The 143785-nt window shown below is 38.7% G+C and overlaps 2 protein-coding genes across 2 annotated transcripts; one reads left to right on the top strand and one right to left on the bottom strand.

Moving 5' to 3' along the window:
• The first annotated feature begins 28640 nt into the window (after positions 1-28640).
• Positions 28641-29300, top strand: LOC109422228 (uncharacterized). Its single transcript, XM_062848218.1, has one exon. It carries the CDS (start codon positions 28641-28643, stop codon positions 29298-29300), a length of 660 nt encoding a protein of 219 aa, XP_062704202.1.
• Positions 29301-33395: 4095 nt separating this feature from the next.
• LOC109398173 (GEL complex subunit OPTI) lies at positions 33396-93062 on the bottom strand. The gene is made up of 3 exons (XM_062851864.1): positions 92860-93062; positions 33706-33809; positions 33396-33645 (listed from the first exon to the last, which is right to left on the bottom strand). Exons 1-3 carry the CDS (start codon positions 92959-92961, stop codon positions 33450-33452), a joined length of 402 nt encoding a protein of 133 aa, XP_062707848.1. The 5' UTR covers positions 92962-93062; the 3' UTR covers positions 33396-33449.
• Between the last annotated feature and the right edge of the window lie 50723 nt (positions 93063-143785).

Raw genomic sequence — 143785 nt, 5'->3', positions numbered from 1 at the left:
CATCTGCGCCACTGCCGAGCAGTACAACGCAGTGAAGGAACACCTCATCAAGTCTGGTCTCGAGTTTTACTCGCACGACCGGCCGAACCAACGTCCCTATCGTGTCGTAATCCGTGGCCTCCCGACGATCGACCCCAAAGCGCTCCTGACGTGCTTAAAAGAGCAACACAACTTGATCGCCCAGTCAGCCAACATCATTAGGAGGAAGGGTGTGTGCGCGGAACTGGACGAAAAATTCCACCTGGTGAGCTTCAAGAAGGGGCACACCAACCTGAAGAAGCTGCGAGAGGTGACAACCATCGCTTCAATCGCTGTGCGGTGGGAGGCCTACCGCAACAAGAGAGCAGACGCGACGCAGTGTCTGAACTGTTTGTATCATGGCCACGGCACACGCAACTGTCACCTGAAGTGCAGATGCAACCATTGTGGAGAAGCACATGCAACAGAGACTTGTTCCAAGAGGGATGCTCCAGCGAAGAAATGTGCCAACTGCGATGGCGCTCACCCTGCAACTGATCGCAGCTGCCCCAAGCGAGCCGAGTACATTCGGATTCGGCAACAATCGACGATAGCGAACCAGCGAGGTCGACGGGCAGGAAACAAAGGTCCACCTGCACTGACATCAACGGAATTCCCATCGCTTCCAACTACTTCGGCATCCGCCGGACCATCAAGTTCTTCGAGCTATCAGAATGCTCCTAACGCATGGACCAACAAGCGCCCATTGGACCCTCGCATCCGTGAAGGGAATCAAACCGAAGGTACCAGTTCTGACGGAACCGAACATCTGCCCTTGTTCAGCGCATCGGAATGCTGGGCAATTTTTACCGAGTTCTGCGGACGGCTGCAGCAATGCCAAACCCGGAAACAACAGTTCAACGTCATTGGTGACATGGCCTGCAAATACGGAGTCAAATAAGGCCGCTCCAAAACGATACCAGCGAGTACAACAGGAACTCCAAGCCACCGCTCAGCCGAGCGAAGATGATCTAGGATTTTTAAATTTAGGTTAAGTAGTAAACAATTAAAACAAAACAGTTAACATTTTAACAAAAACATACATATTTCCAGTAGAAAAATGTAACAAACACAAATCACTGATTGAAACAGTAAAGCAAAGGTTGAAAAAGCGTAGTTTTAAATCACTTAAGTTAAGTAAACATGTAAAAGAGACAAAAAGAGTAAAATAAAGATTGGATTTAACAACAACAACAACCACCCCTCATCATTCACACTTTGCACCTTGCCCAGAGAGGTCATCGATACGGAGCAAACACGAGCGTCGCATGCATCATCGTGGTGCCAGCAGCAGCATCCAGTTCGACATTCTCCGGCAGACCAACGATCAGCCGGTTCCATCAAAGATTTTCAGCGAGCACACACCAAGCCATTCCGACTGCTTGGGACGGTGGAAAATAGGCACTATCGCCATTGTGACAGAAGCAGCAGCTGGCTGGCGATGATCGGCTCCTACCAGTAATGGTGGTGATCGGATCGGTTCAGTGAGAAGTTTTGGACGGTTGCCAATGGAGGAAAACACACTTTCAAAAGCGCGTCACTGCTTGCATCAAACACATCAAGATGATACTTTCCCGAGTGATAATAAGTGAAATCTGGTAAAACGGCCTTTCTCAAGGCCACAAAATTTCATTCGCAAGAGTTGTTTAGAATGCAATTTGAGAAAATTGAGACTGCCACAAGACAGCTGAAATGAGCGCAAATGATTTTTTTTTCTATCAGCTATTTTCCCACAATTTGTTTCTACAAATTTAATACGGAAAAGTCTGTCTAATTCATGTTTCTATGAATTATTGATTGATTTCGCCGACAGACAAAAATATTCGCTGTGAAATGACAATACAGTGAGGATTCGCTCGGTGGGTCACGACTGCGTCCCGATTAGCGAATCGTGTTCGTTCGTTGGGGCAACTGACAACTGATCAAAATGCTGTAAACACACGCAAGTGACGAAAAATATGTCACGAAACACTCGCATACGTTCTGTAGGAGCTGCGATGCGACATCGATTTTGACATTGACAGTGCTTTTTAGTTGGGTTTTGCCCCAACCAGTGAACATTCAACTATCGAGACAACCCATCTAACGAGCCGCCAACGAACGAATCGGGACTGTACTTTCGCCACGACAATTCGCGATCTTAATTTTTGATGGTTACTTCATTCTATTTGCAGACATAATTTACGAAAGCTATTGAATTTGTGCCATGCGTAATCATAGAAAACGGCCTTTGTCAAGGCCACCACATTTTCATGAGAGAGTTGTTATAGAAAAATTTATCAAGTGATTTTGTTTCAGGCCTAATTCACACGAAATTTAGAACGCATCATCGCATGATTCATGTAAACCGAGATGTAAAGGTTAATCATCACAGCCACATAACCCACAAGGCAACGGTTTAATACATTTATTTTTTCAATCATTTAATGTTCTTAAGTAATTACTCATAATATCTGTCCACTGAAGCAAGTTGAAGTTGCTGCATCCTGCTCCCACCCATTTGTTGACAAATGGATAAGAGAAGGATGCATCAACCTCCAGCCGATTTCAACCTACCTCACTGAACAGGACTGGAAACCGTAGCTCCGCCTTTTTGGAATGATTCTCTGTTTAATCACACTGCCCGCCCATTTTCCTTTCGCTGGCATACCTAACAGAATTGGTTATGGGTTTTGTGGTTATAAAAGTCATAGCATTGTGTCACTAGTTGTCCATTTTGACTCTACTGTCGACGGAGGTGGTTCTTCCGAGGAAGTGTTCTCTGCCAGTGAAGTGTCAGTTGAAAAGGTGTGAAGTGAGCTGTTTGGCGTGCGTTATTAGTGAAAGATGTCTCGACACATGCAGTCCAAGTACCTTGCGGAGTCCCGCAAGCGAAGGCGTGAAGAGGCGCTGTTCGATGGCAGTAATTTCAACGTTTGGAAGTTCCGGATGCAGGTGTTTCTAGAGGAGCACGACCTGCTGGAATGTGTGGAAGTGGAAATTGACGATGTCGACGAACTGAAGGAACTAGCTAGTGATAGTGCGGATGTGAAAGCGGAGAAAATGAAGTTGCGAGAACAGAGGAAGAAGAAGAATCGGAAGTGCAAATCACTAATCATTTCCCGGATCCATGACTCGCAACTAGAATATGTGCAAGAGAAGAAAAGCCCGAAGGAAGTGTGGGACGCCCTTCGGCGAGTGTTCGAGAGGAAGAGCATTGCCAGTCGAATGCATCTCAAACGCGAAATGTTGAGTTTGCGTTTCGGTAGTGGCACTCTACAGGAGCACTTCTTGCGCTTCGATCGGCTGGTCAGAGACTATCGGAACACTGGGGCTGCGATGGAGGAAATCGATATCGTGTGCCATCTGTTGCTGACGTTGGGTCCGTCGTACTCAACAGTGGTAACGGCTCTGGAGACTATGCCAGAGGATAATCTCAGTCTCGAATTCAGTAAATGCCGGTTGTTGGACGAGGAGGTTAAGCGTCGCGGAATAGGTGTGGAATCGTTCTCCCAGGGTGATGGCGCCGCATTTTCCGGATCGAAGCAACAGTTCAAGAAGAAGAAGATCAAGTGCTATCGGTGCAAGAAAGAGGGCCACAAAAGAAGAGTCGTCGTCACGGAAGCCGCAACAGAATTCGAAATCGAATTTCTCGGAAGCAAGTGATTACAGTGTTTGTTTTGTTGGTGTCACTGGTGGTGTTTTTTTTTTTTTTTCCTTCTAAACCATAGGGGGATAAATCTGCTCATCAGACACCCTAACAGGAAGGTTAGGGTAGTGTGGGGATGAGGCCGTCTTCTACAATGCCGGTAGAAGCCAGGACTACTCTCTCCTCGACCCACTAAAACACATTCCTATGGTCACCAAACCCTACGTCTCTCCGGAACCACCAAGAAGGTATTGCTTCAGAGAGGGGCTAGTGCATATCGCACCCTCAAGGTTAGCTGCCGTAGCCTAGCAGCAATGAACATCGATGACTCGCACTGGAGAGTCCATCACGATAGCATGCTGGCGCTTAGCCAGTTTCCCGAGTGGTCCTCGCCACTCCCTTTGTCCTCGGAAGGCGGGCAGGGTCAACCCCGCCCGCGCCCTACTGCTGAGCGGACATCAAGAACTGATGCCCACGTGCAACCCGATCTGACCTGCCCGCAAAGGAAGGGTATCACTACCCTTCAGGCCCTATCAGATGCACCCGTAGGTTGCAGACAGCAGGATCTCACCTACCCCGACCCTTGCCGGGGACCCCTTTCCAACCGCGGGCTCAGATCCAACCCAGTAGACCGACGCCACGACAGCACCGCTACCGGGACTTCCTCTCCGCGGCCACTTAATCGCTGTAAGGGTCGATCTCGACCGCAGGGCACCGGTATGACCTACGAAGCCGACTTCGAACCCCTGGACCACCTCTTGTACTGCATCTGGACTAGCCATTCTCCGAGTCCACGCGCCACCTCCTCTGTAGCTCCCAGACGATGTGGGTAATAGCCGTTGAAACGGCGTTCCAGCCAAACTCATCCCTACACATCCTCTGGACCAAGTTGTCCGGAGTTGTGTCCTCCCCGCATGCCCGAATAAAAAATACAGTAGAAAAACCGAACGTTGTATTGTAACAGTACTATTTAAAACCATATTTTTACAATAGACACCACTGTAAAAATAAAAATACAAAAACAATAAAATGTTATGTAGAACCCAATACAGTATATTGTAAATAAGATTTTTACAATATACTATACGGGTGGTTAAGTATCGTAACAATATAAAAAAATATTTTTTTCCATATATATTTTTTTGCAAAACCATACAATATATTGTAAATGAATTGTTATAAATACTGATACGTGGGTTTTAATAAACCGTACATTGTATGGTACACATATGGTTTCAAACAATAAAATGTACCGTAAATATATTGTTTTCAATTGTAGTTTCACTACTGGTTATAAATTTAATTAAATGGTTTTGGAATGGTTCTCTTTTGTTATGTTGTATTAGTTTACATTACATAAACCATATAATGTTATATTATCTTGTCATTTTCCGCCTGTTAATGGCATCTTAGGCTTACTAGCATTATGAGAATGCGCTTTGGGAATTCTCCAGAGCGTTTTGGATAACCCTTCATATTGGATCGCCTACGTCTAAGTCTGAGTCGAGGTCTGAGTAGTCTCTGATCGCATTAACAGTTGAAGCTTAGGCTCCCATGCCCCACCAGCCAGATAACTGGGTTTCGCAAACTAAGCATTATTTGTGGCAACACTTTGAGCGGCATGATGGAACTATGCCGAGCGCGCTAAGTATTATTAGACCACTAATGTAGTTGCATGAAGTGGGTGACGAGGTACATAAGTATCATTACAGCGTGCTTAACCGTTTTTGCAATATTGAGGCTCCAGTTTGACCAAAGATTGAAATACACGGGGAAATACATAACAACTCATGAGAAAACTGTCAAGTTCGATTCAAGTATAAGTTAGGTTAAAAAGCGAACCCACAGACGAACCTATATGTATTAGAATTTCTTTCAGTATTCAGTCCAGTCCATATGTTAAAGATGGCTCTACGTCAAAGATAAAGTTCGTCAATAGTATTCCTCTCATCGCACTCTACATACCTAGCCCGCCATATCTCTTGGATCTGCAGTTCTTAAGACATCTGGTTTACTACTTATTAAAACATTTTATTGACTTTAAGTTGATGTTTCAACTTATTTTTTTTTCTTTCCTTTCCTTTGCATCAAAAAAGTCACAAACATCAACAAAACAAAGCACGGAAAAAATCTAAAATTGAATAAATAATTAAAAATGCACGGAAAAATAATGTTTCGGAAAAGTGAATGGTTCAAACGTAAGAAAAACAGTATAATATATTGCTACATAAAAATCGAATGTAAATGTATAGTAGCTACAATGTGCGAAGCTTTTAGTGAACCATTTCATTACAATATAGATAATTGTAGCTGGTACACTGTATGGTGCAGGAATGGTTTCCACCAAACACCCTATGGTTAGTTTTTATCCGGGTGTGGCAAGCATGCGGTCACGCATTGTGCGAAAACGCGGGCACACGAACAAAACGTGTTCCGCCGTTTCCTCTAAACCATTGCACACTGGGCATTCGGGAGAATCCGCATGCCCGAAACGGTGTAGATACTGACGGAAGCAACCATGGCCTGTAAGGACCTGTGTCAGGTGGAATGTGACTTCCCCATGGCGCCTATTAATCCAACTATCTACCCTCGGTATCAACCTATAGGTCCACCTTCCTTTGGTGGAACTGTCCCACGCGCGCTGCCATTTGACCATAGAGGCCATCCTGACAGTCCTGCGTATGCCTCTTGTGCCGCGCATTTCGAAGCACTCCATGTCCTCACTGATAAGAATGCTGATAGGCACCATACCAGTAATGACGCAGAGAGCGTCGTGTGACACGGTACGGTACGCGCTCGCAACCCTCAGGCACATAAGCCTGTAAGTACTTTCCAGCTTCCGTCGGTAGCATTTAGTACTTAGCGCGGTGCCCCACGCCGGGCCGCCATACCTAAGTATGGATGTAGCAACACTAGCCAGAAGCTTGCGCTTACTGGCGTACACCGCAGAGCTATTGGACATCATCCGGGACAGTGCCGCAATAGCTGTGGAGGCTCTTTTACAGGCATAATCGACGTGGCTACCGAAGGTAATCTTATCGTCGATCATCACGCCCAAGTGTTTGACGGAGCGCTTTGACAGGATAGTACAGTCTCCTACACTGATCTCCGTCTGCTGCTCCGACTTCAGGTTGTTAACAACCGTCACCTCTGTCTTGTGGTGAGCCAGCTCCAGTTTCCTGGACCAGTTTCCTCCACAACTTTGATCGAGTAGTTGGTAGTCAACTTTACCTCCTCGATCGTTTCACCGTAGACTTCGAGCGTAATGTCGTCGGCAAATCCGACAATCACCACTCCCACTGGATACTCTAACCTCAACACCTCGTCGTACATGACATTCCATAACACCGGACCCAGGATGGAACCTTGCGGGACTCCTGAGGTTATGTGAAAGCACTTCCGACCCACCTCCGTGTCGGAGACTAGTACACGATTCTGAAAGTAACTTCCGAGAATCTTGTACAGGTACTCCGGTATCCCCAGACGCAAGAGCGCATCGGCAATAGCAGACCAGCTGGCGCTATTAAACGCATTCCTTACATCCAGAGTCACTACCGCGCAAAAGCGAATTCCCCTCCTCTTAGGCTCGAGTGCTTTCTCGGCGGTTTTTGTAACCGACAAGATAGCGTCTACGGTGGACCTCCCCTTCCGGAAGCCATACTGGTTGCTCGAAAGACCATTTACGCCCTCAGTGAACCTCAACATTCTATTGAGGATGATCTTTTCGAGCACCTTCCCCGCCGTGTCAATCAAGCATATTGGTCTATATGCCGACGGGTCTCCGGGTGGTTTCCCCGCCTTTGGCAATAGTACCAGGCTCTGCCTCTTCCAAGCTTCTGGGAAAACTCCCTCGTCCAGGCATTTCTGCATAGCAGACCTGAACATCTCGGGAGCCTCTGCAATAGCTACTTTTAAGGCCAGGTTCGGAACTCCGTCCGGACCTGGGGCCTTACCTACGCTAAGGGACTTAGCTATCCCCGCAAGTTCCACATCGGTGACCCTCTCCTCATCACCAGCCCCAGTCCCCGGCTGTCCTACGAAAGGAGGCCAAGGACTAGGATCATGACGCGGAAAAAGTCCTCCAATGATCCCCTCCAACATCTCTGGAGATTGCTCTCGTCTTGGCCATAACGATCCTGTAGGCGTCACCCCACGGGTTCGTATTGGCACTCTGACAGAGACCCTCAAAGCAGGCCTTTTTGCTTGCTCTTATCTCGGTCTTAAGCGCGGCTTTTGCAGCGGCGAACACCACCCGCCGTTCGTTTCGCTCTTCCTCTGATCGTGCTCGCTGCATCCGCCGCCTAGCCCGTAGGCAGGCGCGGCGCAGGTCCGCAATCGCGTCGGTCCACCAGTAAGCCGGTGGCCTCCCATTTCTAGGGTGGACTCTCCTAGGCATGGTCGCATCACACGCACGTGAGAGCACCGCTACCAGCTCGTCGCCGTCTAAACCGATTAAGTTTCGCTCACGGCGGAGCGCCTCCCTAAATACCCCTTCGTCGAAGTATGATGTCTTCCACCTGCGAGGGCTTGGCCTTGGCCTAGCCGCCTCTTCTTCTATCCGCTGTCTGCTGTTATTGTAGTCGATACTGTAGCGAACCGCCAGGTGGTCGCTGTGAGTGTAGCCATCATCTACTCTCCAGTTCGAACTACTTGTTAGGCCAGGACTACAAAAGGTCACGTCAATAATTGACTCCGCTCCGTTTCGACTAAAGGTACTCTTGGTACCGACATTAGCCAAGTCGACATCTAAGATGGCCAGTGTTTCTAGCAGGATCTGACCCCGCTGGTTCGTGAAACGGCTTCCCCATTCCACGGCCCAGGCATTAAAGTCGCCCGCTATTACCACCGGCCTTCGCCCTGTTAGCACGGTCGTTAAGCGGTCCAGCATTTGCGTGAACTGCTCGATCGGCCACCGCGGAGGCGCATAACAGCTACAGAAGAAGACCCCGTTTACTTTGGCGACCACGAAGCCCTCATAGGTAGTAGACACCAACTCCTGAACGGGGTATTTACCCGTCGTCCATATCGCCGCCATTTTTCTGGTCCCATCCGCGACCCAGTTGCCGTTGCCGGCGGGTACTCGGTATGGGTCCGATATGATGGCGATATCCGTCTCCCACTCAGAAACTGCCTGACAAAGCAGTTGCTGAGCCGCATCACAGTGGTTCAGGTTCAGCTGCGTTACCTGCACTGTGATTTGTTGTTCACTGCGGCTTTCTTGAAGGCCGGGCACCTTGGACCGCCCATCGGATGTCTGTTGTTCGAGGATTTCCCGGTACAGATCATGCAGATGGGCGGACTCGTGCAGCTTTGGGCCTTATGACCTTCAGCGCCGCATCGCCTGCACAGTTTGCGCCTGTCGGGGCCTTTGCAGTCCCACGACTTGTGTCCTGGTTCCAGACACCTGAAGCAAACCTCTGGTGGCTCGTGGAATGTCAGGTGACATACACACCAACCCACCTTTATGCTCCCTACTTTAACGGACTTTTTGACGTCCGCCACAGGTAGCTGAACCAAGGCTATCTGTGTCCCTGCTGGCCCTTTCCGTAGCTTAACGGCTGCGGCGGCCACCTGCACATCGCACTGTTGCCGCAGTGCCGTGACGAGCTCTTCCACTTCGGTGATCTCATCGATGTCTTTGACCTTCAGAGTCGCCTCATGTGTCAGAGCCCTCACCTGCACACCCTCACCAAGGACCTCTTCTGCCAGCCTCTTATAGGCGGCGCCCTTGTGCTCCTTCTGGCGCTTCAGCTCCAGGATCATCTCGCCCGTACGAGTACGTCTAATACTGCGTACGTCGACTCCAAGACCCTCAAGCTTGGCGTCGCTTCGCATCATCTTCAAGACGTCCGAGTACTTGGACTGTTCCGTCTTGATGACGATAGCGTCGCCTTTCTCGCGCTTGGCACCTGCCCTCCTACGCCTTGGCTTGGCGTCCTGCGCTACTACACTGAAAAAAGGGACATGGTAATTCTGACTGTATCGAGGGTGAAATTAAAACACTTTTACTACTTGATTTTGGTAGACCATACTTTTTGCTTGAAACTACCATGTGCGGGGTTCAATTTACTATGTTGTTTTATGTTTACATTTTATAGTGTTTTTGAATCAAATTATGTAGTTAACTTTACTATGCGCATGGTACACTGCATAGTATGCTTGACCATCGTAAAATGGTTTCAATTACTATGTGCGTAGTTCAACCGTAGTGGCATCTTTCTTGTTTACGTTGGAAAAAAAATGCAGAGAAGCAAATGAATTTAAATTTATTGATTTTATTTAATAAAAAAAAAACATGATTAGCGAAATAAACACTTAATCCATATTCTTCATAGTCGGCTACGAGGTCGGCTAGGCAGAATTTTACTGGCCGCAATTGTGAACGTAAGTAACTCGCGATTCTCAGATGATCTGTGGATGGATTCGGCGGCAGAATAGTTTCCGGATGCGGATGAAAGTTCTGCGGGGAATCGGGGACCGCAGGATGAATGGAAGAAGGAGAAACCGTTTAATCGGGACCATTTGAGCTGGCGGGAAAGGCATTTCGTCCATAGTCTATCGCGGGAGCGGTTTTCTTGCGTAGGGGTTTTTTGAGGTGACTTCATCGGAACGGTAGTTCTTCGCTGGTTGGAATATCTGAGGGAGCCGCAACTTGGAAGATCAGTGCTGCTTCTGGGGAGCCGGATTTCCCAAATGGCGGGAAAGGCATTTCGTCCATAGTCTATCGCGGGAGCGGTTTTCTTGCGTAGGGGTTTTTTGAGGTGACTTCATCGGAACGGTAGTTCTTCGCTGGTTGGAATATCTGAGGGAGCCGCAACTTGGAAGATCAGTGCTGCTTCTGGGGAGCCGGATTTCCCAAATGGTTATCGTCGTTGTTTGTGCTGGCACCTAGGCTGGCACTGTAACCCGCGAAGTACTGTAGTTGCGGTAAAAGAAACCTGAAAGGATAGTTCAGGCGGCTCAGAATAGGACTGATCCAACAAATTTTTCCCAGCTGTTCCAACTTACCTCTTGCTGTTACCGAAGCAATGATCCACGGGCCGATACAGTTCACCTTCTCCAACGCTCGATCGCGAGACAAGTAACTAGCACATTCAATTATACGTTCCGGACTTGGTTCCGGAGGGCTTCGGCCTAGACTTCGGTTAAAAATTAGTTTGGTCTTGAATTCGACGAACGTTTCCAGAAATGAAATTTACCAACATGACGAACAGAGACGTAAATGACACTCAGAGATCTAAAAAGTTAAAATAACGACTCCATATTTGCAACAACCATGATGCGTTGTAAGAATGAAAATATTGAAAGTTATGACAAACTTTTTTTGAGTCAATATTACTATGTCTGCTCGACGAAAGGTAAAAATCGAATAGTACTGCTGAATATGCTTATTATTAATCTCACCATGTTAAAATTACCATGGGGCATGGTAATTTTTATTGATTTGTGGTAGGTGTAAAGAAGTTTTTGGTTGTGTTTACGATATTTGGGAATGGTAAAATTAAGCATAATGTCGTGGTTCGCATTACTATACTTTTTTTCTCAGTGTACCTGCGGATTCGCCTTCTTCTTCCTCTTCCGCTCTACCTTCGTCCAAGGGGGGTCCACCCCTTGGATCGCCCTACTCTGTGGCTGTTGAGGGCCCACTAGCGGTCGCAACCCCTTGTTCCCATCGTTCCGGGACGGGCCAGCCTTTTCAGGCCCACCCTTCCCAGCTTTCCGGAACCCTAAAACTCCCCCGTGGCCACGCCAGTGCATGATGATGATATTGTTCTACCATCTATTGCAGCAAGGCAGCTGCCTATAGCACTGGAATAATCTGAAAAGCGATTTGATCAAGATTGTGCTGTTGTTAGTGGTCAGCCATTCTCCTGTATGAAGGACCAAAAAGGGTTGTGCGGACTCGCAAGCAGAGACACTTGCGCGAAACCCGCTTCAGGGGAAAAGAATCTCCTTCCAGAAGGGAGTTCTCACGAACAACTGCAAAATCAAGTCCTCGATTTGAAACGAGCAGAGTTGGTTAGAATCTGCTGTTTCAAAAAGTAGCGTTCAATATCGTTGGCGCCTGTGAATAGGCAATAGGTTGTGTATCAAAAAGTGCTCGAATCTATCGTGCATGTAGTTGTAATTAATCGGTACGGAGATAAGAGTGGATTAAAGGCGATAACAGGAAACCCTAGTTAATGGGAATGTGATTGTAGTGAATAATATTAATCAAGGTAGGCATTGACATTAAGATGACATTAGAAGAATAAAGACTATTCTGTAAAACGACCTCAAAGTAAACGGTTGTATTTATTGAGCACCCCCATATCACCACAAATCAGAAGTGGGATAACGCTACGCATTCAGAAGACTTCCGATGAACTTCGTCATCCTTTCGGAGATTTGAAGCTGCTGACCGAATTCTTCATTAAGAAGTTGCAAGCAAATCTGTAGGAATCGTTGCTGAAGGCACCATGAATGCTACAATTTCGTCTCTGCAAACTGGTCAAGTATGTTCAAACGATGGAAACGGAGAATTGTTGAGAGGAAATTCGCTTCTGGAAAATAACGTGAGCAGTCATCAGGATATTGTTGGTTGTGGATGTCAAGGATTGTTCAATATTACCGGCTCCGCATTGGAAATACAAAGAAACTTTTTTCGCCTTGAAGAGATTGCTGCTCTTTTGCCGTATTTCGAGGGTCGAAACGAGGAAGATGTTGGCCATTTTATTACTATACTGGAAAACACCAAGCGTGCTCTGGCACTCAATTGTCAAACTATGAAGCTTCTAGTCACCAAACAGTTAAAAGGTAACGCAAAAATTTGGCTACACTCACGAGCTGATTTTATGCTGAAGACATATGAAGAAACGTTGGAAGATCTTCGTAAAACGTATGGATCAGTTTTCAATGGATTTGAGTTGCGCAAACGTTTGGAGAAGATCAGATGGTTTGGTCAAGAGCCGTTCGCTGATTATTGCCGATCGAAGATGCTGATTGCACAGAAACTGAAGCTAACTGAAAAGGAGTTGGTTGAATACATCGTAGAAGGAATTACTGATTTGCCATTGAAGAACCAAGCTAGAATTCAAAATTTTAAGACGGTTGCTGATATCATTCAAGCATTTCGGATGGTGAAAATGGACAGTAAAACTACCTTCAAGAGACCTGCCGTATGTTGTTCCTGCAATCAACCTGGACATGTTGCTGTGTATTGTAAGAATGTCTCCGATCAAAAACAGAAGAAAACTGCGTCATCGTTTCCCAAGGATGGATTAGAGAAGCACGAATCAACGAACTGGCCTATTGTTAATGCAGTTATAAATGACGAGGACATAGAGGACAAAGTAGTAGATGAAGGATATGACGGATTAGTAGAATTTAAACTTGCTAATTTTAATAATTGTTTTAAAGCTCTTTTTGATACTGGAAGCCCTATTTCACTTATACGCCGTGGTTTAGTAGAAAAATCAAATATAACTAAAAATAACAAATGCAAACGTTACCAGGGTATAGGTGGAAAAAGGCTCAAGACGTTAGGTGAATGTATTAATATTATTCATATTCAAAGCATTTCTTTCAGAATTAACTTCGTTGTAGTACCGGATAAGGTGCTTGGTCTTCACGATGCCATCATCGGACGGGATGTTATTATGCACTCAAAAATCAAAACCATAATTCATCAAAACATTCGGTTATGCTCATTAGATGTTGAAAACTCGAAGCCTGAAATTGATTCTAGAGAAAAGGTAAATATTTTTAATATCAACTCTGATGTTTCTGAAATTAGTGATGAAAACATCGGGAAGATAACAAAAGATCAGTTGGCACAATTTTTAAATATTTTCAAAAAAAGTTATTTGGATTTTAGTAAACCTTCAACGCCTGAAACAAAATATGAAATGGAAATTATTTTAAAAAATGGAGATCCATTTCATTTTAAACCTCGTAGATTATCATTTGACCAAAAACAAAAGGTCGAAATTAAAATTAAAGAACTTTTAGACGCTGGGATAATAAAAGAAAGCAATTCGCCATTTGCAAGTCCTATCGTGTTAATACCAAAGAAAAATAATGATTTAAGAATGTGTGTAGATTTTAGGAAGCTTAATAAGGATACAGTGCGTGACAACTTTCCTTTACCTATTATTGAGGACATATTTGATAGCTTAAGAAATAAAAAGTATTTTACAATTTTAGACCTTAAATCTGGATTTCATCAAATAAAATTGTCAAAAGAGTCAACCAAATTTACTTCGTTTGTAACTTCAAATGGACAATACGAATATTTAAGAGTACCATTTGGTTTATGCAATGCCCCGGCTGTTTTCCAGAGATTTATAAACAAAATTTTCAAAAAATTAATTGATAGCGGAAAAATAGTAGTATATTTAGATGATATTTTGATAGCAAGTGAAACTTTTGAAGAGCATTTGGAAATTTTACAACAAGTTTTAGAAATTCTAAGCAAAAATTTACTGGAGTTAAATTTAGAAAAATGTAAGTTTATTTTTGAAGAAATTGAATATTTAGGGTACACACTGAACAAAAATGGTAGGAAAGTAAACAGTTCACATATTGAAAGCATTTCTAAATTTCCGATACCTAAAAATGTGAAAGAAGTTCAAAGGTTCTTAGGGCTTACAAGTTATTTCCGAAAATTTGTCAAAAGCTTTGCTACAATTGCACGTCCTCTATACAACCTTTTGAAAAAAGATTCTAAATTTAGCTTTGAAAATGAACATTTGGAAGCATTTGAAACGCTCAAGCAAAAGTTGATTTCAGCTCCTATTTTGGCACTTTATAATCCTTCTGCAGAAACACAACTGCATTGCGACGCGAGTTCCCATGGTTTTGGTGCGATACTGCTACAGAAGCAATATGATGGAAACTTTCATCCGATCAGTTATTTTAGTAAAATTACTGACAATTACGAATCGAAATTGCATAGCTTTGAACTCGAGACTTTGGCTGTTGTACATGCTATCAAACGCTTTCATGTTTATTTGTCGGGTATAAAATTTAAAATATTTACTGATTGTAGTGCATTGGTTCAAACATTGTCTAAAAAAGAATTGAATCCAAAGATAAGTCGTTGGGCATTATTATTAGAAAATTATAACTTTGACCTTGAATACAGAGATGAGATGTTGATGCCCTCAGTCGACAGAATACGATATATAAAAGTGTAAATAAGCCTTCATCAGAAGAAGAAACAATAAATGTTCTAAATGAATGTGAAGTTGAAAATAACATAATCATAGCCCAAGAACAAGACAGTAAAATTATGAATATAAAACATTTGTTAGAAAGATCAACTTTTCCAAATTTTTTGTTATTGAATGGTGTTTTGTTTAGAAAAGAAGGTGAGAAAAATTTATTAGTTGTTCCCAAATTGATGATAGATAATGTGATAAGATTACATCATGATAATTGCGGTCACATTGGAATCGAAAAAACAATTCAGGAAATAAGAAAATATTTTTGGTTCAGTAGTATGAAAAAAATTGTTAAGAAATATATTCAAAATTGTCTAACTTGCATCTTTTATAGCCCATCTGAGAAAAAGGAAGGTTTTTTGAAAATAATCGATAAAGGAAATCAACCTTTTGATACTATTCATATTGATCACTATGGTCCTATCCAATTACCTTCATCAAATCGACAGAAATACGTTTTGGTTATAGTTGATGCTTTCTCTAAATTTACAAAATTATTTCCAACAAAAACTACAAATGTAGACGAAGTTATCAACCATCTTAAAAACTATATGAATTTTTACAGCAGACCTTTAAGAATTGTAACCGATAGAGGGTCGTGTTTTACAAGCAGTAAATTTGAAAGTTTTGTAAAATCTCATTGTATCAATCATGTTAAAGTGGCAGTGCGAACACCTGAATCAAATGGTCAAGTAGAACGAATGAATAAGACGTTGACTCCAATGCTGGCAAAGTTATGTGATGAATCGAAGGAAAACTGGAATAAAATCCTTTATAAAATCGAATATGTTTTCAATAATACTTATCACAGATCTGTGAATAACTTTCCAAGTGTTTTATTGTTTGGAATACAACAAAATCCTATAGAAAATGAAAATTGTAATATTGAACGTTTTATAAAAAATAAACAAATGGATAAACAAAATGAAAATATACAAGACATTCGAAACAGAGCACAAATTAAAAATAGAGAAGTTCAAGAATATAATAAAAGGATGATGGATAAAAAGAGGATCAAATGCGCCGATTATAAAGAAGGAGATTTTGTCGTTTTGAAGGTAAATAATTCACATAAATTAGATGCTAAGTTTAAAGGGCCATATCAGATTAAAAAAATTTTGCCAAATGATCGTTTTGTTATATCTGATATAGATGGATTTCAAGTTTCGAGTGTTCCGTTCAATTCAGTTTGCTCTCCCAATAATATGAGAAAGTGGATGTGTAATGATATGCCAAATGATGAAAGTATCGATGAGGACATCGGTTTTGTCAGGATGCCCGAAAGTTGTAGTGAATAATATTAATCAAGGTAGGCATTGACATTAAGATGACATTAGAAGAATAAAGACTATTCTGTAAAACGACCTCAAAGTAAACGGTTGTATTTATTGAGCACCCCCATATCACCACAGTGATATCAAGAAAATTAGTATTTGAAATTTATTATCAAGATAGAACCGGAAACCTAAGCAAAGAAGGAAAATAAGCGAATAAGGAATCACGAAGCTTCTTGGTCGGTCAGGAGAAATGATTCGATCTTTCCCTTTTGGGACCGCCAAACCAAGAAGTCATAAGAGAAAAATTTAAAAGTGCAGTGAGAAAGTTTTATGAGCAAAAGGTTTAATAATATAAAGTGAGCTAAACAAGCTAAGGAAACATAAGGAAGAGTTAAGTTTTAATGAAGAGAAATTTGTTCCATTTTTTTTTCAGAATTTTTCTATCGTTTTGCTTAGCAAAAATATTAATGCAAAAAGTGAGTCGGGAAAATTATTGTTCAATGTGAGTAAAGTTAATTTGAAATAATTGTTTGTTTTAAAAAAATAACAGTGAAGAATAATTAGCCTTTATCAAATTTCTACAGAGCAAATAGCTAGGAAGTGAGTCGAACAAAAAAAGAAATTAATCGGAATAAGCGAAGAAAGAAAAATCAGGTAATATTCTAAAATAATTCCATCAATTGTGTGTTTTGGGTCTAAATGTTTGTGTTCTGCAGTGGCCACTTTCCGGTGGCGTTAACCATTGGGCATTCTGCCTGAGGCTGTGACGACCGGAGCGAAAACTCGAAGAGAGTGAGTGTGTGTGAGTGTGAGGATTGGATCGGTGCCTACCACTGTGGCCCAATCGATCAGCGGTCAGAACCGGCGAGGTATCCCTGGTGGTGCCTATCATTTTGTGGTTTCGCACCGCAATAGGTACACCCAGAGCGCGTTGGCCATCGAAAGGAGGTTTGGCCCCACGTGATCACCCACGCTACATGTGATCGCCCCTGCCCGTGGGATAGTCCATCAAGGGGAAAGAACACCAACGCCAGGTCGCACGCCCGACTCACACCAACAAGTTCGGAGGTTTTCTGTATGCGTGATTCGACCGCCCCGCCACACCGCATTCACCACAGCTCATGATCAACGAAAACACGATCCCCCTTATCGCACGTCGTCACCCACTCGCCCCGTGACTGTGCACGAGAAGCACCAGTGAAATCGACGGCGTAGAGGGTACCGAGCTTCCACGAACTCAGCTCGGCCGGCCCGCCGAAAACCAAATCCGCTCAGCAGGTAATCCCAAGGATCGAACCACCCCACAGGAGAGGAGGTGGTGCCTCGGTTAGTCCAAGCCATCGTCAGACTGTAAGTACATGACCAAAATCATACCAATACACACACGGACAACGGTAAACAAGTAGGGGAACACGGATTGTACTTAGTAGGGGAAGAAAGAGCGGTTAGGGGTAGGAACGACTCACACTATTAAACACACGAAGGGAGTGACGTCACGTTTAGGGAAGTGAGTGACCATCGGTCGGTTCGGTACCGTAGGCAAGCGTATAGCTCCGGGAGAAACCACCGATAGTTACTCAGTGATGAGCTAGCTCTTGTAGGAGACAGAGCAGGGTTTTGTAAATCAAAAAAATGCGAAAAAAGGAATGAATTTTTTTATCGATTCAAACTAAACTCTTTTCTTTTTTTTAATTTGCACGATAAACGTAACTTTTAAATAAAATTTTCTCTTGGCATTTTAAATTCAAGATTTTGCAATTCATTGGATGAATGACAATAGATCTGATTGAATTGGGAAATTGGAGGAATTTCAGGAATATTGGGAATAGGATTGGGAATAAGGATTGGTGTTCGGGTAAGTTGTTGTGGAGGTGGATTCTGCAGTAGGGCACAGAAATTGCTAGCTGGGCACTTGGAAACTGGAGCTCTTGGTAGACGACTTCGTCGTCTGGCGCTAAAACCAAGAATTTAAGGACCCCTAGCAGGATCCTCCTTACAGTGGCGCCCAACTTCAATTAAAAACGTCCCACTAGAATTTGAAATTTTTATGATCGTTTTTTTTTCATAACACTCTATTTTGAATTTTTATTGATTATTGCTAAGTTAAGTTGGATTCGAGCACTTTAGGTATACTTTGGTAAAATCGGTTAGGTGAAGGTTGAATTTGAATTTTCGGTAGTTATAGCATAAGAAAACGTTTTTTACACACATTTATTTATTTATTTTTTTTTCACTTTACCTTTTTTCATTTTCGCGTTTTTTTTTCTTTTTTTCTTTACAATACTGGGGACTTTGAGTTCGTACCAATTTCCTGAAACAGACAGAAATACAGTTAGTACAATGGCTACATCAGACGGGTCAGTTTTGCAAATTAATGCCTATGATTTGAGTGAAAACGAAGTAGACTATGAGTTGTGGATAAGGAATCAGCTTTATCAAGAATCAGATAAGAATAAAAGGGATCGTTTGAGGAAAGTTTTTCTAGAGGAAGGTAACGACACTATCGTTTTGACTGAGGACATGTTCTTTGTTTACGAGTTACCCTTAGTGACAAGGAAGTTAGAAGAAATTGAACATGGTCTAACCAAAACAATTCAAGTTAAATGGATTTCGCAACTACGCCATTGGCGGGAGAGAATTTACAGAACCACGGTTGTCGATTTGGCTCAAGGCGAGCAAAAAGTTGAGATATTATCTAAAATCAGACATTTGATCAAGAGTTACAAAGCTACAGCTATTAGGTTGATGAATCTTAGCGATTCCGAAGATGAAACCAACAAAGGCCTAGAACAGAGTTCACTCAAACAAGAAAAGCAAAAGGATCAGCCCCGGGTACCTAGATTTTCAGAGAATGCGATGCAACAAAGAAATCAATCCTTTGACCATGACACACTATCTAAGGCAGTAAATTCTACAATCGGAGACTATTTTAAGCAGTTTCCGAATATTGCTGGAATGAAAATTAGCATCGATCGCGACGACAAGACGAAGAAGAAAGTAAGTCAGGAAAGGGAACAAGTTAGGAATCTAGGAGCAATTCCAAAAAGGTTGGATATAGCAGGCTCGGTAGAAAAGCGTAACGCGAAAGAGCAGGAGAAAAGTAAGAAAAATGAACGTAAACTGGGCAAAACCAAAAGAATAAATAAGAAATCGTCTTCGGAGGACGAGAGTTCATCCCTGGACTCGTTAAGCAGCCTACTTTCGTCAGAGTCTAGCTCGGAATCGTAGTCAAGAAACTTTTCAGTGAGATCAGAGGATTTAGGTCGAGATCGAGATTATCGAGGTCAAAATTATCGGTTGGACAAATGGGGTATCCAGTTCAGTGGAGACATCCATGGCATGGACGTTCTAGATTTCGTTTTTCAGGTTAATGAACTAATGCAGGCAGAACGTATTCCAAACGACAGGTTTCTGGATCATGCTTACATCCTTTTTTCAGGAGAAGCACGTAGATGGTATTTTACCTACAAAAAGAAATACAGGACGTGGGATAAATTTTCAAAGCAGTTAAAAATTCGATTTGGTGATCCAAATAAGGATAGGAAAATTCTCCAAGATATCAAGGACAGAAAACAACGGAAGCTCAGAGCGTAAAAGGTTGAAAGTCCTTAGGAATAATATGAGACGCTGGTACAAGACAAAACTTACTTTCTTCAAAATTAAGAACATCGCCCACTTGAACATGCTTTGCCAACAACTGGATAAGGACAGTGGTAGAATTTATTCGAAATCCACACATCCTCTTCGGAAACATATCAGAAATGTAGAGGCATCTTCTGATTCCTCTTCCTCTTCGTCAGAACCTGAGGTATATGCTTATAATAAAAAGGAGAACCGACCTTATAAACGTCGCGACCCTCAAGCAAATATAACAGAATCACAAGAACGAGACAATTTAGTGCAACTCAATTCTCTATGCTGGAATTGCCGAAAGTACGGTCACCGGTGGAGAGATTGTAAACAGCCAAAGGTCATTTTCTGCCATGCATGTGGTATGCCAGGAGTTACTTTTTTGACCTGTCCAAAAAGTCATATGCTTCCTCAACAGGCTACAAAAAACGAAAGCTCGGAGGAGAAATAAGGGGTGTCTCTTTTCCGATTAGTTCGTTAGACACCAAGCAAGGAAATGGAGAAAATGACTTGGAAATAACTGGGAAATTTATGAATTGAACATAAAGCCGAGTAAATGTCCACATATTCTAGTAAAAATTGTTGACTCAGACATCGAAGCACTATAGTTATCCGAATTTATATCGTCTTGGAGTTCTCCAAACCATTGATTCTTGGAGTTAATTTTTGGAAAGCGTTTAACATTGTTCCAGCAATGGAGCTGAGCAATAAAGAAATTATATCTTTAGGTCAAATCGATTTTCAAAGACAGGCGCCGGTTAATTCAATTAGTTTAGTGGAAAATTATTTTGCTAAAGATGAATCGGAAATAACTCTAAAATTTTCTGAATTTGTCGGAACAGTTGATAAACTTAAAAATCTTAGCGATGAAGAAGATTTATCATTAGAAGTGCCAACACTAGACTTTCAACCAATGTCGATCGAAGAAATAGAGACAGAACACGTACTTAATTCGAATGAAAGATCTCAACTATTAGAGGCGATAGATTGTTTCAAGTTTTCCGAAGACGATAAAATCGGTAGAACCGCGATTCTTGAGCATAAAATTCAGATTATCCCTGGCGCTGAACTGAAGGCTTCTCCTATGTACCGTTGTTCTCCGTACGTACAAAAGTACGTGGACGAAGAATTAGAACGAATGAAGCAAATGGACATAATTGAACCATGCGATTCCGACTACGCGAGTCCTTTACTGCCGGTCAAAAAAGCGAACGGAAAATTCCGCGTCTGTTTAGATTCTCGACGAGTTAATGACGTTACTCAAAATAACGCGTACCCCATTCCCAATTTACACGAAGTTTTACATAGAATAAAAAAGGCCAAATACTTTAGTGTAATTGACCTGAAAGAAGCGTACTGGCAAATCCCACTAGCGCCAGAATCCCGAAAATACACCGCGTTCAGGACAAAATCAGGGTTATATAGATTTAAAGTGATGCCTTTCGGTTTGAAAGGGGCACCTTTCACTATGTCCAAGCTAATGGACATAGTCCTCGGAAATGACCTACAACCCTACGTATGGGTGTATCTTGACGACATAATCCTCGCGACCGAAACGTTAGCTCAGCACGTAGCACTAATAAAAGAAGTTGCTAAACGATTAAATCGGGCAAACTTAACGATTAGTCTCAATAAATCCAAATTTTGTAGGAAAAGTGTCAGGTATTTAGGGTACATAATATCGGAACAAGGTATCTCGATCGATATGGAAAAAATTAAACCCATTTTAGACTATGAAACCCCAAAAACAGTAAAAGACATCAGACGTCTACTTGGTCTGGCTAACTTCTACCAAAAGTTTATCAAACATTATAGTGACATTACGTCACCGATCTCAGATCTGTTAAAAAAAGACAGAAAAAAGTTTTCGTGGAGTCTGGAAGCAGATGAAGCACTTAACAGGCTAAAACAAGCGCTAATTAGTCCTCCAATTTTAGCTAATCCTAACTTTGACCTGGAGTTTACAATAGAGTCAGACGCTTCGGATTTAGCTGTGGGAGCAGTGCTGACTCAAGTGCAGGAAGGCGAAAAGCGAATTATCGCATATTTCAGCAAAAAATTAAATTCTACGAGGCGGAAGTATGCCGCAGTAGAAAAAGAATGTTTAGCCGTACTATGGGCGGTTGAAGCATTCCGGAATTATATTGAGGGAACGCACTTCCGAGTTATTACTGACGCTCGCAGTTTGGTCTGGCTTTCAAAAGTTAGCGCTGAGAAGGGTTCAGCAAAGCTTTGTAGATGGGCCCTGAAGCTACAACAATTTGATTTCAGCATAGAATATAGGAAAGGGCGCGACAATATAACTGCTGACTGTCTTTCGAGATCACTCAGCACCATTAGAGTAAAATGGGAGGACTCAGACTACAAGGGAATGCTAGGGAAAATTGAGGCGGATCCAATGAAATACAAAGAGTTTAAAGTTGTAGACAGTAAGATTTACAAATACGTAAACGATGAGTCAAAACTATCAGATAGTAGGTTTGATTGGAAAAGAATTCCAGAGAAATCGGAAAGAGCTGAACTTATTAAGGAAATCAATGAGAGTGCTCATTTAGGTACTGAGAAAACCCTCGGCAAAATAAGGGAGAAATATTATTGGCCGTTAATGTACTCTGACGTTAAAAGGTTTTGTGAGGGCTGTATAGTCTGCAAGACTTCAAAATCCGACAATGTTAACCATGTACCTCCTATGGGCAAACAAAAAATCGCAAATCAGCCCTGGCAAGTTATTGCCATAGATTACGTGGGACCCTTTCCAAGGGCAAAACGATCAGGCAATACGTGTTTATTGGTTCTAACCGACATATATATCTTTTCAAAATTTGTAGGGTGCCTGTACCAGTTATCGCACTACCTAAGAAAAACTATTTCTACAAAAATAAGAAGAAGACCGACGAATGTAAACAATAAGTCAAATGATTGATTTGTTTCAATACTTTACAGGAAAAATATAGAAACGGAGCCAAAACTACTTTTAGTATTTATTACGGCGTGTGCCAATGATAGGAACCCTGTACCAGTTATGGACACATTTGTTAATTTGGGTTCCACTTCGCACTATTTACATGCATTCCTTACGGGAGTTGCCATAACTGGTACACTATGGCGAAATAGGGTGCAAGGAGGCCGAAAAGTTAAGGAAAACGATTTATTTCTACCATAATTTGAGCAAATTGTGAAGTTTGAATGATTGCAATCATCATTTGTGATCGTGATCTGTTGTTCACGATTTTTTTCTTGTTGATTTGTATCTTTAAAGGTTGAAAATCAACTATGGCGAATTTGAGGTACTATAGCCATAACTGGTACACTGAGCCTAATTGTACAACCACTCAAAGAAGCAAAGGCGAAGCAATTAACGTTTTTTATAGAAAACATGATTTTTTTATTGTTTGGCGTACCCGAAGTCGTCGTATCGGACAATGGGGCGCAATTTACATCTAAAGAATTTAAGAATCTTTTACAAAAATACGGTGTGAGTCATTGGCTTACTCCGGTCTATTTCCCGCAAGTCAATAACGCGGAGAGGACAAATCGCGTAATTACCTCTGCAATTAGGGCTCTCATAAGAAAGGAGCAAGACGAATGGGATACAAATATTTATAAAATCACACATGCAATTAACAATGCAGTCCATTCTTCGAGTAATTTCTCTCCATACTTCATAAATTTCGGGAGAAATCAAATTAGCTCAGGGGAAGAATATCAATCTTTACGAGACTTAGGGCAGGATGTAGGCCAGGAAGAACAAGAGCACAGTGAAAAAATGCAAAAAAATCTTCGAAGAAGTTCGTAAAAATCTTAAAATAGCATATGAAAAATACTCTAAATACTATAATCTCCGCGCTGGTAAAATGTTGCACTTTGCAATAGGGCAAAAAGTCTTAAAGAAAAACTATTTCTTATCAGATAAGGGAAAAGGATTTAACGCAAAACTGGCACCGAAATATTCTGAAGCCATTGTCAAGAGAAAAGTAGGAGATTATTGTTACATTCTGGAAGATTTGAACGGTAAAAACCTAGGAATGTATCATGTATCGCAACTAAAAAAGATTTAAAGAAAAAGAACCTAAAGCTATGCAAATAAACTAAGAAAACTAAAAAAAGAACTTATAAAACACGTAAAATCGTTAATAAAATCATAAAGATGAAGCTATGTACGCAAACAAATAAACTGAAAATCAGAACAAAGAAACACGAATAGTCGGTAAAATTTAACAACTCAAATAATAAATCAATCGAATTTGAGTCATGGACGGTAAAATGGAAATAACAAGAAAGAAAAACAAGAACTGAGACTAAAATCATAGAAACTATCTAGAAATACGGAAGGAAATTGGTAGTTTTAGCTCGAAATAATTAAATAAATTAATTAGAAAAAAAAAACTCTGGCCTTTTTAAAAAAGGAAACTAAAAATTTAAATTCACAGAAAACTTTTTCTTTTATAAAACCTCAAGCTATGTACAAAAACTAAGGGTGAAGTCATGAACGTTGTTCCCCATAAAACACGCAAAGTCGGCAAAATTAACATAAAATGAAAATGTGAAAAATAAATCATAAAACTTACCAAAACCACGAAACAAGACAAAATCAAGCACAACCTGAGCATAATGGTCTTCAGAGTTCAGTTTCGTGCTAAAACAAAACAAATAATTAATTAATGATAATCAAACTGTAAATAATGTAAATATTGTAAATAAACAGCATGAAATAGGTAGAGAAGCTTTTCATCTTTAGTAAAAGAGGGCAAAAGATTCGCGGAAAATAAGATAGCTGGGAACACTGATCTATCATTAGGTGATGGAGGCAGTAGTTTCGGTATTGAACAATAGCATGGATGAGTAGATTGAGTTAGAGGTCAAGAGGTCAAACTATAGTATCTCTGGACGAGGTAGAAAGTAGGAAAAAAATAGAATTAAGGATCATAAAAGGAAAATTCACTGCAGTAGTTTACGTTTAAGGAAATTGGTACTTACGTTTTGATAAATTATGCGCTAGGAGATCCTGTAAGCATGCCACATTAGCGTGGTTCAAAAAATCGTTTTTGCTCCACACCGCTTATTCGATTCCTAACCAGATTATATGCCTTCTCCCAAAATTTGAGCTCATTTGGTTGAAAATTGAGACTGCACAAACTTTTCAAAGTTTGTATGGGAATTACTATGGGAAAACGATGTTTTTCATTCAATCCACCGTAGCATTTCCTCAAGTGCCCTAGTGGGCTAGTCGACCCTTGGTAATCCTAGGCCACTTTATCAGCTACAACTTTGCCGTAGACCGCATCCAATTCGGACGCCTCATTAATTAGTTACAGATTTTTATCCGCAATCGAAATCCTTACTCATGATGGTTAATCAATTCGGTGGGCATCACTGCATTTTGCAGTGAAACGTAGTAGCCATGATTTCAGTGTGCTATCTTTGGCGCCATATGCAGCAATGTTGCCTGCTGGGAAGCTGGAGGATCATTGTTAAAGTTTGCCCAGTTGGATACAAATCGATAACTAATTAATGAGGCGTCTGATTTGAATGCGGTCTTCGGCAAAGTTGTAGCTGATAGAGTAGGCTAGGATTACCAAGGGTCGACTAGCCCACTAGGGCACTTGAGGAAATGCTACGGTGGATTGAATGAAAAACATCGTTGTCCCATAGTAATTCCCATACAAACTTTGAAGGGCTTGTGCAGTCTCAATTTTCAGCCAAATGAACTCAAATTTTGGGAGAAGGCATATAATCTGGTTAGGAATCGAATAAGCGGTGTGGAGCAAAAACGATTTTTTGAACCACGCTAATGCCACATACAATTCCTCAGCAATAGCCTGGCGTACATTCTTGGTTCTGGAATTGCAGATAACGAACCGTCTGCATCGACACTTGCCAATAGACTATACCACAGTAAATTGCAATTAACGTTATAATAGCCCGGTAGTTCACAATTCGTTTATGACCCGAGAGAGAAAAGATAGAGAGAAATTTTCGGATTTATTCGTGTTTGAATCGTGTCCATATAGTTATATGGAGTTATACGTATATGTAGCTACATTTTGTTAATACGAATATGACCAACAGGCTTGGGTACATTTTTCGTTAATTGCATATGTAGTAGTTGGGAGCCTAAAACCCATTATTCTTCCAATAAATGTATTGAAGTGAGGTATCGTAGAATATCAATTGAAAAGAATAGTTTACCAGTTAGTCAACTGGTGCGGGAACGAATTTACGGTCGCGTCGGATCTCCCTCGGAAAGTTTTGAAAGAACATCAAAACGCCGCGTAAAATTTTGCATGATTTAGTGATAGGTGCAAATAGTAGCCTTAAGCTCAAAATATAAGTGTTTAATTTGGAGATGCTTAGTGATTGGTGTATATAGCAGAAATAAATGAAAAGGTTAGTTGAAGAAAAAAAAAATATGTTCCATATTTTTTTTTTTTTGGGGAAGTTGGGAGTGATGAAACGAGCAGAGTTGGTTAGAATCTGCTGTTTCAAAAAGTAGCGTTCAATATCGTTGGCGCCTGTGAATAGGCAATAGGTTGTGTATCAAAAAGTGCTCGAATCTATTGTGCATGTACAACTACATGCATTACATACATACATTAATCGGTACGGAGATAAGAGTGGATGAAAGGCGATAACAGGAAACCCTAGTTAATGGGAATGTGATATCAAGAAAATTAGTATTTGAAATTTATTATCAAGATAGAACCGGAAACCTAAGCAAACAAGGAAAATAAGCGAATAAGGAATCACGAAGCTTCTTGGTCGGTCAGGAGAAATGATTCGATCTTTCCCTTTTGGACCGCCAAACCAAGAAGTCATAAGAGAAGAATTTAAAAGTGCAGTGAGAAAGTTTTATGAGCAAAAAGTTTAATAATATAAAGTGAGCTAAACAAGCTAAGGAAACATAAGGAAGAGTTAAGTTTTAATGAAGAGAAATTTGTTCCATTTTTTTCAGAATTTTTCTATCGTTTTGCTTAGCAAAAATATTAATGCAAAAAGTGAGTCGGGAAAAGTATTGTTCAATGTGAGTAAAGTTAATTTGAAATAATTGTTTGTTTTAAAAAAATAACAGTGAAGAATAATTAGCCTTTATCAAATTTCTACAGAGCAAATAGCTAGGAAGTGAGTCGAACAAAAAAAGAAATTAATCGGAATAAGCGAAGAAAGAAAAATCAGGTAATATTCTAAAATAATTCCATCAATTGTGTGTTTTGGGTCTAAATGTTTGTGTTCTGCAGTGGCCACTTTCCGGTGGCGTTAACCATTGGGCATTCTGCCTGAGGCTGTGACGACCGGAGCGAAAACTCGAAGAAGAGAGTGAGTGTGTGTGAGTGTGAGGATTGGATCGGTGCCTACCACTGTGGCCCAATCGATCAGCGGTCAGAACCGGCGAGGTATCCCTGGTGGTGCCTATCATTTTGTGGTTTCGCACCGCAATAGGTACACCCAGAGCGCGTTGGCCATCGAAAGGAGGTTTGGCCCCACGTGATCACCCACGCTACATGTGATCGCCCCTGCCCGTGGGATAGTCCATCAAGGGGAAAGAACACCAACGCCAGGTCGCCCGCCCGACTCACACCAACAAGTTCGGAGGTTTTCTGTATGCGTGATTCGACCGCCCCGCCACACCGCATTCACCACAACTCATGATCAACGAAAACACGATCCCCCTTATCGCACGTCGTCACCCACTCGCCCCGTGACTGTGCACGAGAAGCACCAGTGAAATCGACGGCGTAGAGGGTACCGAGCTTCCACGAACTCAGCTCGGCCGGCCCGCCGAAAACCAAATCCGCTCAGCAAGGATCGAACCACCCCACAGGAGAGGAGGTGGTGCCTCGGTTAGTCCAAGCCATCGTCAGACTGTAAGTACATGACCAAAATCATACCAATACACACACGGACAACGGTAAACAAGTAGGGGAACACGGATTGTACTTAGTAGGGGAAGAAAGAGCGGTTAGGGGTAGGAACGACTCACACTATTAAACACACGAAGGGAGTGACGTCACGTTTAGGGAAGTGAGTGACCATCGGTCGGTTCGGTACCGTAGGCAAGCGTATAGCTCCGGGAGAAACCACCGATAGTTACTCAGTGATAAGCTAGCTCTTTTAGGAGACAGAGCAGGGTTTTGTAAATCAAAAAATGCGAAAAAAGGAATGAATTATTTTTATCGATTCAAACTAAACTCTTTTCTTTTGCTGGTTACCTAGCAAGACAGAATACTCCCGATAGATGGGGTCGAAGAGCCCGCCCTCAATCCACAAAATGTTAACAACAAGGAGGAGGCAGTTCCAAGCTCCGATCCAAATCGTTTCAATCGGGTGCCCTGTGTAATAATAATGTACTTTTTATAACCCTATTTATAAGCACCTTGCATTCAGCGCCTCCATGCATTTGTCTTAGGGACAGAAGAATACAAAAACAACCACTCAGTTAGCTAGCTAGAGAACCAGCGTCGCAGTATTCATCAGTGTTGTACTGACCATGGAAGAGTAATAAAGTTTCTTTTGTACATGGTGTCAGAAGTGCGGCTTGCAGTCGAAAAATCATTTATCGGCTCGTAAACGATTCGCGCGCTGGCTTGTTTGTTCGGTGCCCTTCTGGCAGACTTGCCGGATTCGGTGTGCGGAAAAAAGTCGGTAGTGGAAATCAGAACGGCGGAACGAGAGAATGGCGTCCGGATTCGACCATCGTTTACCGGAGCCACTCGACTGCTCCAACCTTGCAAAACAATGGCCACGATGGAAACAGTTATTCAGTATCTACCTCCGAGCGAACAATAAAATGAAAGAGCCTGAAGCGAGCAAGGTCGCCACCTTCTTGTGGCTGATTGGTCCACGGGGGTGGAAATTTTCAATTCACTGTTCCCAAACGACGGCAGTATGGAGGGCATGTTTGGACAGGATGAGAATGCTGCGGTGGGCGATGACGGCGAAGAGAGGTTTGAAGATGCCACCGACGGGGATGCTACACACACACTTGCAGATGTAATCGCGGCGTTCGACGACTACTGCCTTCCTCGTAAAAACGTAGCCATGGAAGAAGCCTTCAAATTTAATTCAATCGCCCAGAAGGAAAAGCAGACATTCGCCGAATTCGAGACGGAGTTGAGGACGCAAATCCAATATTGCGAGTTCAGCTGTGCTAAATGTCAGACACCGTACAGTGATCGGATGCTGCGCGACAGAATTATCATCGGAATCCAGGATAAAAAGTTGCAGCTGAAGCTGTTGGACGGCAGAGACGACCCGCTAGCAAAGATTATTGATACGTGTAAAATCTTTGAGGCCGCATCGGAAAATAAGCAGCTCTTGGACAGAAAGGATAATCTTCTCGACGTGAAGCTGGTTTCGAAGAAGGTGGAAGCTGATTCGGAAGTGAAAACCGTGGATGCAGTTACACGTAACCGTTGCTACAGTTGTGGAAGGCAGTTCAATCTCAACCATCGAAGGATGTGTCCGGCCGTGAATGCTGAGTGTTACGCCTGTGGGGAGACGGGCCACTACAGCAAGTGCTGCCGAAAAAAGTCGACGAAACCGTAGAAAGATAACCTACGATCATCGAAGCCGGGCGGAAAGAACGACAAGGCGATGCATTCTGTCAAGTGGAGCGACGCTGGTAAGTTGTTGAGCTTAGATCAGGTAGACAGTGCATGCGAGGGGCAACTAAACGAAAATGTTATCAAATCTTTTAGAGTGAGTACCAATACTGTGTGTGGTCAGACCGAAGTGCAGCCGTGGAGAAAGGATTTTCGTATTGGAAATGAGAGTGTGCGATTCAAATTGGACACGGGATCCGATGTAAATTGCATTCCCATACGAGTGGTAGAGAAACTTCGTCTTCCCATTGATGAATTCAAGGACGCACTGATTCTAGATTATAGTTCAAACAGAATAAAAATACACGGCTCGGTAAAATTAGTCTGCTTTGACTCTGTGCGTAATTGTTCGTATAGTGCTTCGTTTTTCGTTGTCGATAACTCATTTGAACCATTACTGGGTCTACAGTCGTGCATTGAGTTTGGTTTGATAAAGCGATTGAATGTTGTAGAAGGTCCTCTGGCATTTCCCAAAGATGGTAAACAGTTCGTTGCGTCCTATCGTGATATTTTCGAAGGTTTGGGTAAATTTCCGGGAAAATGCTCGATAACTTTGAAAGAGGGTTCTACTCCGTCACTGCATTACCGTAAGCGAGTGCCATTAGCTTTGCATGATCGATTAAAGTTGGAACTAGATAATTTGGTGAAAGAAGACGTGATTTCTCCTGTTGACTATCCAACAGATTGGGTGAGTAACATGCAACTCGTTGAGAAGTCGAATGGTAAGTTACGCATTTGTATTGATCCGAAGCCCCTTAATGAGTGCATAAAACGAGAACATTTCCTAATCCCCACTCAAGAAGATCTATTTAGCAGTTTGTCTGGGAAACGCGTCTTCACTGTTCTTGACTTGAGTAGTGGATTCTGGCAGATGGAGTTAGATCGTGACAGTTCGGATTTGACTACGTTTATGACGCCATTTGGACGGTTCAGGTGGAAGCGTGTGCCATTTGGTTTGAACAATGCACCGGAGATGTTTCAGCGGAAGATGGTGTCGATTTTTGGCGATATTCCAGGTGTCGTGGTGTATTTCGATGATGTCCTTATTGCGGGCTTCAATGAGGAGGATCATGATAGAGCGCTAGCTCTAGTTATTGAACGGGCTCGACAAAATAACGTCAAATTCAATGGCGACAAGCTTCAGTATCGTCAAGATACGGTGTCGTTTATGGGAAGCATTATCGGTGATGGTCAACTGCACCCGTTGAATAAGGATGTTCGAGCGATTACCGAAATGCCGAAACCTACCTGTGTGGCGGATGTCACCCGGTTGTTGGGTCTCTTGAAATATCTAGCAAAATACATTCCTAACCTGTCCAAACGTACGAGTAACTTGCGCGAATTGACCCATCATGGTGCGAAATGGGAATGGACTAACGAGCATGATAGGGAGTTGAAAAACCTGCTGTCATCTATCAGTACCAAGCCGACTCTAGCGATTTATGATCCAAGTAAACCTTGTGTTGTTCAGACAGACAGTTCTAAGGATGGGCTGGGATGTGTCTTATTGCAGGATCACGATCCAGTGGCTTATGCGTCTCGAACTTTGACTAGCTGTGAGCAAAAGTGGGCTCAAATTGAGAAAGAGCTGCTAGCTGTAGTGTTTGCATGTCAACGCTTCCATCATTTTTTGTATGGTCGAGAATTCACAGTTCAATCGGACCATAAACCTCTTGAGACTCTTGTGAAACGAGATATCGATGACGTCACACCCCGTCTGCAGCGGTTGTTCATGATTCTTCTAAAGTACCCTGGGCTTTCTATTGTGTACACACCCGGAAAAGAGGTGGCTGTTGCTGATTGTCTTTCACGTGCCCCATTGCCAGAGGTTGATGAAGTAAATGAGGATCTTCAGGGTGTTGTGCATTCATTGACTAAGAACGCCTGTATGTCGAAGGATAATTATGATCTGTACTTGCAAGTCCTTGCTTCGGACGAGCGTTACATGCGTATAGTGAGGTACGTTGTTGATGGCTGACCTCCATATCACAAACTCGATGATCTTAGTCAACTTTTCCACAAGTTTCGCGAGGAACTTCATTACGAAAACGGGCTGCTGTTCAAAAATCATCGTTTAGTCGTACCAACTGAATTGCAATCCCAGATTTCTAAATGGTTACATGCAGCACATTTGGGAATTGACAAGACTCTCGCTAAGGCAAGAATTCAGTTTTTCTGGCCCGGAATGACTAACGATTTGACAGAGCTGGTTAGTTCCTGTACAATTTGTGAAAAGTTTCGTCGGAACAATTGCAAGGAACCGCTGGTGCAGGGGGAAATTCCAGAATATCCTTTTCAACAGGTTTCCACCGATATCTACGAATATGGTGGCCATGACTGGCTAGTTGTGATTGATGCTTATTCAGGGTTCATTTGTTCCGATAAACTGCAGGATAAAACCATGGCGAGCGTGTGTAAGTTATTCAACAAGTTTTTTTACTGCTACGGATACCCTACTGTTGTACGAAGTGATAACGTCCTATTCAATTGTCTCGAAACAGAAAAGTATGCAAACCAGAATAATATCAAGTTTGTGTTCTCTAGTCCTCGTTATCCCCAAAGTAACGGACTTGCTGAGAAGGCAGTGGCAATAGCCAAAAACATACTAAAGCGTTGCTATGAAGTTGGGGAAGTTGATCAATTTCAGTATCGATTATTAGAATACAACTCCACTCCGGTCGCTAGCATGAAGGTTTCACCAAGTCAGCTGTTTTTTGGACGCCAAATCAAGACACGTTTACCAATGGATGAATCGCTTTTGATTCGAGAAGGAATCGAAGAAAGTGTTGTTCAACGAAGAATTGAACAGAAGCGAAACATCCAAAAAAGGTATTATGATCGTTCCTCTAAGCAACTTCCGTTGTTGAGCATTGGGGATCGCGTTCTTTTCAAGAAAAACTCCAAGGAATGGCACTATGGGCAGGTCATTCGTGATGTCAACGGTAAGTCGTTCATAGTGCGGGATAACTTTGGGAGCCATTATCGTCGTAATCGCAGATTTATGACTAAAACTACGAACAATGAAAGTAATAGCAGTGAGTTGTTGGTCGAAGACGAGTTAATGAATTTCCAACGTCCTAGCGTGCGTGACTCATCGATTCTCCCGAAAGGCTCTGGGGTACCCGTTGCTCCATCTGTAGTTCCTACTCGAAGATCGCGTATGCATGACATGTTAGTTGATCAGTCTGTTGGTAATCCCGTTGTTATGGATGGTGGACTATCTAATCGAGCCGAGAATCAAACTGTTGTTGAAGATCGTCCTCCGCCTAATGATCCTCAGATTCTGGATGACTCATTGCACTCTACTGAAGGAGCCTCAGTTGCGGTCCAATCTCCTTGTGTAACTCGCAGTGGTCGATCTGTTGTTCCTCCGAAACGTTACGGTGATTGGGTGGTGTAAAGCAAACATCATGAAAATCTTGTTCACTCTAGAGACAGTTCGATAAAATATGAGAACTAAAAAAAAGGAAAGCGTGTAATAATAATGTACTTTTTATAACCCTATTTATAAGCACCTTGCATTCAGCGCCTCCATGCATTTGTCTTAGGGACAGAAGAATACAAAAACAACCACTCAGTTAGCTAGCTAGAGAACCAGCGTCGCAGTATTCATCAGTGTTGTACTGACCATGGAAGAGTAATAAAGTTTCTTTTGTACACCCTGATGGTCCCTTCCTTTCCCAATATATGATGAGATATGTATATGTAATGTATGTCAGTGTGTGTTGTGTATGTTTTATTATACATTTGTTTGAAAAACAATCATATTGATGGTTATTAAGCATTTATAAACAAAACATTTACCTGATTACTCCTGAAATAAAATGTGGATTAGCAACAAAACATTAAAAAAACAAAGCACATCAAATCTCGATCCTGGAATGTCTGCTCACTACTGATCGGCCACTTTAGGCATGAAAACAATAACAAGATCGAAATTTGATGTGGTGGTAGATCTTACGCCGCAACGCACCATTCTAAGGTTATCTACCGACGTTACGGGGCTGGACTTGGACAGCTAATTATTGAAAACAAAAACTTATTTATTTATAACTGCTTTAATAAATTATTGTCAACTTTATTACAATAATAATCACTGTACGGGTTTAACAATGATGGAGTCAAAATGAATTCCAGTGTAAAAAATTATCCAAGTTACTAAGTAGCAAGCGAATGAAGTCATAAATCCTTCTTTGATGATTTCCCATATTCCACCGTAGGATTCTTCGTCGATGGATTGAAAACTGGTACTGTAGAAATATACTATACCGCAATTGATTAAAGCGAACCTGAAATATAGATAATTAGAAAATTTATATCTCAATTATTTCTGAAAATATGAAACATACAACGCCAGTGCAATGAATCCTTTCATTGGAACTATACCCATCACTACTCCAATCAGAATTCCAATCACTTGACGGGACCAATAAACGACATCTAGGAAATCATCCTGAAAAAGAAATGAAGTTTATTCATAGATTAGATTATCATCAACTTTATCATCCATCTTCTTCTCAACTAAAATGCATGCAAGACGATTAGCAATATGTATTGTGGGATTTGCACAAAAGTGCACGCGGCCTATCGCTTTCGAAAGGTACAGCCGCGGTTTTCACTCCGTTTACTTCATCCTTATGCGAAACAACATTGCGGCGTTTCCTACGGTGCGGCTGTTCCTTTCGAAAACGATAGACCGCGTGAACTTTTGTGCAAAGCCCCTTTTTGCAACATTTCAACGACCGCGCGGTGTTAACGTCTCATGAAATATTTCCATCAAATAGTGTTTCATGATGAAGTAGGAGGAAATATTGAACCTTTTGGTCGAACCTACTTATTAGCGCCAGTCACACGATGCATATATTGATCAATAGTTGGCCGTTTTATGGAAACATTGAATGTATAATATTGTTCAAAAATAAATGGATATCAATCATTCAACTTTTCCCCTATCTTCCGTTTGATCAACCACGCAGCAATATTTCCCCTCCATAGCGCATTTTACATCAAATTTCTTCACAATATTTCCCCACCTCCAAAAATTTTACATCAATCCTCTCGAAGATTGCTCAAACCATGGGTCAAATTAGTTAAAAATTTCCCCTCCAGATCAACCTATTCAACCTTTCAATGCAGCAGCGCGTGATCAAGAGCATCATCATTGCAGAACATTCTGCCGTGTTGCCATATATAGGGGTAGGCGGGGCAATATGGACACCCTAAGGTTTTTGCCAACTTTACCTGGCAAGATGTAAAAAAAGTTAAGTTTTTTGATACATATATCCTTTTAAAGTCTATTTAGCATCTATTGCATAAGAATGTTTACGAAGAAAAATGATTTATCCACTTCAAAAAATGTTTTGAAAAATGTTAGTTTTTCATGACCGTCTTCAAGCATACGGGGCAGAATGGACACCCCCATGGGGCAATATGGACACTATGAGACTTTTACGAATTTCGTACATTATTTACACCTATAAAATCATTTCATTACAAAACAACTATTATGGATGAATAATGCGCCGAAGTAGTTCATTTTTGTTCAGTTAATTTAAATTCAGGCTGTTTTGGATAAAGCTTCGTTTTTGTCGGCATGTACAGCTGTGCCTAGAACAACTATTTTTCACTTCTGTCGTTTTTTGACCAATTTGTTTCACCCTATGTCTACTATAGTGAGCATTTATCCGAAAATATACTGAAATCGAAGAATTTGGTTGGTTTGTGATTTAGGTTATATTTTTCCCTTGTCGCTTCTTTCAAAAAGGTGAGTGTCCATTTTGCCCCGGCAGCAGAAGATATTTTCAAACTTGATTTTTGATATAATAAAGAAGAAAATATAAACATGTTAAGCATGTAGATACAGCAAAACTACTTGCATTTGTTCTAGAAATATCAGGTTTTAATCGACCTGCAATAAATTAATCACTAAATCTTATTTTATATGGTGTGAAAATTATAATTTTCATGCACAAAAAACAGAGGACTCAACTTTCTCGTGTAAAATCAAGTATAATTTTAATTTTGAATGTTTCTTTCCTGAAACTACGTTTTAGACAAATGGACTATATTCTCCATTCATTAAAAGTTCAAAAAAGTTCGCATATTTCAAAATATTGAGGGTGTCCATTCTGCCCCGGGTGTCCATAATGCCCCGCCTACCCCTATTTTTAAAAAATTTAATTCTTATGTGGCCAGCAGGGTACCCGGGTACCTTTTTCGATTTCAAATCTCGATATTTTTATGATTATTGAGAGTAGCAAGTTGAGACTCTGCTAGATCTTAGAACTCGTGAATATATATCTATTAATGGGGTTGACTGAATTCCCAAGCGAGGAGGGGCAGGGGGGGGGAGGTTTCCGATTTTTTTATTACGTGGCAGGGTACCCGGGTACCCACAAAACTGAAATACAGTAAAACCTCCATGAGTCGATATTGAAGGGACCATCGACTCAAGGAAATATCGAGTAAAGGAACAAAATTCCTTTGGGATGCTTTTTGGGGGGACCATCATAGTAACCCAGAAATTATTTTTCAGTATGGAAAAATTTACCTCCATGAGTCGATATCGAGTCAAGGAACATCGACTCATGGAGGTTCGACTGTATACATATTTCCGTCAATTTTTCACCGATTTTTAAAATTTTTGGCTCATTTAACTCAGAAACTCATTATCTATCTGGAAAATATGTAGTTGCGCCGATCTGATGACTGTAGGTTACGGAAAATTTGGATTTTCGGGAGCATATCCTTATATTATATTGACCCCCACATTGTTGAGTCTAGGACACCGTATTGTGGCCATTGCCAGCCATGGCCCCACGGGAAGCCTGATCCGAAATCGCAGCTACAAAGTCAACGCGTTTAATGATCCCAGGCTGGTCAGACACTATATGCTGAAGCAATTTTAGTATTATTGATACCGATATTTCCACGAACCTACCGAAAATCGCGAGCATTATTTTGCATAAAAACATAAACCCGGAAATCCGGATTTCCCGGCACCCACGGTGATCGGACCGATCTAACCAAATAAAATATCGATAGGTAATGAGTTTGTGAGTTGAATGAGCCAAAAAAATTAAAATCGGTGGAAAATTGACGGAGTTATTATCATTTCAGTTTCGTGGGTAACCGGGTACCCTGCCGGCATTCTACGGGTGTTTTTTGCTGGCCAAACTACGGTAAAATAAACAGCTATTGAAATGTATAATACATACAAAAAAGAAAACTGAATTTAGATGTAATAAATCATCGAACAATAGAAACAATTTATGCAGAAGTATATTTTTCCCAAGATTTTTTATTTAAATGTAATGAATCCAACGATTACAATGCGCAGTGGTTCCGCCGAGGGGCGGATTACTTCCAAAACAACTGAATCGAAAATGCGCTTTGATCAAAATGCGTTACAAAATGCTCCAATGCGTTGAAAAATGCGTTTGAAAATGTAATGCGTTGAAAAATGCGCCAAAATATCCAATGTGTTGAAAAATGCACAGGAATGCATGGCGAATTTTTGGAATTTTAATACACAATTTGTTGAAAAATGCGCCAATACGTAGGAAAATGCATGTAATATATCAATGCGTATAAAAATGCGAGTATTCCACCAATGCGCATAAAAATGAGTGTTTTCTATTAATGCGTAGAAAAATGCGTGTTTTTTTATCAATGCGTAGAAAAATGCAAGTTTTTTTTGTCGATGCATATAAAAATACGAACAATTTCATCAATGCATTGAAAAGTGCATGCTGTTAAATTTTGACAGGTGTTGTTCAATTTTAGAAATGCGTACCTTAAGGTGCCGGCCAGAGTGGACGCGTCACGCGGCGCGGCGCGGTGCAATGCGGCATTTGACAGGTCGCGCGTCGACGCGCGGCAGAACTCCGTTCATTGGAATACAAGGAAAACAATCATAACATGCCAGAGTGCGCGCAGAACGATGCGAAGCGGAAAGCGTTTAGCCGCGCGACGCACGACAAAACAGTGCATGCACTGTTTTTGATGCGGAATTCACGCGGTTCGCGCGGAGAATTTTGTATTTTTGTGTGGATTTCCTCCGTTTTTACCAAACCATGACGTTAATTTTACGAAATTGTTTTTCAAATGTATTCAAATGTGAATATAAAAAATATTTACATAAATAATACCACATGTTTATTATACGGTGGCGTCTCGTAACCTCACTTTTCACCTATTATGCAAAACAAAATCAGTAATTTCTTCAAATTTATGACTAAAGACTTAACGGAAATAATCGAAATCTCTGTCATTCTACACCCATTGCAAGCAGAGCTTTCACATTAGCCCTACCCATGTTTCATGCACAAAAAGAATTGATACCCTCTCGTTTATTTTACTATCTCAAAGTATTCTACTAGGGTGTAAGCTTAAAAAATAGTTTCAAAATAAAAATACACTATTTTGAGTTAACAAACTTGTTCCATTGCCTTGCTGTTTGAAAATAAACCAAGGGGCGCCATTTTTTACGTATACAACCCTGTGGTAACTCTGACTACAAGCTCACTTGTTCATAAAATTTCAAAATTTGTACCTGTAGGACGGGTAGATTTGAGGTTAGGGAATCACCATTGTCCCAAATGTATATCTCTTCTGAATCATCTGAAGTAAATAGCATTTGAGGGTAAATTTAGATAAATGATTTATTTTTAATTTTAGGTTGAGCACAATAATCACATATCTCTTGGAAATTTTTCATCAGATAACATGTACTCATGTGCAAAGGTGACGGAAATTATGAAAACTTTTCAGTTTACTTTACGAACAGACGCTTTGCACCGCGTTCACTCTGGCTATCAAGCCGCGTTGGAAACCGCGTCAAAAACGCGCCGCACCGCGTCGCGCTGCGTGACGCGTCCACTCTGGCCGCAGCCTAATACGCCAATGCGTAACAAAATGCGCCAATGCGTATGTCAATACGCAAGGCTGTATCGAAAATGCGCTAGTGATTCGCTTCTCGGGCTCCGCCATAGGTCATTAATCCAAAAATTTGACCTCAATGAATCTGTGATATCATTGCGGAAAAATCAAGTTTAATGCTTTAATAACTAGAGACATTACTTTTATCAAATGTCTGCCGAAACTTTTCCGCAGAACTCATGAAAGTAGATGTTCTTGAATATATTTTTTTTAAATTTTTCTAATTTCAGTCCTATGCATTTATCACTCTATTAAAAAGTCTCATCCATTCGGCATGTATTTGATTGATTGTGTTCGATTCTTACATAGTTGAAATCGATGTTTATCACAAATTTATATGCCATTCTTTATCAATTTATTTGAATAAGTTTGACTGAATTAGATGCTCTTTCCACAAGGTAAAAAACTGAAAATTTTCAACAAGCCGAAAAAAATGTATCCCCTTTCGACCCCCTCGGACGTTCTTCTATAAAACTTCCCTATAATCTTAAACAATGATTTACTGGTGAATTTAGCTGCAACCGTTTGCGACCAGATTGGTGGTAGTCACTTAAGTGACGTACTTTTATTTTATTCAAAAACTAACAAATACCTCCCACATTGTATTAAACGGAGCACTTTTTTCCAACTTTCACCCTCTCTATCCATCACGTTATGTGCGTTTCATTATTCTTGAGCAGTTTTGACTACCGTGGACCGCCTAAACTAATATTAGTATATCTAAATCAGTTGGTAACCAAAACTGCAAAATAATGAATTTCGGCTCTGTCAGGCTAAAAAATCGATTGAGCCCATTTTTCACAAACAATACAAAAACGTATTTGGAATGCAAATATGCATCAAATTTAGCCTTTCATCATAAAACTCGATAAAATCATATTTATGACCGCCCTCATATGGGGCTGGAACCACTGTGCAATGCATTAGTGGTAATAAACAGTTCACATTTATTTGTGTAATCTTATAAGTCGGTTGGTGTCCCACCGAACTTTGCTAAAAAATTACTGGTGCACTGGCGGTCTCTAACACCAGTTAATTAATAATTCGTGGAGCGGATCTGGTGTGATGGTTAAATCACGTGACTATCACGCCGAGAACCTGGGATCGAATCCCACTCCCGACAAATTTGCAAAGTGTGAGTTCTTCCTTCGTAAGGGAAATAAAGCGTGGGTCCCGAGATGAAGCCTAAGGCTAAAAATCTCGTTAATACTGATAAAAAAATAATTAACCCTCTAATACCCAAATGTTTTATTTTGATCTAAATATCATTTTTCGTCATCTAAAATCGATTTAAACATGTTTTGGAAGATGATTCTTTTTAATTCTCGTTTTTGTGAATTTCAGTTTTTGACTTTTCTTATTTTTATTTTTGAAAATCCCCACACTTTTATATTTTTCCTGGAAGCCAATTTGCGGAACGGATTTTTTGAGCTGAAAACATTTTGAGATTTTATGATTATTGTCGAAATATTATTATTTTAATTTTTTTTTCGCAGAACATTTTATTTTCCGTGTAATTTTAGGAAAAATGATATTAGAGTGTATTCGAATCCCTTAAACTATTAAACAAGGATAGAATGGTTTGGGAAAAATTTAAAATATGTTAATTGTAGCGATTCAATACAAAATAAACAATGACTTCTAAAAGGTGACTGAAACATCAATTATTCAATGATTTTAAAAAAAATGTAAATACGCTTTAAAATACACCAAAAACCATTTTGAGATATACAGAACAGTCCTTAATATCAGCCAAAAATATAAAAATAATAATTTTCCACGAAACAAAAATTACAAAAATGCCTCAAACTATACCCCGTCTAAAGGCGGGATTGGGTATTAGAGGGTTAATATTTTGCACATTATGGTGGCTTACTTGCGTTGCCTATAAATTAGAAATACCCCCTTCTGACAAATAACACTGTTCAGTAGGGGAAGACGGGGTAAGAAGGCCCGCCGGGGTAAGACGGACCACCTACAGTTCACCATGAAAATGCCGTTTTCTATAAACTTTCACTTAGTACTCTGTTCAAGTAAGAAATATTTGTCATTTTGAGCCATTTTGCGCAATGTTTATATTGAGATTTTCAAAACAAATAAACAAAACAAAGATTTTGCTCCATGATGATGTATTTGATCTAATTTTGTCGCATATAACCTTAAGGATTTTGATTCGGAATAACGTTTTCAAACCAAAAAAGTAACCCGTTCATAACTTACCAGGAATGTTACAAAACATAAGAGGAACGGGATTAAGATTGAAAACAAAAATCCTTATAAACTAGCCTCATGAGTAAAATCTGCCCAAGCGGGGTAAAAGCGACCACCTCGAACGGGGTAAGACGGCCACCCCCCAGATCATAGAATAATATGGCTGCACCCAATTTATCGAAAATTGTTTGTTGAAAATATGCCATTTCACATAAATAAACTCATATTTGCGTTGTTTGCGCTGGACGTAACCAGAAACATCATTTTTGTGATGTAAATGGGTGTTTGAGTATCCATATTTACGATACCCCAATAAAAATAATAAATGGTAACCCCCGGGCAATTATGTTAACCCTCTAATACCCAACCCCGCCTTTAGACGGGGTATAGTTTGAGCATTTTTGTAATTTTTGTTTCGTAGAAAATCAAAATTTTTATAATTTTGGCTGAAATTTAGGACTGTTTTGTATATCTCAAAATGGTTTTGGTGTATTTTGAAGCGTATTTACATTTTTTAAAAATCATCAAAAAATTGATGTTTCGGTCACCTTTTAGAAGTCACTGTTTATTTTATATTGAATTGCAACAATTAACATGTTTTAAATTTTTCCCAAATCATTCTATCCTAGATTAATAGTTTAAGGGGATCGAAAACACTCTAAAATTATTTTCCTTAAAATTACACGGAAAATAAAATTATCTATGAAAAAAATTTAAAATAAAAATATTTCAACAATAATCATAAAATCTCAAAATGTTTTCATCTCAAAAAATCCGTACCCTAAATAGGCTTCTAGGAAAAATATAAAAGTGTGGGGATGTTTAAAAATAAAAATTAGAAAAATCAAAAACTGAAATTCACGAAATCGAGAATTTAAAAAAATCATCTTCCAAAACATGTTTAAATCGATTTTAGATGACGAAAAATGATATTTAGATCAAAATCAAAAATTTCTGTATTGGAGGGTTAATCAATTTTCCATGTGAGGGACTTGAAGGAGTCATATCTTATTTCAACGTATGGAATTCAAACATTTCTAATCACTATTATTTTAAAAAATAGTGATGGTCCTTCTTACCCCGCTGGTGGGCCGTCTTACCCCGTCGTCAAAAAATAAAGTGCTTTTTAATCAAATTTTCAAATAGCTCAAAATTATACAAGTTTCAACAGAACAAATCGAAAAATAATTTTCTTGCATGTCCAACACTTCGAAAAATGATATGCTGTGTTGAAACTAGTGTAATTCATTGTCAGTGTTAGGTTATGATTTTTATGGCTTAGGGTGGCCGTCTTACCCCGTCTTCCCCTAGTAATTTTTTGTAATGTCGAAATATAAAGGTACAGAGGCCCATATAGCCGAGGCGGTTAACGCACGGGTATTCAGCATGACCATGCTGAGGGTGACGGGTTCGATTCCCGGTCGGTCCAGGATCTTTTCGTAAAGGAAATTTCCTTGGCTTCCTTGGGCATAGAGTATCTTCGTGCCTGCCACACGATATACGCATGCAAAATGGTCATTGGCAGAGGAAGCTCTCAGTTAATAACTGTGGAAGTGCTCATAGAACACTAAGCTAAGAGGCAGGCGTTGTCCCAATGAGGACGTTACGCCAAGAAGAAAGAGAGAGACCCCACAATTTATGAATCGGAAAAAATGACCACAGTTTATGGATCACTCCATTTGATCAATGGTAATTCAGCAAGACGGCGCTGAAGCTGTTTCGAGTCCCAGCCCATGGGCTGTCCAAAAATATTTCGTAATAAAAAAATATGAAATATGTTTGAATATATAAAAATGGAAAAGCTTAGAAGAAGAAATAATGTTTTCTATTCACATTTACCGTGCGAGCACCATATTATAGACAGCTCCATATTCTGAACAGTCGGCCAATCCAAAAAAGATTTTTCTCTTATGAAGCAATATATTGATTCAAGAGTTGAGGCGTTAATTTTATTGAGCCCCTCTATAATCCAATCGTTACAAAACGTATTATTTTTGACTCAATTGTGAACGTAGTGAATGTGTTTGTACATAAGGACTGTTCAATTTATAAAACGGACAACTTTACAAGGCTATAAAAAGAAGACGCGTAGTTCAAATTTAACCACCCTTGTTTCGTTGTTCCGTACATCATCTGTCATTATAGTGATCATTTTTGAACGGAATAAAAATAGTTTTATTTTATAGAAAATCGGCCAGGTGTTAAATAAGGTGAATTTTTCGATTGCTGAAAATTGAAAATATATATAAAATTACTGTTCACATATGGTATATCGTTTTTAATACCAGAAAAGTATGTGCCATGCTGCAGCAGCATGAGTAATAAACATTCTGGCAAAATTTAAACTCAATGGGAAAATTAAGTGTTGAGATATTATAGTCTCAAGTAAGGTTCGATTTTTTCAATAAAATTCAATTGTAAAGCAAAAAGGGCATGAAAATATTGAATAATCAATTTTTTTATGAATCCAGTCGAAAGTGAGAATAATGTGGTTTTAAATGCAGAAAACTGCTTCTCAATAGCATTGCTGGTTTGGTTATTGTGCGCTAATGCAGACACAGTAATCAAAACGGTTTCGTTCTTTGAAGGTTCTTACAAATAACAATGCAGCCTAATGCAAATTTTGCGTAACAATAATGTTGGAAATGGAAACTTTGCATCCGATTATTATTAAATAAGGTGTACAATAACATGGGACCAACTTTGCTGAAAAAAAAAATATAATAACAAGATTCGCTAGAGTCGAAAATCTGCATCAATGGAGCAACAAGTATGAAATTTTTTAATATGGCCATCTTTATGTACTAAATTTTTGATGAAAAATGCAATTATAAGTAAATTTTTCTTCTGTATCATTCAGAGAGCAATATTCTACTACTCTGGACAAATTTTTAGCCGAATCCGTGATGTTATTGCAGCACAGGACTTAAATGAACATTTTTTCATAATTTCTATGAAAATAAGGTAACTCACTATATCAAGCCGGAGACTGCTTGGTGCATTATTACTGATAAACTATTAAGCTTTACCTTTAGTAGAAGAGTATAAGATTCCAATACATTGAAAACCTCATGAAAATGTGCATATTAAGTATGTTGAAAGTTATGTCGAATTTTGAGAAATGGGTTTTTATTGATGTTTTACGAAAACCGCTTCAGTTACACAATAAAGAACATTTTGCTTAATGTTATATTTTTCCTACATTTGAGAATAGCTATAGAAAGTTATGCAAAAAAAACTGATAATGATTTTATTGAAAAATAAAAAAGATATCGCACAAGCAAGTTGTCCGTTTTATAAATTGAACAGTCCTTAGTAAGTAACACTGTTTGTTCAGAATTAGGACCACGGCTTCTTATGGTGTCCACAATTAGGAACACGTCCTCCACTAACGAAAATATGTCTAGATCATGGACTGCAAGCTATTATGAGATTTAATTTATTTTATACATTTAACTAGACAACAAACCAACTTGATGGTATTGGGGAGAAGGTTCCCTTGAAACAAGAACTTCCATTTATTTGAACTTCTATTGTGAGATTCGCTTAACCGTTCAGAATATGGGTACCGCACGGTATAAAAAAAACAAAACAAAATTTGACAGAAATGCATTGTATACATTATCTTCCGCATTATTGGCATTGGGATCGGTAGGACTGAAAATCAACCGCGCACCCATCGACGACGCATTGATTCCATTGATTCAATAAAAGGCTTTGCTTTGCTAGCTGTGCACGTATGATAAGCATTAGTATGGGACAAACATCAAATTCTCGCTCCAGTCGACTTTTTTGATTCCATTTAGGTCTCATAAACTGTGCAAAAATACAGTGCAATCGGTGAAACTATAATTTAGCGCAAGCGGTTCAAAGTTTTCATAGGATTTACTATGGGAAAAGTTACACTTTCAGATAAAAAATCCCAGAGGTCGCCCCTTGTCTCCTTAATTCAAATCGATCAATGCTTCTTGTAGAAAAATCATTTATAAAACTTTCCTTCAAAGACCGCAAAACGATTGGATGCTTGTGAAAAAAGTTATTGATTTAGGGTAGGTAATCAAAATTTGAACCAAATTGCGGCTTTCTGAAGCAGTGCAAATTTTAAGTGATTCTTTCTCCCACATGGAAATAATTTACTACCGCAAAATCGTATGTACATGAAAGCCACGAGTATAAGCTTTCTGTTAAATGGTAAAAAGTTTGTATTTGCACCGAATTTCATTGAAATATTTGATTTTTCATCAACAATGATTTTAATCTTAATTTGAACCATCGTAATCATAAATTGAACCAATTTTAATCTTAATTTGAACTACTGGCGGCAGCAGCTCGAGCAACTCACAAAATAGCCAATTCCATGCAAAACAATGAAAAATCACATGAATCTGCTAATTCTCATACCTATTTTTCATTAGGCAGTGGAATCTCAACTCAGAATGTTCGATATTCTTTAAGAATTTGGAAACTAAATTTGGATTTTTTCATCCCCCACACGCTATGTCCAAAGGGAAGTATTATGAAAAGTGAATGTACCTCAATTTTTTTCACTTGAACCGCATTTTTAGACCTCTAGATTCAGAATATGTGCGATTTAAAATCATCCATCTTGGGTTTTTTTCCCATACATTTTTATATGGGAAGGGTGTCTACTCATAGCTCAAAATAAAATTCCCTGAGTTTTCCAGGGTTTTCCAGATGATATTTTGAAAGTTTATAATTAAAAAAATAACCCAAATTTTCTAAAAATTAAGAAGGGTGACTTAGGGTATCATCGGCAGGTTTGTTCTCTTCGTCATGAGGGATTTATGTCGGCCAAATTGCCTGAAACTTGATCATATTCAGCTTGGTTTGGAAGGATTTGATGCCAACTCTAAGTTGAACAAAAAAACCCATGACGAAGAGAACAAAACTGCCGAAAATACGTAAGTTCCCCTACTCTTCAAAAATTCTTTCAAGATTTCTGAGCATAATTCCTGGAATTTCTTCCAAAGTTTCTTCCTGGCTTTCCGTAGGATTCTTCCACACGAGATATCTGTTTGAGTACGTCCCGATATTTCTTGCAAAGATTTTCCGATATACTTTCGATTCTCGCTGGATTCCTCCTGAAGATCCATCCAAAACTATTCAAAGTTTCTTCAAGAATGTCATTGGTTGAACCTCGTAGCCATGCCATAGACTAATTTCCATGCCATGCGGTTAGAGTCCGGGTGGATGAGGGCTCGATACCCGCTCCGAGCGATGAAATTTTTCACGAGTATAGCTTCTTATCCGTAGCCATTCAGTGTTAAGTTTCGTTTAATCGGTACAGCCACCGACTGAAGCCAGTGTACATGCCTTTTTTAGTGGTTTTCCAGGACAGCTATCCATAAACTACACAGCGTAACAAAAAATAACCTTTTGTCTGTCTCAAGAGCAAACTTATGTGTCTCCGAAGGATTTTGGGCCGCTGAATCCGAATCCGGGCTCAGATTTGCTCTAACACGTCACAATTTTGAGCTATACCTCAATTTATAGAGCAAAATATGCGATTTTGGGCTTTTTTGACTGCAAGCCATTAAGCAAGAAAATATTTTTTTTAAGCAATCAAAAGGTTAATTGGTCAATTATCATCTAAATTAACGACTCATGCAAAATATTTCGTTTTACCAAATCGAATTTGATAGTTTTAAGCGATTTATGTTAGGTACGATATTTCCCATACAAGTCACCCTCCAGAAGTTGCATGCAAGTTTCCATACTGACATAAAATGCTTAAATCTATCAAATTTGATAAGGTAAAACGAAATATTTTGCATGAGTCGTTAATTTAGATGTTAACTGACCAATTAACCTTTTGATTACTTAAAAAAAATATTGCCTTGCTTAATGGCTTGCAGTCAAAAAAGCCCAAAATCGCATATATTGCCCCATAAATTGAGGTATAGCTCAAAATTGTGACGTGTTAGAGCAAATCTGAGCCCGGATTCGGATTCAGCGGCCCAAAATCTTTCGGAGACACATAAGTTTGCTCTTGAGACAAAAAAGTGTTGCGCTGTGCTATTGGATTTTTACCGATACTCCTATTGTTTTCCTAGCGGAACTACGTCCGCAGCTGCTTTCAGGATTTCATGAGGTTTTCAGAATACCTCCTTGGATGTCCTTAATAATTCTTCTCGGGATTACTATTACCTAGAACTTTTATCGAGATGTCTAATTTTTTTTCTCAGGTTTTTCCTGAAGTTTCTGTCGAGATTTCTTCAATAACACTTTGCGTTTCTCGTAAGATTTTATTGGAATCCCGTCAAATATTTCTCCATGAATTTCCTATAAGGTATTTCGTAAGTTATCTCAGGAGACATTCTGAGGAAAACCCGTAGAAGAATCTCTGCAATCACTTTGGAAGAAATCCCTAAAGGAGTATCCAGAATCTCGGGACAACTTCTGGTAAAGATTCCGGGAAGATCTTTGGGAATAATGCACAGAATATTTGTAAAAACTCTCAGGTGGATCACTGCAAGAAATCCGGTACAACTACAAGAAACAGCATGGCTCTGAAAGAATGCAAGAAAAGAATTTAATGAGAAATATCAGCAATAACTCCTGTGGAAATCCCAGAAGGCACTCTGAAAAAAAATCTTAGGAGAAAATCCAAGGTAAATTAAGAAAAACTCTGAGAAACATCTCATGACCAACATCGGAAGGAATCTTCTGAGAGAAGTTCCAGGAGATACTCCGAGAAAAACCTCAGGTACAACTTCAAAATAAACCTCGCGAAAACTTTTATCAAATTCCTGTAGGAGACCAGGAAGAACATCTCAAAGAAAGCCTAAAGCAATGGTTTGAAGATATCACAGGAAAAAAATGAAAGAAATCTCTTGAGGAACTCTTGCAGTGAAGTATTTTTTAAGAAGTTCTAGAAAGAAATTCTGACGGAATTTCTGGAAAAAATCCTTGTAGCGAAATTTCTTTATGGATTTTTACTAGCAGGTTCATACGACCTAATGTTTTTTATTATCGGAGTAAAATTTCCCTGAGTACTCAAGAAATTCCCTGAGTATTCCAGGTTTTTCCCTGTTAAATAAAATTCCCTGAGGATTCCCGGTTTTCCAGGTTTTTCCATGTAGTAGACACCCTGAATTGGCCTAAAAATGACTTTTTTCGACATTTGTATGGAAAATACGAAAAAAATCAAAAATATCAAAAAACCCAAGATGAAATATTTTAAGCCGCACAGATTCTGAAACAAGAGGTCCAAACCTATGATCCTGGGGAATAACATTTGAGGTACATTCGATTTTCATAATACTTCCCTTTGAACATAGCGTGCCCCAAGAGTAAACAAAGCAACCACTAGCGCAATCTACAGGCCAACACTAGAAGCTCACCCCCGTTTACTAGTTCAAATTTAGATTACAAATGGTTCAACTTAAGATAAAATTCTTCAAGTAAGAATCACTTAAATTTGATAATTTTATGACAAATAATGCAAAATATTATTCGGTTGGTCGATTCTACGATAAATAAGCTTTCATTTGACGTGTTCACATATTGCGTGTGATACAATGCATGAGCTGTATGAGTGCACCGAAAATGTGCTTTCTCTTGGCGGACAGTAGGGTGAATAAAAGTCGAGCCGGTTCTGAGAGCGTGTAATAAGCGCTTCAACTGTAAATATAATTCTCTGTAATTATGCTTAACATTTTCTCTTGAACAGCCAACTTACAATTCGGTGGGCCTTTTAGGTTTTTCACCCTGCAATAATCGAATTGGCTTCTAACTTGGGCAACGAACTGCGAACTAGACTGTAAAATTCATTGATAAGAATCACCTTAATGCAAAAACTAACCTCAACCTAATCACTTTGGATTCTCACCTTAACTGCTACCGAACTAGATCTTTACACTTTTTACGATGTAGATTTCAGCAAATGCACAAATCAAACTAAATTCCTCGCTAAATTCACTTTTACTAATGATGGAACTCCCTACACGTTTGATTCTACAAATGCCCAATTTTAAACCTTGGACAGACTGGTGGTATTCGTACCATGGTACAATTATCTTGAAATGAGTTTCATACTGATAATTGTCTTCATTCAAGATAGCCTTGAAATAATTTTCTTGACAACTTGTACCATGGTACGAACACCACCAGTGTGTCCCAGGCCTTAGTTGGTTAATGAAAACCGCGTTTCGGTACCGTGACTGTCTGACTGTGTCTCGAAAGAATGTGGAATGATCACCGGAAACGAATCTTTGACAGCTCGCTCACTGTTTGTGACAGCTGTCACTTGTTTCGCCGCGACGCCTCGCCTGTTGGACGCAACGCTTTAGTAACGCTGGGTGACAGGGCTGCCAGCTGGACTGCTTCTGCGGCGACAGCCTGTTTTCCATGACAAAAACGCTTTTTTCAATGCTTTTAAAGCCCATGTTATCAGGTTATATAACGGAAAGCTGTTTATCATCTTTTTCGGGACAATATTTGCCTGAATAGTACGTCGTTTTAATGAATTTTGAAATGGTTCAAATTAAGATTACAATTTGACTAGTTCAAAGCTTGATTTCTTACCCTATTACCAATTCGTGATCCAACGAACGGCTTTTTGTTTTGTTTTATTAGCAGCACTGTAGCTGCTGCCTTGCCTGCTGCTGTTTCTGGGGGTGGTGATGCCTCCCGCCACCCCATGTAACAACGGCAGCAGCAGTGCTGCTGATAAAACAAAACAAAAAGCCGTTCGTTGGATCACTAATCGGTAAAAAATCAATAACTTTTTTCACAAGCATCCAATCGTTTTGCGGTCTTCGAAGGAAATTTCACGGAGAAGATTTTTGGAATATTGAGATAATATTTCTGATAGTTATTTGGACTAATAAGCTGATAGTTATTTTGAATAAGATTTTTTGTTATTTTGGACATTTTTCTACAGTCACACGGACCATGTTTTAGTATCAAAACAACCATATGCAAATATTAATAATGAAATATGAATTATAACTGAGCTTCTGGTTGATTCGATTGACTATCTTTAAATACAAGTGGAGTATAGTTGAATGAATCATGTCCATCTAGCTGGCAGGACACTTTTCATAAAATCAAAAATAAAAACCGTTAAGTGAGTGTACCAAGTGCGTACCATAGCGTACCTAACGGGATTTTGAGCGTACCTGACGAATTCTTAGAAAACAGGTGTCCTGCTGGATAGATGGTGGTTTTTTCGAAAATCTCCATGAATCTTTCCGAAGCTAAGGTTTTCTGCATGTACCAACAGCGTACCTTCCGAATCTGACCTCCTTTTTTAACGTACCTCAAAATTTCCCATACTTTCTTACATAAAATTTTTCAAATTACATTATATGTTTAATAAAACAGCTTCATTGCATTCCTTGTAAAATTCTAGGTATGTTTGACCTAAAAAAGTTTACACTTAAGTTCAAATTTGACTAATTTATGGCAAAAAAACGTATTTTTAATAGGTTTAAGCAATATACTTGATAAACTCCTGAAAGTATGCTAACCATGTATAATTGCAAATAAAAGCCTAAATGTATGCAACAGAAAAAACACAAAAACAGCTCTAACAGATAACTGACTGAATATAACATAACATACTGATTGAACTAATACAAAATAATATAAAAAGAAAATAATACGAAAATAACTAATTTCGTTGAAAATTTCTCGCAAGTAATATTAATCTCACTTAACTGATATTATTTCATCCCGGCATCATTGCTAGATGTATAAAATATGTTTTGCAAGTATTCACATTCAACGTACCTCGAAAAAAATTTGACTTAGTTGAACTAATTCGTGTTATATAAGAGAATAAGTGAAAATTATGCTTCTTCAGAGAAATCTGTTAGGTACGTTGCATAAATCTCACTGAATTGGTAATAATTCGACTTGGTATTATTGTTGGATATATAAAATATGTTTTACAAGTATTCACATTCAACGTACCTCGAAAATAGTTCACTTAGTTGAACTAATTCGTGTTTTATAAGAGAATAAGAGAAAATTATGCTTCTTCAGATAAATCTGTTAGGTACGTTGCATAAATCTCACTGAATTGTTAATAACTCGACTTGGTATTATTGTTCGATGTATAAAATATGTTTTACAAGTATTCACATTCAACGTACCTCGAAAATGTTTGACTTAGTTGAACTAATTCGTGTTATATAAGAGAATAAGTCAAAATTATGCTTCTTCGGAGAAATCTGTTAGGTACGTTGCACAAATCTCACTGAATTGTTAATAACTCGACTTGGTATTATTGTTGGATGTATAAAATATGTTTTACAAGTATTCACATTCAACGTACCTCGAAAAAATTTGACTTAGTTGAACTAATTCGTGTTATATAAGAGAATAAGTGAAAATTATGCTTCTTCAAAGAAATCTGTTAGGTACGTTGCATAAATCTTACTGAATTGTTAATAACTCGATTTGGTATCATTGTTGGATGTATAAAATATGTTTTACAAGTATTCACATTCAACGTACCTCGAAAATAGTTCACTTAGTTGAACTAATTCGTGTTATATAAGAGAATAAGAGAAAATTATGCTTCTTCAGAGAAATCTGTTAGGTACGTTGCATAAATCTTACTGAATTGTAAATAACTCGACTTGGTATTATTGTTGGATGTATAAAATATGTTTTACAAGAATTCACATTGAACGTACCTCGAAAATAATTCACTTAGTTGAACTAATTCGTGTTATATAAGAGAATAAGTGAAAATTATGCTTCTTCAAAAAAATCTGTTAGGTACGTTGCATAAATCTTACTGAATTGTTAATAACTCGACTTGGTATAAACGGGCTTGGTGGTCTAGTGGCTACCGCTTCTGATTCGTATGCAGAAGGTCATGGGTTCAATCCCTGGCCCGTCCCTTTTCATCCTACTTTGTATCTTTCTATCCACTTCCTCTATCTCTCTCTCTCTCTCTCTCTCTCTCTCTCTCTCTCTCTCTCTCTCTCTCTCTCTCTCTCTCTCTCTCTTTACATATACAACTCATGTATGTTCATAGCCATCGCTAGAACCAGAAACGAATTGGAAAAAAGTCGTTTCCCTCCCTTCTAATTTCATCTCACAGCACAGTGTATATAACGCCTAAAAGTTATGCAACCAAAGCGTGCTGTGCCGCTTGACCTTATTCACCTCATTCACCACACAATCCTATCACTACGTACCCCCTATCCATGGATCGCATCACCGACCCAACGGTGACTTCCAGATCTCCCATCCTTTCCGTCTAACAAATACCCCAGTCCGTGCTGGTTGTGGGGATGCAGAGGTGATCTCGGTCTTTAGTAGCAACAACCAGCACACTCTAACATTCCTTTCCCTTCCCAACTGACTATAAGGACGTGGCCGGCGCCGTTATTGATCCAAAATGTATGAGCTGCTAGAATTGCACTTTGAGAATAAGTGGAGTGTACCAGCCCTTATTCATTTGGATCTCAGTGCAATTGATACCAGCTCAGATCAATCACGGAGTAGCAACCATTGACATGTATAGTCAGATTTGATCGTTGATGATGATGATGATGATTGATCGTTTGATCGTTTAATAACTCGACTTGGTATTATTGTTGGATGTATAAAATATGTTTTACAAGTATTCACATTGAACGTACCTCGAAAATAATTGACTTAGTTGAACTAATTCGTGTTATATAAGAGAATAAGTGAAAATTATGCTTCTTCAAAGAAATCTGTTAGGTACGTTGCATAAATCTTACTGAATTGTTAATAACTCGACTTGGTATTATTGTTGAATGTATAAAATATGTTTTACAAGAATTCACATTGAACGTTCCTCGAAAATAATTCACTTAGTTGAACTAATTCGTGTTATATAAGAGAATAAGTGAAAATTATGCTTCTTTAAAAAAATCTGTTAGGAACGTTGCATAAATCTTACTGAATTGTTAATAACTCGACTTGGTATTATTGTTGGATGTATAAAATATGTTTTAAAAGTATTCACATTCAACGTACCTCGAGAAATTTGACTTAGTTGAACTAATTCGTGTTATATAAGAGAATAAGAGAAAATTATGCTTCTTCAAAGAAATCTGTTAGGAACGTTGCATAAATAAATCTCATCAAAATTGGTACGTTGGTTCGTTGGTACGTTGAATGCGAATACTTGTAAAACATATTTTATACATCCAACAATAATACCAAGTCGAGTTATTAACAATTCAGAAAGATTTATGCAACGTACCTAACAGATTTCTCTGAAGAAGCATAATTTTCTCTTATTCTCTTATATAAAACGAATTAGTTCAACTAAGTCAATTATTTTCGAGGTACGTTGAATGTGAATACTTGTGAAACATATTTTAGACATCCAACAATAATATCAAGTCGAGTTATTAACAATTCAGTAAGATTTATGCAACGTACCTAACAGATTTCTCTGAAGAAGCATAATTTTCTCTTATTCTCTTATATAACACGAATTAGTTCAACTAAGTCAATTATTTTCGAGGTACGTTGAATGTGAATACTTGTGAAACATATTTTATACATCCAACAATAATATCAAGTCGAGTTATAAAATTGGTACGTTGGTTCGTTGGTACGTTGAATGCGAATACTTGTAAAACATATTTTATACATCCAACAATAATACCAAGTCGAGTTATTAACAATTCAGAAAGATTTATGCAACGTACCTAACAGATTTCTCTGAGGAAGCATAATTTTCTCTTATTCTCTTATATAACACGAATTAGTTCAACTAAGTGAACTATTTTCGAGGTACGTTGAATGTGAATACTTGTGAAACATATTTTATACATCCAACAATAATACCAAGTCGAGTTATTAACAATTCAGTAAGATTTATGCAACGTACCTAACAGATTTCTCTGAAGAAGCATAATTATCACTTATTCTCTTATATAACACAAATTAGTTCAACTAAGTGAACTATTTCCGAGGTACGTTGAATGTGAATACTTGTGAAACATATTTTATACATCCAACAATAATACCAAGTCGAGTTATTAACAATTCAGTAAGATTTATGCAACGTACCTAACAGATTTCTTTGAGGAAGCATAATGTTCACTTATTCTCTTATATAACACGAATTAGTTCAACTAAGTCAAATTTTTTCGAGGTACGTTGAATGTGAATACTTGTAAAACATATTTTATACATCCAACAATAATACCAAGTCGAGTTATTAACAATTCAGTGAGATTTATGCAACGTACCTAACAGATTTCTCCGAAGAAGCATAATTTTCACTTATTCTCTTATATAACACGAATTAGTTCAACTAAGTCAATTATTTTCGAGGTACGATGAATGTAAATACTTGCAAAACATATTTTATACATCCAACAATAATACCAAGTCGAGTTATTAACAATTCAGTAAGATTTATGCAACGTACCTAACAGATTTCTCTGAAGAAGCATTATTTTCTCTTATTCTCTTATATAACACGAATTAGTTCAACTAAGTCAATTATTTTCGAGGTACGTTGAATGTGAATACTTGTGAAACATATTTTATACATCCAACAATAATATCAAGTCGAGTTATTAACAATTCAGTAAGATTTATGCAACGTACCTAACAGATTGCTTTGAAGAAGCATAATTTTCTCTTATTCTCTTATATAACACGAATTAGTTCAACTAAGTCAATTTTTTTCAAGGTACGTTGTATGTGAATACTTGTGAAACATTATTCATACATCCAACAATAATATCAAGTCGAGTTATTAACAATTCAGTAGGATTTATGCAACGTACCTAACAGATTTCTCTGAAGAAGCATAATTTTCTCTTATTCTCTTATATAACACGAATTAGTTCAACTAAGTGAACTATTTTCGAGGTACGTTGAATGTGAATACTTGTGAAACATATTTTATACATCCAATAATAAAATCAAGTCGAGTTATTAACAATTCAGTAAGATTTATGCAACGTACCTAACAGATTTCTTTGAAGAAGCATAATTTTCACTTATTCTCTTATATAACACGAATTAGTTCAACTAAGTCAATTATTTTCGAGGTACGTTGAATGTGAATACTTGCAAAACATATTTTATACATCCAACAATAATACCAAGTCGAGTTATTAACAATTCAGTAAGATTTATGCAACGTACCTAACAGATTTCTCTGAAGAAGCATTATTTTCTGTTATTCTCTTATATAACACGAATTAGTTCAACTAAGTGAACTATTTTCGAGGTACGTTGAATGTGAATACTTGTGAAACATATTTTATACATCCAACAATAATATCAAGTCGAGTTATTAACAATTCAGTAAGATTTATGCAACGTACCTAACAGATGTCTTTGAAGAAGCATAATTTTCTCTTATTCTCGTATTTTTTTTATCTAGTTAATTTATTTGAGGCTCAATCGCGTATAACGCTATACGGAGCCGAAGATCCCTTTTTGCACTTAATAATATACTATGTTCAAGATAATAACTTTTCAATCATGTTTGTTAATGATGGGAGGAGGCCAGGGTACTCGTGGCAGCTCGAGGTTAGAAGGTCACATTTTGAGGGATGGATAGGGTGAGGACTGGACCAAAGGTTTCACTGCAGCTCATCCGGGGGTCTTATTCTCTTATATAACGACAATTAGTTCAACTAAGTCAATTATTTTCGAGGTACGTTGAATGTGGATAATTGTTAAACATATTTTATACATCCAACAATAATACCAAGTCGAGTTATTAACAATCCAGTAAGATTTATGCAACGTACCTAACAGATTTCTTTGAAGAAGCATAATTTTCACTTATTCTCTTATATAACACGAATTAGTTCAACTAAGTCAAATTTTTTCGAGGTACGTTGAATGTGAATACTTGTAAAACATATTTTATACATCCAACAATAATACCAAGTCGAGTTATTAACAATTCAGTGAGATTTATGCAACGTACCTAACAGATTTCTCCGAAGAAGCATAATTTTGACTTATTCTCTTATATAACACGAATTAGTTCAACTAAGTCAAACATTTTCGAGGTACGTTGAATGTAAATACTTGCAAAACATATTTTATACATCCAACAATAATACCAAGTCGAGTTATTAACAATTCAGTAAGATTTACGCAACGTACCTAACAGATTTCTCTGAAGAAGCATTATTTTCTCTTATTCTCTTATATAACACGAATTAGTTCAACTATGTCAATTATTTTCGAGGTACGTTGAATGTGAATACTTGTGAAACATATTTTATACATCCAACAATAATATCAAGTCGAGTTATTAACAATTCAGTAAGATTTATGCAACGTACCTAACAGATTTCTTTGAAGAAACAAAAAACATATTTTATACATCCAACAATAATACCAAGTCGAGTTATTAACAATTCAGTAAGATTTATGCAACGTACCTAACAGATTTCTCTGAAGAAGCATAATTTTCTCTTATTCTCTTATATAACACGAATTAGTTCAACTAAGTGAACTATTTTCGAGGTACGTTGAATGTGAATACTTGTAAAACATATTTTAAATATCCAACAATAATACCAAGTCGAATTATTACCAATTCAGTGAGATTTATGCAACGTACCTAACAGATTTCTCCGAAGAAGCATAATTTTCACTTATTCTCTTATATAACACGAATTAGTTCAACTAAGTCAATTATTTTCGAGGTACGTTGAATGTGAATACTTGTAAAACATATTTTATACATCGAACAATAATACCAAGTCGAGTTATTAACAATTCAGTGAGATTTATGCAACGTACCTAACAGATTTCTCTGAAGAAGCATAATTTTCTCTTATTCTCTTATATAACACGAATTAGTTCAACTAAGTCAATTATTTTCGAGGTACGTTGAATGTGAATACTTGTAAAACATATTTTATACATCGAACAATAATACCAAGTCGAGTTATTAACAATTCAGTGAGATTTATGCAACGTACCTAACAGATTTCTCTGAAGAAGCATAATTTTCTCTTATTCTCTTATATAACACGAATTAGTTCAACTAAGTCAATTATTTTCGAGGTACGTTGAATGTGAATACTTGTAAAACATATTTTATACATCGAACAATAATACCAAGTCGAGTTATTAACAATTCAGTGAGATTTATGCAACGTACCTAACAGATTTCTCTGAAGAAGCATAATTTTCTCTTATTCTCTTATATAACACGAATTAGTTCAACTAAGTGAACTATTTTCGAGGTACGTTGAATGTGAATACTTGTAAAACATATTTTAAATATCCAACAATAATACCAAGTCGAATTATTACCAATTCAGTGAGATTTATGCAACGTACCTAACAGATTTCTCCGAAGAAGCATAATTTTCACTTATTCTCTTATATAACACGAATTAGTTCAACTAAGTCAATTATTTTCGAGGTACGTTGAATGTGAATACTTGCAAAACATATTTTATACATCTAACAATGATGTCGGGATGAAATAATATCAGTTAAGTGAGATTTATATTACTTGCGAGAAATTTTCAACGAAATTATTTATTTTCGTATTATTTTCTTTTTATATTATTTTGTATTAGTTCAATCAATATGTTATGTTATATTCAGTCAGTTATCTGTTAGAGCTGTTTTTGTGTTTTTTTTTCTGTTGCATACATTTAGGTTTTTATTTGCAATTATACATGGTTAGCATACTTTCAGGAGTTTATCAAGTATATTGCTTAAACCTATTAAAAATACGTTTTTTGCCATAAATTAGTCAAATTTGAACTTAAGTATAAACTTTTTTAGGTCAAACATACCTAGAATTTTACAAGGAATGCAATGAAGCTGTTTTATTAAACATATAATGTAATTTGAAAAGTTTTATGTAAGAAAGTATGGGAAATTTTGAGGTACGTTAAAAAAGGAGGTCAGATTCGGAAGGTACGCTGTTGGTACATGCAGAAAACCTTAGCTTCGGAAAGATTCATGGAGATTTTCGAAAAAACCACCATCTATCCAGCAGGACACCTGTTTTCTAAGAATTCGTCAGGTACGCTCAAAATCCCGTTAGGTACGCTATGGTACGCACTTGGTACACTCACTTAACGGTCTTTATTTTTGATTTTATGAAAAGTGTCCTGCCAGCTAGATGGACATGTTAGCTGGTCAAAGCAGACCGAACCAGCGGACAAATCGAAGAAGAAGTGCAAATAATTCGCATTGTAGTGAACAATTGTGCTCGCAAATTCGCAAACCGTAGTGATGGCAAATTTACCACCATATGGGAACGGAGCACCTCCGTCCCATCAGCAATATCTTCAACCTCCTCCCTTAATCCCACGTCATCAACCTTTACCTCAACCACCAGTGATGCACTATGGTCTACCACCATTTGATCCGAACAATAATACTTTCACGCGTATGATTGATCAACTGAATTTCTCGAACATGAGTGTTGTGAATTTGAATGAACAAATGACTGCTATGCGAAATGAAATTGATAGTTTGAGGATGGAGAATTCCAGACTTAGACTAAACAGTGCATTGGAAGATGGGCGTACCAATAATGCGGCCCCTCCAAGTTGCAGTACGCCAAATGGCGCGACTGCTTACCAAGCAATAGAAAGACGCGGTAGTGAAATATTGGGACATGATGAACAAAGAAGTGTGATACACGCAGAAAAAAGCATGGTAAAATCAAAAATATTTCAGGTAAACTCAAATAAATTGTCAATTTGTTCTGGCAACAAAAATAAAACTGTTTGGAGCAAATCGAACGTCACATTTGAAGCAAATTCAATCCATTTTTGAAACAAACATGTATCTTCTGACTGGTTATGTTAGAAACAAATGTAAAAATTTTTGTTTTTTTGTGGCAGGTCGGCCCTACGGAAACATTTGTTTTCCAATCAAATTTACAGAATTATTTCCTTCTGTAGGAAAATCCACTTCCCGCGTGGCACTTTCAATGCCAACATCATGTAGATAACATACGCTCCCGAAATCAATGGGATTTCGTGGAAACTTTTGGTGAAACTTGCCTTTTTTGCAAGAGGAAATCTTGTTGGGTGATGCAGCTGGAACTTGAGAGTTTTGTTTATGTTCTCGACGGCGGAACGGGGGGCTCTTCAATGGGAATTGTAGAAATCAATATGTAATTGAGTTTGTTTTAAAAATTAATATTTTAGTTTTAAATATTTTATAAGTTTACGGAATAAACATGAATATTTTTGTTTCAAACGAACGAAATTTGTCTCCGTGTAAGTGCAACTAATATTCCTTTCGGCAACGGTCGAGGTGATGATAGTTTTGCAAGGGCTATGAGGAACGATAACGAAGGCAATTCCATTCAATTTAGTGCACCGCATAGTATGTTCAACGATTACTCTACCGCTAGAAATTGTAATGTGCCGGAAAGGTCCGTCGGTGGTGTGCGAAACACTTGGCCAACCGCGGAAATGCGCTACAGGACATCGCGTGACAATTGTTACGAAGGCTCTGATCATCGTTTGACGGTAAGTGAGATTGAATGTGAATCTGCCTTTTCTGAATTTTCTGGTACCGATCATTACCCAGTGCACAAATGGATTTATGATTTCGAGGAGATGGCTGAAACGATCGGTCTAACTGATTTGCGCAAATTTGTTGTGGCGAAGCGCAAGTTGGTCGGTTTGGCGAAGATGTCACTCAACAGTGCTCACCATGTTACCAACTGGTGGTCTCTCAGAGATTTTTTGATCGATGAGTTTGCGCATGGAGAAAATAGCGCTCTACACCCTAAACGAAAGTACACAGGGAATGAGTAACTTGCGAAAAGACAAAGGACTTTTCACTCATATTTGCGTACGACTGGATCAGCACAAAAAATGTGCTGATCCGGTGTTACACAAATTTGCGTGAATTTTCACACAAGTTTGCATGAAATCTTTTGTCTTTTCGATCGCTGCGTGAAACTTACTCCTTGCTCTGTGTACATCAATCTTTCCGTGTAGTTCATGAGAGACTCAGAGCACGAAAAAGGCACTTGGGAGAAAATGTTCTCGAATACTTTTTGGTAATGAGAGAGATTGGCGCAAAGGCACAAATTGATTCCGAGTCGATTATTACCTACACGATAAACGGAATCAATGATAATGGCCCGGATAAGATGCTGCTCTATGGAGCAAATTCAGTAAGCGCATTCAGAGACAAATTACGGATTTATCAGGGAATTAAAGATAGCAAGTATAATAAGGATATTCGATTGACACCTACTAATACAGAAAAGTGGTACGGGAATTCTCGTTCGGAGGGTGGTTATAAACCAAGATAGCCAAACAGATTTAACAGTGTACCAAAATCAACAGCATGTTACAGTTGTGGTAAAGTTGGTCATTTAGCGAGGGAATGCCCTAGAAGGTTTGGCGAAAGACAAGTTAATGTTTGTAAATCCTCGACGGTTTCGAAGGGGACTTACATGACTGTTATTTCAAACGACTGCCCTGTAGAAGCATTCTTCGATTCTGGGGCTGATGTGTCTCTGTTGCGAGAGGATTGGGCTAATAAATAAATCTGATAGTTGATGAAAGTGAGAAGAAGAGACTAACAACGCTGAATGGCACTATTTGGACTTTGGGTACAGCTCGGGTCGACGTACAAATAGAGCACACTCCTCTCTGCATAGTTTTTGATAATTGGAAGGAATTTATTGATGTACGGTGACGTCAGTGTCACGGCTGAGGGTGCCAAATTTCATCCTAAAGAGGAAAATTTTGCTTTGAGAATCACAACAGATGATATTCAAGATGACCCGTTGAAGCATATCAACGACATTGAGATTCGCGATGAAGTTAAAAATATAATTGGAAATTATACTCCACATCAAAACGCAGGGACAAGAGTAAAATTGAAAATTGTATTAAAAAATGATTCACCCATACAGCAGTTACCACGGAGATTAGCTCCCCTAAAAAAGCAGATAGTGGATGAACAGATAGCGAATTGGTTGGAAGAGGGAATTATCAGATCGAGTACTTCTGAATACAGCAGCCCAATTGTTTTAGCGCACAAAAAGGATGGGACCAGGCGTCTGTGCGTTGATTACAGAAAACTCAACAAATTGATCGTGCGGGATCATTTTCCAATACCATTAATAGAGGATATAATAGATGATCTTCATTCCGCGAGAGTATTTTCAACATTAGATCTTGAGAATGGATTTTTTCACGTTCCAGTAGATGAGGCGAGCATAAAATTTACGGCTTTTGTCACTCCTTCGGGGCAATACGAGTTCCTTAAAACTCCGTTTGGGTTGAGTATTTCACCAACAGTATTTCAGCGTTTTATTAACGATATCTTTCGAGAGCTTATAGAGAGAAAAATTGTAATTATTTACATTGATGTTTTGCTTATTCTTGCGAAAGATGAAAAGGAGGCTTTGGAGAGATTAAAAATGGTTTTAGAGATAGCGGCGAAACATGGTTTGAAAATAAAATGGAAGAAATGTCAATGTGGTATATCCAGTATTCCTGACAACACTTGCCATGCCATGCTGCTGCGATAAGCATTCGATGGAGTTGAATGTTTATGAACTGATCGAGTTTCGTCGTGTCAGCATTGCATGTGCGGTGCGGTCCCACGGTCTGGACTGACCGCAGTTCTAAGACACATCGATCGTATGATCGTCCAAGCCCCTCCCCAATCCAACTTTGTATGTGTTAGTAATTAAGTAGGTCTAAGAATTATCATGAATAAAGCACAAGCCATTATGGTCAGAACCAACGTAGAGTGAAGTCCGATTCTTCAAGATAACTCCCGTGGAAAACGTAAACTACCTCATGGCGAACCGTGAAAAATCGTAGTGAAAAGTGTTAGAAGCCACCGTTTGATAGTGAAGAAATAAACTATAAACCATTATGTGACACTTGAAGTATAGTGCAAACCGAGGCTGTTGTGCAATTAGTGAATCGCAATTGAAAACTTTTACACCGAGCCGTCGTCACCATCAAAATGGGTAATCAAAAGTCCAACCCAAAGACTGAACAAAACGGTGATTCGGATATTACAATCATCAATAACCAGGATCAGCACACAGAGATGTTGTTAGCACACGAATGGAAGATTGTAGTTATTTTAGTGATCGTTGGACTACAGTTGGCAGTTACGTTATACGTACTTTTCATGAAACGTGAAAAACGAAGAGCATCAAAAATAGCAGCAAGGTCAATCGCGGCATTGAACCAGGTGTAGTCCACATGCACACGAGCAACGAAGTTGAAACGGAGCCCCCAATCATCAATTACCAACCATGGTGAGTGGAGAAAGTTTGCATGGGTAGGCGACGACATTCCGGTGAGTGACATTATCGGTCAGGGTGATGGTCGAATCAGAGTTAAGAAAACTTCAAACGATTTTGGCAAATTTTAATAAATCGCCAAACAGGCGTTATTTACGCTCAACACTGCACGAAAAGCAGAAAATTACTGAGCAAATTTATAAGCAGATCTTATTGTTAGTGAAGAACACAGAAAAAACAACGGCAGAATATGTTATAAAAGTGGCAGAAGATTTAAAAAATAGCATTATTACTTTTATTGAAACAAGATTGAAGCAGCCAAGTTTGCCTAAATTCAAAACAATCGCGAAAAGCTTCATTAAATTTACAACTCTTTTCAAAAACAGCCACCAAAAAATGGCATTCGACATCAAACAAGCTTCAACGCTTGTGGAAGTTTTTGATGGGAACCCTGAAAAAACAGAAGCATTTGTGGATGCTGCTAATTTGCTAATAGAACTGACACCAGCAAATCAGCATCCCACTTTGTTCAAATTTCTAAAAACAAGGCTTGCTGGACAAGCAAGACAGGCCTTACAAGGACAATTAAATGATGATCCAGCTTTATTGGTACAGTCGGTAGAACAAAAATGTGTCTCTCGTCAAACACCGGAAACTATAATAGCCAAGATGAAAAATGTCAAGCAAAGAGGTCAAGCAGATACTTTTTGCAATGAAATCGAAACGTTAACGACAAAGCTGAACAGTTTATACGTTCAACAGAAAATTCCCGCTGATGTAGCGTGCAAAATGGCTACAAAAGCAGGGGTTGAGAGTTTAATAGCTGGGACCAATAACCCAGAAATCAAACTAATTTTAAAAGCATCGTCTTTCAACACCATTGGAGATGCAATTCAAAAAACTTTGGAAAATTGTGTCTCGCCGACAAATTCAGTGCTCCATTTTACTCGAAACAGAAATGGACCAAATGGTCGTGGTCGAGGCAATAATTTCAGAAGCCGAGGAAGACGTGGTTATTACCAACATGGTCAAACACGTTCTCAAAACAATCATCGTGAGTATAACAATGGTGATTACAACTTTAATCGTGGACAAAACCGTGGACGAAGAGGAAATCACAATCACTCCTGTGATTACCGAAATGTTCGTCAGATTCAAGCAGAAAATGACCAGGAAAACGCTCAGGCGCCTCAGCGAGCAAATCAAAATGCATTGCCGCTGAGGGAAGCCAGACAACAATAAAGAATATATACTCCATAGATTTTGCTGGAGAAAATTTTGTGAAAGCATTTGTTGAAATTGCTAATACTGAATGTACTTTCATACTAGATACAGCCGCAGATATTTCAATACTAAAAGCAGATTTAGTCGATCAAAATTACTTAATAGATCCCTCAACGAGATGTATTATTCGTGGTGTTACAGACGGAACCGTCAATACAGTTGGAATTGCAACAACTAATTTAAATTTTGATGGTAATATTTTAACTAACTTTCCTTTCCAATTAGTTGAAACAAATTTTCCCATACCGTCGGATGGTATCCTGGGAAAAGATTTTTTGAACAATTATAAATGCAGTATACATTTTGATTCATACGTATTAGAAGTGCGGACCAGAGAAAAAGTTTTTGAAATTCCAATGGAAGACACTATTCACAACCAAATTGTTATACCTTCCCGTTGTGAAGTCATAAGGAAATTTAAAATAGACAATATCAAAGAAGATTGTGTAATTAAATCAAAGGAATTGATTCCTGGAGTATTCATTGCCAATTCTATTGTGAACAAAGACAATACATACGTCAAAATTGTCAATTCTAATTCATATTCTGTAACTATTCCGGAAAATCCACAAGTTGATTTTGAAAGTTTAAATGATTATTCAATATTGAACATAACAAAAACCAAAAATGTTGAAGACAGGTCAAAAGAAATTTTTCAAAAAATTGATACAGATAATATTCCGATCAATGAAAAAGTAAAACTTACTCAACTGATTGAGGAGTTTTCTGATATCTTTGCACTAGATAATGAGAAATTATCTGAAAATATTTTTTATCAACAAAAAATTTCTGTAACGGACGATACACCGGTTTACATTAAACCTTATCGTACCCCGCATAGTCAGAAAGAGGAAATTAATAAGCAAGTGAAAAAATTATTAGATAACGATTTAATCGAAACATCTACTTCCAGTTACAACTCTCCTATTTTACTTGTTCCGAAAAAAGGTACAAATAGCGAGAAGAAATGGCGTTTAGTTGTCGATTTCCGACAGCTGAACAAACAAATACTTGCCGATAAATTTCCGTTAACCCGTATTGATGACATTCTTGATCAATTGGGTCGAGCAAAATGGTTTTCCACATTGGACTTAATGTCCGGATTTTTGCAAATTCCTCTTGATGAAAAATCAAGACAATATACAGCTTTCAGTACTGAAAATGGACGTTACCAGTATAAACGTTTACCTTTTGGTCTAAAAATTTCACCCAATAGCTTTCAAAGGATGATGACCATTGCTATGACAGGTCTGAATCCGGAAGTTGCATTTTTGTATATTGACGATATCATCGTCATAGGTTGTTCTACAGAGCACCATCTGAATAATTTGCGTAAAGTTTTTGAACGATTACGTAAATATAATTTGAAACTGAACCCAAGTAAATGCAATTTTTTCAAGAAGGAAGTAACCTATTTAGGGCACAATATTTCCGATAAAGGCATCCTCCCTGATTCTTCAAAGTTTGAAGCAATTATTAACTATCCAGTTTGCAAAACTGCAGATGATGTGAGACGATTTGTTGCATTTTGCAACTATTATCGTAAATTTATTAAAAATTTTGCGCAAATAGCAGCACCTTTAAATAAATTATTAAGAAAAAACGTTAAATTTGAATGGACGGAAGAATGCCAAAGTTCATTCGACAAGTTGAAGAGATCACTTACTGAACCAAATATCTTGCAATATCCTGATCTCAAACAACCTTTCATTCTAACTACAGACGCTTCGGATAAAGCGTGTGGAGCCGTACTTTCACAGAAACATGGTGAAGATGAGTTGCCAATTGCTTTCGCCAGTAAGTCATTTACTAAAGGTGAAGCACATAAACCAGTAATTGAAAAAGAATTAACTGCAATTCATTGGGCAGTTAATCATTTCCAGCCATATTTGATTGGCACACGTTTTACAATTAAAACTGATCATAAACCTCTAACGTATTTGTACACCAAAAAGAACCCGAGTCAAAAGTTAACTAGAATGCGACTTGACTTGGATGAATATGATTTCGATATAGAATTTATCAAGGGTCAATCAAATGTTTGTGCGGATGCTTTATCCAGAATCAATCTAAGCTCAGATGATCTTAAACAAGTAGCTATCATGGCAGTACAAACCAGAGCGATGACCAACTCAAGTGAAAACGGAATGGCCAACCGTATTTACGAAGTTGTTAATCCCGAAGAAACGCATAACCTGCCTAAGCTAATAACGAGTACTCCAAAAAGGGGAAAAAACTATGAAATTAATTTTAAACTGACGTCAAAGAATCGAAAAAAGTTAATTAAAGAAATGACTAGTCATATCAATCCAAAAGAGGACTTAGCATTCGAGCTAATGTTTTCAGGATTAGAATCGATGCTATGGGACTGCAGCCCGAAAGTAGCATTAACAGATAGTGACCCCATATTTGAAATTATTCCATTACCAACTTTCAAAGAAATAGGAACAAAATTTCTCGAGAAAGTTGAAATATTGATTTATAAAGCGCCCAAAACAATTGAGCATGACAATGAAATTCAAGAAATATTGTTTAACAATCACAATACAAAAATCGCAGGACATCCTGGACAACTGAAATTGTATAAAAAACTAAAACCTTTTTACTATTGGAAAAACATGCGACAAAGTATACGAGAATATGTACAGAATTGTTCATTCTGTCAACAAAACAAAACTTTCAAAAATCCAAAAGAACAATTAATAAAAACTGATACACCTCCACAACCTTTTCATACAGTTGAAATAGATACTGTAGGACCATTACCAATCACAAACAATGGTAATAGATATTTATTATCGCTACAGTGTGAATTTAGTAAATACATCATTCTAATACCAATGATGGACAAGAAAGCTTCGACAATAGCTAGAAAATTTGTTGATAGCTTATTTCTTATATATGGACCCATACAGTCTATTAAAACAGACATGGGCACAGAATTTAAAAATGAAATTTTCAAAGATGTATCAACATTCCTGAATATCGAACACAAATGTTCAACAGCATATCATCCTCAAACTATTGGTATGCTTGAGAGGAACCACAGAACATTAACCCTCCAACGCCCGAAAAGGAACCAATGGAGATAACAGATTTTTTTTGAATGGGAGGTGAATTGTACAATAGAAATGTTCATTTCACCGAACCGGTTCATTTTACCGGTTCACTTTTGAACCGGTAAAAATGATTTTATTGACCCGATTAAGAGTCGTTCAGTTTTTATAATATATCCTCATGAGAGATTAAATACTTGAATAAAATATGTGTTTGTGTGAACCGATTCCCTCAACCGGTTCACTTTTGAACCGGTAAAATCAATAATTTCGTGTAACTGGTATTATGCTGATGTTCTACACAGAGTGAAGATAAAAGGATGAAGAATACATTATTTTTTGAACCGCTTCGTTTAACCGATTTATTTTTGAACCGGTAAAAATAATTAAATTATCTCGCTCCAGGATAGTTCGAATTTTAATATTACTTTTTATGGCTGTCCTTCCAGAAAAAATAATAAGTGATTTGGAAAAGCGGTTCGCTAAAACGGTTCATTATTGAACCGGCAAAATCAAGAATTTTATCTCACTAGTATTATGGTGATAATATGCGTATTACGATAATAAATGGATGCCCATTCGACAAGAAAACATGACTTTGGGAACCGGTTCATCACAATAATAATTTATGAACGGGTAAAATAATTTTGCTGTCCCGCCGGAGTTTCATAATTTATTTTAATTAACGATTAAATCTAGACCTAAAATAGGTGATAAGGAAAACCTGTTCGCTAATCCGATAAACTTTTGAAAAGAAAAAAATGTGTTAATGTTAAAGAAATTATTATTTTTGAAAAATGATAGATCGGCGAGATTAAGGATTTTGCAAACTGGCTGGTAACACCAATCTAGTTATGAACAGGTTAAAATATGCTATTGTATAGTATGAGAAACGTTGAAATTCTTTGATATGTATATTTCGTTTGGCCGATACCGACTAAAGTAATTTTACAGTAAAACCTCCATGAGTCGATATTGAAGGCACCATCGACTCAAGGAAATATCAAGAAGTGGAACAAAAATCCTTTGGGAAGTTTTTTGGGGGACCATCACAGTAACCCAGAAATTATTTTTCAGCATGCAAAAAACTACCTCCATGAGTCGATATCGAGTCAAGGAACATCGACTCATGGAGGTTCGACTGTATTTATTTATTGATTTTGTCAAACATAACGTTTACTACATTTTCACTTATAACTACAGTATCGGACAATAAAAATACATAAAAGCCGGTTTCCCTTACAAACTTTGTAGTCAACTTACTTCAGATTAACATATTCTAGTTATTTCTCAACCGGTTGTTTTCATTTTTCTGTGACGAACTACAAAAAAAAATTTTTCAAAATCTATTGGAAAAGTTCAGTATTAACTATTGATACAAAAATCATAGATAGGCTGAATCTTGCCAATGCCAATGCCATAGATAGGCTGAATGCACCAATCCAAAAAAAACTAAACTGTTTCTTGTGTGATGACGAATAAATTTGTTAAAATAAATAAAATCTAAAAAAATTCCATCAACAATAGATTTTGCTTATGCGGTTCGTTATATAGAATACTACCAAATAATGATCAAAACTGTCAAAACCTTTGACACGTGAAAGATGTTCCTTATTTGATGAAATGCACAAAAAGCTACTGATAATTTCCATGGATTTGCAAGTAATTCAACAATACGACTATCTGATCAATAAGTGCCATTGATTTTATTGTGCATGTTCCCGAGAGGGAAACCAGGTTTTTAGAGCGGCTCAAGTTTTTTGTAGCAACGCTTAAACTGAAATTTATTTACAAAAGAATTCAATTAACACAATTGACAACACAAACTTAATAACTACCAACTTACAATTAAGTGGTTTCCTCTGCCACGACCTCTTTTATCCGATTTACAAATGTGATTGGATTGAACTAAGGGCCGCTACCCTAATTGAAATATGTTGCTTGGATGCTGTTGTGGGGTCATAAATATGTTTGATTATCAGTCCAAATTCACACACTCTCTTCTGCGACTACTTACATAAGGATCCACCGGCACGGTAAGTTTTTTGGTAATTTTCCTTATTTTAGGAATCACCAGACCGGTGTGCGGCTAAGGAGAAATATCCCGGTAAGTATACATATAGTTTTCACTGACTATCTTTCTCTCCAGGTTCTACTTACGAAATCAATGATTATTAAACACAGCACTGCGACTTTGGCAACTTCCAACTACTTTCGACTCCAACTAATTATCACATTCGAAATAAACAAGATAAATCTACAGCTTCAAAACTACTTCGACTGTTTCTAATGCGATGGCGAAACTGCACTTTTTTCCTTGTTTATTTATCGCTTGTTCTACCAGTTTATCACCCAATTTCGTCCCTCTTTACTCTACCACTACCAGCGCGCGAGAACTGTCATGCTGCACTTATGCTGCCGCTAGACTGGTTCATTTTTTAGACCGGCCCAGAAAACTTACTTTATGCGGCGTCGCAACACCCCAGCCCGTAACATCCGACATTTCCGGATTTACCTTACCTCTAGCGCCGCATGGTTCATCACATCTCGTCTCTACACCTTACCATCTGCCGTCCGCAGGTTTGTCGGACTCGCCCATCTGAGCCCTCGATCACAATCGATGACGCCCCTTTTCCTTCGGGTTTTCCCGTCGACCATGAACACAGAATCGCCCTCTTGAAGCGGTTGCTGATCGTCGAACCATTTCGACCGCTGGTTGACCATCGGAAGGTACTTCGACGTCAGTGCTTCGGTTTCGATGATGCCAGCCGTTTCCACTTCCTGGCAACAGATCTCGTCCGACAACTTGCGGCCCTCATCGAGCGCACGCATCGCCCAACTCTTCTTCCTACGGCGATCGATATTGACTTCATCCGGTCCTGCTCCATTCGCGACGAGTCTTCTCGTCAGCCGCTTTTCCTCGTACAGGTGCGGCAACAATTCGCCGCGGTGCCTCGTCGAAAACGCTGGTCCCCACTTGGACCCCACATCGCTCCCAGGACTCTCTCCATCATCTGCAAGATACCACGGTTCAAATGCTCCGGTGTCGCCGGCTTCGCCTCTTCTAGGCTCCGTAGGGTTTCCAGCGAGTTGCCGTTTCGAATTTCGAACCCGCTTATTTTGTTGATGGACCTGTCCTTCTGCCTTCAGAACCAGCACCGCCATGTTCATGGTGGTTCTTCCGGGTCTGTCCGGATGAGGAAACGTGGTAACTTCTTGTCCTCGGTCCTTCGACAGCAATCCGGTTTCGCAGCGATCGCCGACGAGTTGGGTGGTTTGCTCTCGTATTTCCCGGGCCTGTTTCTTCTCTACGGCTCCCCACGGAATTGCCATCACCGATTCTTCCGTATTGTAGTTCCAATTTACAATACAGCATTTTTATCAGGAAAATACGAATAGAATATAATTAGTTGTTGAATATTCAAATTTATCATTATTCGATGGTAGTTCTGGTGATTTTATTGGAAATTTTTATTAAGGAAAATTGATATGCTTAGATTATCAAAACCAATAAGTTTCAAAAAAATAGCGGCACTATATCATAATTTAAATAATTTTGCGAATGCTCTGGATCCCATACAGTGGCTACTCATAACTATTGATGAGTCGCAAAAATAATTGATTCGTGATTCTCGCAAGTTGTACCGTCGTGCGGGGCTTCTTTTTACACTTTCTCATGGTTTTTCAACTTTATGACATTATTACTCCCAGAGTAGTGAATGGATTTCTACAATTTTTACACATAATAATCGTAAGTAAGTATGTAGGATGTATGCAAAATTTGAACTAAATCCATCAATAAATAAAATAGTTGTTCATACACCAATCGGACACATCTCATATATTATCGGGTGGGGGATACTTTGGACATTTTTATGTATAACAAATTTGCATATCAAATTCCAGGGTTATTTAGAAAACTACTATGTACCAATACTGTAGTATACTACACTACCCGTCATAAGTACGGACTCACAAAAAGTATTGCAACAATATTGCATCACCCTGACTCACCTCGATATCTCTAAAACCAGAACACCTACAAAAATGCCGCCTCTAGAAAAGTTGTTGCTTTTGGTCTTCTGAATAACTTTCCTGAAGACAGCATCTTTGTAAGTCCTCAGGTTTTGGAGATATCGAGGTGAGTCAGGGTGATGCAATATTGTTGCAATACTTTTTGTGAGTCCGTACTTATGACGGGTAGTGTATATCAGACATGATTTCAATAAATATATGCGTTTGAAGATGGTTCTGTGCTACCTTTGGTATTATGTGAAACGTGCTATTGCTATATAGATAGCCTGAAAAAAGGGACCATCAATCCTTTATTTAGGTGAAATGGTCATTTATAATGAATAACGATACAAATATTCAATTGTATATGCTACGTTGATACATTTTGAATGAATTGATCAACCCTTTGAAATTTATGAACTGTAGAAACACTTACAGACCAAATGTTCTGATACGTTATGTATATTTTATTGGTTTATTCGATGTTTTTCCGCGTCCTGACAAGCAATAAACGGTCTGTTTGAAAAACAATTTGAACCAAATGGAGGGAAAACTATTGCTACATAATAATCCCAAAGACATCAAACAGATTTGAACCATATTTCGAGCTCAAAAAAATCATATTCAAAAGTGTCCAAAGTAGCCCCGCACGACGGTACCAAACTTATTCGTTTTTACAATTTATGGATATAACGATTTTTACGACTCATCAATAGTTATAAGTAGTCACTTTATGGGATCCAGAGGATCCGCAAAAGTGATCAAATTATTGAAATTGTGTTATTTTTTTTTATTTGAGCAGTCTCACGGATAGATGAGCAGCATTGAAATGTTAAAACAAACAAATTTGAAAAGACTCGGAACATTCTAGTTATTTTTTATTGAATTACCCATGTTTACGGATATTCCGAATCTTCTGAGGACCAAACAAGACAGTGGTCACTGGTTTATGAGTCGAAACACCCACCAAGTACGAAGTGGTTTTAAAATGTTTATGAATGTTCCACCTGCTGATATATACGCCACAGTGATCACTAATAAATCAGTTCAGTTCCTTTTGCCATCCTTAGATTACTAAAACAAATGAGTTTGGAATACATCGTGTCGCTCTAGCACAATTGTCATATATGGACTATTTTTTACGGATGTTCCGGATAACCCGAAGGTCCAACCAGTGGTCACAAAATTCTCACAATAGTGATTTTATTCTTGGATTTTGGAAACAAATATGTTTGGAAAAAGTCGCGAAGCTCTAGCACACTTTTCATGAATTGACTACTTCAATGGATGTTTCAGATATTCCAAGGGTCCAATGGTTGCTCTGACACAAAGAGCAATCACAATAATAATAATAGGACTTTCGTACAAAAAAACGTTACGGAGGGGGGGGGGGGGGTCGAAAAATGTTTGCAAAATCGTAAAAACCGTGACACTCAAACACATTTTTTTATGAATTGACCATTTTTACGAATGTTCCGGATAAACCGAAGGTTTATTGACCTCGCAGCACCAAATCGGAGTTCGCCAGTTGCACTAGCGAAGCGAAGTTTTCAGCGAACTTTCTGTCATTCCTCATCCGACCCGACATGCATCCCTGATGTTTTCGTTTTCAGTCCGACGCCGTGTCGACAATCACGACTTTATCCTACCTGGGCGTCTGTCAGTCCGAGCGCGCCAAATTTTTCGTGAGTGAGCATGTGGTGTTGGTGGTTAAGGTGAAACGGTACGCTAGCCGCTATTAATTAGAAAAATTGTTTCGCAAATGTCGATCGCTTGGTCGATCGGCTTTTTTTTGCGAAAACGCAAACTGAAAAGTATTAATTTATTAAAAATAGTAAGCGCACGGGTACAATAGTTTAGCAAGTTCGGAATTTTGTGTGAAATTAGTTTTTGTTTTCACCATGGAAAAATGCTTCTGACTACCATGGTGAGTTCGTCTCATTTCCCCTTAAGTTCGCTAGTAATGCAGTGAAGTTTGAGCGATGCTCATTCTTCGGTTTTCTTCCAAATCCACAATATTAAGTGGTCACTCCGATTTATATATCAGTCGCAACATGTCTTTCAACCTTAAATTGCTGAAACAAATGAGTTCGATAAAAAATCGCGACGATCTAGAACAATTTTTATGAGTTGACCACTTTTTCAGATTTTCTAGATAATCCGAAGGTCCACCCAGTGGCCACTCCGTATTTTGAAACAGTCATAACATTGATTTCATCCTTTGATTGCTAAAACAAACAAGTTTGTAAAAAAAAACTGCGACACTGTAGCACAATTTACACGAGTTGGCCATTTTTCCGGATGTTCCGGATATTCCGAAGGCCAATTCAGTGACCAAACTGTCTTACAAACCAGTGACAAAAATGATTTCATCCTTAGGTTAATGAAACAAATCAGTTTAGAAAAAATCGCGACGCTCTAGCACATTTTTTATGAATTGACCACTTTTACGGATGTTCCGGATCTTCCGATAAGTATCATATTGGCCATGGTACTGACCATGCTGATCCATGGTGGATTCTTGCACTGCATTAATACCCGAGCAGAAGGGAATAGCAACAGCATAATAAAATATGTTATTTTGGAAAAATAACTGAGTAGCGGAAACAGTTATTTTCATGTTATTTACATAACATATCCTGTTATAAACTTGTCTGTCATAAGCGGCAAAATAACAAAAATTATAACAAAAAAATGTTCCTGGAAGACCTGTTTAATAACATAATTTGTTAGTTTCAATAACAACTTAATAACAGCGAATTTTTAAAATATTTCAATAACAAATTTTGATATGAATACGTTATTGATAACAATCTGAAAACAAAATTTGCTTTTTTTTCTGTTGCGGATAGGAACTCCTCCAAAGTCCCATATGCATTCAATGGGATACGCAACAATAGGATCTATTGTTAAATGTTTCATCCATAATTGGAACGCTATTGTTGTCGCAAGCGATTTATTATCGAAAACAGAGAGAAACAATAGTTTTCGTTTATTTTCCAAACAACTCACGATGAAAAACTACCGTCGTTTTGAAACCCTTTATTAAATGGTTCATGGTTTATAAGATTAGTTTACATTATTACCTCATTGATTGACACATTTATCCAAGTGAATCTAAGTGGGCTCGATGCAGTGAAATCAATAAAAAAAATGTCTAAAAATAATCAATGGAGTTCTTGATGACATATTTTTTTACATTTTTGTCGAAAATGTGTTGTTTGTCGTTGAATTTCACCAGTTGATCCACAATGTTTCATAAAATGGCTAACACTCTATTACACTCTCCATTTTCGTATTCATATCTAGCTTTTCAAAGTGCTTATAAAACAAAAGGCTGATAAGTTGGCACTGTCACAGTTAAAACGCAATGTCAGTAATAAGAGGAACTGATGACAAAATAATATTTTCTCTTACAGTTCCTCACGAAATGATGTGAACAACGAAAATCTCGAATGGTGTAGTTTTGATTGCAAAGCTAGTTATGTTGTAATATTAATGATCAAATATGTGTACAGTTTCAATGACACAATAATAACTGAACTTGTGCCACGATAAAACATGTTATTGAAATGTAATTTGAAGAAAATATACCAAGAGCACGATCATAACAAAATAAGATTGCCCAACAGAACATGTTATGGAACGGTGATGACTTAATAAGTCAATAATAACAAACCGAGATATAAAAACAGGTTTTGTGATTCCGTTGTTATTATTTTGATATTTTCCTCTGCTCAGGTAAGCAAAGAAATAAAATTGTTTTGGCTTTTTTGCACTTAACAATTGAGAATAATTACTGCTGTTTGACTGAAAACACGTTAGGTACTATTTGGGGGCTCCTGGAATCGGTTGCAGGTACCAGAACCATAGTGACAGTGGACATTTCTGATTTTTCTATATTTCCTGCATTCAATCTGCATCGCTTCCTGCAGTTAATAAGTTGACTCAGTTTCAATATTTTGCTCAGTCAATTGACCTAACGAAAATTTTCCAAAACTGATAAAATCGGATTATTGAGAACATACTGTATAAAGCTTTCAATTACACCAGATAAAATTGAAGCACATCTGAAGCCAATATGAATGTCGTTTAGTTTGAATCATAATGATATTTCGTCTTTGTGTTATGACAGATTATAGAAAATTTCCTGATTCTGCTTGTAGTCGATTCCCGGTGGCCACTCCGGATTGACCTGGACCACTTTCCCCAAAAATCAAAATAGACTAGTATAGTTTTCATTTAAAACCAGTTGCAAAAGATTTGATCAAGAATTCGATTTTTAACAATCAAAACAAAACAGGTGTCACCTAGAGGTGACACTGGGCGCTGGAGAGTTAAACGAATATCTAAGAACATTTTTGAACGAATCCAAAAATGACTGGGATGAAATAATCCAATATTATGCTTTTGCTTATAATACGCTTCCAAGTATTGACACAATATTCTCACCTTTTGAATTGATTTTTGGTAAACCATGTCCAATGCCAAATTCTGTACAAAACAAACCAACACCAATATATAATCCAGAACATTATTACAAAGAATTACATTTCAAACTTAGCAGAGCTTATCAACTGGCACAATCTTGTATTGAAAAAAGTAAAAAGAAACGAGTGAATAATTACAATGTTAACACAAAACCACTACAGTTAGCAGTAGGAGATTTAGTATGGTTAGAGAATAATGCACATCATAAATTAGGAAATTTAAGAATAGGACCATATGAAGTTACAAAAATAAATACACCAAATGCAACCATACGAGATTTGAAAAGTCCTAATAAAGAACAGACAGTTCATAAGAACCGATTAAGAAAATATTGTGGAACAACATTTTTGTGAGGAAGAAGGATGATATCCATCTATATAAATTAAAAATTACATTCCTAAAAGTTATAATTTTATATTTTTATTCCAATTTATTATCTCTTATAGAACTATTTGTTGTATTACCTATGATTCAATTTTATCCAATTATTGTTTATCTAACTTCTGTGTAAGGAACTATTTTATAAAAATATCGAATACATTTATAATCATTTAAATAATATATAAAATACAATACATTGTAACATATATAATAAGAGAGGTTGGGACGACAACTTAATAATAAAATGACTACTGTACCATCCATCATTTTCATAAGGGGGAAGGTGTGGTATATCCAGTATTCCTGACAACACTTGCCATGCCATGCTGCTGCGATAAGCATTCGATGGAGTTGAATGTTTATGAACTGATCGAGTTTCGTCGTGTCAGCATTGCATGTGCGGTGCGGTCCCACGGTCTGGACTGACCGCAGTTCTAAGACACATCGATCGTATGATCGTCCAAGCCCCTCCCCAATCCAACTTTGTATGTGTTAGTAATTAAGTAGGTCTAAGAATTATCATGAATAAAGCACAAGCCATTATGGTCAGAACCAACGTAGAGTGAAGTTCGATTCTTCAAGAGAACTCCCGTGGAAAACGTAAACTACCTCATCAACTACTAAAGACAAAAATTGAACATTTGGGGCATGTAATTGATAATGGTGTGATTCGCCCAACTCCAGATAAAACGTTAGCTGTGTATAATTTTCGAGAACCCACAAATTTCAAGGAGATTCAACAATTTTTGGGGCTAACTGGCTATTTTCGGAAGTTTGTAGAAGGATATTCAATTATTGCCAAACCGATACCGATTTATTACGAAAAGAAATGGTATTTTCATTTGGTCCAAAGGAAAGAGATGCCGTAAAAAAGCTCAAAGATGCGTTATGTAATGAGCCTACGTTGAAACTCTATAGTCCATGTGATAACCGAGGTTTCGTGACAATATAATAAAGGTACGAAGTAACAAATAATACTTAACAAAACATTTATTGAATTATTCTCTCCGATCACAACACTCCGTTTTCCACGCGTTTGCTCACCAGTCTTCAGTCAGGCCCGGCCCGAACGATAGTAGTCAAATGTCAATAGTTCGGTCATCGTCAGGGCCGTACTCGGCACCACATCTCCCTTTGTTTAAATGTTAGAAGCTACATAAGGTAATCATTGAATCTGGCTGGTTGCTTCGTATGTCTACGCTGTCGACTTGGTCCGACTGGTTCTGGTGGTCTAGCCTCTGCTTCCAGATCAAACCCAAGGAAGTCTTCTTCAGATGACTCCTGCAACTGCAGCTGGTCCTGGGAACAAAGCTCATCCGACGCTTCATTCGAACTCAATTCGGGCTCAACAATCTTCTTGAGATGGGCTACATTTCTATCATACGATTTTCCATTCTGAGGGTCTTCCACCGTGACACGGGGACCAGACCGTGAGACAACAACGTATTGCTTTGGGTTGAAGGTCGTGGATAGCTTATTACCTGGCAACAAATTCTGCATAAGCACGGTGTCACCGGAATCAATTGAGGATCCTTTTCCTTTAATGCTTGATCTCTATCTCGGAAGTCTGTATTTTGTGGAGCTGTTTCGATGTCTTCAATCATCGGTAGCTTAGAACGGATCGTGTGGCCATACATGAGTTCAGTTGGTGTTTTACCTGTTGTTGAATGCGGCGTAGTATAATACATGATAAGATAATCATTAAGGTCTTGTTTCCAGTCTCTCCCGAGAGCGGCACTAATCTGTAGTCGTTTCACGAGAGATCGATTTTGCCGTTCGACAAGACCATTCTCTTGTGGCCAATACGGCGTCGAATGGTTCAATGTGATTCCGTGGAGCTTGCTGTATTGTTCCAGTTCCGTGCTGACGAATTGTTTGGCGTTGTCTAGCGTTATGGTTCGAGGGTAACCCAAGCGAGTGAAAATCTTGTCCAGCCTGCTTATTGTGTCCTTAGCTGTAATTTTGGACATGATTTCCACTTCTTTATATCGACTAAAATAGTCGATAATCACCAGCAGATACGAACCACAAGGCAATGGTCCGAGGAAATCCATAGCGGTGTCAACCCATGGACCATTTGGCAACGGACGACGACTCATAGGTTCGGGCCTGTTCGGTAGTCCTACCAAACGGCAGCCATCACATGTTTTTACACGAATCACAGCATCGTTATCCATCCCCGGCCACCAGACGCGGTCCCGTAGACGACGCTTCATTAGAGATTCTCCCGGATGTCCTTCGTGGGCAATGTCAAGCATCCTGGCCTTCAACTTGCTCGGAACGACAAGTTTATTTCCACGTACTAACAGATCGCCAACAAAACCAAGTTCGTTCTTGAATGGTAGGAACAACTTGGCCTCTTCTTTGTCCCAGTTCCCAGATCGCAGACATTGTTTAACGATGTCCAAACCTGCATCCGTCGTAGTTGCGTGTTCGAGTTCTTGGATGTCAATCGCAGCGGATTCCATAACCGCCAGCACCATAAACTTGCTCTCAGCGTCGAATGTTTCAGAAGACGGGTTAACGGCCAGACGGGATAAGGGATCAGCGACGTTCGATGTTCCTCGGCGGTACTTCACCACAAACGAGAAGGATTGAAGGCGTAGCACCCATCGCTCCACTCTGGCACAAGGACGGGAAGTTGGCTGGAATATTGCTTCTAACGGTTTGTGATCGGTTTCCAGCTCAAAAGTTCTTCCATACAGATACATCGCAAATCGTTCCACCGACCAGACCAAGGCCAAAGCCTCTTTTTCGGTCTGACAATACCGACGCTCAGTCGCCGTCAAGCTTTTGCTGGCGTAGGCAATCGGACGAGGCTGGTCATCGGTTGATCCTTCAAATTGAATCAGCACCGCGCCGAGCGCTACTGGAGATGCATCCGCTATTAGCCTCGTTCGAAGTGCATTATCAAAGAAACTGCTGCTGAACGTTACCGATCATTTCCTTCAGCTTCGCAAACGATTCCGCTTGATCCTTGCTCCACGAAAACTTCACCCCGGACCGCGTCAGCTCTCGGAGGGGAGCCGTGATTGTCGCTAGATTTGGGAGAAATCGTCCGACGTATGTAACCAACCCGAGGAAACTTCGGACTTCTTCAGCGGTGATCGGTGTGCGGAATCGTTGAAGTGCTTCGACCTTGTTGTCCGAGGGTTTGATACCATCTGAAGAAACCGTGTGCCCAAGAAAGTCCAAGCTAGTCACTTTGAACAAACATTTCTCCTGGTTCAGAAGAATTCCATGTTCGTTCAAGATCGACAGCACTAATTTGAGCTCCCTGTCATGCTCTTCTTCTGTGCTGCCAAAGACAAGTACGTCATCGATAAAGTTGACGGTGTGCTTACATCGGCTCAAAATCTGCTCCATGATTCGTTGGAATATTTCGGGAGCGATAACAATTCCATACATCAGTCTTTTATAGCGGAAGAGACCCATGTGGGATATGAAAGTCGTTATGTGACGACTTTCTTCCTTCAACTCCACTTGATGGAAAGCCTCCTTGACATCAAGTCGACTGAAATATTTTGCACCCGTGAACCGCGGCAGGAAGTCTTCGATGGTGGGCATCATATGACGCTCTCGCAAAATGGCAACGTTTGCTCGACGCATGTCGACGCACAGCCGAATATCGCCGTTATCTTTAACGACGGTGACCAACGGTGAAACCCACTGGCATCCCCCTTCAACAGGTTCGATTATGTCACTCATAAGCAGAGATGTCAACTTTTCTTCGATTCTAGATAAAAGTGCAATGGGCGGACGGCGAGGATGTTGGCATACAGGAACTACACTCTTATCGACAGGAATCTCAACCTGAACACCTTTGATTTTGGGAAAAGGTCGTTTCTGAGCGGGATCGATCATGTTTACACCATGTGTACTCGGTAACCCAATCACCAGGACACCGAGACTCATTGCAGTGGCACGACCCAATAAGCATTGCTGCCCTCCAACTACAACGTAAAATGTTGCCACCTATAAGAACTTTCTTTTTTAAAAACAATTTTGATCAACTTTACAACTTAAATCCTACCTGGTCGATGATTTTCCCGTCGTCTTCTACGGAAATACGAGTGTCAAATTTCCCCAGAACGGTCAACGGTTTTGCTTCTTTGCCGTACGGCAGGAAAACCTCGTCACAGTGCTTTTCCTGATTCCAGACCTTAGCTCCATTGTTCTTCATATACTCCCACGCCTTTTCATTGATGATGTTTTTCTTGCAGCCAGAATCAATCAGCAGTTGCAGCGTTACTCCTCCCAGTTTGAGCCACAAGAATTCTCCTCCATCGTTAATGCTAAATATGAAGCTCCGGTCCTTTCTTTCGTCCTCAGTTTCGATCTCGTGTATGCGTTGTCGTTTGAATCCTTTGCTAGGGCCTGGCCTTGGTTCCTCAGCATATCTTCGTTTTCCCGCGGGTGTGCGACATCGTGCAGCGAAATGGCCAATCCTCTTACATTTGATGCACTCTTTACCGCGAGCAGGACAGTTTGGATCATTGGCGATGTGATCCCGTTTTCCGCACCTCATGCAATCTTTGAACGGTATGTTTCTGATTTTGTTAATGGTGCTTCTCCCTGCGGCATTTATATCGGACTCGGCGAACCCTGATGACGACTGATTCATCTGTTGGGCTTGATTCTTCACAGATTCATACGAACCGACGATCTTCGCGACCTCGTCGATGTTAAGCGAATCCTTGTGCAGAAGCTGCTCCTTCAAGTCGCTCGGGGGAAATAAGATGACTTTGTCGATGACGCTTATTGCTCTGCTCTCCATGGCGGTGCTCCCGAAGTTGCACTTGTTGGCTTGATCCTGGCAACGCAACATAAACTTCTCCAGTGTCTCTTCTGGGCTCGGCTTAAGTGTCCAGAAGACGTTGCGTTCGAATGTTTCATGCTGCTTAGGGGAAAAGTAAGCATCCAGCTTCTGCATAGCGACAGCATACGGATCCACGCCATTTTCCTTGTCCTCAGGTACATCTGCCCCCGGAATGGATGCGAATACTTCCTGAACGTCTGGTCCGGCTCTGGCAAGGAACAAATTTTTCATGCGCGTTTTATCGCTTTCTCCTGAAGCCGCGACGATATAGTCGAAATTCCGCTTGTACTTAATCCACTCACTGCGGACAACATTACGAGGCAATGATTTGTATTTAAAGGGCTGAATCTCCCACTTCTCCATGACCAATTTTCGACTGATCCTAAAACATTTTTAACAAAATTAATTACGTTATGCTATATTTACCTTCATTACTCTTACCAAGCAGTTTATGCTTTCTGTTCAAATCGATAGATTGTGTCCCACTTCGGATTTACCGGTCCGCTGTACAGCCGCTACGAGTTTGTAGCCTATCACACTCGGTGACGATTATCCGCTGTCACAGCCGCTACTCAGTAGCTTATCGCTTCCAGCGACGAAATTGAATCCACTGCAATTTTAGCAGCCGCTACCTTGTAGCCTATCGCTTCCAGCGACAATTTTTCCACTGCTCTCTGGCAGCTGACACGTTCCAAATAAACAAACCGAGGGTACCTTTAATGAACAACAATGTAAGCATAACCTCTAATTTTCCTGCTCGCAGGAGTCAAACTCATGTAAACAACAATGTTTTCGCTTGCGTATTTTGATGTTTTTCGATTAATTCTTACCTGTCCAGTTGCACCTCGTCGCCAATGTGATAACCGAGGTTTCGTGACAATATAATAAAGGTACGAAGTAACAAATAATACTTAACAAAACATTTATTGAATTATTCTCTCCGATCACAACACTCCGTTTTCCACGCGTTTGCTCACCAGTCTTCAGTCAGGCCCGGCCCGAACGATAGTAGTCAAATGTCAATAGTTCGGTCATCGTCAGGGCCGTACTCGGCACCACAGTCCATATGCACAAACAGAGTTACACACAGATGCTTGTAAAATAGGATACGGAGCTATTTTACTTCAAAAGTCTGAAGTGATCGTACACCGATTTAACGATCTTTTTCAAAATTTGATAGTTGGCCAACTGCCCAACCTTGGCGCTCGCATCGTTTTTGTTCGAGTTTGACGTTTGCTCACTACCGCCACCTAGTTGGTGGTCGGCCAAACATAGGCCTTTTAGCATTGGGCGAATATGTTTTCGTGACTATGATTTGAATCGAAAAATGTTCGAAGTGTTACGTCTGTTTGTCTGTGAACAAACAATATCGCTACATATTCACTGTCATAGATGCTTTTAGTAAATTTGTATGGATTTACCCAGTAAAATCAACAACAGCAGATGAGGTCTTGAAGAAACTCGATTTACAAAAGAGTATTTTTGGTAGTCCAAAAATAATTATATCTGACAGAGGTGCAGCTTTTACTTCAACAGTTTTTGAGTCGTATTGTGAAACAGAAGGAATTGAGCATTTACTAATAAGGCAATCTAGCGTTCATCACCCTTCTCTCTCAAGCAGACACAAAAGATAGGAATTTTTTGTTTAATATTTTCATACGGAAACGTTTCCGTATGAAAACAAACCTACACGCAGAAAAAAGCATGGTAAAATCAAAAATATTTCAGGCAAACTCAAATAAATTGTCAATTTGTTCTGGCAACAAAAATAAAACTGTTTGGAGCAAATCGAACGTCACATTTGAAGCAAATTCAATTCATTTTTGAAACAAACATGTATCTTTTGACTGGTTATGTTAGAAACAAATGTAATTTTTTTTGTGGCAGGTCGGCCCTACGGAAATATTTGTTTTCCAATTAAATTTACAAAATTATTTCCTTCTCTAGGAAAATCCACTTCCCGCGTGGCACTTCCAATGCCAACATCATGTAGATAACATACGCTCCCGAAATCAATGGGATTTCGTGGAAACTTTTGGTGAAACTTGCCTTTTTTGCAAGAGGAAATCTTGTTTGGTGATGCAGCTGGAACTTGAGAGTTTTGTTTATGTTCTCGACGGCGGAACGGGGGGCTCTTCAATGGGTATTATAGAAATCAATATGTAATTGAGTTTGTTTTAAAAATTAATATTTTAGCTTTAAATATTTTATCAGTTTACCGAATAAACATGAATATTTTTGTTTCAAACGAACGAAATTTGTCTCCGTGTATCCTCCTCGGGAGCGAAACAGAGAAAGGTGATCAAACGTCAGAGAGCCTTATAACAACGGGAGTACCCCGTGGCAACGGCCAGGTAGAAAGAATTCATGGTGTGATAGTTCCAGCGTTGGCAAAACTTGCCATTGATAATCCAGAATCTTGGTATAAGTATGTAGGCGATTTGCAAAGATTTTTGAACAACACTTTACAGAGAAGTATTGGCAGGACTCCTTTTGAATTGTTATTTGGCACGAAAATGAGGTCACGTGAGGATGTGAAACTAGCAGAAGCGGTAGAGCAAGAATGAATAAAGAAGAAGCGAGAAAAAATATTCAGCAAGCACAAAAGAAGATGAAAAAACAATTTGATCAAACTAGGAAAGAATCAAATGATTACGATATTGGAGATTCAGTAGCAATTAATCGAACTCAATTTGGAACACATCTTAAAATAGCAAAGAAGTTTTTAGGACCATACCGTGTGATTAAGAAGAAGAGAAATGATCGTTATGATGTAGAGAAAGAAGGTAACCATGAAGGACCCAATCGTACATCCACTTGTGCCGAGTTCATGAAGAGATTCATTCCCTTTAGGTCAAGATAGCGATGATGAAATAAATGAGGGTAGCGATAGTGAAGACGTCATTCGGGTCGAATGACGGTCAGGATGGCCGATTGTTAGAATTATTATAAGGCAACTGATTATTTTGTGAACCATTGTCACTTCAGCCAGTTTGCCTTCTCCAATGTACGGGCAGAAGGCTATATAAGGGAACCTAAGAAAGTGCACGGGCAGTTCTTACATTGGAGAAGGCAAAGGAAGTATCCTATTGCGAGAGTGCGCGAGAATTGTTATCGTTGTGAATAAACGGTTGAAAGTATTCGAAGTGTTTCAAGTGTGCAAGCGATCCGAACGTCTTCCCAAACTTGGTTGGATAGATAAGCCAACATATATGTGATCCCTACCTATGAAAAAAATTTCATCAACCTTCAGAACCTTCGTACCAATTTGTACGATGATAAAAAAAATCCCCTTATGCTCCAGGCATTAGTCCAGGAACTTCTCCAGGGATTCCGCATGGTATATGTCCAGAAAATTCTTCAGGATTTCCTCCAGAAATACATCTAGGAATTCGTCCTGCGATTTCTTGAAGAATTCCTCCAGAAATGCGTCTAGAAATTTTTCCAAGCATTCGTCTAAAAATTTTTCTAGTAATTTCTACAGGGATTTCTGATGCGGATTCTTCAGATTTTTTTCCTGAAATTCCTCGCATAATTGCTCTTTGGATTCCTCCAAGAATTCATTCCGGGATTCCTTCAGGTGTACTTTTAGAAATTTCTTCAGGGCTTGCTGAAGGTATTGCTCCGAGAATTCATGTAATGATTTCTTCCGAAATTGGTTGGTTGGTTCAAAAAGTAATCCGTTCATAAACTTTTTCAAGGATCCAGCGTTTCTCAAACTATGGGTCGCGACCCACTGGTGGGTCGCGGGCTGATTTTTGGTAGGTCGCAAAGTCTTTATTAACTTATTTATGTCGAATGTTATTGCAAGCCATTTTCTAATTTCGGAAATCGGAAGTTTTAAGATTATGGTAAAATTTTAGATTGTACTTGTGTTCTGGAAAAAAAAGAGTTCAAGTTGCTGCTTGCAGGTAGCAGTCTCAGCAAAATCAGCAAAAAAATACCAAACTTCGACAACAAACCTTATCTTTACCGAACTTCAGTAATGCTAAACTTCAAAGAAACTCAAATGAATGTCGATATGTAATATGAACTTGAACGAAACAACTGAAAAGTGATTTCAATAAAAATGAAAAAAATAGTGTGTATGAAGGATATCATTAAAAATTTCTAGAGAACTCATCTGATCATCCAGTAGTACTATAATTCTAAAAACTACTTGATGCTTACCCACTTTCTGTAAATATCTAAACCTTTTCAACCGATTTTAAATTTTAAAGTTGATTTTAAAGTCCTGCAAAAGCATAAAATTGCCACTGTATCTGGAGCTAGACTGGTTAAATATATGTATTAGAAACTAGGAATCTTATCTCAAATTTTTAAGACTTAGAGTTAACTGATGCTGCAAACTGGGCACATTAACCTTTCTTAGACTTTTTCCAAAAAACTATAAGAGCTATAAGTTTTTTTTTCCAAAAAAACTCTGAATAAACAAAAAAAAGTTTTTTTTTCAAGTTTGAGTGCTACGTAATGTAAGTTTATCACAACCTATGAAAGTGATAAAATGTATTTGACTAAAAAGGCAGTCCAATTCAAGGGGAATGACATATCCTTTTCTAACATGAAAATCCGCAATTTTCCGTTCCTAACCATCGCTAACCGCTGCTAACTGAGCAGCAGTTACACGTTGTTAACAACGGTTAACAACGGATAAATGCGGTTTTTTCCGGTTAGCAAAGACAGTGTCATTCCACCTGGTCCAATTTTGCAAAAAATGAATGAATTTTCGTGCTGATGGGTCGCCAAATTCTTTGAAAATCAAAAGTGGGTCGCAAGCTGAAATAGTTTGAGAACTCCTGGATTAGACTGATAGACGCACAAATGCCCCGAAATAAAAGAAATTAATAGTGACCGACTAGAATCACCTCCAGCATGGTTTTAATGAATACACTCGCGTTTACGCTTCAGCTACATGCATCTCTTTGGTGGAAATCCATTGCAAATTCAACCAGATTTGTTTTCCCAAATGATACTTGAATTCCACAAAGAAGCACTGAACCATATTTTGCAGTAATGCTATTAGAAAATTTAACGATTCTTAAAGATAGCCATCAAAGAATTCATGGAAATTATCATTTAGATTTAATTTCCCAGCGATTTAAAACAAAACTAAATAATTACATAAACCGTTTAGAATAATGATCTTGTAAAGAGTGACAAGTTCAGAAAAGTCTCCAATAACTGTCAATTTATTAGAATAACCAGCCACAGAAATCCAATGCCACAGTGGGAAAAAACCGACCCAAAAAGGCACCTAATTATTGCGGCTGATTGCGATCTTTGAGGCCCATCTTTTCCGAATGGAAAAATGCCAAGGAATCGATTGGTGATAGTTTCATTCACCGGAATTGAGTGTAAGTGTCCATTTTGCCCCATTTTCCCCTAAAAAACACTGTTTTTCTGAATTAAATAATGGTTTCAACTGATTGCGGCTAACCAACCAATTTTTTATTGATGTAGAATTGACAGGTGAATTTTATGGAGCATACCTCGATCTGTGTCTTTGACTGGAAGTGCCCATTTTGCCTCATTTTCCCCTAAAAATACTGTTTTTCTGGATTAAAAAATAGTTTCAACTGATTGCGGCTAACCAACCATTTTTTTCTTGATGTAGAATTTACAGGTGCATTCTATGGGACACACCTTGATTTGTGTCATTGAAAGAAAGTGCCCATTTTGCCTCATTTTCCCCTAAAATACAGTTATCCTGAATTAAAAAATAGTTTCAACTGGTTGCGGCCAACCAACCAATTTTTACCTGATGTAGAATTAACCGGCACATACTTTGGGATGCACCTCGATATATGTCATTGACTGGAAGTGCCCATTTTGCCTCATTTTCCCCTAAAAATACTGTTTTTTCTGAATTAAAAATTAGTATCAACTGATTGCGGCTTACCTATTATTTTTTCTTTATGTAGAATTGACAGGTGCATTTCTTGAGGCACACCTCTTCCCGTGTCCTTGACTTGAAGTGCTCATTTTGCACAATTTTCCCCTATAAAAACTGTTTTTCTGGATTAAAAAAATAGTTTTAACTGATTGCGGCTAAGCAACCATTTTCAATCTGTTTCAGAATTAACCGACGCACCTCGATCTGTGTCTTTGACTGGAAGTACCCATTTTGCCCCATTTTCCCCTAAAAATACTATTTTTATGAATTAAAGAGATGTTTCAACTGATTGCAGCTAACCAATCGATTTTTGCTTGATGTAGAATTAACTGGCGCATATTTTTTGGCACACCTCGTTCTGTGTCTTTGGGTGGTGGTGCCTATTTTGCTCCATTTTCCTCTAAACTACGGATTTTCTGGATTTAAAAATAATTTCAATTGATTTCAACTAACCAATATTTTTTCCTATAATTGAATCGACCTATGCATATTATGGAATACACCTCGCGCTATGCGTTATTCTGAAATTGCCCGTTTCACCCCATTTTCCCCTAAAATACTGTTTTCTGGGTTAAAAAGTTTGTTCCAACTAACTAAAACAGTGTTTTAGGAGAAAATAGGACAACATGACCACCTCCAATCAATGACACAAAGTTTGTCTGACAATATGCTCTGATCAATTCTACATGAGGAAAAACTTGTTTTGTTAGCTTAAGCTGTTAGCTTAAATTGCTTAGCTTGTTAGCTTAAATAAGTTGAAATTGTTTCTCAAACGAGAAAAACAGTGTTTTAGGGGGTAAAGGGGGAAATGGGCACTTCTACCCAAGTAACCATTAAGCCGTAAAAATGGCATTAAGTCGGTTCTATAGTTGAATATAGAACATGCTCAACAGAGCTAATTGGAACTATATCCTCTAATAGGGCTGCTCAAAAGCCACTTTTGGCGAATTATTCGGCTGATAAGCGGCTTCCCGTACCGAGTCTCTGGCGAGAGGAATGTCGAATCTAAATAAAAAAAAGAAAAAAAAAAACACTTCTATTTTTGTCTTGATTTTCTACTTCCACTTTCTCATCGACGTTCATCTTTTTGCTACTTGATCCAGATTCCGGCCAATGTCCTCAATGTTCCTGCGTTGATTTTCTACGTGTTAACCATATACTCCACAAATGCATCGTGAACTTCATACGCTCAGAATGGTATTTGAAGCAAAGAGGCGATGCATTGTTGATTTTTCCATCCAGGAGTAGCAGAGGGATCCTAAATCAGGTACAAAGACGATCGGATCCGAAGCCAGATTCGATCGATACAAGTGATGATAAATTTGGGTTGTTTTCGGTATCAAGGTAGGACAGCGAGCGAAATATCAGGAGTAATCTACTAGAACAAACTGAGAGCTCGTTGGTTCTATAAAGGAAAAGATATTGCTAAATCAGATGAATCATCTGGAAATTTGAAGGGGATCCATCTCGATTTCAGATAAAATCAAATCCATGGTGCACTACATGCTGCCGCTTGTCAATAACTTTTTTCAATTCCTGAACATTTCTTCTATGTTAGATTTGCTTTCACAATTTTAGTTTTGGCGAGAGTTTTGGTTTGATTAAAATTTATTTTGATTGGTGTGGATGTCATGTCAAATGTCATGTTAGACAAGCCGTCTAACTAGGCTTGAAAGCACAGGGCTAACAAGCACTAAAAGATAGCGTTATATACCCATATACGGCTTATTTCAATGCTTACGACTTACAAGGCCTATAAACATTTGAAAACCTTCTTTAGAGCCTGTTGGCACTTATATCAGTGCTTAGTGGTTACCTGGGTAGTCATAATGCATCGATTAATTTCACATTAGGAAAAAAATGCTTGGTTAACCGCAATTAGTTGGAACTAATTAGGGGAAAATTGGTTAAACGGGCAATTTCAGACTAACGCATAGCGCGAGGTGTATCCCATCCGCGAGGTGTTATCCAGAAAATCCGTAGTTTAGGGGAAAATAGAGCAAAATGGGCACTACCACACAAAGACACAGAACGAGGTGCACCTTAAAGTATGTGCCGGTTAATTCTACATCAAGTAAAAATTGATTGATTAGCCGCAATCAGTTGATACAATTGTATAATTAAGAAAAATAGTATTTTTAGGGGAGAATGGGGCAAAATGGGTGCTTCCAGTCAACGACACAGATCAAGGTGTGCCCCAAAGCATGCGCCGGTTGATTCTACATCAGGTAAAAATTGGTTGGTTAGCCGCAATCAGTTAAAACTATTTTTTAATCCAGAAAAACAGTTTTTATAGGGGAAAATTGTGCAAAATGAGCACTTCCAGTCAAGGACACGGGAAGAGGTGTGCCTCAAGAAATGCACCTGTCAATTCTACATCAAGAAAAAATGGTAGGTAAGCCGCAATCAGTTGATACTATTTTTTAATTCAGAAAAACACTGTATTTTTAGGGGAAAATGAGGCAAAATGGGCACTTCCAGTCAATGACATATATCGAGGTGCACCCCAAAGTATGTGCTGGTTAATTCTACATCAGGTAAAAATTGGTTGGTTGGCCGCAACCAGTTGAAACTATTTTTCAATTCAGAATAACTGTATTTTAGGGGAAAATGAGGCAAAACGGGCACTTTCATTCAATGACACAAATCAAGGTGTGTCCCATAGAATGCACCTGTAAATTCTACATCAAGAAAAAAATGGTTGGTTAGCCGCAATCAGTTGAAACTATTTTTTATCCAGAAAAACAGTATTTTTAGGGGAAAATGAGGCAAAACGAGCACTTCCAGTCAAAGACACAGATCGAGGTATGCTCCAAAAAATGCACCTGTCAATTCTACATCAATAAAAAATTGGTTGGTTAGCCGCAATCAGTTGAAACCATTATTTAATTCAGAAAAACAGTGTTTTTAGGGGAAAATGGGGCAAAATGGACACTTACACCCAATTCCGGTGAATGAAACTATCACCAATCGATTCCTAGGCATTTTTCCATTCGGAAAAGATGGGCTTCAAAGATCGCAATCAGCCGCAATAATTAGGTGCCTTTTTGGGTCGGTTTTTTCCCACTGTGCAATGTCGCGACTGTTCGTGTGATTAACATCTAGTTTGCCTCGCCCTTACAGCGTCAGTAGCGGTACTATAAGTGTCAAATAAATTTCGATTACCAAAACAAAAAGTCCTCTACAAGATGGGTACTTGAACATAATCAATTATTACAACTAAAGTTATTAACACTTATGTGGCCGGCAGGGTACCCGGGTACCTTTTTCAATTTCAAATCTCGATATTTTAATGGTTGTTGAGACTAGGATGTTGGAACTCTGTTAGATCTTAGAACTCGTGAATATACATCTATTAATGGGGTTGACCGAATTTTAAAGTGAGGAGGGGCAGGGGGAGGGGCTCCTGCATTTTTTTATTACGTGGAAGGCCGGCAGGGTACCCGGGTACCCACGAAATTGAAATGATCATATCTCCGTCAATTTTTCATAGATTTTGGAAATTTTTAGCTCATTCAACTCAGAAACTCATCATCTATCGGGGAAATATTTGGTTAGACCGATCTAATCACCGTGGTTTTCGGAAAATCCATATTTTTGGGAGCATGTCCCTCTACCATATTGAAACCCACATTGTTAAGGCTAGGATATCTTAAAGTGTTTATGGTCAACCATGGCCCCACGAGAAGCGTGTTCCGAAATCACAGTTTCAAAGTCAACACGTTTTATGATTCCAGGCCAGTCAGATACAATATGCCAAAGCAATTTTACGATGCTTGGTACCGAAATTGCTACTAACCTACCGAAAATCCCGTATATTGTATTGCATAAAAACATGGATCCGTAAATCCGGATTTTCCGGTACCCAAGGTGATCGGACCGGTCCAACCAAATACGATCTCGATAGATAATGAGTTTCTGAGTTGAATGAGGCAAAAACTTTTAAAATCGGTGGAAAAATCGCTGAGATATGATCATTTCCATTTCGTGGGTACCCGGGTACCCTGCCGGCCTTCTACGGGTGTTTTTTTTTGCTGGCCACACTACGGTTAAAATAATTAAATAGGAAAACTGAGTACAGCGCCATTAGCGTTCTAGTGTGTTTCTATTGTCAATTTAAACACATATCGTCGGTTTCCTGCAATAGGGGCACAACTCAAAATTTGTCATTTTTGAGATTTTGATGGTAAATGATGAAAAACTATGCAAACTTTCATCTCACAAAGACCCGTTCCGAAATTCGTTGAGAAACGCGAGATTTTTGCATTTTCACCAATTTTCCGCAATAAAGGCACAACTCAAAATCAGTCAACTTTTTCAATAGTAGTTGAAAAATAGTAATCCGAAATTCATGAAACCGATAGTCCTTCAGTCCCCCTCCATGATACAACAATCAAAATTCGTTCACTTTTGTACAATAATGAGATAAATAAGTGAACTTGTAGAAGGTGCTTGAAGATCGCCAATTTTCAAACGCTCATTCTGAAAATTCACATTTTTTGAGTTGTGCCCCTATTGCAGGAAACCGACGATATTATGCCAAAACAATGTCTATTATAGAACTATGTATGTTTGTCACCACGACAGTGGTTTTCAGTTTTTTTTTTAATTTCCATATATATAGTCATGAAAAATTTCTGGGGGGGCCTGGCGGATTCTTTATACAGAATAGCCCGATCTTTTCCAAATTTTGTCCACTGATGCACTAGTTAATCAACTTACAGCGAAAATTTGAGATTATTTGATGCACTTTTCGAAAAGTTACAGCTAATTGGACATTTTTTGAAAAGTGAAAATTTTGCCTGTCCCGATCATTTTGTCAATCTCCTGTATATAAAAATGCAGCGGCATACGTGGGACCGCGCATAACTTGCGAACGGAAGGTCCGATTTTGATCGTCTTACCCAGGTAACCACTAAGCACTGTTCTGAGCATTATAACGGCTATTGAACAGCTTTTCAGAGCCAATAAGCTCCATATAGGCATCATTTCTCGACTATTTATAGGTAAATATTGCTTCTCCTGCATCAATTTCCGCATTCGTCCCCACTGTTTACCACTAAATCATCAAACTCCCATACCATTTTGATCCGTCGAGATGCCTAAACTATTTTGTTTTTCATAGTTTAAATCTTTAAATACTAGTTTGCTCACACTGTTTCCATGGTGCATCGGTGTAGCAGATGGGAAACGCAACGGACTTGGACTTTCTGTCAGGAACCCGGAGGACAGCAGGAAGAATCTTGATCAAGTAGCATAAAAGCAACTTCAGTAGCGAAAGAAGTTAGAAAAGAACAGGAGACATTTTTTTTTCTTTTTTTCTTTGACTCACTTTTGACAACTATCGCTCCAGTTGGCCTTATATCAGCCGAATAATTCGCCAAAAGTGGCTTTTGAGGAGCTCTATAAGAGTATACAGAGTCAATTAGCTCTGTTAGCCAGGTTCTATATTCGACTATAGAACCGACTTAATGTCATTTTTACAGCCTTATGGTTACTTGGGTAGTTTTCACAAGTGCGAAAATGCAAATAAAAGTGCGCGATTGCATCCAATCGACTGGTGTCTTCAGAGCACTTATTCAGCATACATCTAAAAAATAGTGCGCCGAAGACATCAATTTGATTTGATGCAATCGCGCAGTTTTATTTACGTTTTCGCACATAGGGAAGATTCAAATATTACGTCCATTGTTTTTCGGGATTTCTAGACCCCCCCCTCTCCCCTTTGTCACGCAATTTTCCCATACCCAATGAGCCATTTTACGAAGTGACAACAATGTTGAAGATGATATTGGTTTTCACGGGTTATTGGACGCTACCTTCTGTCAAAATTCATTCATAAAATGGACTATAAGCTATTTTACGAGACGTTCGGTGGGCTGCTCATCACGCTAGTTTGAGAATACCCATTAAATGGGTTTCTAGTACCCATTTTTGGATGCAGTACTGAGCTGTCATAAAATGGGTATTTTTCCAAAAACAAATAATGGGTAATTTAACCACATCATGAAGTTTCCCTTCTGAAGACAATAATGGGTAAATAGTACGCATGAAAACTTAGAAAAATGACAACCGTCATTTTTGGACTTCGCGTTTTGTTTTATATCGGTGGTGCATGCAAGCTGGTGAAATATCAATAATTTAAAATAGAAACAACTACTACGGAAATATCAACAGGAGATGTAAGTAACCTACGGTAGTCTATAAATATATTTTCGCTTCATTTGTACTCAAATCCGTATAATCATTGCAGATAAATACATTCATGATGATGGTCATGATTAGCTGAGTATCCCTCGGAGAAGTCAGCCGGCGTTTGAGCTCCTAGATTTTCAAAACTTTTAAAATTCAAAGCAGAATAATCCGTGGAATAAATTTATACAACAACATGTTGAAATTTTCATGAAGTCTTTTATTTTATAATAACTTTCAAATTTCACATTCTTTCGGATACCATAACCTCAATCTGCAAAATATTCTTCGAAATAATGGGGTATTTTTACCCATATTCGATTTGAAGATCAAGGGTGAAAAATACCCATTTTTTGAAGTTCGAGTCGAATACCCATTAATGGGTAAATCAACTTTACCCATTAAATGGGTTAAGCCACTTAACTTGGAAATGGGTACTTTTTTACCCATTAATGGGTATTTCAGAACTAGCGTGATTGATATTGTTTACATTTGATGTTTTTGTTTTCACGAAAAGTAGCATAACATGTGGTGAGCGCCAATCAGATTTTTGCTGGCAGAGAATTTTCGGTTTCTAATTTGGCATGTATCAATCCCCCGAGCTGCATGATCACACTAGCAGATGAAAAAAGATCCCCACGGTCTATGGATATTGATGATAGTGGGCGGATTGACGCATTTTTTGCGGATAAATGAACCCCGTTTGTTGGATGGGCCTGTATCACATGCTATGCTAGCGAAAATGTAAATAAATGGGCCCATCGGTTGTACATACTTCAAAAATGGTAAACATTCAAAAAACAGCTGATTTGAAACGTCTCATAAAATGCCTTATACACATACTGTCACTTTCTGCCGGATGCAAGATGTGAGCAGTGATTTTATTAGTAAACACGGCCCGCAGTTACCGTTTCACAGAATGCTGTCAGTTGGCGTGTGACGTCATCGTGGATAAGTTCATACCCAGCGTGATAATAAATAAAATTTTATTCAATTACTTACTTTATCAGCCCATTCTGAATTAGGTGTGACAGCACGTTTCCACATAGCATCATAAGATTTAGATTTGGTTTTCCGGACAGCTTGATTAATTTTTGATACCATTATCAACTTGAAACAAATATTTTTTTTCTGATTGACTAAAATCAAGGAGCAGACAGTTTCTCCACGAATCGCACGAATCAACGTGGTTGCTGACAGCTGGCTGATCAGTACACGTTAAAACACAGTTTTGAAGAATTTCAGCGATTTACACGCTTAATAAATACCCATCCACGAACGCTTCCCGCTCAGAAATTTCTACTAGAAATCTAGTAAATATATACTAGACAAACCAAAATGTCAAAATGTCAAAGCTGAGTATATCGAATAAACTAGTTACCCAAAATTAGGTTGTTTTCCCTCTTTCCCTCACCGATGTTATCAAAAACAAACAGAGATGCATCTACCCAACGGGGGTCCTTGAGCCCAATAAGCCAATTTTGGGTATTGTCCGTGCAGTTGAATCACGGAATTTTCGACTAGCGAAGTTGGATTTTTCTCCAAATCCGTGCGTCGGACCTAACTTCGGAAGTGGTGCGCTGTATAGCGGACCAGGTTTACTATACAGCGCACCACTTCCGAAGTTTGGTCCGACGCACGGATTTGGAGAAAAATCCAACTTCGCTAGTCAAAAACTCCGATTTTCAACTAAATTGAGAATAAATGCAGGTTTACTCAAATTTGGGATGAATGAGGGGGGGGGGGGGGGGGCCTTGGGTTGAATTTACCTACTCTTAAGTAAATGTTTTTGCTGGAGGTGAAGGCAATTTACCTAGTGTGAGTTTAATCGATTTACTCAAATTTGGCTTATTGGGCCAAACTATGGGATTGCGTCAAAAGAACTCAATTTTGGGTAGTTTGGCGGCTCCGTGTAGATTTCTGGAGCTCGATTTAAATAGGTCGTATGTGCTTTTAATAATTGGGTTGCATTGGCTTTTCTCGGTGACAGGTAATATTAAAACAGCGTTTTATACGTTACGCGTTTCGGCCTACTATTCTTCAGCCTTCCTCAGACGCAACATGCTGAATGCGACCTTACAGCTTGGTCTGTCACTAATATAATAGTTAATAGTGACAGACCAAGCTGTAAGGTCGCATTCAGCATGTTGCGTCTGAGGAAGGCTGAAGAATAGTAGGCCGAAACGCGTAACGTATAAAACGCTGTTTTAATATTACCTGTCACCGAGAAAAGCCAATGCAACCCAATTATTATATATTGCACGGTGATTACTCAAGTTTATATATCGTATGTGCTTTTGTCGATATAAAATTCGATCAGTTTACCCAAGTAACCACTAAGCACTGGCGTAAGCGGTCTAAAGGTCATACAGCAGCTTTTTCGTGTCAATAGGCTCATTAGGGAATTTTCAAATGCTCTCAGGCATTATAAATAGTAAGCACTGAAATAAGCCGTATATTAGTATATGACGCTATGCTATAGTGCTTGTAAACCCAGTGTCTATCAGCCGAATAAGAAGCCTGACAGTGCTGTTAAAAGGCCTGACGTGCATGACGTTTATATCAATCAAAGCTGCAATCAAGCAAAACAAAACTGAACCGAAGCAAGACAATAAAATCTCCTCGGACGACCGATAGGGCAGTGGAAGCTTGTCGTCGGACACTTCAAGCATTAAATTGAAACAGAAAATGTATAGCTGCTTCTTCGATTATGATATAAATGCATCGGATGTTTACCTGTGGAGTTTCAATCGTTTTTCCTACAGACGAACACCAAAACTAATCGATGGGCCCCATTTTTATTCCTCCTGTTACGGAACCTCGTCAACCTCCCAAACTTCCCTAGCTGTATCTCCTGCAGATCTCTCTCCACCCTCCATAAAACCAGTTTTTACATTTCCAATGCGGCCACATTGTGCCCGATTTCAGATCCGAACATCGGATCATCCGGAACATTCGAATCGGAACATCAATGCTGTCCCAACTTGTTGCCTTCTTTTCCTTAAATACGGTGCTGAGCAAACCGATCTCTTGGTGCATCGATGGAGCAGATGGGAAACGTGACGACATCCACTTAAGACTAACAACCCCGAGGACATCAGATCGAATCTGGATCAGGCCGTAAAAATCGAAGAAAAGTAGACTTCGATGGAAAACATCCGGAGAAAAAAATAAAGAAAGTAAATAACTTTTTTTTCTTTTTTCTTGACCTATTTTTGACAACTCTTTCACCAGAGACTCGGTACGCAGATTGAAGCTGGCCGTATATCAGCCGAATATTTCGGCTTTTAAGCAGATCTATTATAGGATGTAGTTCTAATGAGCTCTGTTAACATTGCTCTTCATGTGGATATAGAACCAACTTGGTGCCATTTTTTACGGCTTAGTGGTTACTTGGGTATTTTAGTTATTGTAGCAGCATGAAAGATATTTTTGAGACTTTTAATGATGGAACGGAAAGCTTATTTTGTGAGGATTCTGCTGTATGTATCAACTTTGTTCAATTTCAACGGTTTTCTCTACAATAAGTAGGGTCTTGTCGAGATTAGACCACTAATGTAGTTGCATGAAGTGGGTGACCAGGTACATAAGTATCATCCCAACTAACAATTGCAAGTCACAAACAAGCAAGATTGCTGAATTGTTGCTTGATAATGGTAATGATAGCTGAACTAAAATAATGCTCTACACATTACTGTTTAAATGATTTTTCAATTGAGAAAACAGTCAGTGTTCGACTTTTCTCATCGATATTGTGGTAACCGCGTCTGGCCAGCGCGAGTATGTACATAAGACTGACTAATCGGCTGTGGTGCTGCGCAGAGTGGGTAGGCTACTGTGACTCCACACAGGTGCATGCATGCGCGAGAGTGCATTGTATACATAAAGGTGAACGAGTAAGACACTCGTCACCACATCCCCCTTTCTATAATTAGAATATATACCTTGGCTTAGGATTTTCTAAAGTTTGCCTACTCCTTGAAACCGTTGAGTATTAAACCCTCTCAATGCCATATGGGATGTTCATCAATTCAATGCAGCCACCATCCTACAGACAATCGTGATGCTATTGCAAAATTAACACTTTCAAATTTCAGCAGGCCTGCTCTATCTCTCCCTCCTTACAATAAATGTGTCCTCTTATCAAAGATGCAATCGACCGCCCCTGTACGACATATTAACCCTTCAGCGCGCGCGCGCTGTTGTAAAAAGTACAACATTACCAAAAAAAACCTCGCTTTTCGTATACAGCGCGAGCGTGGTGCAGTTTCGGTTGCTTGATGGCGCGCGTCCTGGAAGGTTAAAAGCGTGACTTTCTCCGGTCTAAACACCAATCACTGCACCGTCTGACAAATGGTGACGGCAAACAACCATGACCACACGCAGTTCTTAGTTCAAGCACTCTGAAGGTTTTTTTTTCTTTAGCGGTTGTTCCACTCACTCCTCATAGACTCACTATACATTACCATACGCATATTATCTTCAAGTTCCAAACACACGACTTCCTCGTGTGTTTCAACCAAGGTTTCAACAAATTATCACATATTATCAGTTATCGTTGAATTGTGATTCCTTTCTTTATTGGGTCTAGTCAAATGTTTTCAGTTGCACTGAATGTTCACTTGTATATGCAAAACCTTCAACATTCAATGATCCCTGTATGACTTCTCTTCTGTCTTTGAAGGAGCACGATGTCAAACAACAGACAAACATGCAACGCACAATTAAACATACCGCTTGACGACTGCTTCGTGAATCGAGCCCGTTTTCCACATCATAACATGGTCAAATGGCTTATGACACCAACCATACGACCCCGATGCCTCTAATATCCTTTGTGAGCGGCCTGGCATGAAGACAACGCAACGGCATATTTTGCTTTACTTTTGAACACCTCTTCCGATAGACGCTTTTCTGGTTTCCGCCCTATGTGATCGATGTTGTGCAGTTCTCGTGTTGACCTCCTAAAGTATGCTGGTGGATCCCTTTTCTAAGACCATCCACATTTTTGAACTACTCCGAAGCTCTCTGTAACTAAACTTCCCGAAACACACCTTGCAGCAGAACCAATCCAATTACTGACCTTTCACCGATTGCTCTAGTCTTGGTTTACTGGATTCGTTCCTCAAGACATTCTCATAATACGGATATTCACTTCTGTGAATTTAATTACCACAATTACCATTCTCTAATGAAACCCTGAAATCGAATCCATTATTGCTCCTTGTACACCCTTAGTGAATTTAATCACAGAAACACGCTTCCAGTTAATTTAATCACAAGTCCTGAAATTGTTGCACCAACCTAAACTTGAAGGACAGATATCTTTCCTCTTCCTGGCGCAACGCATGCTTTTTATTCAAGTGCTTGAACATCTCCACATTAACTGAGATCTCCCTCTGCCAATGACAATCTTGCAACTGTATACGAAGACACGCCACGGTGAAGTAATGCAAAGAAACCACTATTACGTCTTGTCGAACACTAGTTCATCCACCGCTTCGGCCAAATAGGCACATTACATTAAAAAGGCTGCAAACAGACAGCTCCCATGGCAGAACTCACTTTGTGTGAACACAATCCTGATTAAAACGCTGCCAATTGATTTCAAAATCACAGATCCATTTCAACGGCTGAAACCATCCCAAAATGTTATAAAATGGATATTATCGCTTGAGTCCGATAGTCTGACTAAAGATCTGCTCCAAACGAACAGAACAGCATTCATGATGGCCAAGATCCGCATCATATTCAGTGGTGTAGCCTTAGATTCCAGTCAAATTCCACAAAATCTCATTCTGAATTATGCATTTGTCAAGCCGAAGCCCAACAATAAAGAGGTGAACCTGGATCATCGTATCTCAACAGTTATGGTGCCAGTCTATATCAAAATATGCGTACTTCTTCTTTATGGCTCTACGTCCCTACTGGAACTTGGCCTGCCTCGCTTCAAGTTAGTGTTCTTTGAATATTTCCACAGTTATTAATTGAAGAGCTTTCTTTGCCTGCCATTGCATAAATTTGTATATTGTGAGGCAAGTACAATGATACAATATGCCCAGGGAGTCGAGAAAATTTTCCCGACCGGAACAGGAACCCGAACTCTCTGTCTCCGGATTGGCGATCCATAGCCTTAACCACTAGGCTAACTCGAGACCCAATGTATATCAAATGTATATCCGATTGGATCCAATCCAACAAACACAATAGATGAACAAACCATCGGAATGAAACCAGTGCTGCGAAGTGTCAGTATCAACCGATATTTAAAGCTGAAATTGAGATAGGTAACCACTCATTTTTCCATTTACCATCGGTATATCAATTGACTAGCCTCTGATCATTCAATTGACATCAGCTCCAGCCTCATTCAAGGCACAAGTCATTCAATTGAGCCCCAGCTAGGAAGCATAAATGTGTGGTGTTGTAGGTTCGAAGCTTTTATCATCGTTGATGACGTCAAACCCGACATAAACCTATCATTCACCTATTTTTATTTTGGCCACCAAACCCAACATAGACCCAATAGTTGATCGACGTTGGTCCAACAGTGGCCCAACATTCGATAAAATTGACCCGACATTCGGCATTTTTTCAGTCTGGTGGAATTTTTCAGGGTTTTTCGTGTTTCGTGCCAAGCTACTCATTCGAGAGACAATTTATTCAATTGACAAGGATTCGCTTCTCATTTGATAGGTGCTCTGATTGAATGAAATCGTTTTAAACATAACTAGAAGGAAAAATGACTGAACAGATTGGTTGGTTAGTGTTCAAATGAGTGAATTGAATTTTTGCAACACTGGATGAAACTGTTCATTCCTTTCCTCGATCCACCGCTCCAACGAGGCAGTTAGACAACGTTAGGCTAGACGACGCAACACAAAAACATTTAATACATAAAACTTTGTCCGACTATCAGTTCCAACCCAGCAAAGGATCAAAAGAGCGCTAATTTAATTGCAAGAGGCCGCTTGATGGAATGATCATCTGCATAACACCCTCTAGCTCGAAAGCACAACCGCAAATCCAATATAAGACATGATATGAAAAACAATTCTGTCTTTTTCCTGATACCAGCCAGTTCAATTACAAACATCCATGTTTCTTCCTCTGACGCTGGGACACCCATTGGGACAGAGCCTGTCTATTTGCCAAGTGATCCCTGAGCTTTCCCGGTATCCATCAACTATTGGTCATCTGCTCCGATTGATCCGCTTTTCCTTTTACACTCATGTAACAGACATCAAGAAATATTGCATGACTCAGAAGAGCGAAAAAAAAAACAATTTGAAAAGATCATCTACAGGGCTAGGATTCGAACCAAGGCTCTCTCGGCAGGATCTCACAGCCTCTCGCCAGCCTCATTCATTGTGTGTGTTCCCTCTTTGTTTTCTCAGTGAACTCAAACATCTCTTTTCTACTGTTAGGTATTTAATACATTTTCTTTCTCCTTCTCCTTCAGTGAATTTTATCTCAGTTTGTCCGATGAGCTCTCTTAGTTACACCATTAGCCAATTTTGACCATATTGTTAGTGAATTAAATCACTTGACTATTGCCTAACCGTGGATTTCCAGTGAATTCAATCACAGCATCCTCCTGTTCTCAGTGAATTTAATCACATCGCCTCAATGCGTATTACCATTGGCATACTCACGTCCCTCTTATTATCTTATTAGTGAATTTAATCACGTATCTCTCGTATCGTGTCGTTTCCAAGTAAATTCAATCACAAATACTTTCCATATGTGTTCAGTGAATCTAAACACAAGCCAACTAAATCCTGCACAATTTACTAAGGATAAGCTCCATCAAAATATTTGAGTACATGGCATATGGACTAGATCCGAAACGTGAGGAAAATCTGCAGAAATATTGCAATTATTTGGCGAGGTCTTCTGAAATTCGTTGATGCAATGAACCTCCTCATGAGGCTAGCAGCTTTGAATAAACTGCATGTACAATCGCTGTGCACTTCAACTAAATTATAGGTTTCTGGGGCATCTGTTGAATGTAGTTCAAAATTGGCCATACAACTTTGCATTTTTTTTTAAGACTGGTTACGATTGTCTAAAAGTCTCGACATGTTTTTTTTTTGTGGATGTAATAATAATTGTCTATCGAATGTGTGATTTTGAAATAATAATAATAATTATTATTATTCTTTCTTTAATTTAACAACGTAACATCAGTGGAAAGTATGCATATTATTAAATGGATTGTTAAAGGAACTCCGATTCTTAAGAAACTCATTCTACATGACATGTGCTACGCACAACAATTGTTAGGTATTTTCCATAAACAAGCGACTAGACTAGACTAGACTACAGAAAAGGTTATGGCAATGTCGATGTCTTTGAACTGTAGGGAGAACAACACGATTCAATAGGTGCTAAAAACTTGAACAAGATGCCTGGCATTCCCAACAACACAGCAGTACTCCTGATGAATGCACTCATTCAATAAAAAATCTCAACAATACCAATAGTGAATTCAATCACAATACTTCACCATCGTTTTCATTTATCGTTAGTGAATTTAATCACGATCTCTTCAAAGCTTCTAGAGAAATGATGTGCATTCACAAAATTAGATTTCGTCCGATTCCACCTTTCTTTCAAGTTAGATACGAGACCTCCAGATGACATTTCATTCGTCATAAAGCTCAACAATTCTTAAATTCAGTTTCATTAACCAACATCTCAACGGAACTCCATATGCATTCAAAACACTCGTATTTCCCTCCCATTGCTGCAGATTCAATCATATCAAAGTGCCTACATACCTTTCAGTAAAAAAAAACCGCACACATCCGTCGACGCGCCAGTGCATCTGGAGCAACACCGACGCTACAATCGATACTCACTGTTCTCTTCCACTAAACATCACCGCATAATGCAGTAATTCTATTTTCCGAATCTCCGTCCTACAGACACAGACACACGTTGCACGATCTGTTACCTTGCGACCCAGCACTGTAAATGATCTCGCATGCCGCGCGCGAGGAACAATGGCTCAAGGTCATCATTTTTTTCCTGCGCCCACGCTACACGCGGCGTCACGTCGTCACTTTCTCTTTTTCGTCACTTGTTCGAAAACTCTGCTGGAGAATCAAAACTATTCACACTATTTCCCTGCTTTCTTCAACTTTCACGAATAAACCTTCATTCCCTTTTCTTCCACGATCTATTTACATTTTCCATTAATAAAAATATCATCTTTGCTTCTCGTATGAACGATAATCACATGGTTTTTCGTTTCTTCACTACACTACAACTAAAATTGCAACTAAACATTGCGATATATCTTCACAGAATACAAAAGTAATTCAATTTAATCAAAAACGAACGAAAATCGATTCATACGCGACAGAATCCGTTTTTTTTTCATCCTCGTCGCCACTTGTGGTAACCGCGTCTGGCCAGCGCGAGTATGTACATAAGACTGACTAATCGGCTGTGGTGCTGCGCAGAGTAGGTAGGCTACTGTGACTCCACACAGGTGCATGCATGCGCGAGAGTGCATTGTATACATAAAGGTGAACGAGTAAGACACTCGTCACCACAGATATCAACAATGATAAATTAAAACACTTTTCAAAAGTTTAACAAGAAATTTATTCGACAAGCATTGATTCCTTAACAAAAGAGTTTAACAAAACATTTGTCTGCATCTTATTAAGCTGATGTATCGATAAGCATATGCTCTTGAAAAATGTGCTCTTCACTTGTCAAATAAACGCCTCACGCTATGTCCAAAGGGAAGTATTATGAAAATCGAATGTACCTCAAATGTTATTCCCCAAGATCATAGGTTTGGACCTCTAGTTTCAGAATCTGTGCGGCTTAAAATATTTCATCTTGGGTTTTTTGATATTGATAAAAAAGTAATTTTTAGGCCAATTTCATCCCATATAAAAATGTATGGGAAAAAAACCCAAGAAGGATGATTTTAAATCGCACATATTCTGAATCTAGAGGTCCAAAAATGCGGTTCAAGTGAAAAAAATTTGAGGTACATTCACTTTTCATAATACTTCTCTTTGGACATAGCGTGCGCCTCCAGCCCCCCGAATAAAAAATACAGAAGAAAAACCGAACGATATATTGTAACAGTACTATTTAGAACCATATTTTTACAATAGACACCACTGTAAAAATAAAAATACAAAAACAATAAGATGTAATGTAGGATACCATACCATTAATTGTAAATAAGATTTTTACAATATATTATACAGGTTGTTAAGTATCGTAACAATATAAAAAAATATTTTTCTCCATATATATTTTTTTTGCAAAACCATACATTTTATTGTTAATGAATTGTTCAAAATACTGATACGTGGGTTTAAATATACCGTACATTGTATGGTACATGAATGGTTTCAAACAATAAAATGTACCGTAAATAAATTGTTTTTAATTGTAATTTCACTACTGGTTATACATTTAATCAAATGGTTTTGGAATGGTTCTCTTTTGTTATGTTGAATTGTTTTACATTTCTTACATTTCTTTACATCTTAGGCTTATTAGATTTATTAGAATGCGCTTTGGGAATTCCCAGAGCGTTTTGGATAACCCTTCATATATAGGATCGCCCACGTCTAAGTCTGAGTAGTCTCTGAATGCATTAACAGTTGAAGCTTAGGCTCCCATTCCCCACCAGCCAGATAACCGGGTTTCGCAAACTAAGCATTATTTGTGGCAACACTTTGAGCGGCATGATGGAACTATGCCGAGCGCGCTAAGTGTTATTAGACCACTAATGTAGTTGCATGAAGTGGGTGACGAGGTACATAAGTATCATTACAGCGTGCTTAACCGTTATTGCAATATTGAGGCACCAGTTTGACTAAAGTCTCGACTAAAGTTTGAAATACATAACAACTCATGAGATAACTGTCAAGTTCGATTCAAATATAAGTTAGGTTAAAAAGCGAACCCGCAGACGAACCTATATTAAAAGTCATTTCAGTGTTCAGTCCAGTCCATATGTTAAAGATGGCTCTACGTCAAAGATAAAGTTTGTCAACCGCATTTGATTCGATTGTGGTCGAAGGCAAGTTCACATGAGAGAAGAGGAGAAAACTCCCCTAAATGCAAATACAGAAAGAATATTGTTGAAGTGTTGAACTCATCTACTGATTTACGGTAATCTGACCTGCATCTTTCCGGGTTGGCCTACATTGCATTCGTATTTCGCTCATTGCACTCTACACACCTAGCCCGCCCTCGAGCCCGCCATATCTCTTGGACCCCTGCTTGGACCTGCAGTTTACCACTGATTTAAACATGTTATTGGCATTAACCCTTTGGAGCCGGCGGGGTCATATATGACCCCGGCGATGAAACCGAGCATAACAAATGTGTTCGACACCAGCGACGTTGCGTCAACAGCGGCGAAAAAAATCGATTCCAAAAGGTTAAATTGATGTTTCAACTTATTCACTTTTTTTTCTTTCCTTTCCTTTGCATCAAAAAAGTCACAAACATCAACAAAACAAAGCACGGATAAAATCTTAAACTGAATAAATCTGGTGTTCGATTTGAATAGGTCGAATCTGCATAGGAATCACAGCAAACATACGATCTATTCAAATCGAACACCAGAAATAATTAAAAATTCACGGAAAAATAATGTTTCGGAAAAGTGAATGGTTCAAACGTAAGAAAAACAGTATAATATATTGTTACATAAAAATCCAATGTAAATGTATAGTATAGCGAACCATTTCATTACAATACACTTTATTGTAGCTGGTACACTGTATGGTGCAGGAATGGTTTTCACCATACACCCTATGGTTAGTTTTTATCCGGGCCGTCATAATATGACTCGGAGCTTTGTTCGGATTATGGGATAAATCATGGCTAAAACTGCTTAGACAACCAAGTTATTAAAAAACCAAAATTTTAAACGAATCACATAAAATAAAACAGAATAGAATTATGTAGTTTTAACATTGAGTGCCAAGAGACGTAATCAACGTAAAAATGAGGCATTTATTTATTATTATTAGTCTGTAACAAGATATCTTGTACCTAGATTATTATATTTTTTATCTTCCGCAGCGGTTTGATTGTATGAGACGCTTGGATCGATGCATTTGACATTTCAGTGCTATCGTGTTCACTGAATATTGTTCCCACAGTCACCTGGATAACCAAACAGCATTCATAAATCGACACATTTCAAGTATCCCTAAACATCCTTATACACTATTTATTGAGCATAATATCAATATTCCATGACAAAAGCATTAATAAAAAATTGCTTAACGGATCTTCGACTGAGCATGAGTAGATTACCTGAACAGATGCTGTGAAGGCACCATATCCAAGACCATACCGCACCACATATTGTCATCGATTTTTAAAGATCGATATTTAATAATAAAAATAAAAACATATTGTCCGTACAGTTGAATCACGGAATTTTCGACTAGCGAAGTTGGATTTTTCTCCAAATCCGTGCGTCGGACCTAACTTCGGAAGTGGTGCGCTGTATAGCGGACCAGGTTTACTATACAGCGCACCACTTCCGAAGTTAGGTCCGACGCACGGATTTGGAGAAAAATCCAACTTCGCTAGTCAAAAACTCTAATTTTCAACTAAATTGAGAATATTCCCAACTAACAATCACTCATTTTACAAGCACCTTTACGACGAACTGATTCAGCATAATGCTGAATAACATTTGGATAATTTTCAGGCACAATCTTTGTTCGGGTTTTGTTCACACAAATTTGGAGAAAATGTAAAGCATAGTGTTGTGTACCAACTGAAATGTTTGTTGTTAAATCGTTTTACAAATATATAGTAAAACTGATATTCAGCTGTAGCAAAAATGATTAAAAATAAAAAAACGCAAAATTTTTCGATTTCCACGAGAGTTTATGATTGGAACTTAATGATGTGAACAAATATTGTGGAATAATAACTACACATAAATTTACCTAAATCCAGATTTGAACTCGAGACCCGTCGATTGCCAGCCGCATGCCTTCCTATCTGCGCCATCCTAGAGATGATGAATTGCAGCGCTCAAATCAAAACATAAACTTCCCGTGGTTTTATAATGATCAGACTCTGACTCCTATACAGCAGTGGTGAATTAGCACAACATTATGGTTAACGACTGAACAACAGATTAATTCAGCTGTTGTTCGGTAAAAACACGTGTTTTTCATCATGTACTCTGAGTCGAAGTATGATGAAACGAAAGCGCTTATTTGACTTGTGAAAAACACATTATTCAGATACATGTCCTATTTTTTACATGAACTTAACAAGAAGCAGAAAAAAGTCTTGTTAAACTATGTTGTAAAGGAATTACTGCGAGTCGAATAAAAATCTTAAAAAACGTTTGAAAAGTGTTTTAAATTATCATTATTGATACCAATACGAAAAGTTGAACATTGGCTACTTTTTCAATTGAAAAAGCATTTGCACAGTAATATCACAGACAAACAGACGTAACACTTGCGAAATTTCCATCGACCACGCTTTTAACGATCATTTTAAATTTTCATAGTTGTGGCTTTCACAACCAGAGGCGCGCGCATCGTTTTTCTATGCGTTTGACGTTTCACACTAGCGCCTTCTGTTGACGATATTGCACAACACAGTGATTCGTGCAACTTTTCCACCAGGTGATGGTAGTGTGAACTGGGCGATGGATTTCCATGAAAATCGTTCAAGGTGTTACGTCTGTTTGTCTGTGGTAATATGTACAGCATAATTTTAGTTCAGCTATAATTACCATTATAAAGCAACAATTCAGCATGCATGCTTGTTTGCGGCTGGCGATTGTTACTTGGGTTGACCGTCCAGTTCCAAACTGTTCACGACCGTTCGAAACAGTCGGCGTTTCAAACGGTCGGTGAAACAGTCGGTGACGGATTTGACAGCAGAAATGAGCGAGAAAAAATTCGCGCGCAAACGCGTTTTCAAAAACATTCAATTGGTGGAACAAGGACAGCTAACCGGTCGTCTTGGTCAGCTGTTTCCAGCAGCCAAGCCGCCAGCTTTTTGGCGCGGAAGTCGGGGGGTGTTCAGATGCAATGTTTATCACTCAACAAATTTATGAAAATATTTTTTTGTTCGTAATAAACGTTTTAAATGTTTTAAAGTGAGGTTTAATAAATGCAATTTATATTATTTCCAGGATAATTGCCAATGTTTGTTATTCTGAAGACCTGTATGTTTGAAATAATGATGTGCTTGAACAAAGTTGCTGATCAATTGGTTTCTGTAGAATACATCGAGAATCCCCTTGATATTCGACGACTGTTCTGAACAGTTTCACAAACAGTCGGGATAATCCAACTTTGAACTGAATATACAATATTCATATCGCAATTAGATCGTCTGAAAACAATATCTTCAATAAGGACAAACACTTTTTGGCCGCATTCGATACAAGTGTTCTCACCGTGCGATAAAAATACTGACAGCGAAATCAGAATGGAAAACACGTGTTTTGGGTTGAACAGCTGTTGAAGTAAGGCGTTGTTCAGTTGATTACCACGTGCTGTGCTAATTCACCACTGCTGAACACAAGTTCAGGAGTGATCATTATTGAGTCATGGGAATATTATGTTTTGCTTTGGGTGCTGCATCTCACCATCTCTAGGATGGCACAGATACAAAGGCATGCGGCTGGCAATCGACAAGTCTCGAGTTCTAATCCGGAGATAGGTAATTTTATATGTAATTCTTATTTCATAATAGCCCAACTAACAATCGCAAGCCGCAAACCAGCATGCATGCTGAATTGTTGCTTTATAACAGTAATGATAGCTGAACTAAAATTATGCTGTACACATTACTGTACAAATGTTTTTTTCAATTGAAAACGTAGCCAATGTTCAACCTTTCGTATCGGTATCAACAATTATAAATTTAAACACTTTTCAAGCGTTTAATAATATTTTTATTCGATTTGCAGTTATTTCTTTACAAAATAGTTTAACAAGACCTTTTTCTGCTTCTTGTCAAGTACATGCAAAAATTAGAACATGTATCTGTACAATGTGTTTTTAACAAGTCAAATAAGCGCTTTCGTTTCATCATACTTCGACTCAGTGTACAGGATGAAAAACACGTGTTTTTTACTGAACAGCAGATGAATTAATGTGGTCTTCAGTTGTTAACCATAAACAGAACATTATTCACCACTGCTGAATAGGAGTCAAAGTGTAATCATTATACAACCACGGGAAGTTTATGTTTTGATTTGAGCGCGTCAACTCATCATCTCTAGGATGGCGCAGATAGGAAGGCAAGCGGCTGGCAATCGATGGGTCTCGAGTTCGAATCTTGATTTAGGTAAATGTATTTGTAGTTATTATTTCACAATAGGTGTTCACAGCATAAAGTGTCAATCATAAACTCTCGTAGAAATTGAAAAAATTTGCATTTAATTTTTTTAAATCATTCTTGCAGTAGCTGAATAACAGCTTTACTATCAGTTTGTAAAATGTTTTAAACAACAAACAGTTCAGTTGGTACACAACACTATGCTTTATTGTTTCTCCAAATTTGTGTGAACTAAACCCGAACAAAGGTTGTGCCTGAAAATTATCCAAATCTTATTCAGCACCATGCTGAATTAATTCGTCGTAAAGGTGCTTGTAAAAAGAGTAATTGTTAGTTGGGAAGTCCATAAGATCTTTTGTTGAGATAGAAACATTGAAAGGCAAATGAGAGGAACTAGGGATCCCAATGCAAATCGTGCTGATTATCGTCGATGATCAGCATAATCGGTGAAGTGATTTCAAGAAATCCACATTCTGATTTGACAGATATGTACCTGAGATGCTCCGACGCCAGAACAATGGGACCACTAGCGACAATCTCTATTTTGTACCAGAGAAGAGAAGGTCATCTCCCGAGTCAGACATTGATAAATATTCAGGCTTCTGGCATCAGTGAAATTTATCGTAGCCAACATCTAACTGCCTTATACTCATATTCGTTGAAATTGAAACGAGCGTGTAATCAACAAACGCAGCTTTTGTTTGATGTTGCGAGCCACACACGAAATCACATTCACAATGCGTGTTTGTTGGGTTGCTTTATTCAACTAATCGCCTACACGCTAAGGTCAGTTTACCTATTTTTCTAAAATATGGGTAAATTTTACTCAAATTTGCGTAAACTTTACGCAAATATGGGTAAATAAAACTCATATTTTGCAAAAGTGCACATTCGCATTTATGGGTAATATTTACCCATATTTGGGTTACAATTAGATACACATTACCCTTATTTGAGTCTTTTTTACCTATATTTGAGTATCATTTACGCATATTTGCGATTGTGCACTTTTTGGAAAAAAGGTAAACTGACCTTAGCGTGTAGGTGGTGCGAATAGAAACGGTTTTATCACAGACAAACAGACGTAACACCTTGAACGATTTTCATGGAAATCCATCGTCCAGTTCACACTACCATCATCTGGTGGAAAAGTAGCACGAATCACTGTGTTGTGCAATATCGTCAACAGATGGCGCTAGTGTGAAACGTCAAACGCATAGAAAAACTATGCGCGCGCCTCTGGTTGTGATAGACACAACTATGAAAATTTAAAATGAACGTTAAAAGCGTGGTCGACGAAAATTTCGCAAGTGTTACGTCTGTTTGTCTGTGGTTTTATTTTTCAAGCTAGCTAACACACACACTCAGAAATAAAAGTATACACGGAATTACTATTATTTATGCATTTTGTATCCGCATCTCTCTCACTCTCTTTCTGTTTTCATGCTATCCGCTGCTTCGTCTGGGTTGACAAATCACTTCGCTCAACCCAGGCTAAACGGCAGATAGCATGGAAACAGAAAGAGAGTAAGAGAGATGCGGATACAAAATGCATAAATAATAGTAATTCCGTGTATACTTTTATTTCTGAGTGCACCTACACACTCCCGGCACACAGCTTGTGAACACGCACGGGCGTTCAATTTTCTTGCAACCACCTCTCTCAGCGCGGTTGTCAAACACGCCGTCGCGACGCTGTTCGGAAATGGTAAACATGATCAATCCACCATCATTCCGATTTTTTTCTCGTGTTCAAAGTTTATTATTTTGCATACGCGATGGAAATTTTGATGGATAATTGTGACAAAATTAGCTAAAATAGGCTCAAAACAATGTTTATCCTTCTCCTCGCTTTCCAACGGCTTGGCAGCGGCAAACGAGGATAACATGACAACAGTTTTGATTATATCCGCAGCACCTAGATAACAATACTCTTCAATCAATCACACTGGTTCAACAAGGTTTAACATAACCTCCATCTTCAATGTTTGGCTCCCAATGTTTGGCTCCCGCTGAGAGAGCATATTGAGTCAGTCCGCGACACTCAGCTAATCGCATGCTCCTCTTACCGTACATTAATATTAGAGCGAGTTTGAAGTATTTTGTGATCATAAGAGGTGGAAAAAATGATTCCAAAAACTGATAAACAAACCACAACAAACGTTAAACAAATTTTTTTTTGATGTTTTCGTATTTGACAGTGGGCGCTATTTACTAGCGCCCAGGACATCCTGTCTACCATGATTTCAATGCATTGATATAGGTCGTGTCAGGGGCCTGTAAATATTTCATGCTGTTGGTCGCGACACCTAGCGGTTGAAGCCACACTTTTTACACGCATAATTTCAACCGTGTTGACACGAATAAGCAAAGTTTTTCGGAGGCAGGTACACCAACTCAAAAACTGATTCGCAAAAAAATGTGTTTAACTAGAATGTATTTCGGGGCATAGTCAAAGTTACTTATCTCTTAAAACCGTAAATAAATACGCGATACAATACTGATGGGAATACGTAGACGTTCGGTCGGTGCAAATGGTTAAACTGCAATGCTTTTTAATTGCAAGTTCGGTAAGTGCAACAAATTTGCAGTTATCGCACCACCAAATGTCAAAGTGGTGCGCTAAGTTAGCCCAAATGAACAGTTGGATGAAGTTAACGTTCATTTTACGTCAGTTGATTGTATGTTGACACTGTTAGGCGTTGCAGTTATCGGATTTTCATTCGCTAATGTCGTTTTCGTTTTTGCGGCGGTGCTACACCGCTTCGTGCTACACTTTTCGCTGAATAAACGAACATTTTCGGTGCAGTTGCATTGGTGTGCGTGTATAAACACCAAAATATTGACAACTTTGCAAACGCTGATTGGTGGACAGGGTTTATTCACAAATGTCATAACGCCAAAATTGGCCTTTTTTGACTCCCACCCACCCCTTCGTAACATTGTTTATATGGGAAGAAATTTTTTTTTGTTCGAGCTGTAATACCATGATGTACACCCACCCACCCCCTCCAGCGTTATGACATTTGTGAACAAGCCCACACGGTGTGCACCAGCTACACTCCCGATTTTTTGAGTGCTACACTATCCTGCGTGGTGCAGAAAAAGTGCTGCACCGGTGTAGCACGGAAATCAAAAACGAACATTTTCGGTGCAAAAGTGCTACACCGGTGTAGCTCCACCGCAAAAACGAAAACGACATAAATGAAACGTAAACATGTTGCAGTTATCGAACGTCTACTGTATGTATAAAATCGATATGATAATTAGGAAAAAATAGGCTCCTAAAGGCCTATCTCAATTTCAGCATAATTCGATCGAGCATTGATTAAAACGACATGTTTACTCATTTTTCAAGTATTCCTCTTCGGTAAAGGCCATAAAATATATTTTCAAAAACTTTAATCATTTTTAAATACTCTCAAAGAGGGTACTTTTTCACCCTTTAAAGAGTACTTTGGTTTCTCAGTGTAGTGTCTACACGGACCTACACGCTTAGATCAGTTTACCTTTTTTCCAAAAAGTGCACAACCGCAAATATGCGTAAATGATACTCAAATATAGGTTAACGAAACTCAAATATGGGTAATGTGGACACAAATATGAGTAATTGTAACCCAAATATGGGTTAATATTACCTATAAATGAGGTTGTGCACTTTTCCAAAATATGAGTTTTATTTACCCATATTTGCGTAAAGTTTACGCAAATTTGAATAAAATTTACCCATATTTTAGAAAAATAGGTAAACTGATCTAAGCGTGTATCAACTGAAAAGGCTTAATTCTGATACGACGACAAATTTCAGTGTAGGATGCAAAATGCAGATAAAAACATTGCATTTTTTGTGTGAAGAATTAAATTTTAGTTATTTCTTGGATTAATATTGAATTGCAACATTCCAAATATTGGGCGTCAAGTAATCCATCGTATTTGTAAAATTAAATAATTCAGTGGCCAAAATGTCGACTAGATCTCAACTAACTAAAGACTTGAATGGTGAGTAAGAGAATAGATTCCTTCGATGTGTATTGTTTTGATAGTACTTTAGAAAAGCTGAATTTTCATCAATATTCGATAGGAAATCCACACGCATTTTTTCGATATGTCATGAGCTATCTTCAACTTTGAAAACAAATTTCTTCTGTGAGAAGTCTGTGTCTTAATATCTGTAAGGTGGGTTTAGGTGATTCATTCGCTTTGCCAAGTGTGCATTTTTTTCCGCACGCATATCCCAGCAGGCCAACAGCGATGGCAACATTGACAAAACATCGGAAATGTCAAGTGTTTGCTTTGATGTTGGTTGATGCGTGCGTAAAAGTTTGCACCAAGATGTTTATAAGGAAGGTGTTAGCGTATAAGCAGTAAGTGGATGCGGGGAGTGCGGCACACTGCGGGGGGTTGGAGGTGACAGCCGGCCAATTTGTTTATGCTGCAGAACGCTACAGAAGCGTTGCTGCGCCGCATCGGTAACAACATTCTCAACACGGATAACCAATGTTGACATATTTCCATGGCACTCATAAAATGAGTAATATTCCCCCAGGTTTAAAATTTGATCGTGCTCCCCCATTTTTATTAATTATGAATACAATGGTGATTTCTTAACCAAAAGAGATAGCTTTGCCGAAAATATTGTAAAATATTTGCTTGAGTGGGTGTACGAGCTAATTTGCAATCAGTGTAAGATGGAAACACTCGATGAGTGTCATGGAGTTTGTCCGATTTTGGTGCTGAGAAAGTTAAGCGTGCATGGTTTCTGTGGGGTTGCTACGTTGCTAGGGCTGAAAGTTTTTGTTTGTCATCTCACTAGTGAAAAAAATTGAATACAAACTTGCCAGCTGTCGTTAGGTTTTCCAATATGGCGGATGGTGGAATCTGACATATTGGATTACCTTCCTTTTACTTACCTTGGTTTGCACCTTGGCAAAGCGTGAAGGCTTTAGGGTGAGTACACATTTATTGCGCAGTTCCCACCCAACTGGACCCCTTTCGCAGTTAGTATAAGTGCGGGATCGTGAATAAAACTGCGATTTTGCATCGAATCGTTTCGGTGTCTTCTGCGCACTTATTCAGCACTTTGTAATGCATAAGTGCGCAGAAGACACCGACACGATTCGATGCAAAATCGCAGTTTTATTCACGATCCCGCACTTATACTAACTGTGAAAAGGGTCCAGTGGGGTGGGAAATGCGCAATAGTGATGCTAGTATTCGCCCCCAAAACAACGATTCGACCGCTTGGGAGTGTTGTCGTCGTCGTGATGATGCTTCGCGAAAGCAATGTCAAATTCGTTCGGGGTTTCAAAACATTGGAAAGAAATTCATTATTGTCCGTGCAGTTGAATCACGGAATTTTCGACTAGCGAAGTTGGATTTTTCTCCAAATCCGTGCGTCTGACCTAACTTCGGAAGTGGTGCGCTGTATAGCGGACCAGGTTTACTATACAGCGCACCACTTCCGAAGTTAGGTCCGACGCACGGATTTGGAGGAAAATCCAACTTCGCTAGTCAAAAACTCCGATTATCAACTAAATTGAGAATATTTTTACAGTCAGATTGAGATTTACGAGTAAATGAGTGTGATCCGAAGGTATAACTGTTAATTCTGAGCATAGCAGTATTTTTTACGACAGTGAAAACTATAGACACTATAGATTCCATAGACTCGCGGAGACGTAGACAACTATAGCCAAACGAACTGGGGTCTGTCCATAAACCACGTGGTCATTTTTTTTTGGAATTTCCAAAAAAAATGGGTAAATTTAACTCTTTTTGATTTTCTTTATTTTTAATTTGCATGAAAAATGAAAATGGTAAACATAGAAAACAATTTAACATAAGAACAAATTTATTTAATCAAAAATTGTTGTTTTGTAACAAATATGAAGTTCCTATCGCTGCTGAATGAGTTGGAGAAATCTTTCGACGACAACCCGACAATATCGACGAAGTCCCATTTTTTTTGGATGTCCTGCACTTGGTCCTGCAATCAAACAACAATATTTTGGATGACAGACAATGAAATTTTGGATCACAGACAATGAAAGCAAAATTAAAGTCATTATTATACCAACTTACCAGTTATTTCTAGTTTTATGTTTGTTAAAACTCACGATCTAACAAAAAATACAAGTGCCGAGAGCAAACTTGATTCACGATCAGAACAGAATTTTCACCCTATAAAGAGTAAATACTTGGAACTTGAAAATGGGCAAAAATTACCCTTCGTTCAAAATTTCGAAGTACCCTTTATTTTGACAGCTCCATATATCTGCAAAAAGAGAGTACTTTTTACTCCTTAAAGGGTAATGCCGGGTTCGCAGTGTAGCTTATAACACATACTTTGAGTAATTTTTTTCACCGTCTATGTCAGATAGGAACATTTTTGAAATCCCAGTGCGAAAAATGTCGAGCTCAGTCACACAAGGTAGACCTCAAATGTCAAAGTAGAACTATTTACCATTTTACTTATTTCGAATTTTCTCATTATTCCTTTGTTTTTCAAGTTCGAGTAAAGTACAATTTCGATTAGAATACCATGCTTGATCGTATTATTCAATATAAGCGATATTTCGTCTTTAATTTTGGGACCCTATTGTCGGATGTGGGTTGTGTAGGATCTAACACTACGCATAGATATGGAGATTGTAAAGATCATAGTAGGCATAGACACGATGGGGCAGTTAGGCTCGGTTGATGACAGGAAGAGGAACAGTAATAAACACGGAGTGCGAGTTCATGAATATTATCGAAACTTTAGTTATTCTTAATTCATACGAACTCCGAATACCTCGTACTCTACAGGTTGTAAGTAGGAAAAATAAAATAATTCCCCCAACAGATTATGTTGATAGGTTTGTAAAAAACCCGATTTAATCCACCTATGGTGAACAGAACCCTTCTTACACTTATTAAAACTATTGATGTATAATTTGTATTCAATATATTTATTTTGTGTGATGGACCAAAAGTTCTAGAAAATATTGTGGATTTGGCATCTAGGGGATTGGTTTCCAAAATAGCATCATAGACCATGGACTAAACTACCAGAAATGCCAGACACCTTTTAGAATCTTGTATGAAATTTTTTAAAAACAGCTTACATATTCTGGAATATTGTATCTGTCGGTAGCACAGCGAGCAGAGATGTAGATTTCAGGTCCACTGGAGAAACTTTCGTTGGGAGTTATGGCGGCACGGATACACAGTACTAACATGGCACTATTTCAACTTAAATCGTTTATTCATTTCACTAAATTTACTCCACTATAATTGTTTAAACTACTTTACTTTAATTACAAACTAAATTGGTATTACAATTAACTTAACCTTGCACTCGGGTTCTTCGTATCGTTGATTTTGGGTGATACACTTCCGTGATGACGATGACGATTCGCTGGTAGTAGAGGTGAAGAGAAAGAGAGTCGTGGTACGTCACAGCGCGCCTTATATGACAAGGTACAACGGAAGAAGGTAAATCGCCATAGTTGTCTCGGGTATTCGTTTTGGGCGTTTATCTAACACGACGAACTACACTGAACGAAACTCCCCGCCCAAGATCGACTGAGAGGCGATACGATCACGCCCCTTACCTCACGTCTCCACTAGTCTGAAATGTCTTGCCATTTTGCTGCCAGAAAGAGAAAACGTAACAGAAATGATCAACACCGCTGCTTTCCATGCAAACAACGAGATAACATTTCTGTCATGACACATCTGTCCAGCAAAATGGCAAGACATTTCTGTCTAGTGGAGACGTCGGGTTAACGACATTTGGTCGGAAACCGTATGGTCCACCGACCGAATGATGTCATCCTAAAACCGGATGACAGTGATATGAAAATTGAATGTCAACCATATGGACGAGCAACCATGATTTTTAGCGATTGATAACGAGAATATCACCGCTATCTTTTCCAAAAAAAATGATGTGCTTCGTGACCAGGATACCCTCGCAGGCATCCTTTTCAAAAAAAAGATGGCATGTCCAAGACATGCAACGCAAAATCGTCAACGACCCGGGTGTCACGATCAAGGAACTTGTTACGCTATCGATGAATAAATTCGGTGCATCTGAGCGGCCTACGCTTTGCAACTAATAATCATTTACACAGCGTGCGTCGACTCATACGCGAACAAGATGATCGTCATCGGCTTTTTAGGATGATTGCCGTATGACTGATTTGTCATTCGAGAACACGATTTTGGTAATTTGGAATGGATGGTCGGACAAATCAGTCGATTTCGGGATGGGGTTTTCGTTCAGTGTAGGGAATGAACGGCTGCGTGTAGTGTCAAGCCTCACGTAGAAATGGCGCACAAATTCTCCTTCGTGTAATGCACGAACAGTATCTTTTGTTAACTGCCAAAAGATCTTGAATCGATTTACAAATGGATAAGAAAATCAGCGAGATATTGTGCGTTTAGCACTAAATTGATTTCCGAAAAAACTTCATCGACTTCCGCTGTCTTTCCTATGCGTTAAACATAACGTCGGAAGTAGTGCGCTGTATAGAAAACCAGATTTACTGTACAGCGCACTACTTCCGACGTTATGTTTAACGCATAGGAAAGGCAGCGGAAGTCGATGAAGTTTTTTCGGAAATCAATTTAGTGCTAAACGCACAATACACTTTGTCTAATATCTCTTAATCAGTCGAATAAATTAGCTCCGAAGTACTTGGTATTCATGGTTATGGTGTAGAAAGAACAAAAATAATATATCTACTATGCTTATCAGTTTTGGAATTAACTAGTTATTTTGGCTGTCCAGTTCTTGCATTTTTCCCACAATACATAAATTCAAAACTTTCATTTAACATATTGTTAGTTTTCATAGAATTCCTGTTTATTTGTAATTTGTTATTTATAATTTTATTGAAAACAATAACCTGCTAGTATACACTTTATATGAGGTCAGCATTATTGATTGAACAATAATTTCCCATAGACTGGTCAAAAGCTCACGCAAGATAACAAACGAATATACCATCAGGGTACCAGATTCCGCTCATCTAAGGCCAGTTTTGCAGAAAAACATCATCTGTTAAATGACTGGTAAGCCAATTTGTAATGTTTTTGCATTTTAAGTTAGTTTAATCTAAGTACAATCAGATACAAAACAAGACTTATGTAGAACTTTTCATAAAAGTATGATTTTATTACAATTTGTGTGAGACCAAAGTGGTCCTAATTCCGCTCACGGACAAATGTATGCCATCTTTTAAATAGACTTTTGCGGAAAAATGATTTTTTTTTGCAACTTTTAGGTTTTTACAATTATTTTTTTCCTGTTCAGCGGGAGTGTATAATAGTGATTGAATACACTGTGTACTAAAATCGACAGTTTTTACAATTTTCACGTATTTTTTTGCGTGAGCGGTTATTGGAACACATAAAATTTCCTACAGCTTTTTTGGGTCCAATAGCCGCTCAAAAAATTCTACTGTTTTGTTTTTAAAATTTATGTTATTTGGTAAATATTGAATAAAATGGCTTTGCTTTCATTTGATTTATATTGTCCAAGAATATCAGCGACGAAAAGGGGGTATTTATGCATGAAAACTTGTTTTTTGCAACAGTGAGCGGCTATTGGGTCATGAGCGGCTACTGGTACACTGACGGTAGTAATAAAAACCCGATTTAATCCACCTATGGTGAACAGAACCCTTCTTACACTTATTAAAACTATTGTTGTGTTATTTGTATTTAACATATTTATTTTGTGTGATGGACCAAAAGTTCTAGAGAATATTGTGGATTTGGCGTCTAGTGAATTGGTTTCCAAAATAGCATCATGGACCATGGACTAAATTACCAGAAATGCCAGACACCTTCTAGAATCTTGTGAAATTTTTAAAAAATAGCTTACATATTGTGGAATATTGTATCTTTTGTTAACTGCCAAAATATCTTGAATCGATTAACAAATGGATAAGAAAATCAGCGAGATATACTTTGTCTAATATCTCTTAATCAGTCGATTAAATTATCTCCGAAGTACTTGGTATTCATGGTTATGGTGCAAAAAGGACAAAAATGATATATCTACTAAGTTAATCAGTTTTGGCATTGGCTAGTTATTTTCGCTGTCCGGTTCTTGAATTTTTCCCACAATATATAAATTCAAAGCTTTCATTTAACATATTGTTGGTTTTCATAAGATTTCCGTGTATTTGTAATTTGTTATTTATAATTTTATTGAAAACAACAATACACTTTGTCAGCATTATTTATTGAAAAATAATTTCCCATAGACTGGTCAAAAACTTATGCAAGATAACAAGTAAGTGAATAGATTAATAAAAAGGAATTTATCGAAATACTTTTTTTTGAGACTTTACCCTAGAGGGCATTCATCTCAGATTGAAATACTCTTCATAAGATATCTCAGTAATCAAATGTCGAATCGAAATAAAATTTAAGGGCCTTATACAGGGTGTTAGGTTCCTGAGTGCAAACTTTTTAAAGGGTGATAGAGGACCATAAATGGTGAAAAAAAATTGTTCTACGCATATGGTCAAATCTCAACCGTTACGTAGTTATTGAACTCCCCATGTTTTTGACTCTTATTGTCTTAACTGGCTATAACATTAAAATGGTCAAACTTATCGCAGTTTTTTTACCCTTATTCAAAAGATTATTGAATTTTCTATCAAGTGGCATCTTTGAACCGTTTGGATTAGTAAAATAACTAAGTTTTCTAGAACAAATAGCATAAAAGTTGTGTGTTGTAATTTGTTTATGTCAATTGGCTTCTTTAATGGTGTTGAGATAATTCCATATTCTGAATCTGCATGCCAAACTGAACCGAAATCCAAATTTTCATCAATTTTGGTGCCCGGGAACCTATTTGAAAATCAATTTGAAATTTGTATGGGAGCGATTTGTCGAATCACCCCTCGTCGCATTTTGTACTGAACAGAGCTGTCAAGCAGTTGCCCAGCTGTCAAAAGGTGATTTCAAAAAATCTCTTTGAAATTGATTTGAGGTACCAAAACAAAGTTCTAAAAATCTGAAAAAAATCATAGCGGCTCAGAAAAAGGTGCTCTTTTGTTTAAAAATAAAAAATCATTTATTTTTTCTTAATTTAAAAACCCAATTATCTTTAAAAAATGCGTAATAATTTGAAATTCTTTCTTTGGCAAAGTTGTGGCGCCTGTTCCACTCTAAAATTCATTCTTAGACATCAAACTTCTTTCTCTTATCGTTTTCTTGCAATTTCGATTTAAACGTCGCATTTCAGATCATAAATTTGCAATCTTCATGGTAAGCACATTTTTGCGCACTGTGCCACACAGTTAAATCAAAATTGCAAGAAAATGATAAGAGTTAGAAGTTTAGCGTCAAAGAACGAATTGTAGAGTGGAACAGGGGCCACAACTTTGCCATATAAAGAATTATAATTTATTACGCACACACTTAATTCAGATTGCCGGGATATCAGCATTTTTCCATTCTTTTGCCGAGATTTGCACAGCCGAGTAATCAGCAAACAACAATTTTGCTGAGATCTCAGCAATTTTGACAGTTCATTGCTGAGCTTCGGCAATCGTTTTGCTGAGAGTCAGCTAACAAATGTCACTTTTTGCTGGGATATCAGGTGATAGTTTTACTGAGCAGACGGCTGTGCGCGTTTTTGCCGAGCCCGCAAATCTGTTTTGAGTGTGCATGTTTCAAAGATAATTGACATAAACAAATAAAAACACACTATTTTTAGCTATTTTGCTCTAGAAAACTTCTGGAGCTCGATTTGAATAGGTCGTATGTGCTTTTGTCGATATAAAGTTCGATCAGTTTATTTTAGTCATTGCAGCAATATCGCAGATATTTTGCAAACTTTTAATGATGGAACAAAAAGCCTGTTTTGTGGGGGTTCTGCTGTATGTATCAACTTTGCTCAATTTTAACGGTTTTCGCGAATCCAACTGATCGAATTTTAATCAACAAAAGCACATACGACCTATTCAAATCAAGCTCCAGACTTGGTTATTCAACTAAACCAATCGATTCAAAAATGCCATTTGATAGAAAATTCAATAATCTTTCGAATAAGGGTAAAAAAACTGCGATAAGTTTGATTATAGTGGTTTCTGCTTTTAGTAGTGCTGCGTGTACGTACACGCTGCTGCAGCATTACACGAACACCACTTGAGTTACTGGTTGAAAATAGTAAACAAAGATCAGCTGTTCCCAGCAAAATCAAATGGGCATATTTTCAACCAGTAGATTTGCATTAGTGTTCGTGACACCGCGCTGCGAAACCACTATTTTAAAGTTATAGCCAGTTAAGGCAATAAGAGTAAAAAATATGGGGAGTTCAATAACTACGTAACGGTTGAGATTTGACCATATGCGTAGAACGATTTTTTTCACCATTTATGGTCCTCTATCACCCTTTAAAAAGTTTGCACACATGAACCTAACACCCTGTATGTACAAGGATATTGTAGCTTTCAATCGGTGCTTAGAGAACCCAAGTCGGTTGACAGACAGCTGAGATATTTATTATGGTACCCTTGGTCAAAAATCTCTCAAAAAGTTAACCTTACTCCCAAGAACTCTTTGAAAGATATCTCGGTAACCAAATGTCCAATCCTAATAAAATTGTATAGGGTTCTACTAGAATGTTGTAGCTTTCATTTGGTGCCAGGATAACCGAAATCGGTTGACAGATGGCCAGAATATTTATTATGATACACTTGGTCAAAAATCTCAAAAGGTTTAGTTGTATAAATCCTAAAAATTCTTCGAAAGATATCTCTGTAACCAAATGTCCAATCAAAATAAAATTTCTGGGCGATCTACTAGGATGCTGTAGCTTTCATTTGATGCCAAGAGAACCCAAATCGATCGACAAACGGCCAAAATATTTATTATGATACACTTGGTCAAAAATCTTAAAAAGTTTAGATGTATGACTCATAAGTACTCTTCGAGAGATATCTCGGTAACCAAACGTCCTATCGAAAAAAAATTCAATAGCGTTCTACTAGGATGTAGTAGCTTTCATTTGCTTCCAAGAGAACTCAAATCGGTTGACAGACGGCTGAGAAACGTGCGTGACTTTTTTTTTGTAACGCACACACACATACACACATACACACACATACAGACATTTGCTCAGTTCGTCGAGCTGAGTTCATTGGTATATGAGACTCGGCCCTCCGGGCCTCGGATCGAAAGTCGGTTTTTCGAGCGATATTTATACCCTTCTTATGGGTGTAAGAAGGGTAAAAAGGAATTTATTGAAATACTCTTCGAAAGATATCTCAGTAACCAAATGTCCAATCGAAATAAAATTTCAGGGCCTTTTACAAGGATACTGTAGCTTTCATTTGGTGCTAAGAGAACCCAAATCGGTTGACAGACGGCTGAGATATTTATTATGAGACACTTGGCCAAAAATCTCTCAAAAGGTTATCCTGTATTACTCCCAAGTACTCTTTGAAAGATATCTCGATAACCAAATGTCCAATCCTAATAAAATTGTATGGGGTTCTACTAGGATGTTATAGCTTTCATTTGGTGCCAGGATAACCGAAATCGGTTGACAGACGGTTGAGATATTTATTATGATACACTTGGTCAAAAATCTTAAAAAGTTTAGTTGAATAAATTCTAAGTACACTTCGAAAGATATCTCTGCAACCAAATGTCCAATCCTAGTAAAATTTCTGAGCAATCTACTAGGATGTTGTAGCTTTTATTTGGTGCCAAGAGAACCCAAATCGATTGACACACGGCTGAGATATTTAGTATGATACACTTTGTTAAAAATCTCGAAAAGTTTAGTTGTATAACTCCTAAGTACTCTTCGAAAGATATCTCAGTGACCAAATGTCCAATCGAAATAAAATTTCAGAGCGTTCTACTAGGATGTTGTAGCTTTCATTTGCTGCCAAGAGAACTCAAATCGGTTGACAGAAGGCTGAGATATTCATCAATATGCTAAATGTCAAAAATCTCTCAAAAAGCTAACCTATATTACTTTAAAGTACTCTTCGAAAGATATCTCAGTAACCAAATGTCCGATCGTAATATAATTCAATAGGGTTCTACTAGGATGTTGTAGCTTCCATTTGCAACTAAGAGAATCCAGATCGGATATCATACGGCATCATCGTTTCAAAATTCGAGATAGTAATTATAGTTCATTTAAATTCCCTCTAATTGACTTGAATATATCTATGTTTCAATGGAAAGCAACCAAATAGCCGGCATTAAATTGAAAAGGTAATGGGGTGCACATGAAAAATAGATAAATGTACTAAAAAAACATAGAATATATGAAATCGCTATAACTTTTTTTCTTATTAATAATTTCAAATTAAGTCAAATGTTTTTCAAAGTTAATTATATTAGGCATAAGAGATCAAAATTTCATTGCATTTGGTTCATTTAATCCAGAGATATAACAGCTCAAAGTTGGCTATCGGATAGTTACACCACAGTTACACCCAAGATGTTTATAAGGAAGGTGTTAGCGTATAAGCAGTAAGTGGATGCGGGGAGTGCGGCACACTGCGGGGGGTTGGAGGTGACAGCCGGCCAATTTGTTTATGCTGCAGAACGCTACAGAAGCGTTGCTGCGCCGCATCGGTAACAACATTCTCAACACGGATAACCAATGTTGACATATTTCCATGGCACTCATAAAATGAGTAATATTCCCCCAGGTTTAAAATTTGATCGTGCTCCCCCATTTTTATTAATTATGAATACAATGGTGATTTCTTAACCAAAAGAGATAGCTTTGCCGAAAATATTGTAAAATATTTGCTTGAGTGGGTGTACGAGCTAATTTGCAATCAGTGTAAGATGGAAACACTCGATGAGTGTCATGGAGTTTGTCCGATTTTGGTGCTGAGAAAGTTAAGCGTGCATGGTTTCTGTGGGGTTGCTACGTTGCTAGGGCTGAAAGTTTTTGTTTGTCATCTCACTAGTGAAAAAAATTGAATACAAACTTGCCAGCTGTCGTTAGGTTTTCCAATATGGCGGATGGTGGAATCTGACATATTGGATTACCTTCCTTTTACTTACCTTGGTTACACCCTTTTCTAGAATCTTTCTTACTTCGTGTGGAATAGCCCGATCTTTTCCAAAATTGGACCACTGATACACAACTATTTGATGAACTTACAGTAAAAATTTTAGAATATTTGATGCCCTTTTCGAAAAGTTTCAGCTAGTTGAACATTTTTTCAAAAGTGAAAATTTTACCTATCCCAGTTATTTTGAGTATCCCCTGTAGGTGGTGCGAATAGAATCGGTTTTATTTTTCAAGCTAGTTAACACACATCTACACACTCCCGGCACACCGCTTGTAAACACGCACGAGCGTTCAATTTTTTTGCAACCACCTCTCTCAGCGCGGTTGTCAAACACGCCGTCGCGACGCTGTTCGGAAATGGTAAACATGATCAATCCACCATTAGGCTCAGTGTACCAGTTATGGCTATAGTACCTCAAATTCGCCATAGTTGATTTTCAACCTTTAAAGATACAAATCAACAAGAAAAAAATCGTGAACAACAGATCACGATCACAAATGATGATTGCAATCATTCAAACTTCACAATTTGCTCAAATTATGGTAGAAATAAATCGTTTTCCTTAACTTTTCGGCCTCCTTGCACCCTATTTCGCCATAGTGTACCAGTTATGGCAACTCCCGTAAGGAATGCATGTAAATAGTGCGAAGTGGAACCCAAATTAACAAAAGTGTCCATAACTGGTACAGGGTTCCTATCATTGGCACACGCCGTAATAAATACTAAAAGTAGTTTTGGCTCCGTTTCTATATTTTTCCTGTAAAGTATTGAAACAAATCAATCATTTGACTTATTGTTTACATTCGTCGGTCTTCTTCTTATTTTTGTAGAAATAGTTTTTCTTAGGTAGTGCGATAACTGGTACAGGCACCCTATTCCGATTTTGTTCTCGTGTTCAAAGTTTATTATTTTGCATTCGCGATGGATAGTTGTTACAAAATTAGCTAAAATAGGCTCAAACAATGTTTATCCTTCTCCTCGCTTTCCTTCTCCCGATGTTTGGCTCCCGATGAGAGAGCATATTTATTGAGTCAGTCCGCGAGCACTCAGCTCAATTCAAGCTATTTACCTAGACCTGTTCATAAAAAATGTGAGCACGATATTTTTTTAGCAAATTTCTTTCATACATATGCAAAAAATAAATGAATTTAAAATTCAAACATATAAAAAAGAAACACTCATGTCAATGTAGTGCTAAACATTGGCCGAAGTCCGAATAAGAATAGTACTATTATTTCAGTCACTAATTATTTCAGTCTTACTTAAAAAATAAAATATTACCTAGAAGGGGGAAAAAATTTCTTTCAGCTCCAAGGGGGCGAAACCACCAACAAGTTTGGGAATCATTGCTTTATGTGATTAACCCTCGAGCAGTCGCGTCTTTGACTACCTGCAGCGATACCGCGCTCACGCTGTGTACCACATGCGTGCATTTTTCATGGTGCGTGTAGGCTGACGGGTGAATTTACCGGCTCGAAACTTTCGGACTTCTATTTAGCACTCCACTTTTACTGTTGGATTAGCTTTAAGCTGTAAATAGGTTCTATTTTAGCGTAAGTTCAAGTGTGTAGTTAGGTTTTACTTACAGATTTTAGTCCATTATTGTAAATAAATTCACCATACAGCAGTTTAGTTCGTGCTCGTTTTTTTACTTAGAATAAGATCAACGATTAGTTTTAGGCACAAACAATAGTTTTAGAAATTCAGAATAATCCAATTTACAATTCAGTTCACGTGTATCAATAATGTTTTTTCTACTATACCTAAATGTCAGTCTTCCCAACACCTCCCTCACAAGTATACGCTGAATGACGTTGGCAGTGAAAGATGCAGGGTTAGACAATACAAGGTAGGGCCATCGCCAACAGTGCGTGTACTCAGTACACGACGCGACCGCTCCCGGGTTAATTTGAGGAGCTCTTGCTATGCCTCCGGTGGGCGATCTTCCGGATTTTTTGTTAGCTGACCAATACGAAATGCAGGGCTGTTACACGCAGAAAAATATATTTTAAATTCTAAAATAAACGACTTTGAAACAAAAATAAAATAGCATTGATCCACGGCCTAAGTGCAATTGTTATTGAATCAAAAACAGCGAGTATTAGCTTCAAAGCATTTATTTTGTTGTTTTTAAGTCCAGCTGTCATAAGCTTGAATGTAAATTCAAAGTGTAAAATATTTTATTCTAATACAGTCATGACTCGCTGGTTGGGGGCTTAATAGTTGGGTGACTTTTTAGTTGGGGCCCCGTTAGTTGAGCTGTCAGCCAACGAAAAAGTACCTGGATGTCATAATTCAATGTCAAACTGAAAATGACAACCAATCTGTAATTCCGAGGGGCGAGCTAATGAGTTTTTGGTTTCTTTAACTTTACTGATAATCGTAAAGAATTTCTATTTCATATTTCTTCCTAAAAAAAAGAATATGTACAATTACTTCGAAACAAATGCAAAACATCGGTAATCTTTATTTTGTCGATCATTGAAAGCGTTTTGTGCTTGCTTTTGGTCCGGGTGGTTTCATAAACATCTATATTTTCACTTCACCGACTAAAAATGGGTGAAAATAATTATTTCTCGCATTGGCCATATCTGTATCTTGCAAAACGTATCAATTTTGCTCTAAATGTGAAACAAATTGAAAAATTTTCCTTTTTGCTTCCAACCTAAACATGATTTAAAAAAAAAAAACAATGCGCACGCCCCTTGTGCTGCTGTCACTTCACCCAACTAGCGAATCGAATTCGTTGGTTGGGTGGAGGTTGTGGCTCAACGAGCGGGTTCCGACTGTATTCATTTTTATTGAAACAAATATATTACTACTTTATTTCAAAAATATTTATTTTTGAATCAAAAAATACATATTTTTGAATCAAATACAGTTTTTTTTGTTTTAAAAATAATACTATTTGATAGTAATATATTTCAAAAAACATAAAAACATGTATTCAACTAGGTGGTGCGAATAGAAGCGGTTTTATTTTTCAAGCTAGCTAACACACACCTACACACTCCCGGCACACAGCTTGTGAACACGCACGGGCGTTCAATTTTCTTGCAACCACCTCTCTCAGCGCGGTTGTCAAACACGCCGTCGCGACGCTGTTCGGAAATGGTAAACATCTGAGTGTCGCGGACTGACTCAATATGCTCTCTCAGCGGGAGCCAAACATTGGGAGCCAAACATTGAAGATGGAGGTTATGTTAAACCTTGTTGAACCAGTGTGATTGATTGAAGAGTATTGTTATCTAGGTGCTGCGGATATAATCAAAACTGTTGTCATGTTATCCTCGTTTGCCGCTGCCAAGCCGTTGGTAAGCGAGGAGAAGGATAAACATTGTTTTGAGCCTATTTTAGCTAATTTTGTCACAATTATCCATCAAAATTTCCATCGCGAATGCAAAATAATAAACTTTGAACACGAGAAAAAAATCGGAATGATGGTGGATTGATCATGTTTACCATTTCCGAACAGCGTCGCGACGGCGTGTTTGACAACCGCGCTGAGAGAGGTGGTTGCAAGAAAATTGAACGCCCGTGCGTGTTCACAAGCTGTGTGCCGGGAGTGTGTAGGTGCGTGTTAGCTAGCTTGAAAAATAAAACCGCTTCTATTCGCACCACCTAGGTAAACATGATCAATCCACCATCATTCCGATTTTTTTCTCGTGTTCAAAGTTTATTATTTTGCATTCGCGATGAAAATTTTGATGGATAATTGTGACAAAATTAGCTAAAATAGGCTCAAAACAATGTTTATCCTTCTCCTCGCTTACCAACGGCTTGGCAGCGGCAAACGAGGATAACATGACAACAGTTTTGATTATATCCGCAGCACCTAGATAACAATACTCTTCAATCAATCACACTGGTTCAACAAGGTTTAACATAACCTCCATCTTCAATGTTTGGCTCCCAATGTTTGGCTCCCGCTGAGAGAGCATATTGAGTCAGTCCGCGACACTCAGGTATACAATGGATTATTATGCCTCTCAAGAAAAATCAGAATATGGCGATTATCTGCCTCTGGCTTCTGATATTAGCGCGACAGTCACTAATCATAAGAGCGTCACCAGATTTAAAAGTATATAATTCCACTATATGTGGGGTTTGACAGCAAGAACACTCATTCCACTGAGCTACTCTTGCCGTTCGTCACAAATACATTCAAAAACATCTGTCACTTCGCGAAACCCACGTGCTTTTGTTTTTGGCGGGATCACTTTTTCTTTTGTTTTGCCTTGCGACTGTCATGCGGCGGTATGCCTTGCGAGCGTACGACCGCCGCAGGACTCTAATAAAAGATAAGCGCGACAATACCTGCATTGACTGATTGCGATCTTATAAATACTGGGAGCATGTGATCAAAATGCTTCCATTAGTCATAAGATTGCATTCAATCAAAGCAGATAATCCAATAGAAATGGATAAAAAATTTTAGGGACAATATTTACTATATTTACCTAATTACATAATCTAATTAGTTATTAGAATTTTGCAGTTTTATAATTTTCGCAGTTGCCTTTTGTTGCATCAGCAATAGCCGGAGACGCAGATTCGGCGGAAGGTTCGATGGATAGCGGATTCTGTAAATTAAAAAAGGTTTCCTTAGAAAACATAATTTTATGAACAGTAGATGCTTACCAGGACTTTTCTCTTTTACGGCAACATGCAGTTTCTTCCTATCCGCTCGAAACGACTATAAAGTGAGTTCCTCGAGTTCCTTGCGCTCGATTATCCTGAACAGGTTAGCTGTGTAGCCGTTATTTAGAAGGAATGATATGAATTTTAGAAATAAACAATACATTTCACTTCTTTGTAATTATCAATAAAACAAACGTTTAAAAAATCATCTTTTTCACTTTATAACAATAAAAACAAAATGGTGGCGGATACACTTGGGCAAAATGCTATGTTTATTTCAAAATAGTTATTTTTTTTTAAATCAAAGACACAACGACTTTGTTTCTGATACATTTATTTTAGAATCAAAGTCGCTTAGTATTAGAATCAAATATTAGTTTGCTTTGATTTAAAAAAACAGTAATAAATTTGAATCAAAGTGGTAATACATTTTTCTGCGTGTACAAAAGGGTCGATTTGGAAACCGCAAAATCCGAGCCAAGCCAAATAAAATCCGTGCCAGTACAAAAACATGGTTTTGATGAATCAAACTCATATAATATCTACCAGATTTTTTTGAGAAAATTTACTATTCGTGACATTCGTTGAAATACATATGAAGAGTCTCAGATGAAGAGAATTTCTATTGAAAAATTTAGAACAAGAGCTTGAAAAACGTTGAAGGCAGGTTAAAGTTTGTTTAATTGATTAAAAAACAAAATTGATTAATAGTTCCTTGATTGCTTAATCAGGGTGTCTACTGTTTAACGAGAATAGAATTTGCTGTTCCCTGCAACAGTTTCGAAAAAGGACTTTGTAAAGTTTTTTTTAGAGATTTATTCTTGGATACCAATGCTTTGAATATAATTTACATTTTTTTAGAAATAGAAATGTTCAATAGCTTTCGTAATATAAGTGATAAACTTTTACTGTATTAAATGTTTGTTCAATCTATGCTTGAAAATAAAAACAAGAATTATAGCGATGATATTTCTAAAGTATACAAATGTAGTACACTAAATAAAAATGTTAGAATTCAATGCTTTTTAAAAATTTCTAATATTTTAGAGGAAATTATTTGGCCAATTTTTCAGTTTAACATCGAAGTATAAGAGACTATATCATTTCTACAGATACATATTTGAAAAATTCGAAGAAGCTTATAGGATTTTAAGTTTCGAGAAACAATTCAGAGCTTCAAATTCTGATAGAAAGTGCAACACTTTTATGGTCCATGTCTCATTTCGAAACTCCAGAATTCTCCTAAATAACGAAGACCAGGTAATTCAAATGTCTAGTATTTCAAGAAACATTGTTGTTGATATTTTAAAGTTTTGTTTTATAGTACCATAATTTTTCACTTGAAGTAGCCACCTCTAAAATAAAATCCTTTAAATTAATATAATAAATATAATCTATTTTTCTAATCTTTAATCCATTTTGTCCACGTGGACATTTGGTAGACCCCCACCCCCCTCTCCGTGGACAAACATGGACTTTTCTCGAACCCCCTCCCCCCTCTAACATGTCCACGTGGTATATGGACGGCCCCAAGCTGTAGCAAATCGTTTCCCTTGCGACGGGACTGCAGCGATGCTTCATAACTCACACTGCAACACGCTCGTTCATTATTGTCACTGAAACAAGTGTGCTTGAAAATTGAAGTGAAACACTTTGAATTTTCGTTTCAATTGTGGGTCATTGAAAAATTTCAATGTGCTAAAAACACTATTTAAAACAATTTTTCAAATAGTGGTGCACGCCAATTGAATGATCATTATGTTTTATGAAAAAGGAACACAAGTTCGACCGCTTAAATCCAATTAACCGGCGCCCGTAACCATTGAGAGACTAAGGCACCCTACACACCAGTCAAACGGTTTGACCAACAATGACTCCGCCCCAGGTTGGTGTTGAAGTTGATGCTAAGTTTGACCGTGTGGGATGCTGTTTGACGAACCGATTTGGCAGTTCGTCAAACCGATTTGACAGTTGACGGTTTGGTCGGCAAAAATCAAACCAGTTTGATTTTACTCAAACCAACGGTGGGCGGAGCCAATGTTTGACGAACCGATCGTACCGTGTGTAGCGTAGTTGCACAAACATAGTGCGATTTCAAATGGGAGAAGATGTTGGTGCAACAAAAGTGACATGTTGGTGCAACATGATTTGGCAGTTCGTCATACGGTTGCAGAAACATTCGCTTGTGCAACCAACATGGGGGCGGTGGCAATGATGGTCAAACGGTTTGAGTAGTGTGTAGGGTGCCTAACGCGCAAGAGTGAGGCACTACTGCTCTGCCGAGTGAAGCACAAGCAACGCCATCCCGAAGGGAGGTTACCGAGTACTACGATGAATGAGAACGTTTTCCGAATCGAAAAGAAAGACTCGAATAGTGTGTCAAACAGATAGGTAAAATGATTCATTCAAATGTTGCATGAAAGTGTATCATTGAAACAAAATTAAACGCCCCTGGGTTTGATTCATAAGGCACTTGGGGTACCCAAATCAAGTATTTGGTGCAAAAATGTCAACAAAGGATAAATTTTCTACGTACAATTACCGGAACATGGTGGGGTGCTCACCCGGAAGACATCATAAAACTTTACAAAACGACTATTCTCTCTGTTCTCGAGTATGGCTCTTTCTGTTTCCTCTCAGCAGCAAACTGCCACCTAATTAAGTTGGAACGAATCCAATATCGTTGTTTGCGTATTGCCCTCGGCTGTATGCACTCAACGCATAACGCGAGCCTAGAGGTCCTGGCAGGGATGAAACCTCTCCAGAACCGCTTCTGGGAGCTCTCGCTAAGGTTACTTATCAAGTGTGGAGTGAGCAACACACTTATTAATGAAAACTTCAAAGAAATCTCGCGTTCAGTATCATACAGGCGTATCTGCAATGATCGATTTCTCTTTATCGAGTTTCTCTTTGTATTATTCCGGGTAATACGATTAGAATTCTGATGATCTTTCGGTGTGTTTCGGTAAAGGACGACTAAGAGTAGCATCTAAAACATTAAGAACAAACTAAAATGATTTGCTGGCTAAGTTATTAATCAAAGAGAAAATCGATGAAGAGAAATCGATCATTGTAGATAAGCCTGTATGATACTGAACGCGAGAAATGCTCAGTCTGAACACTCAGTCAAAATTCATGAGAATTTATCTGTTCTACATGTCGTCTGACATAAGCCTACCAAGTTATAACCCTCCTCGTATACACTTCACTAATGACAGTTCCTCTGTTAAATACGATCTGTCCATGAAACAAGCTATTCATGGAATACTAGATCAACTTCGATGTATATCTATTCCTCGCATTTTTAACGAAAAATTTCACCGCCTTCCGCAAACGTCATTAAGGTGAAGATATGACGAAGCCACAGGCAAAATATTCAAGAGCACAAATCTGAAGAACCACGTGTCGGTTTGCGCTGAAAAGTTGATCGATTGGTTACCCGCTGGTGGTGATCAATCGATCAACTTTTCAGAGCAAACCGTCCAATGGTTCTTCAGATTTGTGCTTTTGAAAGTTTTTTTCTCTGTTTTGTCCTCTTTGTGTTACCAAGCTGCTCCTGGCCATCCGCAAGACCAAGTCCCACAACAAGTTGGTACCAACACCACAAGGGGCCGTTCATAAACCACGTAGACTTTTTGGGGGGAGGGGGGGTCTAGCCAAAGTCTACGCTCCATACAAATTTTATTTTTTTTGTATGGACAAAAGTCTACGAGGGGGGAGGGGGGGGGGGGTCTGAGATGGTCAAATTTTGGTCTACGTGGTTTATGAACAGCCCCCAAGGCACCGAATACGCTAGCAGGATGCGATTCACCCCCGGATGAGCAGCAGTGAAACCTTTGGCCCAATCCTTACCCTGTCCATCCCTCAAAATGTGACCTTCTAACCTCGAGCTGCCACGAGTACCCTGGCTTCCACCCATTACCAACAGATATCATTAAAAAGTTATTACTCTATATAATGTATACTATTAAGTACAAAGAAAGATCCTCGGCTCCGTAAAGTGTTATACGCGATTGAGCCCCAAATAAATGAACTAGATAAAAAAAGAATACAGATTCCCGGATAAACTGATACGATTGATCAAGGCGACGATGGATCGAGTGATGTGCGTAGTTCGAGTATCAGGGACACTCGAGTCCCTTCGAATCTCGCAGAGGGTTACGGCAAGATGATGGTCTTTCGTGCTTGCTGTTCAACATTGCTTTAGAGGATGTAATTAGGAGAGCAGGGATAAACACGAGTGGAACGATTTTCACGAAGTCCGTTCAGCTGCTTGGTTTCGCTGATGATATTGATATTATAGCTCGTAAATTTGAGACGATGGCGGAAACGTACATCCGACTAAAGAGTGAAGCCAGGCGAATCGGATTAGTCATTAATGTGTCGAAGACAAAGTACATGATGGCAAAGGGCTCCAGGGAGGAATCATTGCGCCCGGCACTCCGAATTTATATCGACGGACGGTGATGAAATCGAGGCGGTTGAAGAATTCGTGTACTTGGGCTCACTGGTGACCGCCGACAACGACACCAGCAGAGAAATTCAGAGGCGCATTGTGGCAGGAAATCGTTCTTACTTTGGACTCCGTAGAATTCTACGGTCGAATAAAGTTCGCCGTAACACAAAGTTAACCATCTACAAAACGCTGATTAGACCGGTCGTCCTCTATGGGCACGAAACATGGACCTAACGTGCAGAGGACCAACGCGCCCTTGGAGTTTTCGAACGGAAGGTGTTGCGTACCATCTACGGCGGAGTGCAGATGGAAGACGGGACTTGGAGAAGGCGAATGAGCCACGAGCTGCATCAGCTGCTGAGAGAACCAACCATCGTTCATATCGCGAAAATCGGGAGGCTACGGTGGGCGGGTCACGTCATCAGGATGTCGGATAGCAACCCGACTAAAATGGTTCTCGAGAGTCATCCGACCGGTACAAGAAGACGTGGAGCGCAGCGAGCTAGGTGGGTCGACCAAGTGGAGGACGATCTGCGGACCTTACGCAGAGTGCGGAACTGGAGACAAACAGCCATGGACCGAGTGGAATGGAGGCGACTACTATGTACAGCAAATTAGCCTGATCGGTAAGTAAGGTAAGTAAGAATCGGCTTCCACAAAAGCGTTTTCTTGTAATCAGCTCTCATATTCCTTTTTAGGATATCTAGCTGTTCATGATCGCTCATGGGGCGATCATCGACCGGAACATGCTCTCCATATCGTAGTAATATTCTTGGAATGTTTCATTTCTTTGCTGGCGCCTTTGGTAAACTGTAGTGCGTACCAGCGAATCAAGTTCGGGATGTGCAAACGTTTTCCGGAGTTCACTGACCAAATGTGGCCAGTTGACAAGTCGTCCCGAGGAACGCATTGTCATGTACCAGTTGAGCGCTGGTCCGGTAAATAAATGGAAGGCAGAATCGAACAACTCGGCTTCCGAGGTTCGTTCCGATAATGCCAACTGGGACAGTAGAACCAGAAACTTAATTAATTTGAGCCCCTGATCGGTTCCAGCATACTTGTCAAGCTTCCACTTCGAAAGAGGCAACGATTTGTGTGAAAATTGACCACGAACGGGATCAACAGCACTCACATACTGTTGTGAAACTGGTATTTGACCTGAAAAAGGTTGGATAGCGAGAGTCTGAGGAATTTGAACATTCCTCACACCCGGTAGGATCGCCGCACTTCCGGCCGATCCTTACAGAAGGTGAGAACTCGCCGTTGAATGAACAGTGAATCTCCAAAGTTCTACGTAAGGCGGCCAAACCTGACTCCATTCATACTGCGAGGCAGGAGCGGCGGCCAAAAAAGCTGTGGTTGTCGCAACATACGGGTACGGGACCTGTGCCTCCGGTTGGTGACTCATGGCCAAATATGGACTAGAATAAGCGGAAGTCGAAACACGAGGGATCGGGTTCGTGGTTGAAGTCAATGTCTGGAACTGAATCGTTGGATAAACCGTAATCCGGGGTCAAATAGATCACTTTAAAACAATTTTTGCGGATAACATTAGTGGCAATTCAAATATTACCAAAATAATTTCTGTAAAATCAGTACCCAGTAGATCTCCATGGAACCATGTGAAAGAATTCTGTTCAATAAATTCAAACTTTAAGTTAAATAACACCAAAAGTCAAAAAATTGGAAATGCTCCTTTGGGGCGAAATTGATCAACATACAATTAAGCATCGTTTAGAAAGGAAAACTTCCTTATCCGCCTAATTTTGCTCTTCTTAACCAGAATAACGCGTTTAAACTCTTACAACTAGTAAATTTAATACTTAAAATGCAAAATTAAATTTAGAAATTTCCTTCCAAACGCCTAAAGGTAGGCAATTTCATTTGAAATGAGTGATTTCTATCACAATAAATGACTATTTCGTCATAAAATGAACATTGTTTTAATTAACTCATGCTCAGAATAGCTAAATAACTTCCCAACCAAGGCTCCACAAAAATATTAAAGCAGTGAATTCACGCGAAGTCCTATTGGCAGTCGATTTTTTAGTAGCAATGATTTCAGCACAGTGAGATTTCTAATTGCAAATTCCTAAAAAAATAAGGCAAAACTAACTTTTATCTAAAAGTTAAGAGGCTACACTCATCTCTAGACATCTATGAACAAGATGACGTAAATATTTTAAGATCATTACGACGCTTAAGTGTTCCTAGTATGGAATTACAATGTAGTATCCCAATGATCAATTTCACCCCGCTGATCAATTTGACCCTGGTTACGGTATTGTAGCTGGGATTCTGTAATTGCCAACCGCACGTTGGAGGGATGAAAGACTGTAAATAGGGGGTTTGGAGACCTGGCTGGCTTGTTTCTAAATCCAGCGACCTTGCTGGTAGACTCCAGCCTGAGCTAACCGTACCTATTCCTGATTGCTTGGGAATTGCTCCCGTATACGTTGTGGGGTTCGCAAGCGACAGCGCGGCCGCCTGTGACACATTTGTAACTGAATCGACGGTTAAAATCGAATGTAGCTCTTCAAATTTCCTTAGCAAATAGAGTTTATGTTCAAGTGTTAGCAGTGCTTCTTTGACATCGGTGGTTTGTACCTGCTGCACATCGGCTTTCAATAAGCCCAGTCTATGCAAAGACTCCGCGATATCTATCTCATCACCTGACAACGATTCTTTTTCGTTTTGTCCCGGAACCGACGTTATTCCCGCAGGGTTCACTACCGTCTGCCCTACCGAATTGTCCGCGTCCCTAAACAGTTTATCTATTCCTGCCTCTTCCTGCTCGGTTGGCAAAGCTGCTCTTTTCCCGTAAAAGCATTCGTTCAACCAAGTCAGAATCGCTTCTTCCATTTTAGCCACCTCTACTCTTCTTTCTTCGGTCAAATGATCTTCCAAAAGAATCAAACGATTTCCTAAGTGTAACAACCTTATTATTATTAGGGGTACTCACCAAACAGATTAAATTGCTGCGTAAGCCATGATTTTCTGCTTATTTGAAATGTTTCATGATTTTGCGAATGAAATAATCAAAGATTGCCTTGGTGATCGCGACGTTTAATCAGTTTAATCAGTTTACGCTGTTTAGTGAATCCCCCTATTATTTTTCTTTATTATCGAGATTTTCAGCCCTCGGCTGGTTCATCTCGTACCTGTAACAACCTTGATTGGTACCTGTGTGACACGAAATATCCACTAGCAAGGAGCCACCCAGTGGCACGTCTTACCTGGCCGGCTGCCGACGAACGAGAGTGGCGTCGCCTGCTTCGATGGTTTCGTGTGCCGTCGCCGTGCGCTCATGACGGGCGTGAATACAGAATGTTCAGCAAAGCACACACTTCGATATAAGGGCTATTTCACACCCACACATCCACCCTTCTCTCTAAAAAAAGTGCACCGAGCTTAGTGGTATCTGCTTGCGTGTTCGCACATGTTGCATTATTGCAATTTTCACTGAAGAATTTAGTTGCTTAACTGAATAACATGACTTTTTTTCCAGCGAAGGATGACGCGATACAGTAAATCGCAAAATTTCACACTAACATTGCCAAAAATCTGTTAACACTGCTTATACCAACAGGGTTTTTGTAACGTAAAGTACCGACAGGCAAAAAAACGTGGAACTAATTTTTTTGCATATCCATATCTCAGCATTTATGGTGATAAGCTCCACGGCGTCTTAGACGCCAATCACGTATTATCCTCGATTTTTTTAAGCACCAAACGGTATTATCCTTGATTTTAATCTGAGATTTAACTTTAGTGCGCCGATTTCGGCGCACTAAAAATAAATCTCAGATTAACAAAAACTGGCTGCGTGCGGAAATAAATTGGCACGCATACTACGCCATCATGTTGGGAAACGTCAAACAGGGAAAACAGCAACAAACCAAACGAAGGAAATCAGCAACAATCTTCGGTGATTTTTTTTTTTGCAAATCCGCCCAGCTGCAGCAGGTATTCCCGGTGTTTCTCAGGATCGATCCGCACCAAGATGCAACGGAAATCGACCAGGAATCTTTGTTCCCGTCCTCCGATGCTTTCCTGATCGCAGCGACCGCGGTTACAAAATCGCTGCAACGTATGCGGATGCTGAAATTTTGTGGTGTTCTCTCCGCGGACGGAAATAACCCAGGGTTGTTTGGAAGTTACTGCAAAGAGTTTGGCGATGCTTTCTGAAACAAAAAAGGTGGATTTTTTCTTACCGCTGCCTGGTGAATTAATATCTGGCACGCTTGATAGAGCTGCGCATAAGTTTTTGATTTTGTGATTATTTATGATCATCTAAAGAAATTCTAGTTTCTTCAAGAATTTCCATAGTGTTGTGCTAAAAATACTCCCATGGAACCCTCCAAGGATTCCTCAAGGATTATGTATGGATTCCTCCAGGATACATTTTCCAGGAAGTCCTACTAATTGCAAAGAGAATTCCTCATGGATTTTTGGGATTTCTTTAGGAATTCCTTCTCAAATTTTTCCTAGAATTCCTACTATGTATGAATTTCTTTTGGGATTCCCGAGGGGATTCCTCCAGGAATTCCTTTTGGAATATCTCCATGATTCATTTTAGGATTCCGACAAGATAATTTCTTGAATTCCTCCAGGAATTAATTTTTCTCAGGAATTGCTTCCGGGATTTCTCATGGATTTTTAGTAGAAATCCCTCCCGGAATTTCTTCTAAAATTTCTCCAGCATTTCTACAGGACTTCCTTTAGGGATACCTGGAGGAATTACTTTTGGGCTTTCTCCAGGATTTTCATGTGATTTCTCCAATAATTTCTTCTTAGATTTCTCTAGGAAATGCATCCGAAATTTCTCCAGTTTTTTCTCGATTCCTTAAGGATATTTCTCTGAAATTCCTCTAGAAATTCTTTCAACGATTCCTTCAGGATTACTTATTGGATTAGTGCAACAATTTCTTCTGAAAATTCTCTACAATTTCAATGATTCCTTCAGGAATTCCTCCTTGAGTTTCACCAAGAATGTATTCTAGGATTTTTTTCTTCCTCCAGAAGTTCTTTCTAGGATTTCTCAGGATTATTTCCAGTGCTGTCATGGTAAAATCAGATTTCCACATTTCAGTGACCCTGTTACTAGTACGTCCCCATAGAAATTACGTCAATATTATGTTAGAATAGTTTCGGAGAAACTCCTCCATGAATTATTTTTTCACGGTTTTTTTTTTCTGTAACTATCGCGGAAGAAGCAGCAGCATTCTTAGAAGGAAATCCTTCCTCCTTATAAGTTAAGCAAGAATTCTTATTAAAAATCCTCCGAGAATTATTTTAGAACAGATTGCTTCCCATCAACTTGTTAAGATTTTTTCTAAAGGAATTCCTCCAGAAATATTATCGGAATTTTTTGCAGGAGTTTTTCTTTGGATTTCCCCAGGAAATGTTCTAGAAATTTCTTCTTCAAAGTTCTTGTAGGATTTTTTCGATTAGTTTCTCCAGGAATTCCACCAAAGATTTCTCCAAAACGTGCAATTCCAGGAGAAATTTTTTAACGAAGATTCGGAGATTCTATCTTAGATTTTTTTTAGAAAATCCGCTAGAATTTTCCTTAAGAAATTGACATTTTTCCAGAAACTCTTTCAGAAATTATTGATGGAATTTCTCCAAAGGTTCCTCCATATAATCAGTGATTTTCTCAGATATTCATTCAGAAATTCCTCTAAAAAACTCTTAAGAGATTCTTCTGGAAGTTCCCCCAGGTATTCCTCCAAGATTTATTCATTCCTTTCTTCAGGGATTATCTGAGAAATTTTGCCAGTTATGCCTCAAGAATTTCTCCAAAGTATCTCTCAGCAACTCCTGAAAAAAATACTACAGAATCAATTCCTTGGCATTTTCCAAGAAATTCTCCTATCTGCAGAGAGGTTTGCCGCTCTCCCAAAAATTCCTTAAAAAATCATTTTTTCTTCAGAAATTCCTTCATTTTTTTCTGTTTCTGCAATATTTGCTTCAGAAATTTCGCCCAATAGTATTTCAGGGATTTTGGTGAACTACTCCCTTCAAAAATTATAAAATAAACTCTTCCAAGAATTCCTCCAGAGGTCTATATAGGAGTTCCTCCAAGAATTCCTCCAGAAAATCATCTAGGGAACCCTCAGTTATTTATTGTAGAATTTCTTCAAGAATTCTATCAGTACCTATATCTGCATTTTCTGCAGGGACTTATGCAGACATTTTTTAAAAGATTCCTTCAGAAATTCCTCTACTGAATTTTCCAGAAATTTCTCATGCATTTTTGCTTGGAATTACTTCCAGAGTTCTTCCAGAAGTATCTTACGATTTTTTATAGGAACTAAAGAGGCATCTTAAGGGATTTTCCAGGTATTATCCCAGGTATTCATACAGAAATTTCTCCAAAGATAACTTCAGAATTATCTTCAGAAATGTTCGTCCAGGACTCCCTCCAGAAAATTTTAAAGAATTTCTTCTAGGAATCTTCAAGGGCATTACCAGCAGTTTTCAAGGGATTCCTTCAGAAAATTATCCAGTGATTTCTTTAGAAATTTCTTCGGCAATTCTTTCAAGAATTCTTCCAGTCAAGTCCTGTGCAAGTCTGAAAGAATTCCTGCAGGAATCGCTGAAGGAATCCCATTAGATATTTCTGACGGAATACATATTTCTGGTGCAATAGCAATTTTTAAAGATAATCCTTGTAGGAATTTCTGCAGGAATCCCTGAACAAATTTCTCAAGAAATTTCTGGAGGGATCATTGAAAGAATGTCTAAAGAAATCACGGTAAGATTAAAAATATATTTGAATTTTTCTGAAAACTTTCGCAAATATACCTGAATTCTGGAGAAGTCTCTGGAGATATTTCTGAAGCATCTCTGAAGGAATTTCAGAAGGATTCCGAGCAGAAATTTTAGAAAAAAAATCCCTAAAGAAATGTCTTGTAGAAACTTCAAGAAGTACTCTTGAATGAATCTCTAGAGGAATACTGAAGAAATCCCAGGGATATTCTTAAAGGAATCCCAGGAGAAATTTCTGAAGAAATACCTGAAGAAACTCCTCGGGAAACCTTTGGTCAAATTAAATAAAATTGAGGAATTTTTAGGAAAAATTTCAGAAAAAAAATGCTTTTGAAATTCTTATCGGAAATCCTGAATGAATTGCTGGTGAAATTTCAAGAGCAATGACAGGAAAAAATATGAAGAAGTTCTTCGGTTAATTCCTGTACGAACTCCTGGAGAAATTTCTTAGGAAATTCCTGGGGGAATTATTAAAGGAACTCCTGGGAAAATTCCCGAAAGAATTCCTTGGAATATTTCCTGTGGAAATTCTTAGAGGGATTCCTGGGCAAATTTCTGAAAGAATTCTTGGGGTAATTGTCTTATGGAAATCCTGATGAAATTCCTGAATAAATCTCTGAAGGAATTTTTTGCAGGATTTTCTGGGAAAATTTCTGAAGTAGTTTTTGAGAAAAAATCGGAAAGGATTAATGTTAAATTCCTGGAAGAATCCAGGAGAGATTTGCTAATGGAAATCCTGGGGAAATTCCTGGAGAAATCTCTGGGGAACTCTCAAAGATATTTCGGGGGGAATTCCTGGATAAAAATATTCTGAAATTTCTGGGGACATTTGAAGAGGAATAACAAGAATAATTTCTGAAGAAGTTTTTGGGCAAATTTCGGAGGGTATTTCTGGTGGAATTTTCAGAGGGACTCCTGGAGAAATTGTTGAAAGAAATCCTTAGGGCATTTTTCAATAGAAATTTCCGACAGAATTTCTGACGAAATTCTTGGAGAAGCTCCTGGGAAAATTTCTGAAAATATTCGGAAATTCCTGAGGACATTTGAAGAGGATTAACAGGAGAAGAAGTTTTTGGGAAAAATTCTGAGGGAATTCCTGGTGGAATTTTCAGAGGAATTCCTTGAGATATTCCTGAAAGAAGTTCTTAGGACATTTTTCTATAGAAGTCCTGGGCAAATTCCAGGAGGAATCTCTGGGGGAACATCAAAAGGAATTTCTGGGACAATTTTTGGAGGAATTCCAGGGAAATGTCCTTAGGGAAATCCTGGGCATTTACCAACACAATATCTGATGAAATTCTTGGAGGAGCTCTTGGGGCAATTTCTAAAAAAAAATCCAGGAAAATTCATTGAAAAACTCCTGAATAATTTACTGTAAATAATTGTGGAAAAATTCCTAATGGAAATCTTTGGGAAATTCCTGCAAAAATCCTAGGAAGTTTCTGAAAAACATCATAAGGAAATTTCTGAAGAAATTCCTGGGGACATAGTCTAATGGAAATCTTGGTGATATTCCAGGGGGAGTTTCTGGGGAGTTCTTGAGGTGATTTCTTGAAAAAATTCTTGGGAAATTTCTTGGAGTGATTCTTGGTAAATTTTCTGGAGAATTTCCGAAAGAATTCCTGAACAAAAATTTGGTGGGGCTTCTGGGGAAATTTCTAAATGAATTCGTGGGGAAATTCCTAATGGGAAACCTGGGGAATGTTCTGAAGAAATCCCTGAAAAAAATCTTGGGGGAATGCCTGGAAAAATTTCTAGGAAAGTTAATGCAGGAATTCTTGAGGAAATTTCTGAATAAATTCTTCGGGAAGTTTCTGAACGAACCGTTGAAGAAATTCTTGAACGGACTCCTGGGGATTTTTTTGGAGAAATTCCTGAGGAATTTTTAGAGGATCCTTAGGATAAATTCTGAAATGTCTGAACAAGTATATGAAAATAACTTTTCAGGATTTCTTAGAGGAATCCCAAAGAAATTTATTTGGAGAATTTGTTGAAGAAATGTTTTGAGTTTTTTGAGTAATAATTCATAAAATCAGTAACAAATTTTGAAAACGACGTATAACCAATGCTACACCATTGATTATACGTCGTTTTCAAAATTTGTTACTGAAATAGTCCTTGAATAGTTTCCGGGATGCTTGGAAATTCTTGGACAAAGTCCCACAAAAGACTTGTAGAAATTTATTGATTCATTTTACAGACATTCCTGAAGGATTCAGTAGAAAAATCCATGGTGATGGAATAATGAGAAAATTTCCTTAACATAAGATATCGCAGAAGAACAATTCGTTGGGGGATTCCTCCAGGAATTATTCCGAGAATTCCTCCAGTAATTCCTCCGGGGATTTCTTCAGGACTCTGGGGATTTTTCCAAGAATTCCTCCAGAGATTCCTCCGGGGATTGCTCCAGGGATTCCTCCGGTAACTCATGCAGAAATTCGTCTGGCGATTCTTCCGGGGATTCCTCTGGCGATTACTCCGTGGATTATTACAGGAATTTCTCCGGGGATTTCTCCAGAAATTCCTCCGGAGATTTCTTCAGGAGTTCCTCCGGGGATTCCTTCAGGAATTTCTCCAGGGATTCCTTCAGGAATTCCTCCAGGGGTTCCTTCAGGAATTCCTCAAGTGATTGCTCGAAGAATTCCTGCGGGGATTCCTCCAGAAATTCTTTCGGGGATTCCTCCAGAAATTGGCGATTCCTCCGGGGATTGCTGCAGAAATTCCCCCGGAGAATCCTCTGGGAACTCCTCCGGGGATTCCTTCAGGAATTCCTCCGGGATTCCTTCAGGAATTCCTCCGGGATTCCTTCAGGAATTTCTCCAGGGATTCCTTCAGGGATTCCTTCAGGAATTCCTCCAGGGGTTCCTTCAGGAATTCCTCCGGGGATTCCTTCAGGAATTCCTCCAGGGATTCCTTCAGGAATTCCTCCAGGAATTCCTTCAGGAATTCTTCCAGGGATTCCTTCTGGAATTCCTCCAGGAATTCCTTCAGGAATTCCTCCAGGGATTCCTTCAGGGATTCCCCCAGGGATTCCTTCAGGGATTCCCCCAGGGATTCCTTCAGGAATTCCTCCAGAAATTTCACCGGAGATTTCTCCAGGAATTCTTCTATGAATTTCTCCAGGAATTTCTCCAAGAATTCCTTTGGGGATTTCTCCAGAGAATTCCTCCGGGACTCCTGCCGAAATTCCCTCGACGATTCCTCCAGAAATTCTTCCAGTGATTACTCGAGGAATTCCTCCAGAAATTCTTTCGGGGATTCCTCCAGCAATTCCTCCGATGATTTCTACAAAAATTCTTCCGGAGATTTTTCCAAGAATTCTTTCGGAAACTCTTACCGAAATTCCTCTGGCGATTCCTCCAAGAATTTTTTCGGGGATTTCTCCGGGAATCCCTCCGGGAACTTCTGCAGAAATTCTTCCGGTAATTGCTCGAGGAATTCCTCCAGGGATTCCTCCAGGATTTTTTTCCGGGGATTCCTCCAGGAATTTCTCCGGGGATTCCTTCAAGAACTCCTCCGGGGATTATGCCAAGAACTCCTCTGGAAATTGCTCCAGGGGCTCCTCCGGGAGTTCTTTCAGAAATTCCTCCGAAGATTTCTTCGGAAATTCCACTGGCGATTCATCCGGGGATTGCTGCAAGAATTCCTCCTAAGATTTCTTCATGAATTCCACCGAAGATTTCTTCAAGAATTCCTTCGGGGATTGCTCCAGGAATTTCCCCAGGAAATCTTCCGGAATCCTCAGAGATTCTCCGGAAGTGCCTCTGGGGATTCCTTATGGAAAACTGGGGAAATTCCGGAAGGCGAAGGGGTAGGAATATCTGGCGAATTTGCGAGCAAATTTCTGGTAAATTTCTTAGCGGAATTCCTGAGGAAATTTCTGAAATAATTCCTAGAGGAAATCCTGAAAAAAATCTTAGAGAAAATCAAAGCAAATCCTGTGGAAAAGTCTGCTGAAATTCCTGGGCAAAAATTTGAAAGAATTTTTTTTGCCATTCGTTATGGATACCCTGGAGAATTTTGTAAATGAATTTCTGATGAAATTTCAAGAGGAATTCCCAAAGAAATTTTTGTTTCGGAAGACATTTTATAATGAAAATTTTGTTGAAATCTCCGGAGGAATCTCTGGGGAATTGTTGAAGGAATTTCTGGGGGGAAATTTTTTAGGAATTCTTGAGTAACACCCTAGAAGAAATCCAGAGGTAATTTTTAATCCCTGTGTAAATTTATGAAGAAACTCCTGAGGAAATTCCTAGACGAATTCATAAAGAACTCCAAGAGATAAATTCTAGAGGAACTCCAGGGGGAATGACACTTCCTTTGCTAATTGGAAAAACTCACATTTATCCGTTGCTAACCGTAGTTAACCTCGTCTAACTTCTGCTCAGTAAGCAGCGGTTAGCGACGGTTAGGAACGGATAAGTGCGGATTTCCCGGTTAGAAATAATATGTCATTCCCCTTGAGAAATTCTGGGAGAAATTTCTGAATGAATTCTTGGGGCAATCCTGGGAACATTTTGAAATAGAAAACCTGGGGAAATTTCTGAAGGGATCTCTGAAAAAATTCTTGAGGAAATTTCTGGGAAAACTCCTGTAGAAAGTTTCAAAAATTTGTCTCAAAAGGCCCTGTGGACATTTTGCAATAGAAATCCTGGCGAAGTTTTTAAAGGATTCGCTAAAAAATTCTTGAAAGAATTTCCCCGAAAGAATTCCTTTGTAGGAGTTCTTGATGAAATTTCTTGAGAATACTTGATTAAATATTCATAAAATAATCCATGAACTATTTCCGAAAGTGAACGCTTGGACAATATTCTGAAGAAATCTTTAGACGAATTCCCACAAGAGTAAAAAATTGGAGAAATAACTGATTTTTTTAAAAGAAATTCGTGAAGGATTTGTAGAAAAATCCGTGATAGTAAAATATTGTTTTGAAAATTTGTTCCAAGTATGTTCGAGAAAAAATCCTGAATACATTTTTGGAGAAATTTGAGGAGGAATCAATCCGTAGAAAAAATCCAATATTTGTAAAGTTATGGCCGTCTGAAAGTGAAGAGACGGCTGGAAGATTAGTCCGCAGAAGAAAGCCAGTAAAATCGAACAAGACGTCCGGATAATCTGGCAAATAAGCTTTTAATTATTTCTCGCCGAAAACCAATCGATGAACTACCAGCACAGAAAGTATCATTGGAAATGCGGAGAAATGCGAGAAGGAATTGGAAGAGATATCTCAGATCTGATGAGATTCTGTACGCAATACCTGTGAGAACCCTCAAAAATCAGAATGAATTCCGTAAAGAATTCCTGGAGAAATATTTGCAGGAACTCCAGAAAAGTCATGGAAGAATATCAGAATAAATTCTGGGTGGAATCTCAGAAAATCCAGAAAATTGTCACATGGGATTCATGCGGATTCATGCGGATTCATAGGGAGCCTTAAAGAAATTGCAATCTCCAGCATAAATTTCAGGTCTGTTGCAGGATTTTCAGAAAAAATATAATAGAGAAATCTATTCGCTTGTAGAACCGATCGGGCTGTTTTACGAACGATGACCGTTTTGATGACGTTTAGCCGGAGTCAGATAACCAAGGTGAAAATGCGATCCTTACTGAAACTGATTCATCGTTCCAACCCATCCAGAAATAGCTGCACTGCCACCAATCAGATCACCACCAAGCT

This window comes from Aedes albopictus, chromosome 2 (genome assembly GCF_035046485.1).
Source record: "Aedes albopictus strain Foshan chromosome 2, AalbF5, whole genome shotgun sequence".
Taxonomy (NCBI): Eukaryota; Metazoa; Arthropoda; class Insecta; order Diptera; family Culicidae; genus Aedes; species Aedes albopictus.
This window is presented reverse-complemented; position numbering and strand designations above follow the sequence as displayed.

Bases quoted from the DNA above. Each gene is read 5' to 3' on its own strand.
- LOC109422228 (XM_062848218.1), top strand. From the start codon at position 28,641: ATGGAGGGCATGTTTGGACAGGATGAGAATGCTGCGGTGGGCGATGAC.
- LOC109398173 (XM_062851864.1), bottom strand. From the start codon at position 92,961: ATGGTATCAAAAATTAATCAAGCTGTCCGGAAAACCAAATCTAAATCT. The intron at 33,810-92,859 runs GTAAGTAATTGA...TTTCTTTTTCAG, and splicing joins ATTCAGAATGGGCTGATAAA to GATGATTTCCTAGATGTCGT. The intron at 33,646-33,705 runs GTATGTTTCATA...TCTATATTTCAG, and splicing joins GGATTCATTGCACTGGCGTT to GTTCGCTTTAATCAATTGCG.